At 45.8% G+C, this 143230-nt stretch overlaps 1 protein-coding gene across 3 annotated transcripts; it reads left to right on the top strand.

Moving 5' to 3' along the window:
- Window positions 1–30525: 30525 nt before the first annotated feature.
- nap1l1 (nucleosome assembly protein 1-like 1) lies at window positions 30526–133851 on the top strand. 3 transcript variants are annotated; one of them, XM_060839567.1, is made up of 15 exons: window positions 30526–30644; window positions 42967–43001; window positions 58568–58659; window positions 63352–63454; window positions 66929–67070; window positions 84728–84808; window positions 86726–86854; window positions 88486–88557; window positions 93696–93835; window positions 109424–109569; window positions 109650–109669; window positions 110964–111086; window positions 119359–119391; window positions 119536–119586; window positions 133021–133851. In XM_060839567.1, the coding sequence occupies exons 2-15, from the start codon at window positions 42985–42987 to the stop codon at window positions 133057–133059; spliced, it is 1188 nt and encodes a 395-aa protein (XP_060695550.1). In that variant the 5' UTR covers window positions 30526–30644; window positions 42967–42984; the 3' UTR covers window positions 133060–133851. The 3 variants fall into 3 exon arrangements, with proteins under 3 accessions (XP_060695550.1, XP_060695549.1, XP_060695551.1); XM_060839566.1 differs by lacking the exons at window positions 30526–30644; window positions 42967–43001 and having other exon boundaries at window positions 58545–58659; XM_060839568.1 differs by lacking the exons at window positions 30526–30644; window positions 42967–43001; window positions 133021–133851 and adding an exon at window positions 126973–127010 and having other exon boundaries at window positions 58545–58659.
- The last annotated feature ends 9379 nt before the right edge of the window (window positions 133852–143230 follow it).

The following is a 143230-nucleotide window of genomic DNA, read 5'->3' as shown; positions in this document are numbered from 1 at the left end:
GGGAGTGGGTGAGAGGGAGGGTGTGGGGATTGGGAGTGGAGATGGGATTGAGGGAAGGATGTCATGGAGGGACGTTGGGAAGGGAGAGGGGAGGGAGAGGGGAGTGGGGGAGGGGAGTGGTGTGGGGAGGGGCGGGGGCCGGGGGAGGTAGAGGGTAGATTCTGCCTGCCTTGCAGTGTCACTTTCCCTCCTGATGCTGCCTGTCTTGCTGTGTCCCTCTCCCTCATGATGCTGCCTGTCTTGCTGTGTCCCTCTCCCTCATGATGCTGCCTGTCTTGCTGTGTTCCTCTCCCCTCCTGATGCTGCCTGTCCTGCTGTGTTCTTCCTGAATCCTGATGCTGCCTGCATTGCTGTGTTCCTCTCCCTCATGATGCTGCCTGCCTTGCTGTGTCCCTGTCTCTCCTATTGCTGCCTGCCTTGCTGTGTTCCTCTCCACTCCTATTGCTGCCTGCCTTGCTGTGTCCCACTCTCTCCTGATGCTGCCTGCCTTGCTGTGTTCCTCTCCCTCATGTTGCTGCCTGCCTTGCTGAGTTCCTCTTCCTCCTGTTCCTGCCTGCCTTGCTGTGTTCCCTCTCCCACCTGCTGCTTGCCCTGCCCTGCTGTGATTTTCCAGCCTCCTGATGCCACCTACCTTGCTATGTTCCTCTCCCTCCTGATGCTGCCTGCCTTGCTGTGTTCCTCTCCCTCCTGTTGCTGCCTGCCTTGCTGTGTTCCTCACACTACTGATGCTGCCTGCCTTGCTGTGTTCGTCTCCACTCCTGTTGCTGCCTGCCTTGCTGCGTTCCCCTCCGTCCTCTTGCTGCCCGCCTTGATGTCATCCTCTTCCCCCTGATGCTGCCTGCCTTGCTGCGTTCCTCTCCCTCCTGATGCTGCCTGCCTTCCTGTGTTCCTCTCCCTCCTGTTGCTGCCTGCCTTGCTGTGTTCTTCCTGCCTCCTGATGCTGCCTGCCTTGCTGTATTCCTCTCCCTCCTGATGCTGCCAGCCTTGCTGTGTCTCTGTCTGTCCTGATGCTGCCTGCTTTGCTGTGTTCCTTATCCACCTGATGCTGGCGGCCTTGCTTTGTGCCTCTCCATTCCTGTTGCTGCCTGCCTTGCTGTGATACCCTCCCTCCTCTTCCTGCCTGCCTTGATGTGATCCTCTTCCTCCTGACGCTGCCTGCCTTGCTGTGTTCCTCTCATTCTGTTGCTGCCTGCCTTGCTGTGTTCCTTTCCCTCCTAATGCTGCCTGCCTTGCTGTGATAGCCTCCCTCCTGATGCTGCCTGCCTTGCTGTGTTCCTCACCCTCCTGATGCTGCCTGCCTTGTTGCGTTCCCCTCCCTCCTGATGCTGCCTGCCTTGCTGTGTCCCTCTCTCTCCTGATGCTGCCTGCCTTGTTGCGTTCCCCTCCCTCCAGATACTGCCTGCCTTGCTGTGTCCCTCTCCATCCTGATGCTGCGTACCTTGCTGTGTTCCTCTCCCTCCTGATACTGCCTGCCTTGCTGTGTTCCTCTCTCTCCTGATACTGCCTACCTTGCTGTGATACCCTCCCTCCTGAAGCTGCCTGCCTTGCTGTGATACCCTCCCTCCTGTTGCTGCCTGCCTTGCTGTGTTCCTCTCCCTCCTGATGCTGCCTGCCTTGCTGTGTTTCTTTACCTCCCGTTGCTGCCTGCCTTGCTGTGTTCCTCTCCCTCCTGTTGCTGCCTGCCTTGCTGTGTTCCTCTCCCTCCCGTTGCTGCCTGCCTTGCTGCGTTCCCTCTCCCACCTGCTGCTTGCCTTGCTGTGTTCCTCTCCCTCCTGATGCTGCCTGCCTTGCTGTGTCCCTCTCCCTCCTGATGCTGCCTGCCTTGCTGTGTTCCTCTCCCTCCTGATACTGCCTGCCTTGCTGTGTTCCTCTGCCTCCTGATACTGCCTGCCTTGCTGTGTTCCTCTCCCTCCTGATGCTGCCTGCCTTGCTGTGTTCCTCTGCCTCCTGATACTGCCTGCCTTGCTGTGTTCCCTCTCTCTCCTGATGCTGCCTGCCTTGCTGTGTTCTTCTCGCTCCTGTTGCTGCCTGCCTTGCTGTGTTCCTCTCCCCTGCTGTTGCTGCCTGCCTTGCTGCGTTCCTCACTCTCCTGATGCTGCCTGCCTTGCTGGGTTCCTCTCCCTCCTGATAGTGCCTGCCTTGCTGTGTTCCTCTGCCTCCTGATACTGCCTGCCTTGCTGTGTACCTCTTCCCCCTGATGCTGCCTGTCTTCCTGTGTTCCTCTCTCTCCTGATACTGCCTGCCTTGCTGTATTCCTCACCCTCCTGATGCTGCCTTCCTTGCTGTGTTACTGTCCCTCCTGTTGCTGCCTGCCTTGCTGTGTTCCTCTCCCTCCTGTTGCTGCCTGCCTTGCTGTGTTCCCTCTCCCACCTGCTGCTTGCCTTGCTGTGTTCCTCTCCCTCCTGTTGCTGCCTGCCTTGCTGTGTTCCTCTCGCTCCTGATGCTGCCTGCCTTGCTGTGTCCCTCTACCTCCTGATGCTGCCTGCCTTGCTGTGTTCCTCTCGCTCCTGATGCTGCCTGCCTTGCTGTGTCCCGCTCCCTCCTGATGCTGCCTGCCTTGCTGTGTCCCGCTCGCTCCTGATGCTGCCTGCCTTGCTGTGTCCCTCTGCCTCCTGATGCTGCCTGCCTTGCTGCGTTCCTCTGCCTCCTGATGCTGCCTGCCTTGCTGTGTTCCTCTCCCCTCCTGATGTTGCCTGCCTTGCTGCGTTCCTCTCTCACCTGATGCTGCCTGCCTTGCTGTGTTCCTCTCCCCTCCTGATGCTGCCTGCCTTGCTGCGTTCCTCTCTCACCTGATGCTGCCTGCCTTGCTGTGTTCCTCTCCCTCCTGATGCTGCCTGCCTTGCTGTGTTCCTCTCCCACCTGATGCTGCCTGCCTTGCTGTGTTCGTCTCCCTCCTGATGCTGCCTGCCTTGCTGTGTTCCTCTCCCACCTGATGCTGCCTGCCTTGCTGTGTCCCTCTCCCTCCAGATGCTGCCTGCCTTGCTGTGTTCCACTCCCTCCTGTTGCTGCCTGCCTTGCTGTGAAGCCCTCCCTCCTGATGCTGCCTGCCTTGCTGTGTCCCTCTCCCTCCTGATGCTGCCTGCCTTGCTGCGTTCCTCTCCCTCCTGATGCTGCCTTCCTTGCTGTGAAGCCCTCCCTCCTGATGCTGCCTGCCTTTCTGTGTTCCTCTCCCTCCTGATGCTGCCTGTCTTCCTGTGTTCCCCTCCCTCCTGATGCTGCCTGCCTTGCTGTGTTTCTTTCCCTCCCGTTGCTGCCTGCCTTGCTGTGTTCCTCTCCCTCCTGTTGCTGCCTGCCTTGCTGTGTTCCTCTCCCTCCCGTTGCTGCCTGCCTTGCTGCGTTCCCTCTCCCACCTGCTGCTTGCCTTGCTGTGTTCCTCTCCCTCCTGATGCTGCCTGCCTTGCTGTGTCCCTCTCCCTCCTGATGCTGCCTGCCTTGCTGTGTTCCTCTCCCTCCTGATACTGCCTGCCTTGCTGTGTTCCTCTGCCTCCTGATACTGCCTGCCTTGCTGTGTTCCTCTCCCTCCTGATGCTGCCTGCCTTGCTGTGTTCCTCTGCCTCCTGATACTGCCTGCCTTGCTGTGTTCCCTCTCTCTCCTGATGCTGCCTGCCTTGCTGTGTTCTTCTCGCTCCTGTTGCTGCCTGCCTTGCTGTGTTCCTCTCCCCTGCTGTTGCTGCCTGCCTTGCTGCGTTCCTCACTCTCCTGATGCTGCCTGCCTTGCTGGGTTCCTCTCCCTCCTGATAGTGCCTGCCTTGCTGTGTTCCTCTGCCTCCTGATACTGCCTGCCTTGCTGTGTACCTCTTCCCCCTGATGCTGCCTGTCTTCCTGTGTTCCTCTCTCTCCTGATACTGCCTGCCTTGCTGTATTCCTCACCCTCCTGATGCTGCCTTCCTTGCTGTGTTACTCTCCCTCCTGTTGCTGCCTGCCTTGCTGTGTTCCTCTCCCTCCTGTTGCTGCCTGCCTTGCTGTGTTCCCTCTCCCACCTGCTGCTTGCCTTGCTGTGTTCCTCTCCCTCCTGTTGCTGCCTGCCTTGCTGTGTTCCTCTACCTCCTGATGCTGCCTGCCTTGCTGTGTTCCTCTCGCTCCTGATGCTGCCTGCCTTGCTGTGTCCCGCTCCCTCCTGATGCTGCCTGCCTTGCTGTGTCCCGCTCGCTCCTGATGCTGCCTGCCTTGCTGTGTCCCTCTGCCTCCTGATGCTGCCTGCCTTGCTGCGTTCCTCTGCCTCCTGATGCTGCCTGCCTTGCTGTGTTCCTCTCCCCTCCTGATGTTGCCTGCCTTGCTGCGTTCCTCTCTCACCTGATGCTGCCTGCCTTGCTGTGTTCCTCTCCCCTCCTGATGCTGCCTGCCTTGCTGCGTTCCTCTCTCACCTGATGCTGCCTGCCTTGCTGTGTTCCTCTCCCTCCTGATGCTGCCTGCCTTGCTGTGTTCCTCTCCCACCTGATGCTGCCTGCCTTGCTGTGTTCGTCTCCCTCCTGATGCTGCCTGCCTTGCTGTGTTCCTCTCCCACCTGATGCTGCCTGCCTTGCTGTGTCCCTCTCCCTCCAGATGCTGCCTGCCTTGCTGTGTTCCACTCCCTCCTGTTGCTGCCTGCCTTGCTGTGAAGCCCTCCCTCCTGATGCTGCCTGCCTTGCTGTGTCCCTCTCCCTCCTGATGCTGCCTGCCTTGCTGCGTTCCTCTCCCTCCTGATGCTGCCTTCCTTGCTGTGAAGCCCTCCCTCCTGATGCTGCCTGCCTTTCTGTGTTCCTCTCCCTCCTGATGCTGCCTGTCTTCCTGTGTTCCTCTCTCTCCTGATGCTGCCTGTCTTGCTGTGTCCCTCTCCCTCCTGATACTGCCTGCCTTGCTGTGTTACTCTCCCTCCTATTGCTGCCTGCCTTGCTGTGTTCCTCTCACTCCTGTTGCTGCCTGCCTTGCTGCGTCCCTCTCCCTGCTGATGCTGCCTGCCTTGCTGTGTCCCTCTCCCTCCTGATACTGCCTGCCTTGCTGTGTTCCTCTGCCTCCTGATGCTGCCTGCCTTGCTGTATTCCTCTCCCTCCTGTTGCTGCCTGCCTTGCTGCGTCCCTCTCCCTGCTGATGCTGCCTGCCTTGCTGTGTCCCTCTCCCTCCTGATACTGCCTGCCTTGCTGTGTTCCTCTGCCTCCTGATGCTGCCTGCCTTGCTGTGTTCCCCTCACTCCTGATGCTGCCTGCCTTGCTGTGTTCCTCTCTCTCCTGATGCTGCCTGCCTTGCTGTGTTCCTCTGCCTCCTGATGCTACTTGCCTTGCTGTGTTCCTCTGCCTCCTGATGCTGCCTGCCTTGCAGTGTTCCTCTCGCTCCTGATGCTGCCTGCCTTGCTGTGTTCCTCTGCCTCCTGATGCTACCTGCCTTGCAGTGTCCCTCTCCCTCCAGATGCTGCCTGTCTTGCAGTGTCCCTCTCCCTCCAGATGCTGCCTGCCTTGCTGTGTTCCATTCCATCTGATGCTGCCTGCCTAGCTGTGTCCCCCTCCCTCCTGATGCTGCCTGTCTTGCTGTGTCCCTCTCCCTCCTGATGCTGCCTACCTTGCTGTGACCTTCCTGCCTCCTGATACTGCCTGCCTTGCTGGGTTCCTCTCCCTCCTGATGTTGCCTGCCTTGCTGTGTTCCTCTGCCTCCTGTTGCTGACGGCTGCAAATGTGTTGCTGGTCAAAGCACAGCAGGCCAGGCAGCATCTCAGGAATAGAGAATTCGACGTTTCGAGCATAAGCCCTTCATCAGGAATAAGAGAGAGAGCCAAGCAGGCCAAGATAAAAGGTAGGGAGGAGGGACTAGGGGGAGGGGCGATGGAGGTGGGATAGGTGGAAGGAGGTCAAGGTGAGGGTGATAGGCCGGAGTGGGGTGGGGGCGGAGAGGTCAGGAAGAGGATTGCAGGTTGGGAGGGTGGTGCTGAGTTGAGGGAACCGACTGAGACAAGGTGGGGGGAGGGGAAATGAGGAAACTGGAGAAATCTGAATTCATACCTTGTGGTTGGAGGGTTCCCAGGCGGAAGATGAGGTGCTCCTCCTCCAGCCGTCGTGTAGTTGTGTTCTGCCGGTGGAGGAGTCCAAGGACTGCCTTGCTGAGTTCCTCTCCCTCCTGATACTGCCTGCCTTCCTGTGTCCCTCTTCCTCCTGATGCTGCCTGTCTTGCTGTATTCCACTCCTCTCATCATGCTGCCTGCCTTGTTGCGTTCCTCTCCCTCCTGATGCTGCCTGCCTTGCTGTGTTCCTCTCCCTCCTGATGCTGCCTGCCTTGCTGTGTTCCTCTGCCTCCTGACGCTACCTGCCTTGCTGTGTTCCTCTCCCTCCTGATGCTGCCTGCCTTGCTGTGTTCCTCTCGCTCCTGTTGCTGCCTGCCTTGCTGTGTTCCTCTCGCTCCTGTTGCTGCCTGCCTTGCTGCGTTCCCCTCCCTCCTGTTGCTTCCTGCCTTGCTGTGTCCCTCTCCCTCCAGATGCTGCCTGCCTTGCTGTGACCTTCCTGCCTCCTGATACTGCCTGCCTTGCTGGGTTCCTCTCCCTCCTGATGCTGCCTGCCTTGCTGTGTTACTCTCCCTCCTGAGGCTGCCTGACTTGCTGCATTCCTTTACCTCTGATGCTGCCTGCCTTGCTGTGATACCCTCCCTCCTGATTCTGCCTGCCTTACTGTATTCCTCTCCCTCCTGATGCTGCCTGCCTTGCTTTGTTCCTATCCCTCCTGTTGCTGCCTGCCTTGCTGTGTTCCTCTCCCCTCCTGATGCTGCCTGCCTTGCAGCGTTCCTCTCTGTCCTGATGCTGCCTGCCTTGCTGCGTTCCTCTCTCTCCTGAAGCTGCCTGCCTAGCTGTGTTCCCTCTCTCTCCTGATGCTGCCTGCCTTGCTGTGTTCCTCTCCCTCCTGATGCTGCCTGCCTTGCTGTGTTCCATTCCCTCGTGATGCTGCCTGCCTTGCTGTGTTCCTCTCCCTCCTGATGCTGCCTGTCTTGCTGGGTCCCTCTCCCTCCAGATGCTGCCTGCCTTGCTGTGTCCCTCTCCCTTCTGATGCTGCCTGTCTTGCTGGGTCCCTCTCCCTCCAGATGCTGCCTGCCTTGCTGTGTTCCTCTCCCTCCTGATGCTGCATGCCTTGCTTTGTTCCTATCCCTCCTGTTGCTGCCTGCCTTGCTGTGTTCCTCTCCCCTCCTGATGCTGCCTGCCTTGCAGCGTTCCTCTCTGTCCTGATGCTGCCTGCCTTGCTGCGTTCCTCTCTCTCCTGAAGCTGCCTGCCTAGCTGTGTTCCCTCTCTCTCCTGATGCTGCCTGCCTTGCTGTGTTCCTCTCCCTCCTGATGCTGCCTGCCTTGCTGTGTTCCATTCCCTCGTGATGCTGCCTGCCTTGCTGTGTTCCTCTCCCTCCTGATGCTGCCTGTCTTGCTGGGTCCCTCTCCCTCCAGATGCTGCCTGCCTTGCTGTGTCCCTCTCCCTTCTGATGCTGCCTGCCTACCTGTGATCCTCTCCCACCTGATGCTGCCTGCCTTGCTGTGTTCCCTCTCCCTCCTGATGCTGCCTGTCTTGCTGGGTCCCTCTCCCTCCAGATGCTGCCTGCCTTGCTGTGTTCCTCTCCCTCCTGATGCTGCCTGCCTTGCTGTGTCCCTCTCCCTTCTGATGCTGCCTGCCTACCTGTGTTCCTCTCCCACCTGATGCTGCCTGCCTTGCTGTGTTCCTCTCCCATCTGACGCTGCCTGCCTTGCTGTGTTCCTCTCCCACCTGATGCTGCCTGCCTTGCTGTGTTCCTCTCCCTCCTGATGCTGCCTGCATTGCTGTGTTCCCCTCCCTTCTGATGCTGCCTGCCTTGCTGTCTTACACTCCCTCCTGATGCTGTCTGCCTTGCTGTGTTCCTCTCCCACCTGATGCTGCCTGCCTTGCTGTGTTCCTCACCCTCCTGATGCTGCCTGCATTGCTGTGTTCCCCTCCCTTCTGATGCTGCCTGCCTTGCTGTGTTCCTCTCCCTCCTGATGCTGCCTGCCTTGCTGTGTCCCTCTCCCTCCTGATGCCAGTCTTTCTGGCTTCCTCTCCCTCCTGATGCTGCCTGCATTGCTGTGTTCCCCTCCCTTCTGAAGCTGCCTGCCTTGCTGTGTTCCTCTCCCTCCTAATGCTGCCTGCCTTGCTGTGTTCCTCTGCCTCCTGTTGCTGACTGTCTTGCTGAGTTCCTCTCCCTCCTGATGCTGCCTGCTTTGCTGTGTTCCCCTCCCTCCTGATGCTGCCTGCCTTGCTGTGTTCCTCTCCCACCTGATGCTGCCTGCCTTGCTGTGTTACTCTCCCTCCTAATGCTGTCTGCCTTGATGCGTTCCTTTCCCTCTGATGCTGCCTGCCTTGCTGTGATACCCTCCCTCCTGATGATGTCTGCCTTACTGTGTTCCTCTCCCTCCTGATGCTGCCTGCCTAGCTGTGTACCTCTTCCCCCTGATGCTGTCTGCCTTGCTGTGTTCCCTCTCCCTCCTGTTGCTTCCTGCCTTGCTGTGTTCCTCTTCCCCCAATGCTGCCTGCCTTGCTGTGTTCCCTCTCCCTCCTGATGCTGCCTGCCTTGCTGTGTTCCTGCAGCCTCCTGATGCTGCCTGCATTGCTGTGTTCCCTCACCCTCCTGATACTGCCTGCCTTGCTGTGTTCCTCTCCCTCCTGATGCTGCCTGCTTTGCTGTGTTCCCCTCCCTCCTGATGCTGTCTGCCTTGCTGTGTTCCTCTCCCACCTGATGCTGCCTGCTTTGCTGTGTTCCTCTCCCTCCTGATGCTGCCTGCCTTGCTGTGTTCCTCTCCCTCCTGATGCTGCCTGCCTTGCTGTGTTCCTCTGCCTCCTGACGCTACCTGCCTTGCTGTGTTCCTCTCCCACCTGATGCTGCCTGCCTTGCTGTGTTCCTCTCGCTCCTGTTGCTGCCTGCCTTGCTGTGTTCCATTCCATCTGATGCTGCCTGACTTGCTGCGTCCCTCTCCATCCAGATGCAGCCTGCCTTGCTGTGAAGCCCTCCCTCCTGATGCTGCCTGCCTTACTGTATTCCTCTCCCACCCGATGCTGCCTGTCTTGCTGTGTTCCTCTCCCTCCTGTTGCTTCCTGCCTTGCTGTGTTCCTCTCCCTCCTGATGCTGCCTGCCTTGCTGTGTTCCTCTCCCTCCTGATGCTGCCTGCCTTGCTGCGTTCCTTTCCCTCTAATGCTGCCTGTCTTGCTGTGTCCCTCTCCCTCCAGATGCTGCCTGCCTTGCTGTGTCCCCCTCCCTCCTGATGCTGCCTGCCTTGCTGTGTTCCTCTCCCTCCTGATGCTGCCTGCCTTGCTGTGTTCCTCTCCCTCCTGATGCTGCCTGCCCTGCTGTGTTCCTCTCCCTCCTGATGCTGCCTGCCATGCTGCGTTCCTCTCCCTCCTGATGCTGCCTGCCATGCTGCGTTCCTCTCCCTCCTGATGCTGCCTTCCTTGCTGTGTTCCTCTCCCTCCTGATGCTGCCTGCCTTGCTGTGTTCCATTCCATCTGATGCTGCCTGACTTGCTGCGTCCCTCTCCCTCCAGATGCAGCCTGCCTTGCTTTGAAGCCCTCCCTCCTGATGCTGCCTGCCTTGCTGTGTTCCTCTCCCTCCTGATACTGTCTGCCTTACTGTGTCCCTCTTCCTCCTGATGCTGCCTGTCTTGCTCTATTCCTCTCCCTCCTGATGCTGCCTGCCTTGCTGTGTTCCTCTCCCCTCCTGATGCTGCCTGCCTAGCTGTGTCCCTCTCCATTCTGATGCTGCCTGCCTTGCTGTGTTCCTCTCCCTCCTGATGCTGCCTGCCTTGCTGCGTTCCTTTCCCTCTAATGCTGCCTGTCTTGCTGTGTCCCTCTCCCTCCAGATGCTGCCTGCCTTGCTGTGTTCCACTTGCTCCTGTTGCTGCCTGCCTTCCTGTGTTCCTCTCCCTCCTGTTGCTGCCTGCCCTGCTGTGTTCCACTCGCTCCTGTTGCTGCCTGCCTTGCTGCGTTCCTCTCCCTCCTGATGCTGCCTTCCTTGCTGTGTTCCTCTCCCTCCTGATGCTGCCTGCCTTGCTGTGTTCCATTCCATCTGATGCTGCCTGACTTGCTGCGTCCCTCTCCCTCCAGATGCAGCCTGCCTTGCTGTGAGGCCCTCCCTCCTGATGCTGCCTGCCTTGCTGTGTTCCTCTCCCTCCTGATGCCGCCTGCCTTGCTGTGTTCCTCTCCCTCCTGATGCTGCCTGCTTTGCTGTGTTCCCCTCCCTTCTGATGCTGTCTGCCTTGCTGTGTTCCTGCAGCCTCCTGATGCTGCCTGCATTGCTGTGTTCCCTCACCCTCCTGATGCTGCCTGCCTTGGTGTGTTCCTCTCCCTCCTGATGCTGCCTGCTTTGCTGTGCTCCCCTCCCTCCTGATGCTGTCTGCCTTGCTGTGTTCCTCTCCCACCTGAAGCTGCCTGCCTTGCTGTGTTCCTCCCTCCTGATGCTGCCTGCTTTGCTGTGTTCCCCTCCCTCCTGATGCTGTCTGCCTTGCTGTGTTCCTCTCCCTCCTGATGCTGTCTGCCTTGCTGTGTTCCTCTCCCACCTGAAGCTGCCTGCCTTGCTGTGTTCCTCACCCTCCTGATGCTGCCTGCTTTGATGTGTTCCCCTCCCTCCTGATGCTGCCTGCTTTGCTGTGTTCCCCTCCCTCCTGATGCTGTCTGCCTTGCTGTGTTCCTCTCCCACCTGAAGCTGCCTGCCTTGCTGTGTTCCCCTCCCTCCTGATGCTGCCTGCTTTGCTGTGTTCCCCTCCCTCCTGATGCTGTCTGCCTTGCTGTGTTCCTCTCCCTCCTGATGCTGCCTGCATTGCTGTGTTCCTCTCCCTCCTGATGCTGCCTGCCTTGTTGCGTTCCTCTCCCTCCTGATGCTGCCTGCCTTGCTGTGTTCCTCTCCCTCCTGATGCTCCCTGCCTTGCTGTGTTCCTCTGCCTCCTGACGCTACCTGCCTTGCTGTGTTCCTCTCCCTCCTGATGCTGCCTGCCTTGCTGTGAAGCCCTCCCTCCTGATGCTGCCTGCCTTACTGTATTCCTCTCCCACCCGATGCTGCCTGTCTTGCTGTGTTCCTCTCCCTCCTGTTGCTTCCTGCCTTGCTGTGTTCCACTCGCTCCTGTTGCTGCCTGCCTTGTTGTGTTCCTCTCCCTCCTGATGCTGCCTGCCTTGCTGTGTTCCCCTCCCTCCTGATGCTGTCTGCCTTGCTGTGTTCCTGCAGCCTCCTGATGCTGCCTGCCTTGCTGTGTTCCTCTCGCTCCTGTTGCTGCCTGCCTTGCTGTCTTCCATTCCATCTGATGCTGCCTGACTTGCTGCGTCCCTCTCCATCCGGATGCAGCCTGCCTTGCTGTGAAGCCCTCCCTCCTGATGCTGCCTGCCTTACTGTATTCCTCTCCCTCCTGATGCTGCCTGCCTTGCTGTGTTCCTCTCCCTCCTGATGCTGCCTGCCTTGCTGTGTTCCTCTCCCTCCTGATGCTGCCTGCTTTGCTGTGTTCCCCTCCCTCCTGATGCTGTCTGCCTTGCTGTGTTCCTGCAGCCTCCTGATGCTGCCTGCCTTGCTGTGTTCCTCTCGCTCCTGTTGCTGCCTGCCTTGCTGTGTTCCTCTTTCCTCCTGATACTGCCTGCCTTGCTGTGTTCCTCTCTCTCCTGATGCTGCCTGCCTTGCTGTGTTCCTCTGCCTCCTGACGCTACCTGCCTTGCTGTGTTCCTCTCCCTCCTGATGCTGCCTGCCTTGCTCTGTTCCTCTCGCTCCTGTTGCTGCCTGCCTTGCTGTGTTCCTCTCGCTCCTGTTGCTGCCTGCCTTGCTGTGTCCCTCTCCCTCCTGATGCTGCCTGCCTTGCTGTGTTCCTCTCGCTCCTGTTGCTGCCTGCCTTGCTGTGTTCCTCTTTCCTCCTGATACTGCCTGCCTTGCTGTGTTCCTCTCCCTCCTGATGCTGTCTGCCTTGCTGTGTTCCTCTCCCACCTGATGCTGCCTGCCTTGCTGTGTTCCTCACCCTCCTGATGCTGCCTGCATTGCTGTGTTCCTCTCCCTCCTGATGCTGCCTGCTTTGCTGTGTTCCCCTCCGTCCTGATGCTGTCTGCCTTGCTGTGTTCCTCTCCCACCTGATGCTGCCTGCCTTGCTGTGTTCCTCTCCCACCTGATGCTGCCTGCCTTGCTGTGTTCCTCTCCCATCTGATGCTGCCTGCCTTGCTGTGTTCCTCTCCCTTCTAATGCTGCCTGCCTTGCTGTGTTCCTCTGCCTCCTGTTGCTGCCTGCCTTGCTGTGACCTTCCTGCCTCCTGATACTGCCTGCCTTGCTGGGTTCCTCTCCCTCCTGATACTGCCTTCCTTGCTGTGTTACTCTCCCACCTAATGCTGCCTGCCTTGCTGTGTTCCTTTCCCTCTGATGCTGCCTGCCTTGCTGTGATACCCTTCCTCCTGATGCTGTCTGCCTTGCTGTGTTCCTCTCCCCTCCTGATGCTGCCTGCCTTACTGTATTCCTCTCCCTCCTGATGCTGCCTGCCTTGCTGTGTTCCTCTCCCTCCTGTTGCTTCCTGATGCTGTGTTCCTCTCCCTCCTGTTGCTTCCTGCCTTGCTGTGTTCCTCTCTCTCCTGATGCTGCCTGCCTAGCTGTGTACCTCTTCCCCCTGATGCTGTCTGCCTTGCTGTGTTCCTTCTCTCTCCTGATGCTGCCTGCCTTCCTGTGTTCCGCTCCCTCCTGATGCTGCCTGCCTTGCTGTGTTCCCTCACCCACCTGATACTGCCTGCCTTGCTGTTTTCCTCTCCCTCCTGATGCTGCCTGTCTTGCTGTGTCCCTCTCCCTCCTGATGCTACCTGCCTTGCTGTATTCCTCTCCCACCTGATGCTGCCTGCCCTGCTGTATTCCTCTCCCTCCTGATGCTGCCTGCCTTGCTGTATTCCTCTCCCTCCTGATGCTACCTGCCTTGCTGTATTCCTCTCCCTCCTGATGCTGTCTGCCTTGCTGTATTCCTCTCCCTCCTGATGCTGCCTGCCTTGCTGCATTCCTCTCCCTCCTGATGCTGCCTGCCTTGCTGTGTCCCTCTCCCTCCTGGTGCTGCCTTCCTTGCTGCGTTCCTTTCCCTCTAATGCTGCCTGTCTTGCTGTGTCCCTCTCCCTCCTGGTGCTGCCTTCCTTGCTGTGTTTCATTCCCTCGTGATGCTGCCTGCCTTGCTGCATTCCTCTCCCTCCTGATGCTGCCTGCCTTGCTGTGTCCCTCTCCCTCCTGATGCTACCTGCCTACCTGTGATCCTCTCCCACCTGATGCTGCCTGCCTTGCTGTGTCCCTCTCCCTCCTGATGCTGCCTGCCTTGCTGTGTCCCTCTCCCTTCTGATGCTGCCTGCCTACCTGTGTTCCTCTCCCACCTAATGCTGCCTGCCTTGCTGTGTTCCTCTCCCTCCTGATGCTGCCTGCCTTGCTGTGTTCCTCTCCCTCCTGATGCTGCCTGCATTGTTGTGTTCCCCTCCCTTCTGATGCTGCCTGCCTTGCTGTCTTACCCTCCCTCCTGATGCTGTCTGCCTTGCTGTGTTCCTCTCCCACCTGATGCTGCCTGCCTTGCTGTGTTCCTCACCCTCCCGATGCTGCCTGCATTGCTGTGTTCCTCTCCCTCCTGATGCTGCCTGCTTTGCTGTGTTCCCCTCCCTCCTGATGCTGTCTGCCTTGCTGTGTTCCTCTCCCACCTAATGCTGCCTGCCTTGCTGCGTTCTTTTCCCTCTGATGCTGCCTGCCTTGCTGTGATACCCTTCCTCCTGATGCTGTCTGCCTTGCTGTGTTCCTCTCCCCTCCTGATGCTTCCTGATGCTGTGTTCCTCTCCCTCCTGTTGCTTCCTGCCTTGCTGTGTTCCTCTCTCTCCTGATGCTGCCTGCCTAGCTATGTACCTCTTCCCCCTGATGCTGTCTGCCTTGCTGTGTTCCTTCTCTCTCCTGATGCTGCCTGCCTTCCTGTGTTCCGCTCCCTCCTGTTGCTGCCTGCCTTGCTGTGTTCCTCTCCCTCCTGATGCTGCCTGTCTTGCTGTATTCCTCTCTTTCCTGATGCTGCCTGCCTTGCTGTGTCCCTCTCCCTCCTGATGCTACCTGCTTTGCTGTATTCCTCTCTTTCCTGATGCTGCCTGCCTTGCTGTGTCCCTCTCCCTCCTGATGCTACCTGCCTTGCTGTATTCCTCTCCCACCTGATGCTGCCTGCCCTGCTGTATTCCTCTCCCTCCTGATGCTGCCTGCCTTGCTGTATTCCTCTCCCTCCTGATGCTACCTGCCTTGCTGTATTCCTCTCCCTCCTGATGCTGTCTGCCTTGCTGTATTCCTCTCCCTCCTGATGCTGCCTGCCTTGCTGTGTTCCATTCCCTCATGATGCTGCCTGCCTTGCTGCGTTCCTTTCCCTCTAATTCTGCCTGTCTTGCTGTGTCCCTCTCCCTCCAGATGCTGCCTGCCTTGCTGTGTCCCTCTCCCTTCTGATGCTGCCTGCCTACCTGTGTTCCTCTCCCACCTGATGCTGCCTGCCTTGCTGTGTTCCTCTCCCATCTGATGCTGCCTGCCTTGCTGTGTTCTTCTCCCTCCTGATGCTGCCTGCATTGCTGTGTTCCCCTCCGTTCTGATGCTGCCTGCCTTGCTGTCTTACCCTCCCTCCTGATGCTGTCTGCCTTGCTGTGTCCCTCTCCCTCCTGTTGCTTCCAGCCTTGCTGTATTCCTCTCTCTCCTGATGCTACCTGCCTTGCTGTGTTCCTGCAGCCTCCAGATGCTGCCTGCCTTGCTGTGTCCCTCTCCCTTCTGATGCTGCCTGCCTACCTGTGTTCCTCTCCCACCTGATGCTGCCTGCCTTGCTGTGTTCCTCTCCCATCTGATGCTGCCTGCATTGCTGTGTTCCCCTCCCTTCTGATGCTGCCTGCCTTGCTGTCTTACCCTCCCTCCTGATGCTGTCTGCCTTGCTGTGTCCCTCTCCCTCCGTTGCTTCCTGCCTTGCTGTATTCCTCTCTCTCCTGATGCTGCCTGCCTTGCTGTGTTCCTCTCCCTCCAGATGCTGCCTGCCTACCTGTGATCCTCTCCCACCTGATGCTGCCTGCCTTGCTGTCTTACCCTCCCTCCTGATACTGCCTGCCTTGCTGTGTTCCTCTCCCACCTGATGCTACCTGCCTTGCTGTATTCCTCTCCCTTCTGATGCTGTCTGCCTTGCTGTATTCCTCTCCCTCCTGATGCTGCCTGCCTTGCTGTGTTCCTCTCCCTCCAGATGCTGCCTGCCTACCTGTGATCCTCTCCCACCTGATGCTGCCTGCCTTGCTGTCTTACCCTCCCTCCTGATACTGCCTGTCTTGCTGTGTTCCTCTCCCACCTGATGCTGCCTGCCTTGCTGTGTTCCTCACCCTCCTGATGCTGCCTGCATTGCTGTGTTCCCCTCCCTTCTGAAGCTGCCTGCCTTGCTGTGTTCCTCTCCCTTCTGATGCTGCCTGCCTTGCTGTGTTCCTCTCCCACCTGATGCTGCCTGCCTTGCTGTGTTGCTCTCCCATCTGATGCTGCCTGCCTTGCTGTGTTCCTCTCCCTCCTGATGCTGTCTGCCTTGCTGTGTTCCTCTCCCACCTGATGCTGCCTGCCTTGCTGTGTTCCTCACCCTCCTGATGCTGCCTGCATTGCTGTGTTCCTCTCCCTCCTGATCCTGCCTGCTTTGCTGTGTTCCCCTCTCTCCTGATGCTGCCTGCCTTGCTGTATTCCTCTCCCTCCTGATGCTGCCTGCCTTGCTGTGTCCCTCTCCCTCCTGATGCTACCTGCCTTGCTGTGTCCCTCTCCCTCCTGATGCTACCTGCCTTGCTGTGTCCCTCTCCCTCCTGATGCTACCTGCCTTGCTGTGTTCCTCTCCCTCCTGATGCTGCCTGCCTTGCTGTATTCCTCGCCCTCCTGATGCTGCCTGCCTTGCTGTGTCCCTCTCCCTCCTGGTGCTGCCTTCCTTGCTGTGTTCCATTTCCTCGCGATGCTGCCTGCCTTGCTGCGTTCCTTTCCCTCTAATGCTGCCTGTCTTGCTGTGTCCCTCTCCCTCCAGATGCTGCCTGCCTTGCTGTGTCCCTCTCCCTTCTGATGCTGCCTGCCTACCTGTGATCCTCTCCCACCTGATGCTGCCTGCCTTGCTGTGTTCCTCTCCCTCCTGATGCTGCCTGCCTTGCTGTGTTCCCCTCCCTTCTGATGCTGCCTGCCTTGCTGTCTTACCCTCCCTCCTGATGCTGTCTGCCTTGCTGTGTTCCTCTCCCACCTGATGCTGCCTGTCCTGCTGTGTTCCTCACCCTCATGATGCTGCCTGCCTTGCTGTGTTCCTCTCCATCCTAATGCTGCCTGCCTTGCTGTGTTCCTCTGCCTCCTGTTGCTGACTGCCTTGCTGTGTCCCTCTCCCCTCCTGATGCTGCCTGCCTTGCTGTGACCTTCCTGCCTCCTGATACTGCCTGCCTTGCTGGGTTCCTCTCCCTCCTGATACTGCCTTCCTTGCTGTGTTACTCTCCCACCTAATGCTGCCTGCCTTGCTGCGTTCCTTTCCCTCTGATGCTGCCTGCCTTGCTGTGATACCCTCCCTCCTGATGCTGTCTGCCTTGCTGTGTTCCTCTCCCCTCCTGATGCTGCCTGCCTTACTGTATTCCTCTCCCTCCTGATGCTGCCTGCCTTGCTGTGTTCCTCTCCCTCCTGTTGCTTCCTGATGCTGTGTTCCTCTCCCTCCTGTTGCTTCCTCCTAGCTGTGTACCTCTTCCCCCTGATGCTGTCTGCCTTGCTGTGTTCCGCTCCCTCCTGTTGCTGCCTGACTTGCTGTGTTCCTCTCCCTCCTGATGCTGCCTGCCTTGCTGTGTTCCTGCAGCCTCCTGATGCTGCCTGCCTTGCTGTGTTCCCCTCCCTCCTGATGCTGCCTGCCTTGCTGTGTTCCTCTCCCTCCTGATGCTGCCTGCATTGCTGTGTTCCTCTCCCTCCTGATGCTGCCTGCCTTGCTGTGTTCCTCTCGCTCCTGTTGCTGCCTGCCTTGCTGTGTTCCTCTCGCTCCTGTTGCTGCCTGCCTTGCTGCGTTCCTCACCCTCCTGATGCTGCCTGCATTGCTGTGTTCCTCTCCCTCCTGTTGCTTCCTGCCTTGCTGTGTCCCTCTCCCTCCTGATGCTGCCTGCCTTGCTGTATTCCTCTCCCTCCTGATGCTGCCTGCCTTGCTGTATTCCTCTCCCTCCTGATGCTGCCTGCCTTGCTGTGTCCCTCTCCCTCCTGGTGCTGCCTTCCTTGCTGTGTTCCATTCCCTCGTGCTGCTGCCTGCCTTGCTGCGTTCCTTTCCCTCTAATGCTGCCTGTCTTGCTGTGTCCCTCTCCCTCCAGATGCTGCCTGCCTTGCTGTGTCCCTCTCCCTTCTGATGCTGCCTGCCTACCTGTGTTCCTCTCCTACCTGATGCTGCCTGCCTTGCTGTGTTCCTCTCCCTCCTGATGCTGCCTGCATTGCTGTGTTCCCCTCCCTTCTGATGCTGCCTGCCTTGCTGTCTTACCCTCCCTCCTGATGCTGCCTGCCTTGCTGTGTTCCCCTCCCTCCTGATGCTGTCTGCCTTGCTGTGTTCCTCTCCCACCTGATGCTGCCTGCCTTGCTGTGTTCCTCACCCTCCTGATGCTGCCTGCCTTGCTGTGTTCCTCTGCCTCCTGTTGCTGACTGCCTTGCTGAGTTCCTCTCGCTCCTGTTGCTGCCTGCCTTGCTGTGTTCCTCTCGGTCCTGTTGCTGCCTGCCTTGCTGTGTTCCTCTCTCTCCTGATGCTGCCTGCCTTGCTGCGTTCCTCTCCCTCCTGATGCTGCCTGCCTTGCTGTGTTCCTCTCCCACCTGATGCTGCCTGCCTTGCTGCGTTCCTTTCCCTCTAATGCTGCCTGTCTTGCTGTGTCCCTCTCCCTCCAGATGCTGCCTGCCTTGCTGTGTTCCTCTCTCTCCTGATGCTGCCTGCCTTCCTGTGTTCCTCTCCCTCCTGTTGCTGCCTGCCATGCTGTGTCCCTCTCCCTCCTGATACTGCCTGCCATGCTGCGTTCCTCTCCCCTCCTGATGCTGCCTGCCTTGCTGTGACCTTCCTGCCTCCTGATACTGCCTGCCTTGCTGGGTTCCTCTCCCTCCTGATACTGCCTTCCTTGCTGTGTTACTCTCCCACCTAATGCTGCCTGCCTTGCTGCGTTCCTTTCCCTCTGATGCTGCCTGCCTTGCTGTGATCCCCTCCCTCCTGATGCTGTCTGCCTTGCTGTGTTCCTCTCCCCTCCTGATGCTGCCTGCCTTACTGTATTCCTCTCCCTCCTGATGCTGCCTGTCTAGCTGTGTACCTCTTCCCCCTGATGCTGTCTGCCTTGCTGTGTTCCTCTCCCTCCTGATGCTGCCTGCCTTGCTGTGTTCCTGCAGCCTCCTGATGGTGCTTGCATTGCTGTGTTCCCTCACCCACCTGATACTGCCTGCCTTGCTGTGTTCCTCTCCCTCCTGATGCTGCCTGCTTTGCTGTGTTCCCCTCCCTCCTGATGCTGTCTGCCTTGCTGTGTTCCTCACCCTCCTGATGCTGCCTGCATTGCTGTGTTCCTCTCCCTCCTGATGCTGCCTGCCTTGCTGAGTTCCTCTCCCTCCTGATGCTGCCTGCCTTGCTGTGTTCCTCTGCCTCCTGATGCTGCCTGCCTTGCTGTGTTCCTCTCGCTCCTGTTGCTGCCTGCCTTGCTGTGTTCCTCTCGCTCCTGTTGCTGCCTGCCTTGCTGCGTTCCTCTCCCTCCTGTTGCTTCCTGCCTTGCTGTGTTCCTCTCTCTCCTGATGCTGCCTGCCTTGCTGTGTCCCTCTCCCTCCTGGTGCTGCCTTCCTTGCTGTGTTCCATTCCCTCGTGCTGCTGCCTGCCTTGCTGCGTTCCTTTCCCTCTAATGCTGCCTGTCTTGCTGTGTCCCTCTCCCTCCAGATGCTGCCTGCATTGCTGTGTTCCCCTCCCTTCTGATGCTGCCTGCCTTGCTGTCTTACCCTCCCTTCTGATGCTGCCTGCCTACCTGTGTTCCTCTCCTACCTGATGCTGCCTGCCTTGCTGTGTTCCTCTCCCACCTGATGCTGCCTGCCTTGCTGTGTTCCTCACCCTCCTGATGCTGCCTGCCTTGCTGTGTTCCTCTGCCTCCTGTTGCTGACTGCCTTGCTGAGTTCCTCTCGCTCCTGTTGCTGCCTGCCTTGCTGTGTTCCTCTCGGTCCTGTTGCTGCCTGCCTTGCTGTGTTCCTCTCTCTCCTGATGCTGCCTGCCTTGCTGCGTTCCTCTCCCTCCTGATGCTGCCTGCCTTGCTGTGTTCCTCTCCCTCCTGATGCTGCCTGCCTTGCTGCGTTCCTTTCCCTCTAATGCTGCCTGTCTTGCTGTGTCCCTCTCCCTCCAGATGCTGCCTGCCTTGCTGCGTTCCTCTCTCTCCTGATGCTGCCTTACTTCCTGTGTTCCTCTCCCTCCTGTTGCTGCCTGCCATGCTGTGTCCCTCTCCCTCCTGATACTGCCTGCCATGCTGCGTTCCTCTCCCTCCTGATGCTGCCTGCCTTGCTGTGTTCCTGCAGCCTCCTGATGGTGCTTGCATTGCTGTGTTCCCTCACCCACCTGATACTGCCTGCCTTGCTGTGTTCCTCTCCCTCCTGATGCTGCCTGCTTTGCTGTGTTCCCCTCCCTCCTGATGCTGTCTGCCTTGCTGTGTTCCTCACCCTCCTGATGCTGCCTGCATTGCTGTGTTCCTCTGCCTCCTGATGCTGCCTGCCTTGCTGTGTTCCTCTCCCTCCTGATGCTGCCTGCCTTGCTGTGTTCCTCTGCCTCCTGATGCTGCCTGCCTTGCTGTGTTCCTCTCGCTCCTGTTGCTGCCTGCCTTGCTGCGTTCCTCTCCCTCCTGTTGCTTCCTGCCTTGCTGTGTTCCTCTCTCTCCTGATGCTGCCTGCCTTGCTGCGTTCCTCTCCCTCCTGATGCTGCCTGCCTTGCTGTGTTCCTCTCCCTCCTGATGCTGCCTGCCTTGCTGCGTTCCTTTCCCTCTAATGCTGCCTGTCTTGCTGTGTCCCTCTCCCTCCAGATGCTGCCTGCCTTGCTGCGTTCCTCTCTCTCCTGATGCTGCCTGCCTTCCTGTGTTCCTCTCCCTCCTGTTGCTGCCTGCCATGCTGTGTCCCTCTCCCTCCTGATACTGCCTGCCTTGCTGTTTTCCTCTCCCTCCTGATGCTGCCTGTCTTGCTGTATTCCACTCTCCTCATCATGCTGCCTGCCTTGCTGTATTCCTCTCCCTCCTGATGCTGCCTGCCTTGCTGTGTCCCTCTCCCTCCTGATGCTACCTGCCTTGCTGTATTCCTCTCCCACCTGATGCTGCCTGCCCTGCTGTATTCCTCTCCCTCCCGATGCTGCCTGCCTTGCTGTATTCCTCTCCCTCCTGATGCTACCTGCCTTGCTGTATTCCTCTCCCTCCTGATGCTGTCTGCCTTGCTGTGTTCCTCTCCCACCTGATGCTGCCTGTCCTGCTGTGTTCCTCACCCTCATGATGCTGCCTGCCTTGCTGTGTTCCTCTCCATCCTAATGCTGCCTGCCTTGCTGTGTTCCTCTGCCTCCTGTTGCTGACTGCCTTGCTGTGTCCCTCTCCCCTCCTGATGCTGCCTGCCTTGCTGTGACCTTCCTGCCTCCTGATACTGCCTGCCTTGCTGGGTTCCTCTCCCTCCTGATACTGCCTTCCTTGCTGTGTTACTCTCCCACCTAATGCTGCCTGCCTTGCTGCGTTCCTTTCCCTCTGATGCTGCCTGCCTTGCTGTGATCCCCTCCCTCCTGATGCTGTCTGCCTTGCTGTGTTCCTCTCCCCTCCTGATGCTGCCTGCCTTACTGTATTCCTCTCCCTCCTGATGCTGCCTGCCTTGCTGTGTTCCTCTCCCTCCTGTTGCTTCCTGATGCTGTGTTCCTCTCCCTCCTGTTGCTTCCTCCTAGCTGTGTACCTCTTCCCCCTGATGCTGTCTGCCTTGCTGTGTTCCGCTCCCTCCTGTTGCTGCCTGACTTGCTGTGTTGCTCTCCCTCCTGATGCTGCCTGCCTTGCTGTGTTCCTGCAGCCTCCTGATGCTGCCTGCCTTGCTGTGTTCCCCTCCCTCCTGATGCTGCCTGCCTTGCTGTGTTCCTCTCCCTCCTGATGCTGCCTGCATTGCTGTGTTCCTCTCCCTCCTGATGCTGCCTGCCTTGCTGTGTTCCTCTCGCTCCTGTTGCTGCCTGCCTTGCTGTGTTCCTCTCGCTCCTGTTGCTGCCTGCCTTGCTGCGTTCCTCACCCTCCTGATGCTGCCTGCATTGCTGTGTTCCTCTCCCTCCTGTTGCTTCCTGCCTTGCTGTGTCCCTCTCCCTCCTGATGCTGCCTGCCTTGCTGTATTCCTCTCCCTCCTGATGCTGCCTGCCTTGCTGTATTCCTCTCCCTCCTGATGCTGCCTGCCTTGCTGTATTCCTCTCCCTCCTGATGCTGCCTGCCTTGCTGTGTTCCATTCCCTCGTGCTGCTGCCTGCCTTGCTGCGTTCCTTTCCCTCTAATGCTGCCTGTCTTGCTGTGTCCCTCTCCCTCCAGATGCTGCCTGCCTTGCTGTGTCCCTCTCCCTTCTGATGCTGCCTGCCTACCTGTGTTCCTCTCCTACCTGATGCTGCCTGCCTTGCTGTGTTCCTCTCCCTCCTGATGCTGCCTGCATTGCTGTGTTCCCCTCCCTTCTGATGCTGCCTGCCTTGCTGTCTTACCCTCCCTCCTGATGCTGCCTGCCTTGCTGTGTTCCCCTCCCTCCTGATGCTGTCTGCCTTGCTGTGTTCCTCTCCCACCTGATGCTGCCTGCCTTGCTGTGTTCCTCACCCTCCTGATGCTGCCTGCCTTGCTGTGTTCCTCTGCCTCCTGTTGCTGACTGCCTTGCTGAGTTCCTCTCGCTCCTGTTGCTGCCTGCCTTGCTGTGTTCCTCTCGGTCCTGTTGCTGCCTGCCTTGCTGTGTTCCTCTCTCTCCTGATGCTGCCTGCCTTGCTGCGTTCCTCTCCCTCCTGATGCTGCCTGCCTTGCTGTGTTCCTCTCCCACCTGATGCTGCCTGCCTTGCTGCGTTCCTTTCCCTCTAATGCTGCCTGTCTTGCTGTGTCCCTCTCCCTCCAGATGCTGCCTGCCTTGCTGTGTTCCTCTCTCTCCTGATGCTGCCTGCCTTCCTGTGTTCCTCTCCCTCCTGTTGCTGCCTGCCATGCTGTGTCCCTCTCCCTCCTGATACTGCCTGCCATGCTGCGTTCCTCTCCCCTCCTGATGCTGCCTGCCTTGCTGTGACCTTCCTGCCTCCTGATACTGCCTGCCTTGCTGGGTTCCTCTCCCTCCTGATACTGCCTTCCTTGCTGTGTTACTCTCCCACCTAATGCTGCCTGCCTTGCTGCGTTCCTTTCCCTCTGATGCTGCCTGCCTTGCTGTGATCCCCTCCCTCCTGATGCTGTCTGCCTTGCTGTGTTCCTCTCCCCTCCTGATGCTGCCTGCCTTACTGTATTCCTCTCCCTCCTGATGCTGCCTGTCTAGCTGTGTACCTCTTCCCCCTGATGCTGTCTGCCTTGCTGTGTTCCTCTCCCTCCTGATGCTGCCTGCCTTGCTGTGTTCCTGCAGCCTCCTGATGGTGCTTGCATTGCTGTGTTCCCTCACCCACCTGATACTGCCTGCCTTGCTGTGTTCCTCTCCCTCCTGATGCTGCCTGCTTTGCTGTGTTCCCCTCCCTCCTGATGCTGTCTGCCTTGCTGTGTTCCTCACCCTCCTGATGCTGCCTGCATTGCTGTGTTCCTCTCCCTCCTGATGCTGCCTGCCTTGCTGAGTTCCTCTCCCTCCTGATGCTGCCTGCCTTGCTGTGTTCCTCTGCCTGCTGATGCTGCCTGCCTTGCTGTGTTCCTCTCGCTCCTGTTGCTGCCTGCCTTGCTGTGTTCCTCTCGCTCCTGTTGCTGCCTGCCTTGCTGCGTTCCTCTCCCTCCTGTTGCTTCCTGCCTTGCTGTGTTCCTCACCCTCCTGATGCTGCCTGCCTTGCTGTGTTCCTCTGCCTCCTGTTGCTGACTGCCTTGCTGAGTTCCTCTCGCTCCTGTTGCTGCCTGCCTTGCTGTGTTCCTCTCGGTCCTGTTGCTGCCTGCCTTGCTGTGTTCCTCTCTCTCCTGATGCTGCCTGCCTTGCTGCGTTCCTCTCCCTCCTGATGCTGCCTGCCTTGCTGCGTTCCTTTCCCTCTAATGCTGCCTGTCTTGCTGTGTCCCTCTCCCTCCAGATGCTGCCTGCCTTGCTGCGTTCCTCTCTCTCCTGATGCTGCCTGCCTTCCTGTGTTCCTCTACCTCCTGTTGCTGCCTGCCATGCTGTGTCCCTCTCCCTCCTGATACTGCCTGCCATGCTGCGTTCCTCTCCCTCCTGATGCTGCCTGCCTTGCTGTGTTCCTGCAGCCTCCTGATGGTGCTTGCATTGCTGTGTTCCCTCACCCACCTGATACTGCCTGCCTTGCTGTGTTCCTCTCCCTCCTGATGCTGCCTGCTTTGCTGTGTTCCCCTCCCTCCTGATGCTGTCTGCCTTGCTGTGTTCCTCACCCTCCTGATGCTGCCTGCATTGCTGTGTTCCTCTGCCTCCTGATGCTGCCTACCTTGCTGTGTTCCTCTCCCTCCTGATGCTGCCTGCCTTGCTGTGTTCCTCTGCCTCCTGATGCTGCCTGCCTTGCTGTGTTCCTCTCGCTCCTGTTGCTGCCTGCCTTGCTGCGTTCCTCTCCCTCCTGTTGCTTCCTGCCTTGCTGTGTTACTCTCTCTCCTGATGCTGCCTGCCTTGCTGCGTTCCTCTCCCTCCTGATGCTGCCTGCCTTGCTGTGTTCCTCTCCCTCCTGATGCTGCCTGCCTTGCTGCGTTCCTTTCCCTCTAATGCTGCCTGTCTTGCTGTGTCCCTCTCCCTCCAGATGCTGCCTGCCTTGCTGCGTTCCTCTCCCTCCTGATGCTGCCTGCCTTGCTGCGTTCCTCTCCCTCCTGATGCTGCCTGCCTTGCTGTGTCCCTCTCCCTCCTGATACTGCCTGCCATGCTGTGTCCCTCTCCCTCCTGATACTGCCTGCCATGCTGTGTTCCTCTCCCTCCTGATGCTGCCTGCCTTGCTGTGTTCCATTCCATCTGATGCTGCCTGTCTTGCTGTGTCCCTCTCCCTCCAGATGCTGCCTGCCTTGCTGCGTTCCTCTCTCTCCTGATGCTGCCTGCCTTGCTGTGTTCCTCTGCCTCCTGTTGCTGACTGCCTTGGTGAGTTCCTCTCCCTCGTGATACTTCCTGCCTTGCTGTGTCCCTCTCTCTCCTGATGCTGCCTGCCTTGCTGTGTTCGTCTCTCTCCTGTTGCTTCCTGCCTTGCTGTGTTCCTCTCTCTCCTGATGCTGCCTGCCTTGCTGCGTTCCTCTCCCTCCTGATGCTGCCTGCCTTGCTGTGTTCCTCTCCCTCCTGATGCTGCCTGCCTTGCTGCGTTCCTTTCCCTCTAATGCTGCCTGTCTTGCTGTGTCCCTCTCCCTCCAGATGCTGCCTGCCTTGCTGCGTTCCTCTCTCTCCTGATGCTGCCTGCCTTCCTGTGTTCCTCTCCCTCCTGTTGCTGCCTGCCATGCTGTGTCCCTCTCCCTCCTGATACTGCCTGCCATGCTGCGTTCCTCTCCCTCCTGATGCTGCCTGCCTTGCTGCGTTCCTCTCCCTCCTGATGCTGCCTGCCTTGCTGTGTCCCTCTCCCTCCTGATACTGCCTGCCATGCTGTGTCCCTCTCCCTCATGATACTGCCTGCCATGCTGTGTTCCTCTCCCTCCTGTTGCTGCCTGCCATGCTGTGTCCCTCTCCCTCCTGATACTGCCTGCCATGCTGCGTTCCTCTCCCTCCTGATGCTGCCTGCCTTGCTGTGTCCCTCTCCCTCCTGATACTGCCTGCCATGCTGTGTCCCTCTCCCTCCTGATACTGCCTGCCATGCTGTGTTCCTCTCCCTCCTGATGCTGCCTGCCTTGCTGTGTTCCATTCCATCTGATGCTGCCTGTCTTGCTGTGTCCCTCTCCCTCCAGATGCTGCCTGTCTTGCTGCGTTCCTCTCTCCTGATGCTGCCTGCCTTGCTGTGTTCCTCTCCCTCCTGTTGCTGACTGCCTTGTTGTGTTCCTGCCCCTCCTGATGCTGCCTGCCTTGCTGTGTCCCTCTTCCTCCTTATGCTGCCTGCCTTGTTGTGTTCCTCTCCCTCCTGATGCTGCCTGCCTTGCTGTGTTCCTCTCCCTCCTGATGCTGCCTGCCTTGTTGTGTTCCTCTCCCTCCTGATGCTGCCTGCCTTGCTGTGTCCCTCTTCCTCCTGTTGCTGCCTGCCTTGTTGTGTTCCTCTCCCTCCTGATGCTGCCTGCCTTGCTGTGTCCCTCTTCCTCCTGATGCTGCCTGCCTTGCTGTGTCCCTCTTCCTCCTGATGCTGCCTGCCTTGCTGTGTCCCTCTTCATCCTGTTGCTGCCTGCCTTGTTGTGTTCCTCTCCCTCCTGATGCTGCCTGCCTTGCTGTGTTCCTGCCCCTCCTGATGCTGCCTGCCTTGCTGTGTTCCTCTCCCTCCTGATGCTGCCTGCCTTGCTGTGTCCCTCTCCCTCCTGATACTGCCTGCCATGCTGTGTCCCTCTCCCTCCTGATACTGCCTGCCATGCTGTGTTCCTCTCCCTCCTGATGCTGCCTGCCTTGCTGTGTTCCATTCCATCTGATGCTGCCTGTCTTGCTGTGTCCCTCTCCCTCCAGATGCTGCCTGCCTTGCTGCGTTCCTCTCTCTCCTGATGGTGCCTGCCTTGCTGTGTTCCTCTGCCTCCTGTTGCTGACTGCCTTGGTGAGTTCCTCTCCCTCGTGATACTTCCTGCCTTGCTGTGTCCCTCTCTCTCCTGATGCTGCCTGCCTTGCTGTGTTCGTCTCTCTCCTGTTGCTTCCTGCCTTGCTGTGTTCCTCTCTCTCCTGATGCTGCCTGCCTTGCTGCGTTCCTCTCCCTCCTGATGCTGCCTGCCTTGCTGTGTTCCTCTCCCTCCTGATGCTGCCTGCCTTGCTGCGTTCCTTTCCCTCTAATGCTGCCTGTCTTGCTGTGTCCCTCTCCCTCCAGATGCTGCCTGCCTTGCTGCGTTCCTCTCTCTCCTGATGCTGCCTGCCTTCCTGTGTTCCTCTCCCTCCTGTTGCTGCCTGCCATGCTGTGTCCCTCTCCCTCCTGATACTGCCTGCCATGCTGCGTTCCTCTCCCTCCTGATGCTGCCTGCCTTGCTGTGTCCCTCTCCCTCCTGATACTGCCTGCCATGCTGTGTCCCTCTCCCTCCTGATGCTGCCTGTCTTGCTGTGTCCCTCTCCCTCCAGATGCTGCCTGCCTTGCTGCGTTCCTCTCTCTCCTGATGCTGCCTGCCTTGCTGTGTTCCTCTGCCTCCTGTTGCTGACTGCCTTGTTGTGTTCCTGCCCCTCCTGATGCTGCCTGCCTTGCTGTGTCCCTCTTCCTCCTTATGCTGCCTGCCTTGTTGTGTTCCTCTCCCTCCTGATGCTGCCTGCCTTGCTGTGTTCCTCTCCCTCCTGATGCTGCCTGCCTTGTTGTGTTCCTCTCCCTCCTGATGCTGCCTGCCTTGCTGTGTCCCTCTTCCTCCTGATGCTGCCTGCCTTGCTGTGTCCCTCTTCCTCCTGTTGCTGCCTGCCTTGTTGTGTTCCTCTCCCTCCTGATGCTGCCTGCCTTGCTGTGTCCCTCTTCCTCCTGATGCTGCCTGCCTTGCTGTGTCCCTCTTCCTCCTGATGCTGCCTGCCTTGTTGTGTTCCTCTCCCTCCTGATGCTGCCTGCCTTGCTGTGTTCCTGCCCCTCCTGATGCTGCCTGCCTTGCTGTGTTCCTCTCCCTCCTGATGCTGCCTGCCTTGCTGTGTCCCTCTCCCTCCTGATACTGCCTGCCATGCTGTGTCCCTCTCCCTCCTGATACTGCCTGCCATGCTGTGTTCCTCTCCCTCCTGATGCTGCCTGCCTTGCTGTGTTCCATTCCATCTGATGCTGCCTGTCTTGCTGTGTCCCTCTCCCTCCAGATGCTGCCTGCCTTGCTGCGTTCCTCTCTCTCCTGATGCTGCCTGCCTTGCTGTGTTCCTCTGCCTCCTGTTGCTGACTGCCTTGGTGAGTTCCTCTCCCTCGTGATACTTCCTGCCTTGCTGTGTCCCTCTCTCTCCTGATGCTGCCTGCCTTGCTGTGTTCGTCTCTCTCCTGTTGCTTCCTGCCTTGCTGTGTTCCTCTCTCTCCTGATGCTGCCTGCCTTGCTGCGTTCCTCTCCCTCCTGATGCTGCCTGCCTTGCTGTGTTCCTCTCCCTCCTGATGCTGCCTGCCTTGCTGCGTTCCTTTCCCTCTAATGCTGCCTGTCTTGCTGTGTCCCTCTCCCTCCAGATGCTGCCTGCCTTGCTGCGTTCCTCTCTCTCCTGATGCTGCCTGCCTTCCTGTGTTCCTCTCCCTCCTGTTGCTGCCTGCCATGCTGTGTCCCTCTCCCTCCTGATACTGCCTGCCATGCTGCGTTCCTCTCCCTCCTGATGCTGCCTGCCTTGCTGTGTCCCTCTCCCTCCTGATACTGCCTGCCATGCTGTGTCCCTCTCCCTCCTGATACTGCCTGCCATGCTGTGTTCCTCTCCCTCCTGATGCTGCCTGCCTTGCTGTGTTCCATTCCATCTGATGCTGCCTGTCTTGCTGTGTCCCTCTCCCTCCAGATGCTGCCTGCCTTGCTGCGTTCCTCTCTCTCCTGATGCTGCCTGCCTTGCTGTGTTCCTCTGCCTCCTGTTGCTGACTGCCTTGTTGTGTTCCTGCCCCTCCTGATGCTGCCTGCCTTGCTGTGTCCCTCTTCCTCCTGATGCTGCCTGCCTTGCTGTGTCCCTCTTCCTCCTGTTGCTGCCTGCCTTGTTGTGTTCCTCTCCCTCCTGATGCTGCCTGCCTTGCTGTGTCCCTCTTCCTCCTGATGCTGCCTGCCTTGCTGTGTCCCTCTTCCTCCTGATGCTGCCTGCCTTGCTGTGTCCCTCTTCCTCCTGTTGCTGCCTGCCTTGTTGTGTTCCTCTCCCTCCTGATGCTGCCTGCCTTGCTGTGTTCCTGCCCCTCCTGATGCTGCCTGCCTTGCTGTGTTCCTCTCCCTCCTGATGCTGCCTGCCTTGCTGTGTTCCTGCCCCTCCTGATGCTGCCTGCCTTGTTGTGTTCCTGCCCCTCCTGATGCTGCCTGCCTTGCTGTGTCCCTCTTCCTCCTGTTGCTGCCTGCTTTGTTGTGTTCCTCTCCCTCCTGATGCTGCCTCCCTTGTTGTGTTCCTCTCCCTCCTGATGCTGCCTGCCTTGCTGTGTCCCTCTTCCTCCTGTTGCTGCCTGCCTTGTTGTGTTCCTCTCCCTCCTGATGCTGCCTGCCTTGCTGTGTTCCTGCCCCTCCTGATGCTGCCTGCCTTGCTGTGTTCCTCTCCCTCCTGATGCTGCCTACCTTGCTGTGTTCCTGCCCCTCCTGATGCTGCCTGCCTTGTTGTGTTCCTGCCCCTCCTGATGCTGCCTGCCTTGCTGTGTCCCTCTTCCTCCTGTTGCTGCCTGCCTTGTTGTGTTCCTCTCCCTCCTGATGCTGCCTGCCTTGTTGTGTTCCTGCCCCTCCTGATGCTGCCTGCCTTGTTGTGTTCCTGCCCCTCCTGATGCTGCCTGCCTTGCTGTGTCCCTCTTCCTCCTGTTGCTGCCTGCCTTGTTGTGTTCCTCTCCCTCCTGATGCTGCCTACCTTGCTGTGTTCCTGCCCCTCCTGATGCTGCCTGCCTTGTTGTGTTCCTGCCCCTCCTGATGCTGCCTGCCTTGCTGTGTCCCTCTTCCTCCTGTTGCTGCCTGCCTTGTTGTGTTCCTCTCCCTCCTGATGCTGCCTGCCTTGCTGTGTTCCTCTCCCTCCTGATGCTGCCTACCTTGCTGTGTTCCTGCCCCTCCTGATGCTGCCTGCCTTGTTGTGTTCCTGCCCCTCCTGATGCTGCCTGCCTTGCTGTGTCCCTCTTCCTCCTGTTGCTGCCTGCCTTGTTGTGTTCCTCTCTCTCCTGATGCTGCCTGCCTTGTTGTGTTCCTGCCCCTCCTGATGCTGCCTGCCTTGCTGTGTTCCTCTCCCTCCTGTTGCTGCCTGCCTTGCTGTGTTCCTCTCCCTCCTGATGCTGCCTGCCTTGTTGTGTTCCTCTCCCTCCTGATGCTGCCTGCCTTGCTGTGTTCCTCTCCCTCCTGATGCTGCCTGCCTTGCTGTGTTCCTCTCCCTCCTGATGCTGCCTGCCTTGTTGTGTTCCTCTCCCTCCTGATGCTGCCTGCCTTGTTGTGTCCCTCTCCCTCCTGATGCTGCCTGCCTTGCTGTGTTCCTCTCCCTCCTGATGCTGCCTGCCTTGCTGTGTTCCTCTCCCTCCTGATGCTGCCTGCCTTGCTGTGTTCCTCTCCCTCCTGATACTGCCTGCCTTGCTGTGTTCCTCTCCCTCCTGATACTGCCTGCCTTGTTGTGTCCCTCTCCCTCCTGATGCTGCCTGCCTTGTTGTGTCCCTCTCCCTCCTGATGCTGCCTGCCTTGTTGTGTCCCTCTCCCTCCTGATACTGCCTGCCTTGCTGTGTTCCTCTCCCTCCTGATACTGCCTGCCTTGTTGTGTCCCTCTCCCTCCTGATGCTGCCTGCCTTGTTGTGTCCCTCTCCCTCCTGATGCTGCCTGCCTTGTTGTGTTCCTCTCCCTCCTGATGCTGCCTGCCTTGCTGTGTTCCTCTCCCTCCTGATGCTGCCTGCCTTGCTGTGTCCCTCTTCCTCCTGTTGCTGCCTGCCTTGTTGTGTTCCTCTCCCTCCTGATGCTGCCTGCCTTGTTGTGTTCCTGCCCCTCCTGATGCTGCCTGCCTTGCTGTGTTCCTCTCCCTCCTGTTGCTGCCTGCCTTGCTGTGTTCCTCTCCCTCCTGATGCTGCCTGCCTTGTTGTGTTCCTCTCCCTCCTGATGCTGCCTGCCTTGCTGTGTTCCTCTCCCTCCTGATGCTGCCTGCCTTGCTGTGTTCCTCTCCCTCCTGATGCTGCCTGCCTTGTTGTGTTCCTCTCCCTCCTGATGCTGCCTGCCTTGTTGTGTCCCTCTCCCTCCTGATGCTGCCTGCCTTGCTGTGTTCCTCTCCCTCCTGATGCTGCCTGCCTTGCTGTGTTCCTCTCCCTCCTGATGCTGCCTGCCTTGCTGTGTTCCTCTCCCTCCTGATACTGCCTGCCTTGTTGTGTCCCTCTCCCTCCTGATGCTGCCTGCCTTGTTGTGTTCCTCTCCCTCCTGATGCTGCCTGCCTTGCTGTGTTCCTCACCCTCCTGATACTGCCTGCCTTGTTGTGTTCCTCTCCCTCCTGATGCTGCCTGCCTTGCTGTGTCCCCCTCCCTCCTGATGCTGCCTGCCTTGTTGTGTTCCTCTCCCTCCTGATGCTGCCTGCCTTGCTGTGATCTGCCAGCCTCCTGCCTGGTTAGTTTGGATTGCAGCATGTTCAGGTCAATGGGAAGATGCTGATGTGGCGGAGCCGCTGTGGCCTGGGCCTGTACACCCCCCCCCCGGGTGAGGGGGACTCAGTGGCTGAGGGAGCTCTGCTCCTTTCTCCGGTGGCTGTGGAGGACGAGTACACGCAATCACGCGCACACGCAGTCTCGGGAACACGCAATCACGCGCACGTTGGGAGGCGGTCCGCAGTGCGCGCCCCCGCGGGTTATATCCAACCAATCGGCGGCCGCGCTCAGCCTTTAGCGCCATCAGAGAGAGCGGGTGTGGGGCGCGCGGAGACACTGAGGGACACACACAGAGACAGGTTTGTGTCCCCTGGGGGTGCGGGCTCTGTGTGCAGCGGTGTGTACCCCCTGGGGCGGCGGGGTCCAGGGGTGGACACCCCGGTGACCCTCCCCCGAGGGGCCCGGCCTGGAGTATCCTCCCTGTCCTCAGCCTCAGCCCGGGCCCGGCCCGGCTCCGGGGCCTCGATTTGCCGCTCGTGTCGCGCTGTCCGCTCCCGGGCTCGGCCGGTGTTGTGCTGCTCGGGCCTGTCCTGCCCGGGATGCCCTGTCCCCCCCCTCCCCCGGACAGGCCCGGCCTGTGGTCTGAGAGAGGCCCGGGACCCCGGCTCGGCCCACCCCGGCAACACGTGGCGGCAGCTCGGGGCCGCCCAGAGGCTGGGCCCGGGGCTCCGCTCCGGTCTGTGGCGCAGATGCCGTTGGGCTGTCGCCCGGACTTTCCCCCTCCCCGGGGTCCGGGGGTGGGCGGCTTTGGTCCCGGGGGGTGGGGGAAGGTGGACGCTCTCCCCCGGGGTTCGGGGAGAGATGGTGGGCTCAGAATACATCATTCAGTTCTGACCTGAGGCAGCAGGTTTCCTCCCGCGTTAAACACCGTTATAGCTCTATACCCCGCACCCAGCTATCACCAGCTCTCAGCGATCTTGGTAATAAACCCTACCTGATTACAGCGTCTACACAGGCACCTGGTCTAGTGCCGGAGCACTGGCTGCTAACAGCTCTGACACTGCTTTCATCAATGAGGGGGAAGGCTTTTTTTGGCGAATTTACTTTTGAAAATAATACAAGAAAGCCTGGTTATATATCAACCAGTAATTACTGTCCAGCCTGTTAAGACTTCTACCAAACAGAAATGGTTTATCCAGCATTGTTCATCAATTCAGGATATTGCTGTGAAAATGAATGCTTGTAAAAAGGACAAGTCTTGCACCTATTTGTTTCAGTTATGATACTGCAGTCCTGAATGTTTTTTTTTGCCAGACTATTCTGATGTGGAGATGCCAGAACAGACTATTCTGTGTAGCCTTAATCAGTGGTATTGCTGTTTGTGTGGTAAAAGGTGAAAGTTACTGTGCTGTAGAATGGTGTTTTTGGCATCTTGGTTAACCTATTTTGCATGATGAACACTACCAAAAATGGGCTAAGCAGTGGTCCAATTTATTGATGGAGTCTTGCTGTGTGTAAAATGGTGCATTAGTAGCAGAGTGCAACTTATGTCATTTTTTTCACTTAAAGGCACAGGTGGGATATAAAAGTTGCCTTTTTGGGTTTGAAGGCTACAATCAGTCTTTAATAAAAAGCCCAGATAGCTGAACAGGGTGAGTAACTTAACTGTGGGACTTGAAATTGGCATGAATTGAAAGATCTTTGGTGTGATGCTATCTTGCAATTTGCACAACTCTAGTCTGAAGCATTAGGAACAATATGGTTTGTTTTGAAAGTTTTATTCCCTTTGCCTAAGGCATACTTTGAGATCCTCCCCATCAGGTTTTTCAATGTTTATGTTGTCTGAAATGCCCTCCAACAGTTGCCTGGGAAAATTAGCTTGAGTTAATAAACCAGAGCATGATGGTTCTTTTTTTCTTCTTTCTTCACTGAGACACGGTAAGACCAGCATTTGATGCCTATCCCTAATTATCCCTTGAACTTAAATGAGAAAATCATTGCAGTGGTTATGGTTGTAGGCTAGACCATTGTAAGCAAGTGGATTTCCTCACTAATGCTAAAGAGCATTAGTGAAACAGATGGGTTTTTAAATTCCAATTAATTGTATGTTAATGACACATTTACTGAAACCTGTTTTATAGACCTGTTAACCAAACCAGCTGCCACAGTGTGATTCAAACCTGTCTTCCCACTTGTTCCCTGCATTACTAGTTCAGTGATGATGTTGGTTTAATTGTTCGTCCTCTCGCTTGCTCTCTCTCCACTGCCCCCTTCGATCACCATGCATTACTTAATTCGTGGCAAACTCTGTACAATTTTCCCTTTTTTAAAAAGTGAAATTCTGACTTTTGTTTTTTAATATTTGGATTTCGGTAAGTGTTAATGATCCCTCAAACTTTTGCTCAGTAATTTGGAATTATAGGCAGCTTAAATTTTTAAAATCTCATTTGAAGTTTTCTTTACATCTCTCTTGATTTTACTTTGTTTAAATTTCTTCCTTTAAGATGACAATATTTTCCTTCCCTTCCTGTGGCCTTTCAGAAAAAGAAGCTAGATGCTTGACATTGTTTTGGGTTTTCTGATAGATATTTTCTGTAGACCGATTTATGTGGCTTCCTGTTGTATTGTTTCTTTTTCCTCTTTTTATGAATCCTTTCTGCCTATTTCAAGATAAACTCTTTGTGCCTGTGAAGTTGAGTTTTTCAACATTTTTTTGGGGGTTGTCCATTACTGTTCTTAAAATGTTTTACTGCATCACTTCTGCCTTCTGAAATCCAGCAGGTTCCTTGGTGGTTTGTAAAGTAATGGAGTAAGTAATGCAGAATAAGAATGTCTCTCCAATTCCTTGTGAACCCACCACAGACTAGTCTCTGTCTATAATTGGTTTAGCCTTGCTACTGAAAATGTGCAGAGAAAAATGATCTTTCTGGTCTTGTTTTCTTCTAACTGTTGCTATTGAACTGTTTTTGACAGCACCGACCATGTGTCCTTGTATTTGCTCTATGGAGACAAAAATGAGCTGACAGAGGATATGTAAAATTCTAGCACTGTAGATGTTAGCCCCAAGTAGCAGTTTCTCTCAGACTGGAGGCACATTGGATATTCAGTAAGATACTCGCAATGAGGTGATGGCCAACTGGTGGTATAATTTGGCTATAAATCCAGATGAGGATTCGCAATTCCCAATTCCTTCCTCTCCGCCGCATCTGCTCTCAGGAGAACCACTTCCAAAACCATACAACCCAGATGGCCTCCTTCTTCAAAGACTGCAATGCCCCCCCCCCCCCCCCAAGACGTGATCGACGATGCCCTCCACCACATCTCCTCCACTTCCCGCTCCTTCACCCTTGAGCCCTGCCCCTCCAACCGCCACCAGGACAGAACCCCACTGGTTCTCACCTACCACCCCACCAACCTCCATATACAGTGTATCATCTGCTGTCATTTCTGCCACCTCCAAACGGAGCCCACCACCAGGGATATATTTCCCTCCCCTCCCCTATCAGCGTTCCGAAAAGACCACTCCCTCCGTGACTCCCTCGTCAGGTCTACACCTCCCACCAACCCAACCTCCACTCCCGGCACCTTCCCGTGTAACCGCAAGAAATGCGAAACTTGCGCCCACACCTCCTCCCTTACTTCTCTGCAAGGTCCCAAGGGATCCTTCCATATCCGCCACAAATTCACCTGCATCTCCACACACATCATTTATTGCATCCGCTGCACCCGACGTGGCCTCCTCTATTTTGGGGAGACAGGCTGCCTACTTGCGGAACATTTCAGAGAACGCCTCTGGGACACCCGGACCAACCAATCCAACCACCCTGTGGCTCAACACTTCAACTCCCCCTCCCACTCCACCAAGGACATACAGGTCCTTGGACTCCTCCATCGCCAGACCATAACAACACGACAGTTGGAGGGAGAGCGCCTCATCTTCCGCCTAGGAACCCTCCAACCACAAGGGATGAACTCAGATTTCTCCAGTTTCCTCATTTCCCCTCCCCCCACCTTGTCTCAGTCAAATCCCTCGAACTCAGCACCGCCTTCCTAACCTGTAATCTTCTTCCTGACCTCTCTGCCCACACCCCACTCCAGCCTATCACCCTCATCTTGGCCTCCTTCCACCTATCGCATCTCCAACGCCCCTTCCCCAAGTCCCTCCTCCCTACCTTTTATCTTAGCCTGCTGGACACACTTTCCTCATTCCTGAAGAAGGGCTTATGCCCGAAACGACGATTCTCCTGTTCCTTGGATGCTGCCTGACCTGCACATTTCCAGCAACACATTTTCAGCTATAAATCCAAATGTCCAGATAATGTCCCGGGGACTTGGGTTTGAATCGCACCATGATAGAATTGAAATTTTAAAAAATCTGGACTTGAGTCAAATAATGACCATGAGATTGTTGCTTGTGAGGGAAATCCTTTTGGTACAGTAATGCCTACGTGTGACTCCAGACACAGCAATGCCCACCTCAGAATAAATGAAACAAAAGGGTCAATCATTACGGATTAGGATGAGAAATGTCTTCACTCAAGGATGAGTTGGGCTGAAGGGTCCGTTTCTGTACTATATGGTTCTTAAATATTTTAACTCTAGAGAGGTTTGGTTGCTGAGTTGAGGACTGGATTTGTATATATTTAAATATGATATAGGAATTAGACAGCAGAGTTAATGCAGGACGTCAGATGAGCAGACTTGAAAGACCGAATAGCCTGTTCCAGATAGTTTGGTCAAAAGCAAAATACTACAGTTACAGCAACTCTGTATTGAAAGCACTCTTCTCTGGTTTAACATTTGTGCAAGAAGAAAGGATGATCTTTGTGTTGTGTTCTGGTCTGTACACAGATGATTCTAATTTAGTATCTTGTTCACTCAAAGACTTCACCAGATTTTTGGCAGTGACTGAGATGAGGGTACAGAGATACTTATTTTTTCCCTCCTTGTCTGAATAGTGTCTGTGACTATTCTGATTTTTAAATGTGGAGGCTGGAATTGGTTTCTTTATCTTGCAAAGATGGATAGTATTGTAACCTCCTAAACTCACCTAAAGCGTCCCTCAATTAGCGTATCTACTCTGTTCCTGAAAAATTGCATGATAAAAATAATTCCACTAAGAACGCATTGCATGTTGATCTACATTCCTGTAGAGTGCTGCCCATTCCCACCCTCTTAGTGCTTGCTGGGATCGGCATTGTTGCAATGTGGAACCAACAGCATAGTTTCCAAAAATTTTTTGTAAATCTAGGAACAGGATGGGTTGTGCTGGTAGTACCAAAGCTGGGAGCAGGGTTGGTCTATTGCTAGAGGGCTACCACTGAAATCTGGCGATGGATGTTGGCAAACGAATTCTGGTAGAGTTGATATTGTGCTTTTATTCCAAACTAAAACTGTCAAGATTTCTGCTGCCTGTTAGTTCCCCATTGTCATGTGACTGAAATAAACAACAAAGAACAAAGAAAATTTACAGCCCACGAACAGGCCCTTCGGCCCTCCAAGCCTGAGTTGATCCAAATGTACTGTCTAAACCTGTCGGTCAATTCCTAAGCATCTGTATCCCTCTGCTCCCCACCTACTCATGCATTTGTGTCCGGACACATCTTAAATTAATCTACAGTGCCTATCTCTACCATCTCTGTTGGCACTGCGTTCCAGACATCCACCACCCTCTGTGTAGTACTTGCTGCATGTATTTTCCCCTTAAATTTTCCACCTCTCGTCTTGAAAGAGTGACCTCTCGCTATAGACTCCTTCATCCTGGGAAAAGGTTTATTTCTATCCACCCTGTCTGTACCTTTCATGATTTTATAAATCTCAATCAGGTCTCTTTCCTTCCCCCCGCCCCCCCCCCCCCCCACTTTTTTTTTTCTAATGAAAATAAACCTAACCTATTCAACCCCTCTTCATAGCTAGCACCTTCCATACCAGGCAACATCCTCGTAAACCTTCTCTGCACTCTCTCCAAAGCATCCACGTCCTTTTGGTAATGTGGCGATCAGAACTGTACACAGTATTCTAAATGCAGCTGAACCAACGTCTTGTACAATGTTAGCGTGACTTGCCAGCTGTTATACTCAATACTCATCCAGTGAAGGCAATCATACTATATGCTGCCTTGACCATTCTATCCACTTGTGCAGCAACCTTCAGGGTACAATGGGCCTCCACTCCCAGATCTCTGCCCATCAACGTTTCCCAGGGCTCTTCGGTTCATTGTATAATTCGCTGTAGAATTAGACTTCCCAAAATGCATCCCCTCACATTTGTCTGGATTAAAATCCATCTGCCACTTTTCCGCCCAACTCTCCAGTCAATCTATATCCTCCTGTATTTTTTGACAGACCCTTATGCTTTCTGCTACTCCACCAATCTTCATGTCATTGCAAACTTGCTGATCATACCAACAGTGCCTTCTTCCAGATCATTTGTATATATTACAAACAGTGGCCCCAACACTGACCCCTGTGGAACACCACAGATCATCTTTCTCCATTTTGAGAAACTCCCTTCAACTGCTACTGTCTCCTGTTGCTCAACCAGTTCTTTGTTCACCTAGCTAGAACACCCTGCACACCATGTGACTTCACTTTCACTATTAGTCTACCATGCGAAACCTTATCAAACGCCTTACTAAAGTCCATGTATATGACATCAACAGCCCTTCCTTCATCTAACAACTTGGTCACTTCCTCAAAGAATGTTATTAAGTTGGTAAAGCACAATTTCTCTCATACAAAACCATGTTGCCTATCACTGATAAGCCCATTCTTTTCTAATTATAAATGGATCCTACCCTCAGTACCCTCTCCAGCAACTTTCCCACTACTGACGTCAGGCTCACTGGTCTGTAGTTACCTGGGATATCCCTATTACTCCTCTTGTACAGGGGGACAGCATGAGCAATCTTCCAGTCCTCCAGCACCTCACCTGTATTTAAGGATGCCACAAAGATACCTCTCAGGGCCCCAGCTGTTTCCCCTCTTGCCTCCCTCAGCAACCTGGGATAGATCCCATCCAGTCCTGGGGATTTGTCCACCTTAATAACCTCTAGCATACCCAACACATCTTCCTTACATATGTCAATCTTCTATCTCTAATCTCAACATTCATCATGTTCCTCTCCTCAGTGAACACTGCAAAGTAATCATTCAGAATCTCACCCATTCTCTCAGATTCAACACACAGCCTTCTTTCCTAATGAAGAAAGAGATCAATCTGAGACTGATACAGTTGAGGGAAAAAAGCAAGTCAAATAGAGCAGGCAGGGTCAAAGCAGAGAACAAGGTAGGACTGATAAATTTAAACTGCATTTACTTCAGTGCAAGAGGCCTAACAGGGAAGGCAAATGAACTCAGGGAATGGTTCGGAACATGGGACTGGGATATCACAGCAATTACAGAAACATGGCTCAGGGGTGGGCAGGACTGGCAGCTTAATGTTCCAGGGCATACATCCAAGAGAGGAGGGGGAGTTGTGTTTTTGATAAGGAATAACATTACATCTGCACTGAGAGAGGATATTCCTGGAAATACATTGACAGAAATTATTTGGGTTTTACTGAGTAATATGAAAGGGATGATCACGTTATTGGGATTGTCTTATAGACTCCCCTAATAGGGAAATTGAGAAACAAATTTGTAAGGAGGTCTGTGAGAATAATAGTGTGGTTATGGTAGGGGATTTTAACTTTCCAAACATAGACTGGGACTGCCATAGTGTTAAGGGTTTAGATGGAGAGGAATTTAAGTGTGTACAAGAAAAAATTATGATTCAATATGTGTACATACCTACTAGAGAAGGTGCAAAACTTGACTTACTCTTGGGAAATAGGCAGGGCAGGTGACTGAGGTGTCAGTGGGGGAGCACTTTGGGCCCAGTGATCATATTTTGATTAGTTTTAAATAGTAATGGAAAAGGATAGACCAGGTCTAAAAGTTGAAGTTCTAAGTTGGAGAAAGGCTGATTTTGACGGTATTAGGTAAGAACTTTCAAAAGCTTATCAAGGGGCAGATGTTCGCAGGTAAAAGGATGGCTGGAAAATGGGAAGCATTCAGAAATCAAAGGGTTAGATAGGGTGGACAGGGAGAGCCTTTTTCCAAGTATGGTGACAGTGCACACAAGGGGGCAGAGTTTTAAATTGAGGGGTGATAGGTAGTTTCTTTACTCAGAGCAGTAAGGGTATGGAATGCTTTGCCTGCAACAGTAGGAGATTTGCCAACTTTAAGTGCATTTAAGTCGTCTTTGTACAAACATATGGATGTAAATGGAATAGTGTAGGTTAGATGGGCTTCAGACTGGTATGACAGGTCGGTGCAACATCGAGGGCCGAAGGGCCTGTACTGCGCTGTAATGTTCTATGTTCTATAAATGAGATAACGAGAGTCCAGCGACAGTATATTCCTGTTGGGGTGATAGATATAGGGAATGCTGGATGACTAGAGAAATTGAGGTTTTGGTAAAGAAAAAAAAGGAAGCATACGTCAGGTACAGACCAGATGCATCAAATGAATTCTTAGAGTACCAAGGTAGTAGGAGTATACTTAAGAGGGAAATCAGGAGATCAAGAAGGGGACATGAGATAGCTTTGGCAAATAGTTAAGGAGACTACAACGGTTTATTTTACAATACAGTAGAACAAAAAGGTAACTAGGGAGAGAATAGGGCCCCTCAGAGATCAGCAAAGTGGCCTTTGGAACTGCAGGAGGTGGGGGAGATGCTAAATTAGTATTTTGCATCAATGTTTACCATGGAAAAGGACATGGAAGGGATAAAATGTAGGGAAATAGATAGTGATATCTTGAAAAATCTCTATTAGAGAGGAAGTGCTAGATGTCTTGAAATGCATAGTAGAAGATAAATCCCCAGGATCTGATCAGGTTTATCTTAAACACTGTGGGAAGCTAGGGAAGTGATTGCTGGGCCTCTTACTGAGATATTTGTAACATCAGTCGTCACAGGTGAGGTGCCGGAAGACTGGAGGTTGGCTATGATGGTAAGGACAAGCCAGGGGACTATTGACCAGTGAGCCTGATGGTGGTGGGCAGGTTGTTGGAGTGAATGCTGAGGGACAGGATGTACATGTATTTGGAAAGGCAAGGACTAATTAGAGATGGTCAGCATGGCTTTGTGTGTGGGAAATCAGGTCTCAAATTTGATTGTGTTTTGAAGTAACAAAGAAGATTGAGGGCAGAGTGGTGGATGTGATCTGTATGGATTTCAGTAAGGTCTTTGACAAGGTTCGCCATGGGAGAGTGGTTAGTAAGGTTAGATCTCATAGAATACAGGGTGAACTAGCCACTTGGATACAGAACTGGCTCAAAGATAGAAGACAGGATGGTGGTGGGAGGTTGTTTTTCAGACTGGAGGCCTGTGACCAGTGGAGTGCCACAAGGATCAGTGCTGGGTCCACCACTTTTCATTTATACAAATGATTTGGGTGTGAGCATAAGAGGTATAGTTAGTAAGTTTGCTGATGATACCAAAATTGGAGGTGTCAACAGTGCTGAAGGTTACCTCTGATGACAACAGGTCCTTGATCAGATGGGCCAATGGGCTGAGAAGTAGCAGCTGGAGTTTAACTTAGATAAATGTGAGGTGTTGCATTTTGGGAAAGCAAATCTTAGCAGGACTTGTACTTTAATAGTAAGATCTCGAAGTGTTGCTGAACAAAGAGACCTTGGAGTGCAGGTTCTTGAACGTGGAGTTGCAGGTAGATAGGATAGTGAAGAAGGCGTTTGGTATCCTTCCTGTATTGAGTACAGGAGTTGGGAGGCCATGTTGCAGCTGCACAGTACATTAGTTAGGCCACTTTTAGAATATTGCAATCATATCTGGTCTCCTTCCTATCGGAAGGATGTTGTGAAACCTGAAAGGGTTCAGAAGATTTACCAGGATGTTGCCAGAATTGGAGGATTTGAGCTATAGGGAGAGGTTGAATAGGATGGGGCTGTTTTTCCTGGGGCGTCAGAGGCTGAGGGGTGACCTTGTTTATAAAATCATGAGTGGCATGGATAGGAAAACTAGACAGTGTTTTCCCTGGGGTGGGGGAGTCCAGAACTAGAGGGCATTGGTTTAGGGAGAGAGGGGAAAGCTGAGACCTAAGGGGCAACTCTTTCAATCAGTGGGTGGTACATTATGGAATGAGCTGCCAGAGGAACTGGTAGAGGCGAGTATGATTACAGCATTTAAGACATCTGGATGGGTATTTGATTAGGAAGGGTTTGGAGGAATATGGGCCAGGTATTGGTAGGTGGCACTAGATTGGGTTGGGATATCTGGTCAGCATGGACGAGTTGGACCGAAGGGTCTGTTTCCGTGTTGTATATCTATGACTCCGTCTCATCCCAGTCAAGAGATTTTGTCATAAGTTTGCTTGCAGTGATGGATGGATGGATTGATTAGAGGTGAGGCTTGCATTGTAAATGTTGGGAAGTTATGCGAAAGAGATATTTTGACCTGAATGAAACTGGGTTGTTATACTATGTTGTAAATCAGATTGCCCTTTTAGTGCACCTTGCTCAGCTTTCCAGCGTTATACATTTCATCTTTAAATCTATTACTGCTCTGGTCATCTTCAACATGAATATTTGTGAAAAGCTGACATTCCTGTGATGGGCAAGACCAAGAAGCCAACCAATGCTTGATTGCCTTGTAAATGTCAGGAGACTTCTCGTTATGAGCTTTATGAAACAGTCTGGATGAACCCTGTATTTTTGAGGTGTGGATTATGGAAGTGGGCAGAACAGATCATTGGAAGATGAGGAAGACTGTGTCATCATACTGATTAACTACCACACCTACTCATGAATTGCTTTCTTCAAGCTATAAATTGTTCTTTCCTTCAAAAGTGTGTAAGCTTCAGCCAATACGTAAGTGGCTAGGTATCTGTGAACTTGTGAAAGTAGCTAATCTCCTGTGATAGGGGCCATCAATAAGCAGGAGTTAACCCAGCTGTGAATAGGTAGCCATGTTCATGGTGTGGTTGTGGACATTGGTGACAAGTGCGACTGCAATATCTCAAGATGCAGAGTGTGAAGAGGTGGACTCTGATAGGAACCAATCAGCTGAGCAGAGGGTCTTCACTCCTGCAGAAGATTAGCCTGCGAATTCCAGTAGAGGCGATCATGGAAACTTCCTTTGGGATGGATGACACTCTTGTCAGTTCGATTATACAATATCTGATCATTGACAATATTTCCTTCAACCAAAGAGGCCAATGAGTCTGAATGTCCGCCTTCCCTAGCTGAAGCTGCAAAGACTGTGGAGGTGCTGTAGGACTTTGTACTTTCCTATGAAAATATGGAGTACGTAATTGCATTTATGACATGGTGGAGTATCAGGTGTTCCAAAGCATGCTAAGGAAATAAAGATTTGTTTTCCTGAACTAATTCCCAACATTTTCAGTCCTTTTTACTGTACATGATGTCATTTTCTACTGTGAACTTTTTATACTGTTAAAATAGGCACTTTTCTCATTTACTATTCTAGATTTGGGACTTCCTGCTGGTGCGTTTGTGCGCACGTTAGTTTACATAGCTACCTCCCTTGGTTAGCATAAAGCTCTGGCTGCATCATGCTAACTTGTGGATGGCACTCTGATTTGCTTTGCTGCAGTTTGACTGTATTTTGTATTGTTGTCACTTTTTAGTACAGGAAATGCAGCAACCACTTTACACTGAGCAAGGTGATAATGACCAAATAATCTGTTCTGTGTTGATTGCGTGACAAATTGGTCAAGATAATAAGGTTACATGCCCTGCTCCTCGTTAAAGTAGTATCATCTTTGGGTCCGGCTGTCCAGGAAGTTTGGGTCTTGATTTAACATCTCATCTGGCGAATGGCATCTCTGTCAATACAGTGCATTGGAGTGTTGGCTTTGATATTTATGCTTGGCATGGGGTATGATTCAAAGGCAAGACTGCTACCAACTGAGCCATAGCTGATGCTGGAAAATGAGTAGACTGTGCCAAGCAGTTGGTTACAATGTCAAATCACTTCCCTTTATTGAAAAACTTGAGTCTTTGTGGCCATAACTTCATTTTTTTGTTATTCTGCTCTGCATCCACTTTAAATCGCTTCAGTTTTATAATGTCTGCTTGTGAAGAATGATTGTAGGCTTGGCAAAGTATTTAGTGAATTGTACAGTCTGTTTATAGTCATGATTATTTTCAAACCATTTCAGTTTAATCATCACGTAGGGATGTTGGCATTTTCAAGCTTGACTTAACAGTTTGATTTTAGCAGTTTAAGTACTTAAGGTGTTTCTGATTTTGTATACTGATTTTATTTTCTAAAGAACGTTAGTGCCCTCCAGTTGAGGGAAACGCTAATGCAATAGCTGAATCTAGCCTTCTTTAGAAATGCCTCCTTGCTTGCACAGGCATGCCAATTGTGATCTGCTTACTCTGGATTATTTATAGATTTTGTTTCATATAACAATCTTTATTTGTAATCTATGTACAACTGGAATAACCTCCTCATGCAACACTAATGTCTCTTAAAGGCATTTCATGGATATTAAATGTTCTAGATTGTGATTCTGTAGATGGCTGTTGCAGCTGCCCTGACTTGGTTGTAGTTAAATTTATGTTCAATAGAAGTTCTGAAAATCATGGAAGACTTTGTAGAAAATGTACCTCTGACTTTGGGTTTTTTAAACTATAACTTTTTTCCCTTCAGGTTTATCTTGTACTCAAGATGGCCGACATTAACAAGTAAGTACCTGACAACAGTTACACTTGATAATCAGTAATTTGTAGTTTTGTGTTTTGTGGAAGTGACTATATATTAAGCTTTAGTTCAAAGGTTCTGTGTACGTTGCTGCTCACTCCTCAACAGTGGGGAGGAAAAAGTCTATAGATTTAGTCTATTTTATAATATATATAAAAACTTATACCATAAAATTTGAAACCTGTTTTGGGCAGAATAATGTGATTATTTGGTCATCTTGAGATATATGTGGTTCAGGATTTAAAAATGAAAGCTTTCAACCATGTTTGGAAAAGAAGGTAAAAATTGTTTGCATTAGCTGCTAAGACGTGGGTGTTTTTCTTTTGTGCAGTAATGCACTGGAACTCCATTTATGAGGCTTTTGGAAGTAAAGAAAATCTATTTCAGCAGGACATCTGATAGGTGCTTGTGGGAAATAAACAGGTATACCCACAAAGACAGCAGGGAAATTGGGCAGACTGGATTGCTCTACATACTATTCGGATGGATATTGCATGGTTTTCTACGTGACTCCCTGAACGGTTTTAAGAATTTGTTTAGTAATATTGTCCAATAAATGGGAATCTTTTTACAATGTCACTTGAAATGCAAATTTGTTGCATTAGAAATTGTATAATGGACATACTATTGTTTTTGAACTTCATGGAGTTTACTTCCTGAACTGTGAATAATTCATTTTGTGGCTGAAACAAACAAAACTGGAACAGTACTAATAAGAAATTAGGGATAATGTTAAATTCAAGGAAGGTGCATACAAATTGGCCAAAAAGAACAGCAGACCTGATGATTGGGAGCGGTTTAGATTTAAGTAAAGGAGATCACTGATTTTTAAGAATGGAAATAGTCTGCCAGAAAGCATGTAATGGACATGCCTTGGAAGTTTCTGCAATCAATTTGTACATGAAGACAAAATGATTAGCGAAGACTCAAGGTAAATTTCTATCAGTCAGAACAGAAATATTCACAATGGGGAACAGCCAGGTGGCAGACTATTTTGTTTTGTTTATGCTTTGCATTCACAAGGGAGAAAACTAAATGCCCCAAAAATGTTGGGGGGCACTAGGTCTTGTAGAGGTGGGAATTGCAGTCGGTATTTGTTGGGGAAATTGATGAATTAAAACCAATCATCTATATCCCAGAATACTTACAATTGCTGAGAAACGGGGGCTGCATTGGACATCAGCTTTCAGATTAGTGATTCTGGAGCAGTTCCTGTGAATTGGAGGATTGTTAATTTAACTTGTTTAAAAACGAGGATGAAAAACTGAATTGTAGATCAATTAGCCTGATATCCGTAGTAAGCAGAGCACTATGAAAACAGTGACCGGATTAGACTGATAACATAAATTTGAGGTAAATCATGCTGACCAGTCTACTTGGAATTTAAGCATGTAATTCAGGTTGGTTCAGGTGAACTAGTGAATATGGTTTACTTAGATTTTTTTTCTGAAAGCTTTTGATAAGATCCTACAGATGAGATTAAAGTGTAAAATTAAAGCATGTGGAACTGGGGGTATTGGTTGCAGACAGGAAACAAAATAGAAGAATTAGTGAGTCATTTTGAGTGGCTGACAATGACTAGTGGGGCACCCCAGGGATCAGTACTTGGACCTCAGGTATTCACCCATATATATCAATGATTTTAGATGAGGGAGCTCAACGTAATATCTCCAGGTTTACAGACAACGCAAAGCTAGATAGGAGTGTGAACTGAGGAGATATTAGGTTTTGGGAAAGTTGAGTGAGTGGCAGATTTGTATCAAGTGGATAAACATGAGATCAGCAACTACTATAGCCAGAATGGGAAGGCAGTTTATTACCTCCAATGACAGATTGGAAAAGGAGGAAGTGTTATGAGTTCTGGATTCTTCTACACCAATTGCTCAAAGTCATGCTGATGCTCCCTATGTTTGAGTTCTACAACCTCTTTCCATTTAGATGGTGTTCATTCTTTGAGCCAGAATGAACAGATGCACATTTTCACACATTTTACTCCATTTGCTAAATCTTTGCCTACTTGCTTAACCTATCTATATTCCTTTTTAGGATCTTTGTCATTGTTACAGTTTGACGAAATTCTGTCAGGGTAAATGTGGGCAACATCTTCCAGATGGAGTTGTCTAGAATCAGGAGTCACCGTTTAAGTATACAGGATAGGCCATTTAGGAGTGAGATGATGAGAAATACCTTCCACTAGACGGTGGAGAACCTGTGGATTTTTGCCATAGGAAGCATTTCCAGCTAAGACAGTGTCAGAATTATAAAATTTTATAGTACAGAAGTAGGTTATTTGACCCATGTCCATACCAGTTCCCAAAAGAGCCAACTGGCTCGTCCCAGTCTCCATCCCGGATGGAGGGCTCCTGCCCGAAATGTCGATTCTTTTTTTTTCCCCCTGCTCCTTGGATGCTGCCTGTTCTGCTGTGCTTTTCCAACATCCCTCTAATCTTGACTCTAATCTCCAGCATCTGCAGTCCTCACTTTCACCTACTTCCAGCCCTATCTCTGAAAACCTCTGAATTCATGACTTCCAAATGCACATCCAGCTCTGCTTTGAAGCCTTCCATGAATCTTCCTCCACCATTGTCCTAGGCAGCGCATTCCAAATTGTAACAATTGAGTAGAGCAGCTTTCATTTCATTCCTAGCTAGCTTGCTTGCTTGCTAGCAGTCTTGGAATTGAGCCCTGGTTGTTGGCTGTTTTCGAGCATGGTTTTGGATATTGTTCTTGCGGTTACAGGAATTCTAGAATGCAGAGTTCCATAATCAGCCAGGATCATCACGAATGTTACAGGTTTGAAGAGCTATGTTTCTGCATCTCATTTAATTTGAACTGAATACTACAGAATTATCTTGCTTGGTTTACGTTTCCTTGAATATCTGCTGAATTTGGGCCTTTTTAAATTATCAATACAAGTTGAAGTTTGTTTCGCCTGGTTCTCTGACCCTTTATAAGTCTATCAGTGGTTTAAAACATGGCTTCCTGATAAAGGCTGTGTATTCAATTTTATTTTTTTTAAATCAAATTTTGGTTGCCTACAGATTTAGTTAATCATGCAGATAATGGTTCATGCCCTTGTCTGTCAAAATAATTTGCCATCGGAATCTTGAAGGTTGCATGCAGGATTAGTCATCTGGTGGAAGTAAACAGATGAAAGTTGTATGGACCAGCCAATCTTTGCCTGGGTTTTGTTCTGCAAACTTGCCGCACAACTACAGAGTAAATTATTGGAAATGAGTTGACAACTCCCCAGGTTCTGAGAGGTTTCACAGTGGAGTTTTAAAAAGAATTAGCCAATGAGATTGTTGATGCATTAGTTTTAATTTTCCAAAACTCATTAGATTCCGGGAAGCTAAATAGCGGCCACTTGTGTGGTCCTGTTGCTCCTCATTATTATATTGGATAGGGGATATCTATTTTTACATGGCTTTGTGGCCATATCCGGATGAGGGATTTGGAACGTATTGCAGGTGCTACTGAACAAAGGCAATGGAGTCTAGTATTTTTAAAAAATTGTGAATTAACTGGAGAATTAGGCTGAAAGTGAGTGTTTCACCTGTGAATTATTGAAATTGGGACTGCTTCTGGAGCAGGTGGGACCTGTTTAAATTAAAATTGTACCTTAGGACTGGAACTGATCCTGACAAGGAGATTTGCTCATGCTGTTGAAAGGTTTAAGATGGGAGCCTGCAAGAGTATTCAGGTAGGAAAAAAACAAAGCTATTAATGGGAAGTACAAAAATGAATGGCAGAATAAAATCAATTTAAAGCATGCAGCATCTGCAACAAACTGGAGGTGGGTGGCAAGGGGGGCTTATTCCATAAATAGAAGCGAATAGGTGTGTAATCTAGTTGTTTAGAGTCAGGTTCCTCTTCAAGTAGTACCCATCCTGACTTAGTTCTGTATTGTTTTTTTTCCTTTGTAGCTGAGTCAAAATTCAGGAACTTTCCTCTCAACTGCACTGCGGGTGTGGTTACATATAGATTGCAGTGGTCGAAGAAGGCAATTTGCTGCTTTTGTCCTGGGACATTTGTGGATAGTGTTTGCTAGCCAACAATATCCATATTTTATTTTAAAAAGTCTGAAGTATGATCAAAGGTAGGACCTGAATATTGAAGGATATTAAACATCTAGGAAGCCCAGGCAGAAAAGAAAAGGTGGTAAAACTTTGTGTGGATGGAAATAAAGTGGGGGTGAAATCTTAGTCGTGAAATTCTCTTCCCTGAACGTAGTTAAGGCTGGGTCTTAACTTTATTCAAGACAGCATTGGATAGATTTTTGGCAAAAGGGGAGTCTGGTTTGTGGAGTACAGACAAAAGTAAACTATAACTGAATCAGCCATGATCCCCTTGATTGGAGGAAGAAAAGCTAAAAGGGCTGAATGACTTACTCCTGCTAAGTCCTCTGTGGGAGTTCAGTAAATAAAATGAGACCACGTGAAAAGAGGTAGTATATTTGCGTAGATTGAGGGATACTAACAACAGTAGGAATAACTGGTAACTCTCTGCTTAATGATCTGACTTGCAAATGTCTACAGTCTAGATCAATGATTTGGGACGTGTGACCAAATGTAATATTTCCAGCTATGTCAATGACAAAACTGGAATAGGTTGAGAGAATGGTGCATTGACCTTTTTGAAGTGTTTTGGACAGGCTGAGTGATTCAGCAAGAACTTGGCAAGGGAAACACCATGTGGATAAATGAGGATACCCACAAAAATAAAGCAAAGAGCTGCTGAAGATTTGAAACAAAAAGTAGAAATTGGTGAAACTCAGGGTCTGAAGAGTCAATGGATTCCAACTTTAACTCTACTTTTTTTCCCACAGAGATTGCCAACCTGTTTTGTGAGCAATTTCTATTTTTGTTTGAGAGATTATCCACTTTAGGTAGAACAGAGGTATTGTGTATTGATACCTTCAACATTGGGTGCAGTTTGGGTGCTGTTTTGGGTCCCCTACCTAAGGTTGGGTATGTACTATTGAAGTACAGTGAAGGCTCTCCAGACTGAGTGTTGGGATGATGGGATTGCTCTAAAAAGAGATGAAGGATTCCGGGCCTAAACTTTGGAGTTTGGGAAAAATATCTGGTAGAAACAAAAAAAAAACTTTTTTAAAAGGGCTAGAGAGTGTGGATTCAGAAAGGCTTTCTGATTATTGGAGATGCCTAGAAATGTGGGGCAAGTAATTTGGAAGCAAGATGTGTAAGAATTTTTTCGTTTAAAAAGTTCTGATCTTGACCACTTCAAAGATCTTCATAAACTGACTGTGATTCCCTCTTTCCAAGGAATTGATTGAATTCTGGGCCTTTTAGACTTCAACATTGCCACTCTTGCAGGTCCAGTGTTCGAGAACTTGTTATTTTGGAATGTGTGCAGAGCCAGTTTAAGGTTGTCTTGAAGATAAAGTGGTTTTATAGGAAGATCAGCTGGGAAAAGGATCTTAGTTTGTTGCATACTTCTGTCGTGAAATCTAACACTATCTTGCAAGGTTCAACTTTGTCTCTTTTTCAAAACTGGAGCGATACTCATGTTTTGATTTGTTTAATTTAAGGTGATGGGTAAAAATTCCTTAAGTCATCTGGTTCTTGAAAAATTATTGTCTTTATGATTTTCAACACTGGACAAATCATATGCAGGATATCTGCAAGTCAAAGCTGGGATTTTTGCCTTGTATTGTAGATATTGTGTCACTGAACCATAGAGTCCAGGGCAGCATGTAGGAGTTGAGTGTTTGTAAAGTGTGTTGTAGATTTGTGTGTGTTTGTGCTCCGTAGTGAAAAAAACCCTCAAGCAAACTATAAATGGTAATTTTGGTTATAGTTGGGAGAGAAAATCAGTCTGCTGTCATAATCGTATTGCAAGGAAATAGACCCTTTGGTTCAACTCGTCTTTGCTGACCTAGTCCCGTTTGCCTGCATTTGGTCCATATCCTACTAAACTCTCTTCCTATTCATATACCCACCCAGATGCCTTTTTAAATGTTGTAATTGGACCAACTTCCGATACTCCTCCACCTTCTGCATGAGAAAGTTGCCCCTTAGATTCCTTTTACATTTTTCTTCCCTCATCTTAGACTTATGCTGTCTAGTTTTGGACTCCCCTAAACTGGGTAAAAGACTTTTTTCTATTTATCCTATCTATGTCCCTCATGATTTTATAAACCTCTATACTGTCACCCCTCCAGTTTTGCTACAAAGAAAATAGTCTCAGCCTCTCCATGATGCTTAAACTCTTCAGTTCTGGCAATATCCTTTTAAATCTTTTCTGTGCCCTCCTGTTGTAACAACTTCCCAATAGAAGGGCAACCAGAATTGCACATGGTATTCTAAAAGTGGCCTAACCAATGTCCTGTACAGCTACAACATGACATCCCAACTCCTTTTACTCTGTTCTATCCACTTTCAAGGATCTTTGCACCAGCATCCCTAGATCTTTGTTTGGTAACACTATGCAGGGCCCTACTATGTAAGTCCTGCTCTGGATTGCCTTAGCAAAATGTAATACCTTACATTCATCTAAATTAAATTCTATCTACCACTTGGCTGATCTGTTCAAGGTCCTGTTGTACTCTTAGATAATCCTCACTGTCCAGTGCACCACCTATTGTGGTGTCATGTGTAAACTAACTTACCATACCTCCTGTATTCACAACCAAATCATTTATATAAATGATAAGCAGTGGACCCTACACCAATCCTTGTGGTACGTAGGCCCATTGGAAATGGCATTCCATATGATTAGATGTATCTTTAAATCAAAATCCAACTTTTTAAACATCTGAAATGAATGAGGCAGCTTAAACAGAGGAAGCCCTAAGACTTAAGATGTGTAAGTGGAAGTAGGTTATTTGACCCATAGACATTTAATGATCCTCAGTTCTTTTCCTTCCTTTTCTCTGTAACCCTTTTTTCTCCTTGCAGATTAAAAATCTATCAGCCTTGATATACCTAAGGCCATGTCAACAGCAGTCTGCATTAAAGAATTCCACAGATTTTATCTTCAAGGAATTCCTCCTCTCTTAGATTCACCCTTTGATTCTAGTCTGTCTGACAAGAGGAAGCAAATTATCTGCATCGATCATATCAAGCCCCTAAACTACTTGTTTCAATGGGTTGCCTCTCAATCTTTTAAACTGCGTCTAGACCAGTGCTCATAAGAAAAATTCCTCCATAACCAGAATCAGCCTAGTGAACCTTCTCTGGATTGCCTGAAGGCTGTAAGCTGCCTTGGTAGAAGATGGTGCTCCTCCAGCTTGCGTTGACCCTCACTGGAGGACTGCAGCCTGCTTGTGACAAATATTGGCATGGAAACTAGAAGCTTGGGGCCATTCTTATGGGCAGAACATATTTGTTTGGCAAAATGGTCTGCTAGTTTGTGTTTAGTCTCCATGTTGTGCAGGTGACAACCTTTGTGAGCAGCAAATACGATAGCCTAGATTCAGTTGCATTCCTGAGAAAGAGCTTATGCTTGAAACGTAGACTCTCCTTCTAGGATGCTGCCTGACTTGTGCTTTTCCAGCACCATGCTTTTTTAACACTGATCTCCAGCATCTGCAGTCCTCCCTTTCCCTCCTAGATTCAAGTGCAAATTGCTGTTTCACTTCAAAGATATTGGTGCCCTTGCTCAGTGAGGAGATAAATGGGCAAACTTGCAAGCTTTGAAATTACATAGAATGTTTTGGGAGTGGAGGAAGAGGGAACCATCCCTGTGAAATGCTGACGAGGGAGGGGAAGCAAATGTTTCTGGTGGCAGAAATTATAGCTTATGAATTTTTGGGTATGGAGACTGGTGGGATGGGCATGTGCAGAACAGGCCCTTCGGTCCTCTGTGTCAACCTGTAAACTAATCTAAGCCCATCCTCCTACACTATTCCATCATTCATGTGCTTATCTAAGGAGTGTTTTAATCTCCCTAATGTGGCTGAGTTAACTACATTGGCAAGTAGGGCAATCCACACCCTTACCACTGAGTAAAGTACCTGCCTCTGACATCGGTCTTAAATCTTTCACTCCTCAATTTGTAGCTATGCCCGTCTTGCAAGCTGATGTCATCATTCTACGGTAGACAGTGACAGTCTTTCCCTATCTAATCCTCTGATCATCTTGTATGTCTTGATCAAATCCTCTCTTAGCCACCTTCTCTCCAATGAGAACAGACCCAAATCTCTCAGCCTTTCCTCATAAGACCTTCCCTCCAGACCAGGCAACATCCTCGTAAATCTCCTCTGCATCTTTTCCAATGCTTCCACATCTTTCTTGTAATGGGGCAACCAGAACTGTACACAGTATTCCAAGTGCAGCAGCACTAGCGTTTTGTATAGTTGCAGCATGACATTACGGCTTCTGAACTCAATCCCTCTACCAATAAAACCTAAGCTGCCGTATGCCTCCTTAACAGCACTACAACCGGGTTGGCAACTTTCAAGGATCTGTGTACGTGGACACCAAGATCCTTCTGCACATCCACACTACCAAGAATCTTTCCATTGACCCAGTATTCTGCCTTCTGTTCTTCCCAAAGTGAATCACCTCCCATTTATCTGTATCGAACTCCATTAGCCACCCCTCAACCTAATTCTGCAGTTTATCTAAGTCCCCCTGCAACATTCTTCCAAGCTGTCCACTATTCTACTGACTTCAGTGTCATCTGCTTCAGTGCATCCTTGTACCTTAATGTTCCCATTACCGTTGAAGTAACGGTCTACATTCCAATCTACCTTATACAGGAGGTAATATGTGCTTGTTTTTTTTGTAATTTGTGTGAGGACCCTGAATGCTCTTTGCTAAACCTTTTTCTGTTTTGTTTCCCAAACTAAATCCGATTTAGCTCCTCTTCCTGTCAAAGTGCATAATCTCATTTTAACCAAATGATCAGGGACAAAGGGAATTCATGCATGGATTTAAAAGAATTGAGGGAGGTCCTTAATGCATACTTTGCATTGGTATTTGCAAAGAAGGAACTAGTGGAGTCCACGGACGGGTATGTTGATATTCTAGGGCATGTTTTTAAAAAAAGTGACAGTTTTGGAAAACTAATTCCTGAGGACTTGTCGGGGTCTATCACAGAATACGTAGCAAGGCAGGTGAGGAAACTGCTGGGATTTGCACAACATCGTTGTATCTCCTTTAGCCAGAGTCTCTCTCTCAGGGCTGGAGAACAGCCAGTCTTATTCCTTTGTTTAAGGGCAATACGTATTATCTTGGAAATTACAAGCTGCTGAACCTTTTGGTTGTCAGGAAATTTACTGGAGAAGATTCTTAATGGTAAGATATACTCAACTGTGGGAAAAATACTGACTTAATAGCAGTAGACAGTATGGCCTTTTGAAGGGAAGTCGTGTCACCAACTTGATTTGAGTTTTTTGAGGAAATGGGTAGGATAATTGAGAGCATGACGATGGATATTGACAAGGTACCTCATGGCAGGCTGGTATAGAAGGTGAAGTGGAATGGAATCCACAGAGCTGGTAAGATGGATTCAGAAGTCACTTGGTCATACATAGACATGCAAGGGTATTTTTCTGACCAGTGGTGTTCAGCAGGAATGTGTACTGGTACCCCTGTTTGCAATATATAAAGATTTTGAAAAGAATGTTGATGATCGGATTAATTTTGTGGACAACACATTGGGGAAACTGCAGGTAATGAGGATTATCAGAGGATCCTCCAGGATATAGACTGTAGGCTTGGGTGGAGAACTGGCAAGTGGAATTTAATCTGTATAAATGAGGTAATGTGTGTTGAATGCCTAATGCAGAAGGAAAGTGTGCAATAAATGGCAAAATCCTTTGAAGCACTAACATTTTGAGGGTTCAAGGCATGCAGATCCACAGTTCCTGGAGAGTGCAAGAGAATAACATGGTCATGTTTTTATTGTCATGTCATTGTATAGAACAACAGGCGGCACAGTGGCAAGTGGGCAGCATGGTGGCAGCCGTGCTAACCGCTGAGACCCGGGTTCAATTCCTGACTCAGGCAACTGTGCAAACTCCACACAGTCATTCTCCCCGTGTCTGCGTGGGTTTTCTTCGGGTGCTCCGGTTTCCTCCCACAGTCCAAAAATGGTCTGTGAATTGGCCATGCTAAATTGCCCGTAGTGTTAGGTAAAGGGGTAAATGTAGGGGAATGGGTGGGTTGCGCTTCGGCACATCGGTGTGGACTTGTTGGACCGAAGGGCCTGTTTCCACACTAAGTAATCTAATCTAATCTAATCTAATCATATTTGGTCACTCTGGAATTTTGTGTACAGCTCTCATCACTACATTACAAGAAGGTTTTAGAGAGGGTACAGAAACAGTTTAGCAGGATGTTGCCTGATTTGGAGGAGAGATTGGACAAACTTGGTTTTCATTGAGACTGAAGGGTGACCTAAGAAGTCGATAAAATTTAAGGCATGGATAGAGTGGGTAGTTGGAGTCTTTTTTCCCCTCAAGTGTAGAAGTGAGAAGGAATTGGTGGAGGATGATCTTTGAAGGAAGTGTTGAATTTCCAAGCCAAGTTGCTGTTAAAGGAAGGGGCTTCGTGAGTCTTAAAGTACTAAGCTAAATCCCTGGATCCTGATGGGATCTACCCAGAGTATTGAGGGAGGTAAGAACACGTTGCTGGAGCCTTGACGGACTTCTTTTTATCCTCTTTGGCTGCAAGTGAGGTCTTGGAGGACTGAGCAATAGTTAAAGACACATTGTTTAAAAAGGGCAACCTGGATAATTCAGGAAATTACAGGCCTTTGTGCCTTATGTCAGTGCCAGGGAAATTATCAAAAAGATTTTCAGGGGCAAAATCTAGAAAGCTTTAGAAGCAAAACGGACTTATTGGTGATAAACAGCATGGCTTTATGCGGGGAGAGGCCATGCCTCACTAGCTTGATCTAGTTTTTTTTGAGCAGGTGACAAAGATGATTGAGGGGAAAGTGGTTCATGTATACTTGGACTTTAATAAAGTCTTTGACAGGGTCCCTCATGGCAGACTGGTACAAAAGCTGAAGTCACATGGTATTGGGGATCTGAGCTGGCAAGATGGATACAACTGGCCCAGTTATAGGAGACTGGTAGTAGCAGAATTGTTTTTTGGAATGCAGGGCTGAGACTAGTGTTCCGCTGGGATGTCTGTGATCTACATGAATGATTGATTGATTTGGAGGAAAACTTAGCTAGTCTAAGTTTGCAGACAATACAAACATTAGTGGCATTGTGGATAGTGAGGATTCTCAGAGGTACAGCAGGCTTTTGGTCAGTAGGAGGCCTGGGTGCTAAAATGGCACATGGAGTTAATCTGGACAAATGTAAGGTGATGCATTTTGGAGGGTCGAGTGCAGGTAGAAACTATACAGTGAATGGTAAAGTATTTTGGAGTATTATTACGCAGAGGGATCTGGGTGTGCAGGTCCACAGATCGCTAAAGGTGGCACCATAGGTAGATAAGGTAGTAATAAAAGGCCTATGGCATGCTTGGCTTCATTGGAAGGGCATTGAGTATAGGGATAGACAAGTTATGCTGCAGCTTTATAGAACTTTAGTTAGGCCACACTTGGAATATTACGTATAATTCTGGTCGTCATACTAACAAAAGGATGTGGATGCTTTGGAGAGGGTACAGAAAAGGTTTACCAGAATGTTGCCTGGTATGGGGGATTTTAGCTATGAAGAAAGGTTGGATAGACTGTTTTCACTGGAATATAGGAAGTTGAGGGGTGACCTGAAAGTTTCTAAGATTGTGAATGCCATGGATAGAATGGAAGTATGAGGCTTTCTTCAGGGGTGGAGGGGTCAATTACTAGGAGGACACAGGTTCAAGGTGTGAGAAGATAAGTTTAAAAGAGATGTATAAAGCAAGTTTTTAAACAGTGGTGAGTGCCTATAATGCACTGCCAGAGGTGGTGATGGAAGCAGATATAATAGTAGCACTCAAGCACCTGGATAATACATGAATAGGAAAGGAATAGAGGGATATGGATCCTCTAAGTGAAGACCATTTTAATGTGGAGGGCAAAATATGTTGGCTGCTTCCTGTGCGGTATTATTCTTTGACAATTTCTAGAGGATGTAGAGTTAAGGTAAGATATGTTTAAAGGGGATGAGGCAATTTTTTTTGTTTTGGTGAAGGTGATGAGTGTCTAGAATATATTGCCTGAGGAGATGGAGGAAGCAGATTTCATGAGGTTTAAGAGGCAGCTTAACACCAATGTGAAGAGGCAGGCAATAGAGGGATACAGGCTGCACAGAAACAAGGGATTTTTAGTTTGAAAGGCAGGTGTTCGTGCTGGGCTGAAAGGGCTGTTCTTGTGCTGTTCTGTTATTTGATATTCCTCAAGTTTTTGCACACTCTAACTTGTCTGTATCTCTTTTGGGGGCACTTTGTCAGTTGCCATCCTGAAAATGCTCCCCATCCCTATCCCAATTCTGTCACCTGTTGGCTAATCTTCTCCAAACCAGTATACCACACCAAATCCTATAGTTTCTTATTCGTAGCCTTTTGCAAATTCAAGTATATCAGATCCATTGATTTCCCCTTTTATCTGCCCTGCTTTCAAAGACTTGTAAATTTGTTAGGCATGATTTCTCTTTCGTGAATCTGTGTCTAAAATACTTTTTTAATGGATAAAAATTTCCTAATGACAGATGCAAGCTCTCTAAAAGCAAGATACTAATTTCAGAAATCTGAAATAAACAAAATCCTGGAAAAGCTCCAATCTGGCAGCTTTGTGAGGGGGAGATAGTCAGTCATATGGTGCAGAAACATACCCTTAAGTCCAACCAGTCAATGCCAAACATAATCTCAAATTAAACTAGTCCCACTTGCCTACTCCTGGCCCGTATCATTCCAAATCTTTTAAATGTTGTAATTGTGCCCATATCCACCACTTCCTCAAAGTTCATTCCACACAAAACTATATATTTTTTTAAAAGTTGCCTTTTTTTTTAAAATCTTCTTTCCCTTAAAAAAAAAAGTGCCCCTTGGTCTTGAAATGTCATTTTAGCAAAAAGGCATCTACCATCAACTCCTATCTATACCTCATCAGGTCACCTCTTAACTTCCTATTCTCCATTGAAAGTGTCCCAGCCTGTTTATAACTCGCTGTCCATATAGGGCAACAGCATGGTAAATCTCTTCAGATCCCTCTCCAGCTTGATTATCTTCCTATAACTGGGCGACCAGAACTGGACACAGTATTCCAGAAGACGCCTCTCAATGTCCTGTACAACCTCAACAGTTAATATTGAGTCCTTCTCAACTGAGATTTTCATACCAGCATCTAGATTTGAGTTGTGATGGAAAAGTACACAGGTCAGGCAGCATCTGAGGAGCAGGAAAATCGATGTTTCAGGCAAAAGCCCTTCAGGAATTCCAGGAATTGCCCAAACCGTCCATTTTCCTGCTCCTCGGATGCTGCCTGACCTGTTGTGCTTTTCCAGCACCACTCTAATCTGGACTCCGATTTCCAGCATCTGCAGTAGCCGTTTCTGCTTATTTTTGTACCAGAGTCAACATTTCCTTTTCTGCAGATGGTGCCAAACCTGCTGAATCAGTTTTAGTGGCGCATGCTGATAGGAACCTATGTTATGCCACCTTCCTTTTTTAAGAATGTGTTGGATTTGCAATTTTCCAATCCCCTGGGGCTACTCCATAATCTTAAGGATTCTTGGAGATTTGCGGCCGATGCATCCATTATTCCATTATCTTTGTAGCAACTACTATTTAATATTCAAGGATGCAACCTATTAGTCTTTCACCCTTTTACAAAAAAGACATGAGCAGGCTGGATGAAATAGGGGCTGTTTATGCTTGTAAATGATACAAGGGCAGGGCAACATTAGCTTTGAGGTGATGTGAAAATGAAGCAAGGGTGATGCAAGAATTTTATTTTTCTTGCTGAGTAGTTGGGTATGGAATGCACAGTCTGGATATGTGGTGGAGGCAGGTTCAAGTGAGTGAATGTGTAGTTATTTGGATAGAAATGGTGTGCAAAGAAAAAAGCAGATTACCTAGTGCCAGTAGACTTGGTGTAGGCATGATGGGCTAAAAACTGCCCTCTACACTAATAATTCTGTAATTGGCGATGTTTAAAGATTGTCCCCTCTTGCCATTTTAAACCTGTTCAGGACTGCAGAATGTGCGTGTGCACCATTGGTTGAGGAAGTTTTTCTATTTATTCATAGATTGTGGGTGGTGCAGGCTGGACCAGCTGATCCATTTGCCCTGGAACTGAGCATTATGGATCAACTCTTGTTGGGTCTGGAGTTGCATGTAGGCTAGGTGAGATAATGGCACTTAAAGCTCGGTAGTTGACACTAGACGTCTAAAAATTCTGTTCTTTGTTGAATTCATATTCACAATTAGAGGTTGCATGGTTTCTTTTGGAGCATTAGTTCCCAACCTTAATCACATTGAAAACCAAGCTGTCATTCTGGCTATTATGTTAGATGCACTCTAACATCTATCAGAACGTTAGCCTGAGGCTCTGGATTACTAGTCCAGTGATACTATTGTTCCACCATTTCACCTGCAGTTGTTAGTCATGCACTGCAACCACTGTGGTGGTACGTGGATTGGTTTAAGGTAGTGGATAGTCAGTCCAGCGTCTTGTTTTCATCCTGGATGATGTTGAAGGTATCCTGCACTCATCCAGTCAAGTGGAAAACCATCCACCATACTGCCATGTACCTTGTGGATATGCTTTGAGTCAGGAGGACCTCTTAACCCTACCAGACTACCCAGCTTTTGATAGCGGTCGGTGATGATTCGTGTTCAAAGTTGCAATGTGTGAAATAAATGCACCTGTTCTGAGTTCACTGTCTCAAGTTGTCTGTAGTCATCGTTTTTCGGATATTTTCTAACCGTGAATGCTGTGTGAAGTTGTACTCTTTGCAGTTGTTGAGTATCAAGATTTTTTAAGCTAAAATCTTTTTGCAAAAAGTAAACTAATTTTGCCGTGTTATTCTAATAGCAGAGGGCCTTCTAATTAAACGTTGGTCTATTCGCAACAATAAAAATTGCAATAGCTTCCACAATGTTTTATTGGAGGGGGTCATGCTTGTTTTTCAATTTTGAGGTTAGAGTCACCATTTGTATGTTTATATGTAATGAGGGCTACCTTTCCATCTTGGAAGGCTGATGGTAGTTGAAAACAGGAGAGAGTGAGGTCTGCAGATGCTGAAGATCAGAGCTGAAAATGTGTTGCTGGAAAAGCGCAGCAGGTCAGGCAGCATCCAAGGAACAGGAGATTCGACATTTCGGGCATAAGCCTTTCCTGAAGAAGGGCTTATGCCCGAAACGTCGAATCTCCTGTTCCTTGGTAGTTGGAAACAGTACTCTTGATTGCCCTGTTAAGTAAATCTTGTTGACAAGTGCTCATGTTGCCACTTTGTGCAATCTTGTCTGAGTTTTATTCTACCTGGACAAGGAAACATATTTTTCAAATTGCACCTGATCAATTTTTTGATAAATCTGATAACACCCTAAATGTATAACCAAGTGTGCCTTTGAGAACAACTTACCTTTGTAATTTTGCCTATATAAGTATACTTTTCAATGTTGGACATTCTCTCTTTTAGCAAAGAGCAGCTTGATTGTGATCAGAAAGAAGATATGGAGGACGTGGAGGATATAGAGGAAGATGAAGCTTCTGAAGATACAGATAACAAAGGTGAACATATAGCTTGAATTCACTATAAAGCTATGTCAGAAATTTAGATTCATTCATATCTGAAGAGAAATGGCATAGAAAGACAACATTTGTCCCCTGGCTGACTTTGGAACAATCCACTACTTGATCCCTGCAACCATGAGAGTTTATTTCTATAAAGTACCCATTCAGTTTCTTTTTCTTCGCTCAATCCTTCTGGTCATCTTGTACACCTCTTTCAGGTATGTGTTTTGTCTAGGGAAAATGTTTAAAAAATCTCACAACACCAGGTTATAGTCCAACAAGTTTAATTGGAAGCACACTAGCTTTCGGAGTGACGCTCCTTCATCAGGTGATTGACTGTGTGTCAATCACCTGATGAAGGAGCGTCACTCCGAAAGCTAGTGTGCTTCCAATTAAACCTGTTGGACTATAACCTGATGTTGTGAGATTTTTAACTTTTGTACACCCCAGTCCAACACCAGCATCTCCAAATCTTGTCTAGGAAAGACCATACTAACTTCTCCAAACTTGTAACTAAGCTACTCTGCCCCTAGAATTAGTGCCATAGTTCTCCACTGCATACTTGAATGCCATTCTAAAGAATAGTGTCCAGTACTGGATTCTATTCTCTGGTTGTGGTCTAACACAAGCTTTGTATTCAGCATAACCTGTCTGTTTTTTTTATATATATTGGGCTTTAATCATAATAACAAATATGCTATTTCATTGACACCCACAAAGATTGATGCACATGCATGACCCAGGACATTGTTTGTTTGTGTACGCTGCGCTTGTCTACCTATTCTGCAATCATGTCTGTTGCAAAAATTTGTATCATCCTTGCCATCTCTGCCTCTAAGTTTGGAATCGTTGGCAAGTTAGAGATTTCTAATGGTATTCTAAGTCATGAAGCAAAATGTGCAGTGCTCCAAGTACTTATTCTTGGGTCTCATTGCTACCTGCCACCTATAGTCTGGAGTATGTCTAGCTGCCAGGACTGTAACTTGTAGGAGCAGACGTAGGCCCTTTGGATTACGGAGTCTGTTCTCTCATTCAATGAGATGGAGCCATACAGTAGGGCAGCAGACCTTTCAGTCCAAGTCATCCATACCGACTGTTTCCCAAACTAAACTAGACCCATTAGCCTGTGTTTGGCCCATATCCCTTTTAAACTTTCTCTATCCGTATACCTATCCAAATGTCTTTTGAATGTTGTAACTGTATTTGCATCTACCACTTCCTCTGGCCATTCATTCCCCACAGAAACCAATTATCTGTGAGAAAAAACAAAAATAGATATTGCTGGAAAAGCTCAGCAGATCTGGCAGCATCTGGAGAGAAATCAGTTAACGTTTTGGATCTGGTGACCCTTCGTGACCATGATAATCAGACCTAAAACGTTAACTGATTTCTCTTTGCACATGCTGCCAGACTTGCTGAGCTTTTCTAGCAATCTCTATTTGTGTTTCCAATTTACAGTATTTGCAGCTTTTGGTTTTTGTGAAAAATCTGTCCCTTGGGCATCTGAAATCTTTCTCCTCTCATCTTAAAAGTATGCACCCTAGTTTTGAACTCTCCCGCCCTAGGGAAAAGACCTTTTGCTGTTGACCTTATCTATACCCCTCATGATTTTTTAACCCTCTGTAAGGTTACCCCTCAAAATCCTATGCTCCAGAAGAAAAAGACCCAGGCTGTCCTTGCCATTCAATGCTAGCAACATCTTGATTAAATCTCTTCTGCGCACACTCCAATTTTTAAATAAAATCCTTCTCATAGCTGGTACTATAACTGTACAGTATACCAAAAGAGGTCTTATTGGCATTCTGTACAACTGATGGTCCTCAACATCACTTTGTCCTTCCATAATCCTAGACTCCCTTACTGATTTAAAAGTCTATCAATCTCTGCCTTTGATATGCTTAACAATCCAGTCTCACCTACTCTCTAATGAAGAATTCCACAGATCTACTTTCCTGTGGAGAAATTCCACCTTGTCTGTCTCAATTGGCAGCTGCCTGACTGAGATTATACCCTTTGGTTCCACATCCTTCCACAGAGTTTGCGTGTGTTGCTCTTTAAAATGCCGCAAAGCCGGTGCAGCAAGTAGTTAAGCAGACTAATGGTTTCTGGCTCTTTATATCTAGAGGAGTGAAGTACAGAATGCAGAAGTTACATTGCAGTGATATAAAATCCTAGTTACACCCTTGGAGTACTAAGCGGATCTGGGCACCATTCCTCAGGAAGTATACATTGACATTGGAGGTAGTAGGTATCAACATAGATTTACAAGAATGATACCTGGAATTCGGGCATTCATTTAAGGAGACATTATGCAAAGTTTTTTTAAAATCCAGAAATGGGAAAGTTATAGGATGATCTGATATGGATAGGAAAGGTTTAGAAGGACATGGGCCAAGTCCATGGAAATGGGGTTAAGGTAAATAGACATTTTGGTCAGTTTGGGCCAAAGAATCTGACTCCATTTTTAAGAAAGTCAAAATGTTAACAGGAAAAGGCAGGATCGATAAAGGTAAGCTATTTCCACTGGGTGAAAATCCCAGAACTAAGGCATATAGTCTAAAACTTAGGATCAGACTGTTCAGAAGATGCATTCAGAAATACTTCTACACCCAAAGGATAGTCAAGGTTTGGAATGCTCTTCCACAAACAGCAATTGAGTCTAGGTCAGCTGTTAAGTTTTAAATCTAATTTTTCTTTTGAGCAAAGTTATTAAGGGACATGGACCAAAAGTAGGTATATGGAGTTTGGTCGCAGATCAGCCATGATCACATTGAATGGCAGAACCCTCTTGAGGGGTTGAAATAGTGGTCTACTGTTCCTATGAATCTGCAGCACTCTGCCAGTAAGGGTGGTAGAGGCAGAAACTGACGTAATGTTTAAGACATTAAATATGTATTTGTGATGCCAAGGCATAAAACCCCAGAGGTCGAGAGCTTGAAAATGGGTTAGAATAGTTGGGTGCTTGTTTTTGCACAGTGTGGACTCAAATGGGCTGAAAGGCCTTTTTCCCATGCTGTGGAAGTCTGATCTAATGAGTGGCAGGAGGTTATCAGTAAGAAGATTGTACTGGAGAAATTAGAGGTTGCAAGATTTCTTTTGGAACCTTAGTTCCCAACCTTGATCACATTGAAAACCAAGCTGTCAAATTGTTATGTCAAACTTGTCAGTTTTTGTTCTGTTATTTATTCATCCTGTTTAATGTGTTGTCACTGCTTCACACATTCAGACAGTGTGTTTGGATTTGATATTTCCCCCAATTTTCTTGACAGCACTTCGATAATACGGATCTAATAACTATCTTCCTTCATTGTTCTCCCTTTTTTGATCCATTCTGCTTGCTTTTGCACAAAGGGGACTATTCCTGCCTACTTCCACAAGGTAGTGGAAGAGAAATTTTTTGATAGGGAATTATAAATTTTCTAAAGTCTTTTTTGTTTGAAGTGACTTTTACCTGTTCTCTTGTTCTCCCATGTTTCTTTGTTTCGTTTAATTTCCTAATCATTTTTCTATTAAGTATTATGCAGATTACTTAATCCAGTCAGACTCTGTAATTGGTATGCTTTTATCGCTCATCCTAGATAAATTCGGAATCCTTACAGAAATTCAATTTCCATTGGGGGATTTCTTTTCTTTGAGTGGAGAAGCGTGTGAGAGTTCTGGGGTGCTCAATTGAATTTAAATACGTTCAAGAGGAAAGGTTTGGAGGGTTGTAGAGAGAGGCATTGCAATTAATTGGTCTTTTGAAGAGCCAGTGCATATGCCCTCTTTCCTGTGATCTATGATCCAATCTGCTTTGTTTTTTCTGATGAGATCTATGGGGTCGAGCATACAATCACAACTTACCAATTCATTATACAAATGCTGGCAGATGTATTTCTCAATTTATATCAAACTTGTGGTTTTCATTAAATTTAACATTAGTTTACAGGTAGGATAGTGAAGGAGGAGTTTGGTATGCATTCCTTTATTGATCAGAGTATAGAGTACAGGAGTTGGGAGGTCATGTTGAGGCAGTACAGGACATTGGTTAGGCTGCTGTTGGAATATTGCATGCAGTTCTGGTCGCCTTCCTATCGGAAGGATGTTGTGACCCTTGAAAAGGTTCAGAGAAGATTTACAAGGATGTTGCCAGGGTTGGAAGATTTGAGCTATAGGGAGAGGTTGAATAAGCAGGGTCTGTTTTCCCTGGATCGTCGGAGGCTGAGGGGGTGACCTTGTATAGAGGTTTATAAACTCATGAGGGGCATAGAATAAATAGACAAAATCTTTTCCCTGAGTTGGGTGAGTCCAGAACTAGAGGGCATAGGTTTAGTGAGAGAGGGGAAAGATGTAAAAGAGACCTAAGGGGCAATGTTTTCATGTAGAGGGTGGTCTATGTATGGAATGAGCTGCCAGGGGAAATGGAGGCTAGTACAATTGTAACATTTAAAAGGCATCTGGATGGGTATATGAGGGATTTGGAGGGATATGGGCTGGGTGCTAGCAGGTGGGACTAGATTGGGTTGGGATATCTGGTCGGCATGGACGAGTTGGACTGGAAGAGTCTGTTTCCTTGTCCATCTGACACTGACTCTACTAGGATCTTGCCTAACATTTTTTTAAATATTAAAAGGTCCATCTGCCAACTGTGATAAATTGACTGTTCATTTCTCCTCTTCTGTCTCCCCCACCCCCAAAAAATGTGTAAAGCTCGACAGCTTACGGTGCAAATGATGCAGAATCCACGGATTTTGGCAGCGTTACAAGAGCGACTTGATGGGCTTGTGGGCAACCCATCTGGTTATATAGAAAGGTAAGGAATATTAACAATGCACCTTACTGTCCTGGTTCTGTTCCTTCCAAATCCCCTCAATCTCCTGCTTACCCGAAGGGTCTGGTTCCTCTTAATTAACTCCTCAACCAAGGGGAGCAGCTGCCCTCTGTTCACTCTGTGCATACCCCTCAATCTTGAATGTTCCCCCTCCGTCTTCTCTGCTTGAAAGAAAACAATCCAAGCCTCTCCAGTGTCACGTCATAGCTCAATTTGTCCACTTCAGGCAATATCCTCAGGAACCCCTCTGGTGCTATCACATTCTTGTAGTGAGGTGACCAGAACTGTGCGCACAACAGTCTGTGTAATTCCAACATTATCTCCTTGCTCTTATACTCTGCTGTAACTGAAAACAAATGTCGCATATACCACTTTAACTATCCTACTCACTTGCTCTGCTGACTTAATTACTCTGCAATTAAGGTTGTACTATTTTTTAAGAAACATATAAAAAGTGCCTTTGTTCCAAGTGAATTATGCAGTTTCTCCAAGGAACACAGAACGTTTATTTGACCGATCGTGGAACTGAGAGACTCCTCCCAGGAGAGGTGTCTTGGTGCCGCGATCGGTCAAAGAAACACTAGGAGTACGGTCTACTTCAAGATTTCACACTTGAATTAATAATGGCTGGGTAGAGGTTAGTCCAGCAACATAGGTTAAAAGCTTCTGTGTTCCTTTGGAGAAACTGCGCAATTCTCTTGGAACAATGGCAGTTTTTATGCTTAAGAAATAGTACAGCCTTGATTGCAGAGTAAATCCAATAAAGTGTAATAAAATGACAACGGACAGCATGTTAACCCAATGATATTTCTTTGGAAATAAAGTTGTTTTCCACACGTTATTTCTTTACACCTGCATTTCAGGGTTAGCTAGAATGGTTAGTAATGTGTCCTATCTAGCTTAGTTAATTCCGTACTGTGAAAGGTCCATTGTCTTGCTTAATCTTTGATTCAGTTAGCTCAGGAATGCAGCTTTTAGCAGGATGAGAAGCCACTTTGTTATGTTACTTACACTGAGAAACCATTTTGTAGTTAGTAAAAGCATGCATAACAGTTGTCAGGAGCAACCATTTTGAAATCCAGATTTTAGATCCTCACTTGGATAAGACTAATACCTTAGGAAGGTGACCTCGGCTAAGGGAGCCCAAAACTAGAGGGCATAGGTTTAAGGTGAGCGGGGAAAGATTTCAAAGGGACCAACATTTTCGCACAATGTGTTGCATATGTGGAATGAACTGCCAGAGGAAGTGATAGAGGCAGGTACACTTAGAACATTTAAAAGACATTTGGATAGGCACATTAATAAGAAAGTTTAGAGGGATATGGGCTAGTTCAGTTTAGGAAACCTAGTAGCATGGACCAATTGGGCTCTGTGTGACTCTGATCCTTGTGATATACCACTGGACTCTAGCCTCGAGTTATTCAAACAGCTTTCGATCTACGCCAGTTTCTGATCCGTCTTGCCACGGTTTCCCTCTGTTCCACGTGCTTTAGCCTTATCAATCAGTCTACCGTGCGGTATCTAGTCAAAGTCCATATAAACACAATCAATGCTTGATCACTTTTTCAAAAAAGTGGTAAATTTGTACAGCATGATCTCCCTCTAACAAAGTCGAGCTGACTATCCTAAATTAACTCATGCCTTTCTAAATGGGTATTAATTCACTCCAGAATTTTCTCCAATAGTTTCCCAACCACTGATGTGAGACTCACCAGTCTGCAATTTCCTGGTTTGTCTCTATCGCTTTTTAAAAAGTGCAACCACATTAGCTGTCCTCTGGTACGTGGCTTGAAAGGAATTAAAAATTTGTCAAGTCACTAATTTCGTGCTTTGTTTCACACAGCAGTCTGAGATGTAATTATCCAGGCCACAACATTTTTTTTCAGCTCAAGAGCTTCCATTACTGGGCACCCCCCAACTTCTGTGTTGGACTCTACAAGTTCCTCAATCCTTTTTTCTTGAATTATGTTACCCAGGTTTTTCTCTTTGAGTGAAGACTGAAGAGAAATATTCATTCAACACCTTTCCAATATCCTCCAGCTTCACACACTAGTTGGGCCCTATTCTTTCCTTTATGCATTAATAAAATATCTTTGGATTCTCATTAATTCTGCTTGTAAGTTATTTGTCATGGCCCTTTTTGCTTTTCTGATTGCTTTCCTAAGTTTTCATCTGCACTTCCTTCATTTTTCTAGGGATGTTACTTGAATTGCTCTCTTTGGGTGACACTCTAGACATCCAGAGTTCTCCAAACTTTGCCCCTACATTTATCTCTAAAGAGTCAATGTCACCATCTCAGTAAAGTAGCTGCCACCTTAACATTCCTAAGTTCTTCCCACAAAGCCTCATTTGAGCATCCTTCCAAGATATTCTCTCCTTATTGCAATAATTAACCCTTTAATTTTACGTGTCTATACCACCACCTTTTTTACTCCCTTGCCAAAAGATCCTATACCCTAGAATGAGTGGTCATTCCAGTCCTTCCCTCAACCATCTTTCTGTGATGGCAACAACATCATACTTCCATATGTCAATAATGCCAGAAGACTGAGTTAATCTATGTCACTCCTAGCATTAAAGACCATCCAGACTTGCCGTACCCCTTTGACACTCAACATAGCCAAAGTCACTTGCTTCCTTTGCTGTAGCATGATGTCTCATTAATATAATGTTCTTTCCCCCTGCCAGACGAGTTTAAACTCCTCAACAGCCTTGGCAAATCTACCCTCAAGGGTTTTGGTTCCAGCATGGTTCAAGAGCAGACTATCCCATAATCTAAACCCCTGTCTCACCTACTTTTGAGCTAAGTGTTCATCTATCCTAATCTCCTATTTCTAAACTCACTAGCATGGTGCCCTGGAAGTAATCCAAAAATGATAATCATTGTCCTTTTTAATCTACTGCCTAACTCCATGAATTCTTGATGTAAGATCTCATTCCTCACTTTGTCCATACCATTGGTACCATTACACACAACTCATTACACCCCTCTTTCAGATGTCCTGCAGCTACTCATTGACATTACACTGAGGTAACACACCATCCTGGAGTTGGTCTTTGTCCGCAGAAATGCCTGTCTGTTCCTCTGACAACAGAATTCCTTATCGCTGTTGCTCTTTTTCATCCCAGTGCACCCTCATTAGCTTCAAAATGGAATGCTGACGAGTCACTGGGACCAAGTGGACTCCTGCATTACCTGCTTTTTCTTTCTGAACTGTCTGGTGGACACCCATTCCGTTCCCTTATATGACTGCCAAGTTCTGGTTTCAGTTGCAAGGCTGTAATAAAGAATGATTAACTTGGATTGTGGTGATTGGAAATGCAAAACTATTTCAGTTGAGCTATTGGCTTGTTTCTTAAAAATCACTGCAGAGGGGCAGAGGTGAAGTAACTTTAAGTCCATCTTGGATGAATACTAGGAAGCAAGTTGACTTGTGAACTTTATTGGTTTTTCAGCTTGCCTAAAGTTGTGAAGAAACGTGTAAATGCTTTGAAGAACCTCCAGGTGAAGTGTGCACATATAGAAGCTAAGTTCTATGCAGAAGTTCATGAATTGCAACGAAAGTATGCTGCTCTCTATCAACCCCATTTTGACAAGGTATGGTATCATTTTGGTTTTCTTGAAGGGAGTTTTTGCACAGGTCAATTGAAACTGGGAATTGGGGCACCAGTTCCCCCTCATTCGTTATTTGCTGTAATAGCATCGGATATGGTCTTGAAAAACAAACTACTAAAAAATGTAAATAATTAGTTTGCGAATATAATTTGGGTATCATGCTGACCCAATTGTGTAAACTATAAGTGAAATTTGATATCTACTGTTGCAGCAGTTTCAAAAAGTACAAGACTGTGTTTATCCTGTGGCACTGTTCACTGGGTGAACATTGGAAAGAACATGAACATTTTCCTTTGCATTGTTAATTAACAGTAATCTTTTGTAGAAATGATGCTTCAATCTGTGGCTTTAAGGGGAAAGAATTAATCACAACAATAGAGGTTCTTTAGCCCATTGAGTCCAAATTATCAAAACTACACCATTTATACTTCCCATACCAGGCCTATAGCCTTGAATGTCATGGCACTTCAAATATCATCTCATTTTTTAAAATTGAGTTTTCCTGCTTCAACCACCCTCCCAGCCAATACATTTCCAACTCCAACCATCCTCTGCGTGAAAAGCTTTTCCTTAAGTCCCATTAAATCCTCCTGCCTTTCGCTTTGACATTAGGTCCCGTTGTTATTGAACCATCAACTAAGGGGAACAGCTGTTCCCTCTTCACCCTATCCATGCATCTCATAAACTTGTATGCCTCTATTAGGTTCCCTCTCAATTTGGTGCTCCAAAAAAATCAGCCCAAACTTTATCCAGCCTCTCTTTGTAGCTGAAGTACTCACTCCCGGCAACATCCTGATGAATCATGTCTGCACCCACTCAAGTGCAGCTGTGGATAAACCTAACCAAAGTCCTACACAGCTCCAACATTCCCTCCCTGCTCTTGTATTCTATTCCGATAAAGGCAAATGTCCCGTATCTTATTGCCCTGCCCTGCCCTACCATTTTTAAGTATGTGGCCATGCATCCCAAAATTCCTCAGTTCATCTGAGCTTCCTGATGACCTGCCATTTATTGCACACTCCCTTGCCTAGTTGCTTCCAAAGTGCATTATCAGGGTTATATTTCATGTACATTGATCTGCCTGTCTGACCGACCTGTCAATATGCTCTAACCTAAATACCTTCCTCCTCACTCTCAACAACCCAGCCAATATTATTCAACCATGAGTTTCGCTGTCTTACTCTGTGCGCTCTCCCATCTTTGCATAGTTTATGAATATATCAAACAATAAGGAAGAGGTTTTAGCAATTCTGGAAAGTGTGAAAATAAGTCGCCTGGGCCAAATGGGATTTATCCTAGGATTCTCTGGGAAGCTAGGGAGGAGATTGTAGAGCTGTTGGCATTGATCTTTTTATTGTTATTGCCTACAAGAATAATGTCTGGAGGATACCAAATGTTGTTCCCTTGTTCAAGAAGGGGAACAGAGACAACCCTGGAAATTGTAGACCAATGAGACCAATTGTGGGTAAAGTGTTAGAAAAGGTTGAGAGAGGATTTATAATCTAAAAAGGAGTAAGTTGGTTAGGAATAGTCAGCACGGTTTTGTGAAGGGAAGGTTGTGCCTCTCAGGTGGATGAGGGTAAAGCAGTTGGATGTGGTGGATATGGATTTCAGTAAAGTGTTTGATAAGCTTCCTCGCACTACGCTGTTGCACAAAATGCAGAGGTATGGGAATGAAGGAAATTTAGCAGTTTGGATCAAAATTGGCTAGCTGAAAGTGGACTGGGTATGGTTGATGGGAAATGTTCATCCTGGAGTTCAGTTACTAGTGATGTACTGCAAGAATCTGTTCTGGGGCCACTGCTGTTTTTCGTAAATGACCTGGATGAGGGCATAGAAGTATGGGTTAGTAATTTGCAGATGACACTAAGGTCAGTGGAGTTGTGGACAGTGCCAAAGGATGTTACAGGTTATAGAGGGACATAGATAAGCTGCAGACCTGGGGTGAGAGGTGGCAAATGGAGTTTAATGCGGAAAGAGTGACAGGCATAATGGTAAGATTCTTGGAAGTGTAGATGAGCAGAGGGATCTTTGTCCATGTAATAGATCCCTGTAAGTTGCCACCCTTGTTGATAGGGTTGTTAAGATGGCATACAGCTTTTATTGGTGGAGGGATTGAGATTTGGAATCATGAGGTCATTTTGCTGCTGTACAAAACTGGTGCGGCCACATTTGGTGTTTTGTATGCAGTCCTGGTCACTGCATTATAGGAAGGATGTGGAACTGTTGGAAAGGTTGGCCTTATTAGGATGTTGTCTGGTATGGAGGGACGGTTGAGCGGTGACTTAATTGAGACCGAAGAAAATCAGGATTAAATAGGGTGGACAATGAGAGCCTTTCACCTGGTGATGGTGAGCACAAAGGGGCATAACCTTGAATTGAGGGGTGGTAGATACAGGACAGATGTCACAGGTAGTTCACTTACTCAATAGTAGACTTGCTAACTTTAGGGGCATTTAAATGGCCATTCCATAAACATATGGATGAAAATGGCATAATGTAGGTTAGACGGGCTTCAGATTGGTTTCACAAGTTGGTGCAACATTGAGGGCCGAAGGGCCTGTACTACACTATAATGTCCTATGTTCAAAGGGGCCCTCTGTAGTGTACCGCCCCTTCAGAGGAAGGGTTTCCAGACCTGAAACGGTAACTGATTTCTCAGATGCTGCTAGACCTGCTGAGCTTTTCCAGCAACATGTGTTTTTGCCCCTTGTATTTTTAACTTATATTAGTTTCCCACATGACCTTGTCAAAGGCCCTTCTGAAATCAATATAAACTGCCTCACTGCCCTACCCTCATCTCTTTACCTCAAAATACCACTTTGTTAGGCATGACCTCACTCTGACAAAGCCAGATATCTGATCAAACCTTGCTTCTCTAAGTAGAGAATATTTTCTTCAAAGTCTACATTAGTGCTACGTCTGAATCTCTGAATAGCTGCCATTTAACCAACTTCCCTTTTGATATGAAGAGGTGGCTTGGTTGTAAAATAATAGGTAACTGGAGATGGATCTCAATTGGAACTATTAGTTGCCCCTGGATTTAGTGGTTTACTCATTGATTTCAGCGAGGCGACAATATCGTGATATTATCCCAAGACCCAGATAATATCCTGGGGATTCAATTTAAAATCCTGCTGTGGCGAATGGTGGAATTGTTGAATGCAATGAAATCTGGAATTAAGAGTGTGATCATGACCATGAATTGACCCTTGTTAATTGTTGGAAAGCCCATCTGGTTCGCGTAACCTTTTGGAAAGGAAACTGCTATCCTTACCTGTTGTGGCCTACATGTGACTGCAGACCCATAGCAATGTAGTTGTCTATTAACTGCCCTCTGGATAATTAGGGGTGGGCAATAAATATTGACTTAGTCGGTGATACTGTTATTCTATGAATTTTAGAAAGATAAAAATTTGCAGTTTAACTTCAATTTATCTATTTTATGAGCAATTTTCAGAGGGACTGCCCACCCCAACATTGGTGTCTCAGTGCCTAAATTAACATGATCAAGTACAATGAAATAAGTTCTTGGGCATTTTCTCATCTAAATTGGATTTGTAATGAATCCATGATGATACTGTTATGCAACTGGTTTATGATGCAGAGTGAAATTAACAGCACAGAATAAATTCCTGTACTGGCTGAGGATGCAATGAAGATTCTTTTCCACCTTTCCTTTCCTGGAATGTGGTGACAGTCAGGTTAAACCCATCACCGGTTGCATCTCTCTAATGAGAGACCAGCCCTATTGTCCTGTGATTGCGGGTGACTTTAGCTTTTTATCTTATAGCAAAATTCAACGTATGTTTCGTTTCGGCTGCCATTGATGTTGCATTATTGGGTTTGTTATTTTAAAACTGGTGAGAAAGCTCAAACACATTTTACAGGTAGTAAGTTTAATTATTACTGCAACTCCCAAAATTCTTAAGTTTAGCTGAGTTGATTTTACAGCTTGACTTAGTTTATTTGAAATTCTGAAAATACTTTCCAAGTGGCATTTTAAAAAGTAAAACTGGTTGATTAATTGTGAAATCAATTCTACAATATGCATCCAGTTGTTTTTGACAAACTACAAATATGGGTGAATGGAAGCTAATTCAAAGGTACTGTTTTATTGGACATAACTTATAGCGTGACTCTTGATTATTGGCAGTTGGCAAGGTAACATGAAAAGATAGTATAGAGTCATAAAGATGTGCAGCATGGTAACACTCCCTTTGGTCCAACCTGTCCATGCTGACCAGATATCCTAAATTAATCTAATTGCCAGCATTTGGCCCATATCCCTCTAAACCCTTCCTATCCATACACCCATCCAGATGCCTTTTAAATGTTGCATTTCTACCAGCCTTCTCCACTTCCTCATTCACTATATGCTTCAATCTCTGAAATAGTTGCCCCTTGGCTCCCTTTTTAAATTTGCCCCCTATTCCAAAACCTAGGCCCTTGAGTTCTGGACTACTCTCTCTCTTCTCTCCTCTTCTTCTTCTCCCCCCCCCAGGGAAAAGACCTTGTCTATTTATCCAGTCCATGCCCCTCTTGATTTTATAAACCTGTCTTTTCATTTGTGTCACAACAGTTTTCACTTGTCATAACTGAATTTGTCAAGTCTCTGTCACATTTGTTAAGGCTCCTGGAGAGTTTTCACATGCTTTCACTTTGTTTCCTCTTCCTATGGACTCACGTGCGCATAACCAAGAACTCAGCTGGTGCACGAGTGCATGATGCAACTGAAACCTGAGTGGAGAAAGAAAGTAGCTTTCAGTTTTGTATCGCTTTGAATGGATAGGTTGCAAACAAGTAGTTGGATGATACCAACTGATAATTGGACTTAATAGAATTTCTATATGCACCAAAGCAAGAATTATACCTTTTTTTTAATTCAGCTTGTCTGAGTGTTTTTATCTAAAATATGTTTGATCATTTTAAGACTTTTGAATTCTAGTTTGAGGAACCTTTGTTTCCACATCGGTATAGCGTTGAGCAATATCCTATAAGAAGCTCATGCACTCCTTGCTAACTGAAGAGCTGTGACCGTATCGGTTGGTAGGAAATCTGTCCAAGATTTGGAAAAAGACACTTCAAAATGGACTGACTAGCTAATAAATTAAGTAGAGATGGCTGGGCAGGTGATGTGCTGTATGATGTAGGAGCTGGCTGGTACCATTGCGAACAGCAGTGACCACATCAGCATGTGTTGTTTGCTGAAGGAATTTGGCTCAGAATTGATGAGCTGGAATCTGAGGTTTAAAACACTGGCACATCTGTGAGGGGGGAAGAAGTACCTGGATGCTTTGTTTCAGGAGGCAGTCACACCTGGTAGATTTAAGTACCACAAATTCTGTAAGAGACCGGGGCAGCAGGGTGTGACTGCAAGTGAGGCAAGTAGAAGGATCCAAGTACAGGGGAACCTCTTTCATCCGAATGAGATGGGTGGGCACTATTTCGTTTGGATAATCAATTATTTGGTTAATCAATTAAATGCCTTTACTCTGGGGCTCGGAGATTTTAAAGTCTGCTCCAGAGACTTGTAGCAGCACGCAGCGCGTGAGACACTGCCCCCAGCACTGCTGCCTGTCTGCCCCTAGAACTCTGTCCAACACTGCCCCTGCCCCCCAAACCCACCTGTCACCACCCCATCCAACTCCAGGTGATCGTGGAGAGTTAAGATTTAGGCAAAAGATTACAGTGTGATGCAAGTGAAATTTTGTATTGAAAAATTCCTAGATTATTGAAGTCTCTCATCTTTTAGAATGACTGTTGGTTTCAGTTCTTTCATATGTAAATCCCAGAACTTTTTTAAAATGTTCTGGGATTTACATATTAACGAACTGAAACCTGCAATCCATTTTAAAAGAAGAAAGACTTAACAATCCAGGTTTATTTAAAAGATCACTTCAGTAATATGACACTAATCTTTAGCTATAAATTGTCTTATGATCTCGTACTCCACAACCACCTGCAGCACTCCAAAAGCTAGTGCTTCCACATAAACCTGCAGGGCTAAACCTGGTGTTGTGATTTAACTTTGTACACCACAGTCCAACACTGACATCTCCAAATCATGAGATCTAAATGGAGGAGCCTCAGCTCTTGACCGTGTCCAGTAGGTATGGAGTGCTTGCTCCCTTTATGGATGAGGAACAAAGCTGTAAGCAGGATGAGTCAGCTGACCACGGTACCTTGGTATAGGAGGCCAGTCAAGAATGGGGAGCAAAAAACACAAGTGGTAGTTGTAGGGGATTCTATAATTAGGAACTATAATTTTGTAAGCATGAGTGAGAGTCCTACCTGGCAATTGAAACTTTCAGAAAACTGAATGGCCTGAACAGAGTAGCTGTTAGGAAGATATTTCCGTTGGTAGGAGAGACTAGGACCCGAGGGCACAGCCTTAGAGTAAAAGGAAGATCTTCTTAGAAACAAGATAAGGAGAAGTTTTTTCAGAGTGGAATATCTGTAATTCACTGCCACAGCACGCTGTGGAGTCAGGTCATTAAGTATATTTACGTCGGAGGTTCTTGATTGTCAAGGGGGTAGTGACTGGGGTTGAGAAATTTATCAGCCATGATTGAATGGTGGAGCAGATTCAATGGGCTGAATGGCCTAATTTCTGCTCCTGTGTCTTATGGTCTTATGCTCTTATAGTTAGAGGCATGATGGAGGGGCTGACTGGAATTGCGACTGGGAGAAGAGCCAAGCAGGAAAGACAGTGGAACAGCAATGGCAGGAGTTTCTGGGAGTAATTTGGGAAATACAGCAAAAGTTATCCTGAGAAAAAAGCATGCTAAAGGGAATATGAGGCAACTAAAGAAGTCGGGGATGGCGTTAAAGCAAATAAGACGGCATATAATGTGGCGAGGAGCAGTGGGAAGTCTCTAAGACTAACAGAATAATGAAGAAAGAAATAAGGATGGACAAGACGAGATGAGGGTAGCTAATGAGATGTAATAAAGTTTGCTAGAGTTTCTGTTCGCCGAGCTGGAAGTTTTTGTTGCAAACGTTTCGTCCCCTGGCTAGGAGACATCATCAGTGCTCTGGAGCCTCCTGCGAAGTGCTTCTTTGATATTTCTTCCGGTATTTATAGTGGTCTGTCCTTGCCGCTTCCGGGTGTCAGTTTCAACTGCCCGCTGTAGTGGTTGGTACTGGTGGTCTGTACCTGACACATTGTGGAAGGATTTGATTCTTTCGGCATTCGTGTAGGAACCGGAGTTGTTCATATGTGGCGGTTAGCGCAGGATTCCCATTTCCTGGCTTGTCTCAGCGTGTCTCGCCCGTAAGTGTTCAAAGTTTGTGCGAAGATTTGTAGCTCGGGTGCTTGTTGTAGTGGTTCTGTTCGCCGAGCTGGAAGTTTTTGTTGCAAACGTTTCGTCCCCTGGCTAGGAGACATCATCAGTGCTCTGGAGCCTCCTGCGAAGCGCTTCTTTGATGTTTCTAACCGCCTAAGCGCCACATATGAACAACTCCGGTTCCTACACGAATGCCGAAAGAATCAAATCCTTCCACAATGTGTCAGGCACAGACCACCAGTACCAACCACTACAGCGGACAGCTGAAACCGACACCCGGAAGCGGCAAGGACAGACCACTATAAATACCGGAAGAAACATCAAAGAAGCGCTTCGCAGGAGGCTCCAGAGCACTGATGATGTCTCCTAGCCAGGGGACGAAATGTTTGCAACAAAAACTTCCAGCTCGGCGAACAGAACCACTACAACAAGCACCCGAGCTACAAATCTTCGCACAAACTTTGCTAGAGTTTCTTCAGATATAAAGGACAAAAGTGGACATTGGTTTCCTAGAAAATGATGCTGGAGAAGCAGTAATGGGGAGTGAAGGACTGGCTGAGGAACTGAATAAGTACTTCTCTTCCACCATGAAGATTGATGCCATGAGTAATTACCAAGGAGAAGTTACTAGAAAAATTGAATTTTGAAGGTGGATAAATCACCTGGACCAGAGTTCTGAAGTAAATAGCTGAAGATAACGTGGAGACTTCAGTAGTGATCCTTTAGGAATCACTAGTCAGGGAGGTCCCAGAGGACTAGAAAATCACTAATGTCATTCCCCTTTTTAAGAAGGGAGCAAGGCAAAAGACAGGAAATAATACGCCAATTAGCCTGAACTCAGTCATTGGTAAGATTTTGGAGTCCATTGTGAAGGATAAGATTTCTGAAAGCTTGAAAGTACATAGTAAAATAGAGCAGAGTCAGCATAGTTTCATCAAGGGGAGGTCATGTCTGACCCATTTGTTAGAATTCTTTGAGAGGTAAAGAGCAGTTAGACAAAGGAGTGATAAAGCATATTATTTATCTGGACTTCCAGAAGACCTTTGACAAAATGCTGCACAGGAGGCTACGGATGAGATCAGGGCCGCATGATGTCAGCAGCAAGATACTAGCTTGGGTGGAAGCTTGGCTGTCTGGCAGAAAGCAGAGAGTGGGGATAAAAGGCTCCTTCTCAAGATGGAAGCTGGTGAGGAGTGATGTGCCACAAGGCTTGGTTTGGGACCACAATGATTCACTTTATATGTTGATGATTTGGATGAAGGAACTGAGGGCACGCTGGCTAAGTTTGCAGGTGATACAAAGAGAAGGGTAGGTAGTGTTGAAGAGGTGGGGAGGCTGCAAAAAGATTTGGACAATTCAGGAGAGTAGGCATAGAGACGATAAAATACAATGTGGGAACATGTAAGAGCATGCGTTTTGGCAAGAAGAATAGAAACGTGGACTGTTCTCTAAATGGGGAGAAAATTTGGAAGACTGAAGTGCAAAGGGACTTGGGAGTCCTAGTCCAAGTTTCTCTGTGTAAACTTGCAACTTGAGTTGGTGGTTAGGAAGGTAAGTAAATGTTGTCATTCATCTTGAGGACTAGAATATAAAAACAGGGATGTACTTGAGAGATTTTAGAAGGCTCTGGTCAGACCACATTTAGAGTATTGAGTGATTTTTAGGCCCCCTCACTGTTTGAGACGAGGTTCATGAGAATGATCCCAGGAATGAAAGGCTTAATGTATAAGGAACATTTGAGGACTCTGGAACCTACTGTATGGAGTTTAGAAGGATGAGAGGGGAATCTAATTGCAACTTGGAGAATGCTGAATGACCTGGACAGAGTGGACAATAGACAATAGGTGCAGGAGTAGGCCATTCTGCCCTTTGAGCCTCCACCACTATTCAATATGATCCATGGCTGATCATCCTTAATCAGTATCCTGTTCCTGCCTTATCTCCATAACCCTCGATTCCACTATGCTCGGGAGCTCTGTCCAACTCTTTCTTAAATGAATCCAGAGACTGGGCCTCCACTGCCCTCTGGGGCAGAGCATTCCACACAGCCACCACTCTCTGGGTGAAGAAGTTTCTCCCTCTGTTTAAATAGTCTACCCCGTATTTTTAAGCTGTGTCGTCTGGTTCGGCACTCGCCCATCAGCAGAAACATGTTTCCTGCCTCCAGAGTGTCCAATCCTTTAATAATCTTATGTCTCAATCAGATCTCTCCTCAATCTTCTAAACTCAAGGGTATACAAGCCTAGTCGCTCCAGTCTTTCAGCGTAAGGTAGTCCTGCCACTCCAGGAATTGACCTCGTGAACCTACGTTGCACTCAATAGCCAGAATGTCTTTCCTCAAATTTGGAGACCAGAACTGCGCACAATACTCCAGGTGTGGTTTCACCAGGGCCCTGTACAGCTGCAGAAGAACCTCTTTGCTTCTATACTCAATCCTTCTTGTTATAAAGACCAGCATGCTAAAAGCCTTCTTCACTACCTGCTGTACCTGCATGCTTACCTTCATTGACTGGTGTACAAGAATACCCAAATCTCTTTGTACTGCCCCTTTACCTAAATTGATTCCATTGAGGTAGTAATCTGTCTTCCTGTTCTTGCCACCAAAGTAGATAACCATACATTTTGTCCACATTAAACTGCATCTGCCATGCATCTGACCACTCACCTAACCTGTCCAGGTCACCCTGTAATATCCTAACATCCTCCTCACACTTCACCCTGCCACCCAGCTTCGTATCATCAAATTTGCTAATGTTATTGCTGATACCATCTTCTATATCATTAACATATATTGTAAAAAGCTGTGGTCCCAGCACTGATCCCTGCGGTACCCCACTGGTCACTGCCTGCCATTCTGAAATGGAGCAGTTTATCACTACTCTTTGTTTCCTATCAGCCAATCAACTTTCAATCCAAGTTAGTACTTTGCCCCCAGTACCATGCGCCCTAATTTTGCTCACTAACTTCCTATGTGGGACTTTAATCAAAAGCTGTCTGAAAGTCCAGGTACACTACGTCTACTGGATCTCCCTCATCCATCTTCAGAGTTACATCCTCAAAAAATTCCAGAAGATTAGTCAAGCATGATTTCCCCTTCATAAATCCATACTGACTCTGACCTATCCTGTTACTACTTTCCAGATGTGTCATAATTTCATCCTTTATAATAGACTCCAGCATCTTTCCCACCACTGAGGTCAGACTAACTGGTCTATAATTTCCTGCTTTCTCTCTCCCACCTTTCTTAAAAAGTGGTACAAATTAGCCACCCTCTGATCCACAGGAACTGATCCAGAATCTATCGAACTCTGGAAAATAATCACCAACGCATCCACGATTTCTTGAGCCGCCACCTTCAGTACCCTGGGATGTAGGCCATCAGGCCCCGGGGACTTATCAACCTTCAGACCTAACAGTCTCTCCAACACCAATTCCTGGCAAATATAAATTCCCTTCAGTTCAGGTCCTTCAGCCAGTGTTACCTCAGGGTGATTGCTTGTCTTCCCCAGTGAACACAGATCTGAAGTACCAATTCAATTCTTCTGCCATTTCTTTGTTCCCTGTAATATATTCCCCTGTTTTTGTCTTCAAGGGCCCAATTTTAAGACCATAAGACATAGGAGTGGAAGTAAGGCCATTCGGCCCATCGAGTCCACTCCGCCATTCAATCATGGCTGATGGGCATTTCAACTCCACTTACCAGCGTTCTCCCCGTAGCCCTTAATTCCTCGAGACAACAAGAATCTATCAATCTCGGCCTTGAAGACATTTGCGTCCCAGCCTCCACTGCACTGCATGGCAATGAATTCCACAGGCCCACCACTCTGGCTGAAGAAATGTCTCCGCATTTCTGTTCTGAATTGACCCTCTCTAATTCTAAGGCTGTGTCCACGGGTCCTAGTCTCCTCGCCTAACGGAAACAATTTCCTAGCGTCCACCTTTTCCAAACCGTGTATTATCTTGTACGTCTCTATTAAGTCTCCCCTCAATCTTCTAAACTCCAACGAATACAATCCCAGGATCCTCAGCCGTTCCTCATACGTTAGACCTGCCATTCCAGGGATCATCAGTGTGAATCTCCGCTGGATACATTCCAGTGCCAGTATGTCCTTCCTGAGGTGTGGGGACCAAAACTGGACACCGTACTCCAAATGGGGCCTAACCAGAGCTTTATAAAGTCTCAGTAGCACATCTCTGCTTTTATATTCCAACCCTCTTGAGATAAGAGACAACATTGCATTCACTTTCTTAATCACAGACTCAACCTGCATGTTTACCTTTAGAGAATCCTCGACTAGCACTCCCAGATCCCTTTGTACTTTGGCTTTACTAATTTTCTCACCATTTAGAAAGTCGTCTGTGCTTTTATTCTTTTTGCCAAAGTGCAAGACCTCGCACTTGCTCATGTTAAATTCCATCAGCCATTTCCTGGACCACTCTCCCAACCTGTCTAGATCCTTCTGTAGCCTCCCCACTTCCTCAGTACTACCTGCCTGTCCACCTAACTCCGTATCATCGGCAAACTTCGCTAGAATGCCCCCAGTCCCCTCATCCAAATCATTAATATATAATGCGAATAGCTGTGGTCCCAACACTGAACCCTGCGGGACACCGCTTGTCACCGGCTGCCATTCTGAAAAAGAACCTTTTATCCCAACTCTCTGCCTTCTGTCAGACAGCCAATCCTCAATCCATCCCAGCAGCTCACCTCGAACACCACGGGCCCTCACCTTGCTCAGCAGCCTCCCGTGTGGCACCTTATGAAAGGCCTTTTGAAAGTCTAGATAGACCACATCCACTGGGTTTCCCTAGTCTAACCTACTTTTTACCTCTTCAAAAAATTCCAACAGGTTTGTCAGGCACGACCTCCCCTTACTAAATCCATGTTGACTTGTTCTAATCAGACTCTGCTCTTCCAAGAATTTAGAAACCTCATCCTTAATGATGGATTGTAGAATTTTACCAACAACCGAGGTTAAGCTGATTGGCCTATAATTTTCCATCTTTTGCCTTGATCCTTTCTTGAACAAGGAGGTTACAACAGCCATCTTCCAATCATCCGGGACCTTTCCTGACTCCAGTGACTCTTGAAAGATCTCAACCAATGCCTCCGCTATTTCCTCAGCCACCCCTCTCAGAACTCTAGGGTGTATCCCATCGGGGCCAGGAGATTTATCAATTTTAAGACTTTTTAACTTTTCTAGCACTATCCCTTTCATAATGGCAACCATACTCAACTCAGCCCCATGATTCCCTTTAATTTTTGGGATATTACTCACGTCTTCCATTGTGAAAACTGACGCAAAGTACTTGTTAAGTTCTCCTGCTATTTCCTTATCTCCCATCACTAGGCTTCCTGCATCAGTTTGAAGTGGCCCAATATCTACTTTGGCCTGTCGTTTGTTTCTTATGTACTGAAAACTTTTACTGTCATTTCTAATATTACTGGCTAGCCTACCTTCATATTTGATCCTCTCATTTCTTATTACACTCTTTGTTATCCTCTGTTTGCTTTTGTATCCTTCCCATTCTTCTGATTTCCCACTGTTCTTAGACACTTTATAGGATCTCTCTTTTTCTTTAATACATTTCCTGACTTCCTTTGTCAGCCATGGTTGTCTAATCCCTCCCCGGATAATCTTTCTTTTCTTGGGAATGAACCTCTGTACAGTGTCCTCAATTATACCTACAAACTCCTGCCATTTTTGCTCTACTGTCTTCCCAGTTAGCCTCTGCTTCCAGTCTATTTTTGTCAGTTCCTCTCTCATGCCCTCATAATTACCTTTATTCAACTGTAACACCATTACATCCGATTTTGCCTTCTCTCTTTCAAACTCCAGACTGAACTCTACCATATTATGATCGCTACTTTCTAAGGGTTCCCTTGCTTTAAGATCTTTTATAGAGTCTGGTTCATTGCAAAGCACTAGGTCCAGAATAGCCTGCTCTCTTGTGGGCTCCATGACAAGCTGTTCCAAAAAGCCATCCTGTAAGCATTCCATGAATTCCCTTTCTTTGGATCCACTAGCAACATTATTTACCCAGTCCACCTGCATATTGAAGTCTCCTATAATCACTGTGACTGTGCCTTTCTGACATGCCTTCTCTATTTCCCGGTACATGTTGCGCCCTTGGTCCTGACCACTGTTAGGAGGTCTATACACAACTCCAATTATGGTTTTTTTTGCCTTTGTGGTTCCTCAATTCCACCCACACAGACTCCACATCATCCGACGCTATGTCATTCAATGCCATAGATTTAATTTTGTTCTTAACTAACAAGGCAACCCCATCCCCTCTGCCCACCTCTCTGTCTTTTCGATAAGTTGAAAAACCATGGAGGTTTAACTGCCAGTCCTGACCCCCCTGTAACCAAGTCTCTATGATGCCTACCACATCATAATCATTCACTATTATCTGTGCCATTAGTTCATCGGCTTTGTTATGAATGCTACGAGCATTCAGGTAAAGTGCCTTAATGCTAACTTCCTCATCATTAGAGATGTTGGAAGTCATATGATGTCCTAAGCTATCCTTGCTTTTTTTCTGCATTCTCAGTCTGCCTCAATTTTAAATCCGCCTGGACGCATGCTATCCTGCTGCTTATCTTTCCATTTAATGCCATACTCCCTGTCGCTTTCACTCCCCCCCCCCGCCCCCCCCCCCCCCCTCCAACTCAGAAGTTTAAAGTCCTACTGACCACCCTATTTATCCTCTTCGCTAGAACATTGGTACCCGATCGGTTCAGGTGGAGACCGTCCCAACGGTACAGATCCCCCCTGTTCCAAAACTGATGCCAATGCCCCATGAAGTGGAATCCCTCTTTCTCACACTAATCCCTTAGCCACGTGTTTACTTGCCTAATTTTCTTGTGCCTATGCCAATTGGCACGTGGCTCAGGCAGTAATCCGGAGGTTATGACCCTTGAGGACCTGTGCTTCAATTTCCTGCCTAGTGCTTCGTAATGCCCAAACAAGTCCTCCACCCTAGTCTTGCCTGTGTTGTTAGTACCAACATGTCCCACAACAACTGGATCCTCCCCCTCCTGCTCCAATATCCTTTCAAGCCGGTCAGAGATGTCCCGCACCCTGGCACCGGGCAGGCAATACACCATGCCAGACTCCCGATCCGGCTTGCAAAGGATACTATCTGTCCCCCTAATTATAGAATCCCCTATAACCACTACTTGTCTATTAGCTCCCCCCTCTTGAATGGCCTTCTGCACCATGGTGCCTTGGTCAGTTGGCTCATCCTGTCCAGAGCCCTTTTCCTCATCCGAACAGGGAGCAAGAATCTCGTACCTGTTGGACAAGGTCAAGGGCTGAGGCTCCTCCACTCCTGAACTCAGGTTCCCCCTAACTGCCTCACTTACAGTCTCACACTGTTGTGCCTGATCACTAGCTGAATGTGAATTACTTAATCTCCCAGGTGTGACTGCCTCCTGAAACAAAGCATCCAGGTAACTCTCCCCCTCCCGGATGTGCCGCAGTGTTTGAAGCTCAGATTCCAGATCATCAACTCTGATCCGGAGTTCTTCCAGCAGCCAACACTTGCTGCAGATGTGGTCACTGCCGTTCACAATGGGATCAGCCAGCTCCCACATCATACAGCAACAGCACATCACCTGCCCAGCCATCTCTGCTTAGTTAGTTAATTACTTAGTTACTTTGTACAAGTATGAATTAGAATACTTTCTGATACCTCTCTGCTATAGTTTTTTTTTCCCTAAAAAAGGACTTAATATATATACACACACAAAAAAAGAAGTAAATTTTTAACTAGTCACTGGTAAAGAAATAAAAAATCCTTACCTTAAAAGAAAAAGCAGAGTAGTTAAGAAGGTTAGAGGAGGAGGGTGGGTGGGAGATACTACAGGTGTAGAATCTCTGGTTTAGCCGCCTTCCTGAGTTATATACTCACTGCTTTCCTTCCCGGCTGCCCCTCTGCTTGCCGTCACTTCCTCTGCTGCTCCCGCTCTTTCTGTGAAGAGAGAGAGAAGAAAAAAACACCGCTGCCCGCTACAGGTAAGTAATTTTAAAACAAACTGTCTTACCTTAGCTGTAGTCTCCTGGGTTCACTTTTACTTAGCCGCTGCTTCCACTCAATTTTAGTCTTAACCATTTTTTTTACCTTTCACATGTGGATGTTAGGAAGAAGAGGCATTGGCAAGGAGAGGCGAGAACCCAAGGGTGCACTTACGACACGGAGTCAAACCCCTCTGCTAATTAAAACCAAGTACCCGGAAAAACTTGCCTTTTAATCTGTTAAACATGTGTGAATGAAAGAAGATCCCTAATTTCCACTGTATAAATAAAATGTAACTATTTAACCAGGGAACACTAACCAGAACCATTAACAAACTGAGTGCTTCCCCCTAAACCACCGACCCTTAGCTGAATGCAAGTCTGTTAATATGCTGTTCCAATAACCACTAATAAACATTACATTAATTTATCAACATCCATACAGCCCTTACCCCCGACTTCCTTCTGGTCTTCTGATTCTGTTGTCGTCTTCCTACTTTTACAGGAAAAGGTACCTTTTGAAATTTCTTTGAGCAAGGTGTTTATTTCTTCGGATGGCATTTGCTGTACAGGAGCTGCTCTGACCAGTTTTCAAAATGCCTGCGTTTTTAGTACCCCCAATATTGTTCCCTCTTATTGATCTGATGTTATTCAATAAATTCAAACTCAATTGAGTCTTAATATTTTGGGCATAATTTAAATTAATTGGTTAAATTTGAATTTTCAAAACAGCAACCAAAACTCATGTATTCATTTAACAGCATTTACTACATATATCTATTTTGGAATAGCCCTTCTCTTAGCTGTTCTGTATTCTGGAAACTGTGGCTGTACTTCAAACTTCTTTTAAGATAGTGTCTTCTGAATTTTATAGTGAAGATTCACTCTTTCTCAATTTCCTAACACCTCCCCCTTAAGAAAAAATGAACCAAAATAATGGAAAGATGGCTGCTTTTTGCAAATTTTTCTCTAAATCTTAATATCCTTATGAAATATAGATGTCATTAAGTTATACCTTGTTGATTCTGCACGCACATAACATTGGAATCGATTACAGTTCTCTCAAAGCTATACATTTCCTTTTAAATCTACAGTAACTTACCTGCATTCACATTTTTATGACCCGCAATATGTACAATTTCTAAACTAAAAGTCTGTAATACAAGACTCCAATGAAATAGTCTCATTTTTGTCTTTAAATGTTTCCAAAAACCTCGAGGGTTGTGACTCATCTCAAACATTATTTGTCACATAAACATTAAAATGTAAGGCTAGTACCAAACTCTTTGAGGAGAAAGTGAGGTCTGCAGATGCTGGAGATCAGAGCTGAAAATGTGTTGCTGGAAAAGCGCAGTAGGTCAGGCAGCATCCAAGGAACAGGAAAGAAGGGCTTATGTCCGAAATGTCGAATTTCCTACCAAACTCTCAATACTTTCAGTGGTGCAGTATTTTCTCTGGTGTATATTGAGTTTCTTTGAAAATTAGCCAATTGATTGTTCAATCTTCCCCTTCCCCTTCCCCTTCCCCTTCCCCTAGTTTTCAAGTTCCTTGGGGGTCATCCTTACATGTCTAATGTTATGTCCCAAGAACATCATCTCTGCCATTGAATTCTGTTTTCTAAGTTTATTGCCAGTTTTGCTTTTTGTAATTGTTCAGAGTGCTGCCAACTGTACCATGTGATCTTCCCAGGAATGGCTAAAGATCACTACATCGTCAAAATAAACAGCACAATTTCTTAATTTAGTCACGATTCTGTTCGTGAGTCTTTGAAATGTGGCTGGTGCATTCTTCTTTTGAAAGGGCATCACTGAATTGATATAGCCCATTTGGAGTTGCAAAAGCAGAAATGTTCGCTTTCTCCATTCAAGGTACCTGCCAATAACCATGCAGTAAGTCCAACTTTGTGATGTAGTTGGCTTGCCCAACTTGTTCTATACAGTCCTCCACTTTCGTAACAACAGCCTTCAAGATCCTTTTAGAACGGAGATAAGGCGCAACTACTTTCGCCAGAGTGGTGAATCTGTGGGATTTGTTGCCACACAAAGCTGTGGAGGCTAGGTCGTTGAGTGTATTTAAAATATGTTATTGATTGCCAAGGAGACGAATGTTATGGGGAGAAAGCAGGAAAATGGTGATTAAAAACCTATCTGGCATGATTGAATGGTGGAGCACACTTGATGGGACAAATGTCCCAATGTTTGCTATGTCTTATGATCTGATTGGGAAATGAGTTGCTTTATCATAAGGAGTGTGGAGTGTTTTATTCTAGTGTTTAACTTGGAATAAGGAACGTCCAATAAGTAACCATGTCTTATCTTTCCCTTAGCGGAGTGACATTATCAATGCTGTCTTTGAGCCCACAGAGGAAGAATGCAAATGGCAAGGAGATGATGAGGAAGAGTTATCAGTAAGTATGCCAGCTTCTAGATGCTGAAAGCTTGCTGCTTTTACAAGGTGGAATTGTCGGTATTGGAATTGAACCTGGCTCTTCTATTATTTTAGAAGCATAGAAATAAAAAGTGGATTATTGTATTGGAGACTTCATTTGGGGCATATTTTAGGGTTGCAGTCTCTTGATGTACATTGATTTTCTTTTTTCCATCCGTTTCGGATTTGCAGTATTCCTTGTGACACTGTTCTCCCCAACTCCACTTCTACTTTACTATTTGCCTTGGATCAGGCACACTGTGTGGTGCCAAAAACACATTCTACTGTTAACTGTATTCTGATTATCAACTGTTGGCACAGTCACTTATAAAGGGCAGTATCTTTTCACTTTTGGTCTTTGATTGTGGACCAAAATGAGAAGACAACTTATTTTTTTGAAAAGTGAATTGCCTGGCACACATTATAAGTGCAGTTTACACGCTTCTTCCTCAACCTGAAGATAGGCCTGCAGGTGGGCTGGAGACAGGATGGGTAAAGAAAGGAAGATTTGACCAGTGGCAAGTAGCTGACTGGTCTGGAAAAGTAACCAGTTGTTAATGGTGAGGATTTTGAGTCAGGCAGTAATTATGATAGGCTGCCACATGTTGAACACTTTGGGTATGCATTGGATCTCTGAAATGGCAGGTACATCTTTTTAAAAGAATTGAGACTAAAGAGAGCCATTTTGACTTCACATTAGTTGCTGTCGGCTGTAGTTTATAAGGGGAGTTGGAGTTTTAACTAGCTGTATATGTTGACGTTTATAATTAATCTATATATTTTTAATTAGTGTAATTCTTGACAGATAAAGAAATCTAGTCTTGCTTTGTCAACCTGGTTCTCAAAAGGCAGTCAACTTTAATATCTCTGGCAGTAACTGAGCTTGATCTCCAGCATGCCACTCAACTGAGGTGTCGCATTGCTTTTGGATCTTTACTATCTTCTGTTATTGAGTAACTTGAAAAAAACAGAATAGGAGTCCCTTCATCCTGCCATGTTTGTGCTGACCATGATGCTATTCTAAACTAATCCTATCTGCATGCACATGGTCTATTCCCTTCCTGTTCGTATCGTGGTACCTCTTAAACTTTGCTCATGTATCTGCTTCTACCACCTCTCCTGGCACCGTGATGTAGATGTCTACCACTTTTTTAAAAATTCTTTGCCTTCATATTTCACCTTAAAACATTTCCATGCTCACATTTAAATCTATGCCACCCCCCCACCCTTGTTTTTGACATTCCCACCCTGTGAAAAAGATTCTAACTATCCACCGTATTCATGCCTCTCATTTTATATACTTGTATTAGGTCTCTGTCTCTGTTCCAGCAAAAACAATCCATGTTTGTCCATTCTGTCCTAATAGCTAATGAGCTCCAATCCAGGCAACCTCCTGGTAAGCCTCTTGCGCCCTCTGCAAAGTCTCCACATCCTTCTTATATTGTCAAGAGCAGCACTGCACACACAGCTCCCAATGCGGCTTAACTAAAGTTTTATACAGCTGCAGCATGACTTGCCAATGTTTTATACTCTGTCTCAACCAATGAAGGCAAGCATGCTGTATGCTGCTTTTCCCACTTTATTCACTTGTGTTGCCACTTTAAGGGAACCACGGGCTTTCACCCCAAGATCCCTCTGTATATTAAAGCTTCTCCGGGTTCTGTCTTTTACTGCAAACATTCCTCTTGCATTTGAAAAAAAATTGATGTAACTTGTCCGTGGTTTGTGAATCCTGCGAGAATATGATGCAGAACAGTACTCCTTTTGAGGTCAGCAGCTACTTAGAATTGAACCAGAGTAGTTTTCCATGTGCATTTGAAATACCCACTGTTGTTGAGCACATTTTTTGTTTTGTTAGGCTCCTGCTGTTTGGTTGATTTGGGTTTTTTCCTTCTAGGATGAAATGAAAGAAAAGGTTAAAGTGGAGGAAGAGAAAAAAGATGAAGAAAAAGAGGAACCAAAGGGAATTCCAGAATTTTGGCTTACAGTCTTCAAGAATGTTGATTTGCTCAGTGACATGATACAGGTAGGTGTTTGTAAATCCAGACACAATGAAATATGTTGTGGTTCTGCTCGCCGAGCTGGAAGTTTTTGCTGCAAACAATGAAATATCTATTTCGTGTGTCTCTGCTGGTATTGGTTCAAAACAGTTTGTTCATGTTAATTAGCTGTTTTCTTGAGTACTGGAACTTGATGCCTATTTTCTTTTAACCTCCTGGGTTTGTCAGTCAGGTAAAATTAGAAACTTCAGTTTCATAAACTTTTTTCCTCACATTAGAAATGACTCCAGGAACTGTGTATTTTGATTTAAAAGGCAATCTATTGTTTAGGTTTGCATATTTGTAATATATTTTCCATGTGTTAAAGATTAATTGTAATAAATGGCTTTGTTTCCTTTTGTTTTTCTTTGCTCGTTGTCCCAGGCATGAACCACTTCCATAATCTCTCTCAATATAGAGTTGTACCTGATTTCCAATGCACTTCCCATCGGGGTCATTCTTTCAAACTTCAATCTATAATGTACAATGTTAACAAATACTGTTTTTTTTAAAAAAATTTTGCTCTGTATATAACTTATACTCTGAAATATGGGTCAGTGAAGCAGTAAAAAAATTTATTAGAGTTGAGCCAAATAAAATAAACTGAATAAAATCATTGAAAATGTTTTTCAGTATGTTAACTTTGAGATTAGATATTTTTCATTTGAGATAACAATTAATTGAAGGTAAATAAATGAACTGCGGTCTCTTACAAGAACTGTCTCAAAATGTTTGTGATCCAATTTTGAGTCCTTAAAGCTATCCCAGACAGACTCAACCCTCAGCCCGTAAGGTTAACCTTTCAGCTTTATCTTGGTTAATCTTATCTTTTAAATCCATGAAATCAGTAAAAACGAAAGAACTGCAGATGCTGTAAATCAGAAACAAATCGCTGGAAAAGCTCAGGAGGTCTGGCAGAATCAGTGAAGAGAAATCAATTAAATGTTTTTGGTCAAGGGTCACTGGACTCAATATGCTTACTCTCTGATTTTTTTTCTCTCTCCAGATGCTGGCTGACCTGCTCAGCATTTCCAGCAATTTCTGTTTTTATTCTGAAATCTGAGTGACTCAGCCTGGGGCTAAAAGACACTAGAAGTCTCAGAGCCAGGTGGTGGTTTGTTTGTCTATATCCATGCACCCTGCAACTCATTCTAAAAAATGAAAGACTTAACAGCAATCTAGATTTGTTCAATATATCATATCAGTTGCATGCATGATACTGTGATCTTTTGCTCCACAGCTATTTGATGAAGGAGCAGTGCTCCAAAAGCTAGTACTTTTTAAAAAAAAATAAACCTGTTGGACCAGGTGTTGTGATTTTTTTAACTCTGTTTATGCTGTACCAGCAGAGGGCAGCAGATTATTGGGTTGCTGACTTCTGCTTAAGCTGCCTGCGCGCTCCACTTTTTTCAGTCACTTCTCAAGATTTGTGACTATCAATATTTTATGGATTTTTTTCAGCAATATTTGAATTTTCTGTAATTGCTGTTATTGTTGGGATTGGGTGAAAACCTGTGGGCTGAAATAGTTAATTTAGTTTTTGAGGGCTGGCACTGCACAATCTGTCCAAGTAATTAATATGCACAATTAAATCATGTTAAAAGCATTTTATTTACAGGAGCACGATGAACCTATCTTAAAGCATTTGAAAGACTTGAAGGTGAAATTTTCAGATCCAGAGCAACCAATGGTAAGAGTTACTTTAAAATACATAATAGCATCTTCAGTATTTTGTGCATGGATTTATGTTCCATTAGCAATAAAGGATTTTGGTTTGTTATAAAGAGTTTTTTTGTTGGTATTTTGTATTCTATGATTAAAGAATGTTCAGTAAATAAATCTGTTGTCTGAGCTGCTGAGTCATTTGCTCCTTGAAATGAGAAGTGTTAAATTTACTCGACTGACTGACAGCTGTGTGGAGCAAGAACCTTTTCACTTTTAATATCCTGGTTGAAATTGTATATTGATAGTCAAAATCAACCATAACTGGTGTCCTAATAATCATACACTGCTTGGGTAGTCTAGGATTTGCCCTGTTTGAAAGTTGGTTTTCACCTTTGTTTCAGTGGATTTGTGCATCTCTGCTCTAAAATTATTAGCCAGTGGATGTTACATCTTGAGCTTAGAGTGAATTAATCTTTTAACTGTGATGCTTGGAGCTACTTTTAATTACTGTGCACTGAAAATGTGGATCAGAGAGTATTGGTCTGTTTTGGTATAGTCTGTAATCCTGGCGTCTGGGCAAATGCTATGGGGATACTGGTTTGAATCCAACTGTGGCAACCAGTGGAACTTAAATCCAATTAAGTTTGGGGCTCCCTGTTTCAGTGGAGGAAATCTGACTTGGGCCTTCATGCAACTCCAGCCCATAATCTGGATGATTCCTGAGTATCTTCTGAAATGGCCTAAAAACCATTCAAACTGATAGGTTTCATCTAACTTAAGATGGGTTTCTTTTCAGACATGGGGGAGGTCGACTGGGCAGCCCTTCCTGGTAGGCTGTTTTTCTTCAACTGACGACCATATACCAAAGCCTCAGCAAGGGTCAACAGTAAAATAAGAAGTTATCACCATCATGTCATTTCTTGAATCCTTTTCAGAAAAAAAGCCTCAAATGCCTGCAGTGACTTTTAGCATCCTGTTAATCAAACAACTCCACAAAACTTGAAATAAATCAATTTTTCCAGAGCCACCCTCGTGTCACAAAGCTGGTCCTTTTTTTTCCCTAAAAAGTGTTCCTTTTCTCAAGGATACCATGTCCTTGGTATTTTTCAGAGGAATTGTAAATCACTTCTGCCTCCGAGGTGGCTAGTTTGGTACATGTATTGAGAGGCCTTCTGTTTACATATAAACAAATGAGACTTCAGGCTAAAGTGGTCATGTTTAGAACTGACCTATGCAATGAAAGGGGAATGGGCCAGTCCTAGAAACTGAAGTCAAGCTGAGCAGTTCAGCCCAGAACTAGTTAAGGAGTTCAGCAGTGAGCTGTGTGGAAATAAGCTTCTAGACTCTCCCTTCTTCTGCCCTTCTAACTTCAACCTGTAAGTTATTGTTTTGTTTTTTTTGTGCTAATTGAGACTCTGTGTGTATATGCAGAACTGGATGTTTTGAAATGCAGAAAGGTGGATAAATCCCCAGGACCTGATCAGGTGTAACCTAGAGCTCTGTAGGAAGCTAGAGAAGTGATTGCTGGGCCTCTTTCTGAGATATTTGTATCATTAATAGTCACAGGTGAGGTGCTAGAAGACTGGAGGTTGGCTAATGTGGTGCCACTGTTTTGGTAAGGACAAGCTAGGGAATTATAGATCAGTGAGCCTGATGTCGGTGGTGGGAAAGTTGTTGGACGGAATCCTGAGGGACAGGGTGTACATGTGTTTGGAAAGGCAAGGACTGATTAGGGATAGTCAACATGGCTGTGCGCGTGGGAAATCATGTCTCTCAACTTGATTGACTTTTTTGAAGAGGTAACAAAGAGGATTGAGGGTATATGTGATCTATATGGACTTCAGTAAGGTATTCGACAAGGCTCCCCATGGGAGACAGGTTAGCAAGGTTAGATCTCACGGGATATAGGGAGAACTAGCCATTTGGATATAGAACTGGCTCAAAGGTAGAAGACACGGTGGTGGTGGAGGGTGGTTGCTTTTCAGACTGGAGACCTGTGACCAATGGAGTACCACAAGAATCCGTGCTGGGTCCTCTACTTTTTGTCATTTACATAAATGATTTGGATGTGAGCATATCAAAGAGACCTTGGAGTGCAGGTTCATACCACCTCAAGTGGACTCGCAGGTAGATAGGGTAGTGAAGAAGGCGTTTGGTATGCTTTCCTTTATTGGTCAGAGTACTGAGTACAGGAGTTGGGAGGTCATGTTGCGGCTGTACAGGACATTGGTTAGGCCGCTGTTGGAACATTGCGTGCAATTCTGGTCTCCTTCCTATTGGAAAGATGTTGTGAAACCTGAAAGGGTTCAGAAAAGATTTACGCGGATGTTGCCAGGGTTGGAGGATTTGAGCTATAGGGAGAGGCTGAACAGGCTGAAGGCTGTTTTCCCTGGAGTGTCGGAGGTTGAGGGGTGACCTTTTATAAAAGGTTTACAAAATTGAGGGGCGTGGGTAGGATAAATACAGTCTTTTCCCTGGGATCGGGGAATCCAGAACTAGAGGACATAAGTTTAGGGTGAGGGGGGCAAGATGTAAAAGAAATCTAAGGGGCAATTTTTCAGAGGGTGGTACGTGTATGGGATGAGCTGCCAGAGGAAGTGGTGGAGGCTGGTCCAATAACAACATTTCAGCAGCATTTGGGTGGGTATATGAAATGGAAGGGTTTGGAGGGATATGGGCTGGGTGCTGGCAAGTGGAACTAGATTGAGTTGGGATATCTGGTCGGCATGGACAGGTTGGACCGAAGGGTCCGTTTCCATGCTGTACATCTCTATGACTCTATAACAGCGTAATTAAGTTTAGTTTGGATAGACTGAGTTCCGTAGGTGTTCTTTATTCTGTTCTTTGTGTTTCATTCTGTAATTTTGTGAATAAATGTCTCTCAAAAACCTGGCAATCAACCTAGCTAGCTTACTCTGTGTAATTTTCGCTGTATACTTAAGCAAATTGCAAAGTTATAAGTTGCCTGCTTAAGAATGTTTTGAGTGGAGTGGTATAGTCCATAACCCAAGAAATATTAAACATAAGGCATCTTCTGGAGTTCAGCACATCAATGCAAAAATTGAGACAAAAATTCAGTATCCTCCAGCCAGAAATGCTGAGTGGGTGATCCATCTTTGCCTCCTCCAGAGGTCTCCAGCATCACAAGCTTCACTCAATTCGATTCATCCCATCTGGAAGTCAAAACCTTTTCAGCGCTCTGGATACTGCCAAAGCTGGGATCCTTGACAGCTTTCCAGCAATTGTACTGAAAACTTGTGCTCCAGAACTTGCCCCAGCCCTAGCCTAGCTCTTCCAGTCACAATGCTGGCATATAATCCAACTAATTACTGGCCTATCAGTCTGCTCAATCATCAATAATAGGCTGGAATGTATCATCGACAGTGCTATTAAACAGCATTTTTCAACCATGATCTGCTTACCAATGCTAGCTTTGGGTTCATTCAACTGCTGACCTCACTGCATCCTTGGTTCAAATGCAGATTTTTTTTTAAAAAGCTGTATTTCAGAGGTAATGTGAAAGTGGCTGCCCTTGATGAGAACGTGCATTTGATTGAATGCAGCATCAAGGAGCCCTAGCAAAACTAGAATCAGAAACTCTGGTTTGAGTCATATTTAGTGCAAAGATTGTGTGGTGGTTGCACTTCAGCTCTAGGATATTTCTGTAGGAGTTGCTCTGCGTAGAGTCCTAGGCCCAGTTATCTTCAGCTGCTTCATCAGTGGCTTTCCCTCCATTACAAGGTCAGAAGTGGGTTCAAGATGGGCAAGAGATATTCAAGCAACACTTGCCTGGCAAAGACCATCTCTAGTAAAAGACAATCTGTCTTCCCTTGACATCACCGAAACCTTTACTATCAACATCCTGGGTGTTGCATTGACCAGAAACTTAGAATGAGCTACCCCTATAATTTGTTCTTCAGGCCTGCTGTGCCATTTACGATGATCATGGCTAATCATTTTAATTCAGTGCCCTAATCATGCTTTCTGCCCAAACCCTTTGATCCCTTTAACCTGAAGAACTATATCTAAGGCCTTAAAAACAATGTTTTAACATTGGCCATTTTGTGTAGCAGAGAACTCCAAAGGTGTGCTCAAATCTTGGTCCAGAAATTTCATCTCCTCTCCACCCTAAATGGCCTATACCATTTAGGTCCTTAAACTGTCACCCCTGGTTCTGGTCTCCCCAGATATCAGGAACATCTTTCCTGTGTTTACCTGTTAGAATATTATAGGTTCTATGACATCTCCCTTCATTTTTCTAAAGTCTATACCGTTGTAACTGATTCTCTTTCATGTCAGTCCTGTCATCTCAGGAATTAGCTATTTAATGTCATTTGGTTGTGCTTTGAGAAGATTTGTAGCTCCAGGTTGAAGTTCTGGATGTAGGTTTGCTCGCTGAGCTGGAATGAACCTTTTCCAGTTCAGGAGCAAACCTACATCCAGAATGTCATTTGGTGCCTGGATCTGTGCTGTCCCTTTGCCAGTTAATCTTGCTGGTATTGTGCATACCCTGCAATGGCTGGAAGTAGAATCTGCATCCACCTACATCTCCCCCTGCTCAACACCAAAGATTTAGCATAAACAGCTGAATTAATGGCTGGTTTGCATTAATGCTTCAGTACTGAGTGGTTATGACTAAATGCAGTTTATTTCAAAGGATTAACATAGATAAGCAGCAAACGTTGAGCTCCATCTGCTAAATTAATATCGCTGGTATTTATGCTAATTTGTCAGTTCATTCAATTATCAGTGCAAAGCAGTTAAAAGATCCCCCAGGTCTTTGTTTTTAAGCACTGGATTGCTTAGTACTACCTTTTTGTTCATGAACTTTTGAGTTCTAATGCCCTGAGCAACTTTTTAAAAAAAAATTATGCTCTCCAGTTTCAGGGGAGCAAAGTTGTTTACTGAAAAAAATTCTTAACCTGCTCCACAAATGTATTTGTTAACATGTAACACTAAGCCATTTCATGAAATGTACCTTCTAAATACATCTGTCATTCCACATTGATGCTAAATGGAATGAGTATTTTTCCAAATTGATTTGTTGTGTGCATAAGAATTCTTGGCTTCATCTTCATTGTAATGCTAGTTTAAAATGGTCATCTCTGGTTAATTATTTAGTGATGCTCTTTGGCTTATTGCTTGTATATGTTTCTCTTTTAGAGTTTTACTCTGGAGTTTAAATTTGAGCCAAATGAATATTTCACAAATGAAATAATCACAAAGACTTACAAGATGAGGTCACAGCCTGATGAGTCAGACCCTTTCTCATTTGATGGACCAGAAATTATGGGGTGCACAGGGTAAGCAAGCTTTTTAAACTAGTGTGAAATATGTTACGTTTAACAAAAGTGGCTGATAAATTCTTGCACTCTTGAATTCAAAACGTGAAAGAATTGTTCCAGTGAAAGGGGTACTGAGCTATCAAACTTGTTTCCCTCAGCCTGATGTGAGGGTATGAATGCAATAAGAAGGAATTTCTGAATTCAAGAAAAGATTGTGAAAATGCACTGTTTGACATAGGAAACGGGGAGGTCCTGAAGGCTCTGGCGAGCTTAAGCTGTCAAACTCCCTGCTTGGATGAATTGCACCCCATGCTGTTGTGGGAGGGGATGTAGGAAATTGCAGGAGCTCTGACCAAGTTTTAATTCCTCTCAGGCCACGGGACATGCCTGAGGACTGGAGGACAGCTAACAGGAGTTCACTGTTTTAAGGGTGGTGGGGATGAACAGGAAATTACAGGCCAGTGAGTGTCTCATCAGCAGTAGGGAAACTGTTGGAGAAAATTCTGAAGGAGAGAATTAATGTCTGTGGAAAAGCATGATTTAATTGAATAAAGTCAGCATGGGTTTGTTAGAGAGCTCATGCCTAACAAAATTGTTAGAATTTTACAAAAATGTGATCAAGTGCATGGATGAGGTAAGTTCAGTTGTAGTTTATATGGATTTTAACAAAGCTTTTGATGAGGTCCCACGTGGGAGACTGACGGAGAAGGTTAAAGCACATTGAATTGAGAGAAACTTGGTGAGGTGGATCAGCAACTGACTTTGTAATAGTTAAAAGGGTAGTGATAGCCGGCTGTTCGAATGATTGCTGGCCAATGTCCAGTGGTCTACCACAGCGATTGGTATTGGGACCCTTATTGTTTGTTACTTCTATAATATAGATGAAAACATTGGGGGAATGCTCAGTAAACTTGAGGGCATCATGATTGGTAGTGGTTAATAGTTGTAGGTTGCAGGAAGATGTCGATGGATTGGTCAATGGGCTGACCAGTGGCAGATGGTATATAACCTTGATAAGTGCAAGTTGATGCACTTTGGGAGATGGAGTATTTATTGAAAGGCAGGACACTGGGTAGCTTGAGAACAGAGCGATCTTGGAGTAATTATTCAGATTCCTGACTTTGGCAAAGCATGTGAAAGGATAATTAGAAGACAGATGGGGCACTTGCTTTGTCTGTCCTGGCATAGAGTATAAGGTCAGACTACATTTGGAGTATTGTGTGCAGTTTTGGGCCACATAGCTCAGGAAGGATATACTGGCCTTGGAATGTGTTCATAAGAATGGTTCCAGGAATGAAAAACTTAACGTGTGAGGAATGTTTGAGGACTCCAGGTCTATACTTGATGGAGTTTAGAAGGATGAGGGGAGGAATCTACTTGAAACATACAGAATACGGAATGGCCTGGACAGAGTAGATGTTGGGAAGATGTTTCTATCAGTAGAAGAGACTAGGACCTGAGGGCATAGCCTTAAGAGTAAAGGGAAGGCCTGTTAGAATAGAGAAGGAGGAACTTCTTCAGCCAGAGAGCCATGAATGTGTGGGATTCATTTCCACAGAAAGCTGCGGAGGCCAGATAATTGAGTGTGTTTAAGACTGAGGGGTTCTTGAGTATCAAGGGTTATTGGGAGAAAGCTTGAGAATGGAATTGAGAAACTTATCAACTATGAATGGTGGAGCAGACCAGATGGGCTGAATGGGCTAATTTAGATTAATTCCAACAGTATGGAAGCAGGCCATTTTGTCAAAGTTCAGATTTGAGACAGCCAGGGAATCCCTTGTGGACTCGCTTATAAGCCCTTCTTGGTTCGGGCTAGCTAAAGTTCTAAAACCTCAAAGTAGGGTACCAGCTCTTCCTTTGAGTCCTCGCAGGCTACTCTCTCCTTCTGTCACAAACGGGCTTTCTTTTATACAAAAAGTTTACAAAAACACATCTTAGACTGAACAATGGAAAGGCAATAATTCATAAGGAAGAGAAGTTAATTGACAGGTCTGTGCGCTTAACTGATTACTCCTACAGGCCCTTAACCATCGTCACGTGGGGAAAAAATCCAGCTGAGTCAGGTGCTTGTTGGCAAGATATTTTCCTATCATTAAAGGGTACCAGTCTAAACTAAGCCGTAGAGGTCATAAGGTAACCTTGCACAGCTTGCATATCAGATACCATTGTTTTACAAATTGGCTTCTTAGCGAGGAGGGCAGATTTTGAGAATAAAATGACTTCCTGACATTGTCAGAATCTCTTTTAATGTTAGGTTTAGAATTTTTAAGCTAGGATCACACTCATTTTGTACCTGAGGCTGAAATGTTACCGTAAGATTGTATTTTAAATGATTCTTTAGTCTTGAATTAAACATGCTTTCTTTTCAGGGTTGAGTCAAATAAGATATAAGATCTGACTAGTTAGAATTGACAGTGGGGCAGTCATGGTCTGTAAGAACAGTAAGTTTAAAGCTTAATCAATATTACCTTGACAAAGTTTGCATTTTATAACCAGCGATGGCTACTCAAAATAATCATAAAGTCCCAAAATGCGATTAAATTCAATCCATAGCAAGTAAGCACAGTTAATTTTCTACTGGCTTCTGCCATCTCAGTGCTAAAATGGTCTCTCTCTCTAGTGTCCTTTTGAACTCTCTGGTCAGGGACTCTAGCAGAAAGATGTTTTTCCCTCTGCGTCTGTCTAGCTTGCAAGCATAATGAGAATCCATTATAATAGGACCTGACCGTTAAATACAAAGCTTTTGATACTGAGTTTCGAGGTCAGAATCGCCATTAATTTCGCAAAGGAACAGCTGTGGATGTTATCACTGTCCTATTTACACAGATTCATTGATGTTAAGGCGAATGTTCTTCGAGCATCACTTAATGAGAACAAATGTTCTTATCTTCACATCCTGGGTTCCCCCTTTGTGGCCTGATACCTCCCTGCCTGTCCTGTTTATTTTCTAGTGTGCAGTAAACGTGTTCTATAATTCAGTATTACATTTAGTCTAAATATAAAAGGGCAAGTTTTAAGACTGTAGACTTTCTTAATTTGGCCCAACAATTCTACACTTTCTGAAAAGTAACCCATTCCCGAACTCTATATTTACTCCTGACTAATGCACCTAACACTATTAGCAATTTAGCATGGCGAATTCACCTGACCTGCACATCTTTGGATTGTGGGAAGAAACTGTAGCACCCAGGGAAACCCATGCAGACACTGGGAGAATGTGCAGACTCCACACAGTTACCAGTGGGTGGAATTGAACCTGTGTCCCAGGCGCTGAGGCAACAGTGCTCGCCACTTTGCCACCCATTTTTACTTCTGTTTTATCATTGAAGAACAATAAGGTAATGTTGGAACTAAAAGAGAAAATGCTGGAAAATCTCAGCAGGTCTGGCAGCATGTGTCAGGAGAGATAAGAGAAAATGTTGGAAAATCTCAGCAGGGATTGGAGAAATTGAACTATAAGGATACATTAGATAGAATTGGATTGTTTTCTTTAAAGCAGAGGAGGTTGAGGGGAGGCTGATGGAGTTTTGAAAGCGCGAGTAGGGAGCAGCTGTTCCCCCTGGGTGAGGGGGTGTAATTTTAGGATGAGGGGCAGGAGATTTGCGGGAGGGAATCATTTTCACTCAGTGCTTGGAATCTGGAATGCACTGTCTGGGAAGGTAGTGGAGGTTGGAAACCTTACAAACTTTTAAAAGACTATTTGGATGAGTACTTGAAAATCATAACATTCAAGGATGTGGGGCAAATGCAGGAACTTAAGCTTAGTTTGCCTTGAGTGATTAGTTGTGTCCGTGCAGTCTTAATGGGCTAAATAAGGTATATTTTCTGCACTGTATGAATATACAAATCTATGAAACGTAGCAGAAAGGGCTCTATTTTTGGCACTTATTCCGTCCATGTGCAGCCATCCACTTGGATTGCAACTCCAGTCCCGATTTTAAATGAGAACATTCTATAATTCCTATTAGCAAAGCACTTAATTTCCATAGGAATCTGTTAATTGAAGTAACACCTTGCGTACCAAATAGAATTAAAATGTGGTCCTTGCCCTCAATCAAAATATTGACAATTGCTTTATATGTTGCTGAATTCCTGCATTTTTGTTAAATAAAAACCAAAGTACGGTTATGTTAAATTGACTACTTAATGGGAGAGGAGAAAGTGAGGACTGCAGATGCTGGAGATCAGAGCTGAAAATGTGTTGCTGGAAAAGCGCAGCAGGTCAGGCAGCATCCAAAGAGCAGGGTAATCGATGTTTCGGACATGAACCCTTCAGGAATCGGGCTCATGCCCGAAACGTCGATTACCCTGCTCTTTGGATGCTGCCTGACCTGCGCTTTTCCAGCAACACATTTTCAGTATTTAATGGGAGATGTTGCTGTACTTGCACTGGCTGGATTTTACCACTGGATGGAACCCAAGACCAAGTTTGAATTCAGCAGAAGGATGACCAAATTTAGAAGAGTTATGGTATGAGCATGGTACTCTGTGATTGTTATAGAACATCTAGTTCACTGTTCATCTCCAGTGTAGACAGGAGATCTTGATTGCAATCTTGCTCTCCCTTTCATGTTCAGTCATAACTTGTCCATGCAGAGATTGACTTGGTAGAGTTGGACCAAAGGGTCTGATTCTGTGCTTTACATGTGACTGTAATGCTGTGATGCCCAGAGAAGTGATTGGGCCTCTTGCTGAGATATTTGTATCATCAACTAATCTTCTCAACATTCCACCCCCCCCCCCCCCCCCCCCCCACCCCGTACAATTGATCATGTATGTTTTTAATGACCTTTTAAGCAAAATATTGCTCCTATCTTCCTGCCTAACACTAGGCTCAGTTTTTCAGATGTTTGTGAATATTTGTTTCCTAATAAATCTACTTCAACCCTTCATGGCTCAAATTTTCTGATATAGTGAAAGGCTTCTGACTTCAACTTATGTTGCTATTGTGCATTGAGAACCTGAGGATGTCTCCATCTGCACATCCATGATACTTGGCTGCCTACTTATACTGTTTAGATTCCTCTGAGATTGGCCAGAACACTGATTTGTGACATTTGCCTTTTACTTGCCCTGTTTGCTTTGGAACCTTTCCTAGAGAGTTTGAAGCCAGCTCTGCATGATAGCATGACCCACAATGATTTTCGTTAACTTGGTTTTTAAAAGTACAACAATTTATTTCTCAGTCCTTTGTTATACAATCAAAATAAAGTAGAAAATAAGAGGTTCAGTCTTTACATGATTATAATGCAATTATAAATGATGTAATAACATTAAAATAATTCCTTTATTCAGAGAGAAGGAAGAAATGTAGCTTTATTATATCACACAATTAACTGCAAGTTTGGTCCACATCTAAAACAGTAAAATATCCCAAATTACTCTGTCCTCAGCAAGCCTCGAATGGTAAAACAGCTCTAAACACACCGATTATTCAGTATCTGAATAGCTCCAGCAGAAAGTGAATCAATTAACAAAAATGGAAATTACTGGGAAAACTCAGCAGGTCTTGGAAACTTAAATATGTGCAAGAGTAGGCCATTCGGCCTTTCGTCCCTGCACTGCCATTCAGTACAATCATAACTGATCATGCAATCTGCTTTGTTTTTCTCATACCCCTTGATCTCTAGCTGCAAAGGTAATGTCCAGCTCCCTATGTATCTAAAGAAGTGGTTGCAGCTGCTTCCTGAGGGAGACTATTCCACAGGTCCACAGCTCTGGGTGAAGAAATTATTTCTCATCTCAGTCCTGAATGGCTTACCCCTTAATCTTAGATTGTGACCCTAGTTCTGGATTTCCTCAACATGGAGAACATTCTCCCCGCATCTAGCCTGTCTAGTTCCTTCAGGATTTTATTTCGAAGATCCACCCCCTTGTCTTTAGTTATTTTTCTACTCCTTTGAAACCTTCAGTAACAGCTTGTAATAAATTCACCCCCAACCTGTTAAGAAGCTTAACTGCTAGTTCAGGTTAGTTCACTGATCATGTAGCCAAACTCCTTGTAAGGTTGAATTTTTCAAATTCTTGTTTCTGCATCACTTAAATTTGAATGTCACACTGGGACACTGAACTTGCCTTGGGGTTGGCCCTTTGGGTCTTGGCAACGTCCTGAAGACTTGTGCTGCAGAACTAATCATGCCTCTGTTCCAACACAACTGATATCCTGATTTCCTGATGAAGAGCTTTTGCCTGCAATGTTGATTTTCCGGCTCCTCGGATGCTGCATGACCTGTGCATTTCCAGCACCACACTCTTGACTCTAATCTGCAGTCTTCCCTTCCACCTACAATATCTATTCAACAATATAGAATCTTTTCCCATGTGTGCAAATTGAATCTGACTGCACTTAGTCTTGTCTCAAAACATCAGCAAAGTGATGGAATGGGTCAGCGACAGTGCAATTAATGACTCAGTAATTGCAAAGGAATTAAAAGGTGCAGTTGCATAGTCCAGGGGACCATAGGGCTACTTTCTTGTGGGAGTGTGATGACTGGTTAATCTAAGGGTCACAATGCCTTTGAGTTTGGTTGAGAAGGTGGGATTTTCATGGTGACGTTGGTCCATTTGGGAAGTGAACCCACACTGGCTTCCAACTGACTAGCCAATTGAACTAACTGACCTCAGTTCATGAACTATGACTGTTGGCTGGGTATTTATTGGCCATCCTTAGTTACCCTTGAGAAAATGGTTATGAGCTACCTTATTCATTTGTGCAGTCCATTTGATGTAGTTAAATCAACAACAGTTCAGGACAGTATTTCAGGATCTTTTCCCAGTGACACTAAAAGAACAATGGTTTATTTTCAAGTCAGGACAGTAAGTGGCTTGGAGGGGAATTTGCAGATGATGGTATTCTCATTTATCTCCAGCCATTGTCCTTCTAGATGGTAGTGTTGGTAAGTTTTGAAGGTGTTGCCTAAGGATCTGTGGTGAATTTGTCTGTTTGGCACCATATCCACCCCACTCTCAATTCACTCTGCCATCCATTGATGGACAAAGGTAGTGGTGTGTACCATCTACAAGATCCACTGCAGTAACACCCCAAGTGTCTTTCAAGCCCATTCTCTGCCGTGTCATAGAGCAAGGGCTGCAGAAATGTGGAACACCATCACCTATGTTTTATCCTCCAAGTCAAGCACCTTCCTCTTTGTTACTGGGTCAAAGAAAGGACTTCCTTCCTTAACCTCCCTGCTCTTAAATTCTGTCTCAGCAGTGTTATGTTGGAATTGTAAAACAAGTCAGACCACAATTACAATATTATGAGCATTTCTAAAGTATGCATTTTGGGAGGGATGTGATTGCACTGGAGAAGGTGCAGAGGAGATTTACCAGAACGTTGCCTGGGCTGGAGAGTTTATGAAGCGAGATTGGGCACAACAGGGTAGTTTTCCTTGGAGCAGAGGGGACTGAGGAGGGCCTGATTGAGATGTATGAAATCGAAGGGTAAAAATGGGAAAGTTTAAATCCAATTTTTAAACTGGAAGTAAGATTCTAATGACCATGAAAGAATTGTCAATTGTAGGTGAAAAAAACCCATCAGGTTCAGTAATGTCCTTTAGGGAAGGAAACTACCCTTCTTTCTTGGTCTGGCCTACATGTGGCTCCAGACCCACGGCAGTATGGTTGATGCTTGCTTCCCCTTTGGGCAATTTTGGATGTACAATAAATATTGGCATAACCAAACATGTCTATAGCATGTCAATTTTTTAAAATTAGCATAAACAAGAACAAACTTCCTCCTTGATCTGTGATCCAGGGCATACGTTTAAGGTAGGGAGCATGATATAAGGAATAGAATTGAATTTATTATCATGTGTACTGAGGCACAGTGAAAAGCTTTGTCTTGTGAGCAATGCAGGCAGATCAGAGATATTTTCTGTAAATAATAGGTAAACAGCAGCGAAAACAAAAAACACAGGTACAGGTGCATGCTAAGAGTTAGAGTCCATTCAGTATTCTAACAACAGTAGAATAGAAATTGTTTTGAAACCAGATGGTGCGTGTGTTCAGGCTTCTGTACTTTCTCCCGTATAGTAGAGGTTGTAGAAAAACATTACCAGGGTGGGATGGATCTTTGAGAATGCTGGTGGCCTTTCCTTGACAGCGGGCCTGGTAGATGGATTCTATAGATGGGAGGTTAGTCTTTGTGTGGAGCCACAGAAAATGGAGGAGATACTAAATAAGTATTTTGCATCAGTATTTACTGTGGAAAAGGATATTGAAAGATTAGATTGTAGGGTAATAGATGTTGACAACTTGTAAATTGTCCAGATTACAGAGGAGGAAGTGCTGGATGTCTTGAAACGGGTAAAGGTGGATAAATCCCCAGGACCTGATCAGGCATACCCAAGAACTCAGTGGGAACCCAGAGAAGTGATTGGGCCTCTTGCTGAGATATTTGTATCATCAATAGTCATAGGTGAGGTGCTAGAAGACTAGAGCTTGACAAATGTGGTGCCACTGTTTAAGAAGGGTGGTAAGACCAGGCAGGGAACTATAGACCAGTGAGCCTGACCTCAGTGGGCAAGTTGTTGGAGGAAATCCTGAGGGACAGGATGTACATGCATTTGGAAAGGCAAGGACTGATCAGGGATAATAAACATGGCTGTGCGCGTGGGAAGTCATGCCTCAAACTTGATTGAGTTTTTTGAGGAAGTAACAAAGGATTGATGAGGGCTGAGCAGTAGATGTGATCTATATGAACTTCAGTAAGGCGTTCGACAAGGTTCCCTATGGGAGACTGGGGATACGGGGAGAACTAGCCATGGGGATACGGGGAGAACTAGCCATTTGGATACAGAACTGGCTTAAAGGTAGAAGACAGGGTGGTGGTGGAGAGTTGTTTTTCAGACTGGAGGTCTGTGACCAGTGGAATGCCACAAGGATCGATACTGGGTCCTCCTACTTTTTGTCATTTACATAAATGATTTGGATGCGAGGATAAGAGGTATAGTTAACGTTGCAGATGACACCAAAATTGGAGGTGTAGTGGATGGCGAAGTGGGTTATCTCCAGATTACAACAGGATTTGGACCAGATGGGCCAATGGGCTGAGAAGTGGCAGATGTAGTTTAATTCGGATAAATGTGAGGTGCTGCATTTTGGGAAAGCAAACCTTAGCAGGACTTGTACACTTAATGGTAAGGTCCGAGGGAGTGTTGCTGATCAGAGACCTTAGGAGTGCAGGTTCATAGCTCTTCAATTGGACTCGCGGGTAGATAGGATAGTGAAGAAGGCAATTGGCATGCTTTCCTTTATTGGTCAGAGTTATTGAGTACAGGAGTTGGGATGTCATGTTGCGGCTGTACAGGACATTGGTTAGTCTACTGTTGGAATATTGTGTGCAATTCTAGCCTCCTTCCAATCAAAAAGATGTTGTGAAACTTGTAAATCTTTTCTGAACTCTTTCAAGGATGTTGCCAGGATTGGAGGATTTGAGCTACAGAGAGAGGCTGAATAGGCTGGGGCTGTTTTCCCTGGAGCGTCTGAGGCTGAGGGGTGACCTTATAGAGGTGTACAAAATTGACGGCATAGGGTAAATAGACAAAGTCTTCCCTGGGGTCAGGGAGTCCAGAAGTAGAGGGCATAGGTTTAGGGTGAGAGGGGAAAGATATAAAAGAGACCTAAGGGGCAACATTTTCAGAGGGTGGTACGGGTATGGAATGAGCTGCCAGAGGAAGTGGTGGAGGTTGGCTCCATTGTAACATTTAAGAGGCATTTGGACGGTATATGAGTAGAAAGGCTTTGAGGGATATTGGCCGGGTGCTGGCAGGTGGGACTAGATTGGGTTGGGATATCTGGTTGGCATGGACGGGTTGGACCAAAGGGTCTGTTTCCGTGCTGTACATCTATGAATCTCAGAGCAGGCTTAATAGTCCCAGGTTAAAATCCAGTTTGTGTAGTTAGCTGATCCAAGCCAGGGCAATGTGAAGAGTGCTATACAACTTTCTTGCTGAAAGGAATGGTTGCACCTATTGGAAAATATGCATTATTTCAGATTGCACAGGAGCTGGTACAGTACCAGTGCACATGGAGAGTCCCCATTGAGCAAAGGTACAAAAGGCTGCCAGTACTCTTGGCACTAGACCCGAGCAAGAATCTGCACCTTCAGTTGAGGAAGTAAAAAGGGAAGGAAACTTAAAGTTGGCTTTTTTTAGGGTTTCTATTTTGAGCTATTTGACTTTAGTAAAAAGTGATCTTCCGTGTATGTTTGCCTCTTGTTGCATTCTGCTTTGTTTGTTGCCTCCTACCATAGTGGCTGTGCTGCCTGGGAAAAATGTCATCAGTCATTGGCTAACTTGCCACCTTAGTCTATTTTCATTGTAATCCTTTGTCATGTACACATTAGCATAGTATGTTACAGTGCAGTAAAGGTCCTTCAGCCCTCAATGTTGCACCAACCTGTGAAACTAATCTGAAGCCCATCTGTCCTACACTATATTCTCTCCATCCAGATGTTTATCCAATGACCATTTAAATGCCTGTAAAGTTGGTGAGTCCACTACTGTTACAGGCAGGACATTCTGTGCCCCTACTACTGAGCAAAGAAACTACCTCTGACATCTGTCCTGCATGTATCACCCCCTCAATTTAAAGCTATGTCCCCTTGTGCTTGCCACCATGATCTGAGGAAAAAATGCTCTCACTGTCTACCCTATTTAACCCTCTGATCTTCTATGTCTCAATTAAGTCACCCCTCGGTCTCCTCCTCTCTAATGAAAACAGCCTCAAACACTCAACCTTTCCTCGTAAGACCTTCTCTCCATACCAGGAGAAAGTGAGGACTGGAGATCAGAGCTGAAAATGTGTTGCTGGAAAAGCGCAGCAGGTCAGACAGCATCCAAGGAGCAGGAGAATCGACGTTTCGGGCATGAGCCCTTCTTCAGGAATGAGGAGAGTGTGCCAAGCAGGCTCAGATAAAAGGTAGGGAGGAGGGACTTGGGGGAGGGGTGTGGAAATGCGATAGGTAGAAGGAGGTTAAGGTGAGGATGATAGGCCAGGGTGGGGACGGAAAGGTCAGGAAGAAGATTGCAGGTTAGGAAAGTGGTGCTAAGTTAGAGGGTTGGGACGGAGCCAAGGTGGGGGGAGGGGAAATGAGGAAACTGGAGAAATCGGAGTTCATCCCTGTGGTTGGAGGATTCTGAGGCGGAACTTGAGGCGCTCTTCCTCCAGCTGTCGTGTTGCTATGGTCTGGCGATGGAGGAGTCTAAGGACCTGCATGTCATTAGTGGAGTGGGAGGGGGAGTTGAATTGTTGAGCCACGTGGTGGTTGGGTTGGTTGGTCTGGGTGTCCCAGAGGTGTTCTCTGAAACGCTCCGCAAGTAGGCGGCCGGTCTCCCCAATATAGAGGAGGTCACATCGGGTGCAGCGGATGCAGTAAATGATGTGTGTGGAGGTGCAGGTGAATTTGTGGTGGATATGGATGAATCCCTTTGGAATCAAACTAAAGGAGTAGCCATGGGCCCCAGCTATGCCTGCCTCTTTATAGGATATGTCAAACAATCCATCTTCACTGCAGCTACACTGGCACCTCCCCCCACCTTTTTCCTCCGCTGTATCAGGGCTGCCTCGTGCTCCCACAAGGCGGTTGGACAGTTCATCCATTTTACCAACACCTTCCACCCCGACCTCAAATTTACTTGGACCATCTCAGACTCCTCCCTCCCCTTCCTAGACCTCTCCATTTCTATCTCAGGCGACTGAATCAACACGAACATTTACTATAAACCGACTGACTTCCACAGCTATCTCAACTACACCTCCCACCCTGCCCCCTGTAAAAACGCCATCCCATATTCCCAATTCCTTCGTCTCTGCCGCATCTGCTCCCAGGAGGACCAGTTCCGATACCGTACAACCCAGATGGCCGCCTCCTTCAAAGACTGCAATTTCACCCCAGACATGATTATCGATGCTCTCCGCTGCATCTCCTCCACTTCCCGCTCCTCTGCCATTGAGCCCTGCCCCTCCAATAGCCACCAGGACAGAACCCCACTGGTCCTCACCTACCACCCCACCAACCTCCATATACATAGTGTCATTTCGGCCACCTCCAAACGGACCCCACCACCAGGGATATATTTCCCTCCCCTCCCCTATCAGTGTTCCGAAAAGACCGCTCCCTCTGTGACTCCCTCGTCAGGTCCACACACCCCGCCAAACCAACCTCCACTCCCGGCATCTTCCCCAGCTGCCGCAAGAAATGCAAAACTTGTGCCCACACCTTTTTTTTTCCCCCCGCCCCCCCCTTACTTTCCTCCAAGGCCCCAAGGGATCCTTCCATATCCGCCACAAATTCACCTGCACATCCACACACACCATTTACTGCATCCGATGTGGCCTCCTCTATATTTGGGAGACAGGCCGCCTACTTACGGAATGTTTCAGAGAGCACCTCTGGGACACCCAGACCAACCAACCCAACCACCCCGTGGCTCAACAATTCAACTCCCCCTCCCACTGCACCAAGGACATGCAGGTCCTTGGACTCCACCATCGCCAGACCATAGCAACACGACGGCTGGAGGAAGAGCGCCTCATCTTCCACCTAGGAACCCTCCAACCACAAGGGATGAACTCCGATTTCTCCAGTTTCCTCATTTTTTTTCCCCCCCCCAACCTTTTCTCAGTCCCAACCCTCGAACTCAGCACCACCTTCCTAACATGCAATCTTCTTCCTGACCTCTCCACCCCCAAACCTCTCTCCGGCCTATTACCCTCACCTTAACCTCCTTCCACCTATCACATTTCCAATGCCCCTCCCCCAAGTCCCTCCTCCCTACCTTTTATCTTAGCCTGCTTGGCACACTCTCCTCATTCCTGAAGAAGGGCTCATGCCCGAAACGTCGATTCTCCTGTTCCTTGGATGCTGCCTGACCTGCTGCGCTTTTCCAGCAAAACATTTTCAGCTCTTCTCTCCGTACCAGGCAGCATCCTAGTAAATAACCTTTTTCCAACGCTTCCACGTTCTTCCTATAATGCGGTGACCAGAACTGTATGCAGTACTCCTAGTGCGGCTGTGCCAGAGTTTTGTATAGCTGCAGCATGATCTTGTCTCTGAAACCCGATTCCTCTACTAATAAAAGCTAACGTACCATATGCCACCTTAACAACCCTATCAAACTGGGTGGCAGATCTGTGTACATGCCAATATCTCTCAGCTCATCTACACTACCAAGAATCTTAACATTAGCCCAGTACCCTTTAGGAAACTGAAGAAGGGCTTATGCCCGAAACGTTGATTCTCCTGTCCCTTTGATGCTGCGTGACCTGCGCTTTTCCAGCAACGCATTTTTAAGCTCCGTTCCCTTTATTCATGTTATCCCTTCCAAAGTGAATCACCTGACGCTTTTCTGCATTGAACTCCATTTGTCACTTCTTAGCCAAATTCTGCAGTTTATCTAAGGCCCCCTACAACACACTTTCACATTATCCACCACTCCACCGACTTTAGTGTCGTCTGCAAACCTACTAATCCCTCCACCTATGCCTATGCCCAGTCATTTATAAAAATGGCAAACCGCAGTGGTCCCAAAACAGATCCTTGTGGCACACCACTAGTAACCGGACTCCAGGCTGAATATTTTCCATCAACCACCACTCGCTGCCTCCTTATGGAAAGCCAGTTTCTAATCCAAACTGTTAAATCACCTTCAATCCATGCCTCTGCATTTTCTCCAACAGCCTACATGTGGAAACTTATCAAAAGCTTTACTGAAGTCCATGTATACCACATCAACTGCCCTACCCTCATCCACATGCTTGGTCACCTTCTCAAAAAACTGAGCTTTATGATACATGACCTGCCCTTGACAAAACTGTTAACTATCTGCAATAAAATTTGATGCTTGCTAGATGATATAAATCCTATCTCTTATAATTCTTTCCAAAACTCTTCCTACAACAGACGTAAGGCTCCCTATTCTATAATTAGTTGGGTGTCTCTACTGCCCTTCGTGAACAAGGGCACAACATTTGTAATCCTCCAGTCCTCTGGTACTAAACCTGTACTAAACAATGACTACTCTAAGATCAAGGCCAAAGGCTCTGCCATCTCCCTAGCTTCTGAGGATCCTCTGGGCCAGATGGGATTTATCTACTTTCACACCTTTCAGAATTGATAACACCTACTCCTTACTAGCCTCAATCCTTTCAAGTCTAATAGCCTGTGTCTCAATCTTCTCCTCTACAATATTCTCCTTTTCATGAATGAAATCAGATGAGAAATATTCATTTAGCACCCCTCCAACCTTCACAGGGTCCACAGACAACTTCCCACTTCTTTGGCCCTATTCCTACCCTACTCATCCTTTTATTCCTCACATACCTATGGAAAGTTTTTGGGTTCTCCTTTATTCTAAAGACTGTTCATGTCCCTTCCTTGCTCTTCTTGACTCTCTTTAAATCCTTCCTCGCTAATCTGTAACTCTCCATTGCCTCATCTGAATCATCTCCTCCTCGCAACATCTCGCAAGCCTCCCTCTTCCACTTAACAAGAGATGTAATTTCTTTAGTAAACCAGTTTGTCTTATCCCTTCCTTCCTGTCTAACAGAGACATACCCATCAAGGACATGGGATATCTCTTCCTTAAACTAGCTCCACGTTTCGATTGTCCCCATCCCCTGCATTTTGCTGCCTCCTAAGTCTTGCCTAATCGCATTATAATTGCTCTTGCCCTTTCCATTGCTAAACTAAATGTAGCCGATTTATGGTCACATTCTCAAGTGCTCACCTACCACTAAATCAAGCACCTGACCTGCTTCATTACCAAGTATCAGATCCAATGTGGCCTCTTCTCTTGTCGGCCCTTCAACATACTGTCAAAAAACATTCCACATATTGGACAAGAACTGATCCATCCGACATAGCATTATAGCATTTTCAGTCAGGTTGGGGAAGTTAAAGTCCCCCATATTGACTGCCCTGTTCCTTTCACTCCTACCCAGGATCGTTTTGCAATCCTCTCCTCCACATCCTGGAACTTTGCGGAGGGTTATCTTTTTTAAAAAAAACTCCCAGCAGTGTGACCTCTCCCCTCCTGTTTCTAACCTCAGCCATACGCCACAGTAGATGAGTCCTCATCAAAAGTTCTTTCAACCACAGTTTAGAAGTATTTGGCGGAGTTGGGTGGGGGAGAACCAGATTGAAGCACAATTCTAACAGGGCCTGACATCCTCTATGCAGTGAGGATGTTTTCTCCAGTTGAGTATTTCATTAAATTTAAATTTCATCACTGCCTGGTGGAATTTGAACCGGTAATTGACCAATAGCCTGGCACTCTGTACAGAGTTTGTTGATATCACCATTTTGTTGTTTTCCTCAAAATTGAGGATGGTGTTTACTTTATCCACTAGGTTTTGAGTCACAACTCCTCACTGAAAATTGTTTTAAATGAGGTGAACAAGTAGAGTTTGATATTCTAGCAAGTAATGTACAATATTTGTCAAGGAGCATACGTAGTTAATGGAGCTACCTAATATTGACAGCAATATTGAAGACTGTAAAAAGTCTGTTTCTTTCCTATTGCAGTAGATTAGTATATCTAATGTTTAGCTTCAAAGCTTACCATAGAAAGTGCTTTTTAATTTCTGCGACTTACAAATCAGATGCCAGATTGACTGGAAGAAGGGAAAGAACATCACAATGAAAACCATTAAGAAGAAACAGAAGCATAAGGGTCGTGGCACTGTTAGAACTGTAACAAAGACTGTTCCAAATGACTCTTTCTTCAATTTTTTTTCACCCCCTGAAGGTAAGTATGAACTGAGTTGAAAAGATTTGAATATCTTTGAATATTTTGTGAAGTTGCTAATTTATGTTCTTTCTTTGCAGTTCCCGAGAATGGAGAGCTGGTAAGTTGACTTGAAGTAGTATAGTTGCTATCTTTCATTTCTTCTATATATTGTAACTTAATATATTACTGTATAATTGCTTCCTGACAACATGGTTTTTTAATTACTTGTCTGTTATGTGGGACTAATCGGTTACTAGATAACCCAGTTTCGAGGTAATGACTCAGATCTTGCACAACAGGAAGGTGTTTGATGGAGAAGTGGCTTGGTTGAATTGATTTGAGGTTTTTTAAGATAGTACTGTCTTAAACTTGCTCACTGTAAAGAAGGGATTAAAGGTTAACATTTCCTAGTGACACAGATGGGTGGAAAAACAAGTGCTGAAGGAGTCCGAAAGAAGCTACAAAATGACATGGGAAATTTGAATAGGTAAAAATGTGGAGTACAATGCAAGAAAATGTGAAATAGTCCCGTTTGATAGACAGAATAAAAAGCATATCTAAATGGAGAGATTTGCAGAGTTCAGATGCAAAGGGATCTGTTTGCCATCGTACATGAATCAAAAAGAGTATACAAGTGCAGGAAATGAGAGAAGCATTTAACTTTTTCAAAGTTAAAAATCACAACACCAGGTTATAGTCCAACAGGTTTAATTGGAAGTGCTAAGTTTCGGAGCACTGCTCCTTCAGGTGGTTGTGGAGTAATAAGATTGTGAGACACAGAATTTATGGCAAAAGTTTACAGTGTGATGCAACTGAAATTATATATTGAAAAAGACTTGGTCATTCTAACAGATGAGACTTTAACATGTTGGTTTCAGTTCTTTCATATGTAAATTTATCACCTATCACAAGGGGAATTGAGTACAAACCTAGAGGTTATGCTTGGATTTTACAGGACACTGGAAAAATTACATTTGGAGTACAATATTGGCCACCTCATTTAAGGAAGGATTAAAATGCATTGGCAGTAGTTGAAGAAGCTTTGCTCAACTAAGACCTGGCATGGGGGCATTGCCTTATTGAAAAGGCTAGGCTTGTATCTGCTGAAGAATGAGGTAACTTGATTGAAATACACAACCTGGTGACTTGACCGAGGATGATTCCTCTTGTGGGGGAATCCAAAACTAAGGATCACTAATTAAAAATCAGGCTCGGCCTATTTAAAGCAGGAGACGAGTTATTTCGAAGGGTATCAGGGTAGTTGGGATGTGAATTTGAGGTTAGTCATATCAACCATAATCATCTTGAATGGCAAAACAGGCTAGAGGAGCTGAATGGGCTGCTGCTTGCTTGTATATCTGATTGTATTGCCATTGCACTGTTGGAAATTGAGGTTTTAAATTTCATTGTAGGATGAAGATTCAGAGGCGATACTTGCTGCTGACTTTGAAATTGGTCATTTCTTGCATGAGCGCATCATTCCACGGGCAGTGTTGTACTTCACAGGAGAAGCTATTGAAGATGATGACGATGATGTAAGTCCCTTTCTAAATGTCAGTAGAAACTGTTTTAGTGGTGCTATGCACAGCTATCTTGGTACATTCTAGCTATTAGTGGGTTACCAAAAATGCATTCTTCAACTAAGAGCATATGGATTTAAAAAAAAAGAGCCTGGACCATCTGTCATGTTTAGAAATGATTGAGTACTGCAGAAGAGCAGAGTCTGGGTTTAAAAAATTATCAAAAGGGAAATCAGCTGTAACGATGAATAATGAAACTTGCTGACTATCCACAGATATGATTATAGTGAATGATTTTAAATAGATGTGCCAATTTTACTAGAGGCTAATTTTACTGCTATTCAACAAAAAGTGGTAAATTCTCAAGGTGGGGAATCTCTATCTTAATGTCAAGGCCCCTAAAGGTTCAAGAATCCTTTTATATACATTGATTCGTATTATTCACAGACCCAAAAATGGGGCTGTTAGTGTTTTTAAAATTCATTATGATATTTTGCATAATTAGCCATATGGCCAGTGCATAGCCATTTGAGGGTAAATAAACTAGCATGTTATCATTTGACATTGCACTGAAGTGAATATTGTACTATTCAATTTCATCATTCAAAAGTGCTGCTTCAGTTGAACATTAGGATAGATGTAAAACAAGTGCATCACTGACTGCAGTCTCCTCTTCTCATAAAAACAAAACAAAAGGCCCTCTGTCCAATCAATACTGCAATGCAAACTCCTTATCTTGGCAACACCTTGTGTCCAGGAATAGTTCATATACTTAGCATATGGGGCAGCAGTTTAGTGTTCTGATAAATCTGATTTTATCTTGCAGTCGAGGCACCTAAAGATTCAAGAAAACTTTACATAGTGTTAAATTATTTACGGGCCCAGCAGTTCTGGAGAACTGGGTTCAACTCCTACCATGGCACATGCTGCTATTTGAATTCAGTAAAAACCTGGACTTAAAAGAAGTTAGGGAGGCAATAAGGACCATGACACAGTGTCAAGGACAATCCCAAAGCTTTTTATGAATGTTATTAGAAAGGGTAGGCCCACTCAATGACAAATGAGGGAAGTTGTGCATGAGTACTTTGTATTCACCAAGGAAAAGGACATGATTGTAGTTGAGTCAGGGATGAGTGTGTCATCAGTCCAGAGAATGTCAATATGTTGAAATCATGATTTGGAGGTGCTGGTGTTAGACCGGGGTGTGCAAAATTAAAAATCCTACAACACCAGGTTTTAGTCAAAAAGGTTTATTTGGAAGTACGAGCTTTCAGAGCGCTGCTTCTTTGTCAGGTGGTTGTGGAGTTGGGGGATCCAAAAATACAGGTTTACGGTGAGAGGACAAATGTTTAATAGGGATCTAACGGGCAACTTTTTCATGCAGAAGGTAGTGTGTGTATGGAATGAACTGCCAGAGGAAATGTTGGAGACCTGTACAGTTACAACATTTAAAAGGCACCTGGATAGTTGAATGAATAGGATGGATTTAGAGGAATTTGAGCCTCTAAATGCCTCTAAACGGAACTAGATTAATTTAGGATATCTGGTCAGAATGGATGAGTTAGACCGAGGGGTTTATTTCCATGCTGTACATCTCTGACTCTAACCCTGAATTAATTTTGCTATATTTCTCCTTACCGTAACATTTTCTTCCTGCGCTCTGATTTTAATCTACCAATCCTTTATGCACTATTCTTCTCAAAAGAACTCCGCATAATCAGTGTATGGTCTTTCCTGCTCTAACATTTGATGTAACCATATTTTATTTTAGTCAGGCTTCAGCTCCACTGCCTTGATTGCCTCTTCTCCTCTGATTCTCTGAGAACAGAAGTCTCTGTCCTAGTAATAATTATAGCCAACAAAATCACACCACTCAGTGCAAGCAAGATGCAATATGCGAATGATGCTTGCATATGTGCAAGCTCAGGACAAACTCCCAGACTACCATGACCTTTTTAAGGAGGCACGAGAGAGCATGGGTCTCTCCCTAAACATCTGCAAAGTGAAGGTCCTCCTCCAGCCTGGCCTGGCATTGCAAAGAATCACCACCCCACATCCTCAACATCTCTAGCATCTGGCCCCAGTATCCCTGCATGCCTGACACAAGACTGTGCAAGCAGGCAGTATATTCCCAGCTCAGGAATGGCATATGAGCCCAGGTGGGCAGAGGAAGCACTTCAGGGATACCATCTAGCCTCACTGGCCAAGTGCAGCATTCCCACCGACACCTAAGGAATTACTGGCTCAAACCCTCCGAAATGGAGGAGCAGCAGCTGGGAAGGTGTCAAGCATCTTGAGACTTGCTGTCAGGAAAAAGCAGAAGCCAAGCGAAACCATTGTAAGAAGTGTGTTGTCATACCAATGCCCCACCACCTGTTCATGCGACCACCTTCTGCCCCAAGTGTAGCAGTATCTGCAGAGTCTGCATCAGTGTTCAGCCAGTTATGGACTCACCCTAAGAGTAGAAGAGAGTCACTCTCTTGTGAGGAACCGCTGATAGCCATCAAAGTTTCGGAAATGATTGCCAACTCTGTTCTGTCAACCCTACAAAGTCCTCTTTATTAACATCGGGGGTTAGTGCAAGAATCAGGAGAACTGTCTCGCTGACTAGTCAAGTAACAGCCTGGTGTAGTCTTCCTCATAGAATTATACTTTGCGCACTGGTCGCAGATAACAATATCTACAGATCTGGGTATGTTCTGTCCTTCTTACAGGGCAGGCCCAGTTAATGTGGTGGCACCATGGCGCACAATGAGTTGACAGGGATGTCCTCATGCCAAGAGCTCATGAAATTTTATGCTATCAGGTCAAACATGGACAAGACTGTCTCCTGTGAAGAACCATGTACTGGTCTATTTCAAGCTGATTAATCAGTACTTCTCCATCTTGAACACCATTTGGTGGGAGCTCAAAGGGTGCAAAATGTATTCTATGTGGGAGATCTCAAAAGCTGGAATCAAACTCAGGGATGTGGCGCTAAAAGGCAGTAGTGCTAACCACCTTGCTGCCCTTGTACAAATCCTTATCATTGACTCTGAACCTCATGAAGTCTTGTGGTTTGAGTCTCGGGCTGTGATATCTGAATCATTTAATCCAGTTCACCTGAAAGTGGAACTAAAAGTGATACTTAAACACCTTGTTATTGAAGACATAGTCAGAGTCATCCAACACAAACAGCCCTTCGTCGTCATGTCCAAGCCATTCCAGATTTCCTAAACAGAACTAGTCCTGTTTGGTCTGTGGCCCTCTAAACCTTTCCTATCCATGTCCAAATGTCTTTTAAATGTTATAACTGTACTTGTATCTGCCACTTTATCTGGAAACCTATTCTATACTTAAAATCATAGAATTCCTATACTGTGGAAATAGGCCATTTGGCCCAAGAGGTCCACACTGACACTCAGTAACCCATCCAGATCCATCCCCTACCCTATTACTCTACATTTACCCCTAATTAATACACTTAACCTATACATCCCTGAATACAGTGGGCAGTTTAGAATGGCCAATTCACCTAACCTGAATTTTTGGATTGTGGGAGGCAACCCATGCAGACAATGTGCACACTTCACGCAGTCGCCTGCAGCTGGAATTGAACTCTGGTCTCTGACACTGTGAGGCAGCAGTGCTAACCAATGAGTCACCACCTGCCCTGTGTGCAACAGTGTGGAAAAAGTTGCCCCTCGGGTCCCTTTTTAAATCTTACCTCTCACACCTTAAATATGTGCTCTTTAGTTTTGGACTCCCTTACCCTGGGGGAGAAGAACTTGCCTGTTCACCTTGTCTATGCCCCTCATGTTTATGAACCTCAAAGGTCATCCCTCAACCTCCTACATTCCAGTGACTAAGTCTCAGATAATCCAGCCTCCTTTTAACTCAAACCTTCCAGTCTTGTGACCACCTTGTAAATCCTTTTGCACCCTTTTCAGATGAAGAATATCCTTCCCATAGAAGGGTGATCAGAATTGTACGCTGTATTCCAAATGTGGCTTTATCAATGTCCTGTACACTCAACATGACATCCCAACTCCTGTGCTCAATGCTCTGACTGATCAAACCACACATGTTTAATACTACCTTCCCTACTGTTATCTGTGACCCCACTTTTAAGGTACTATGTATCTGATTTGTCTTAGCAGAATGCAATACTTCACATTTATCTGAATTGAATTCCATCTGCTATTCCTCAGCCCACTGGCCCAGTTGATCAAGATCCCATTGTACTCTTAGATAATCACCTTCACTGTCCTCTGAAATTAATTTTGGTGTCCTCTGCAAACTTACTAACCGTGCCTCCTATATTCACATCCAAATCATTTCTATATATGATCAACTGTGGACCCAGCATCAATCGTATGGCACACTTGCTCACAGGCATCCTGCTGGAAAAGCGCAGCAGGTCAGGCAGCATCCAAGGAGCAGGAGAATCGACGTTTCGGGCATGAGCCCCTCTTCAGGAATGAGGAGAGTGTGCCAAGCAGGCTAAGATAAAAGGTGGGGGGGGGGGGGGGGGGGGGGGGGGGGTGTTGGAAGTGTGATAGGTAGAAGGAGGTTAAGGTGAGGGTGATAGGCTGGAGGGGGGGTGGGGGCGGAGAGGTCAGGAAGAAGATTGCAGGTTAGGAAGGTGGTGCTGAGTTTGAGGGTTGGGACTGAGACAAAGTGGGGGGGGAGGGGAAATGAGGAAACTGGAGAAATCTGAGTTCATCCCTTGTGGTTGGAGGGTTCCCAGGCAGAAGATGAGGCACTCTTCCTCCAGCCGTCGTGTTGTTATGGTCTGGCGATGGAGTCCAAGGACCTGCATGTCCTTGGGGGAGTTGAAGTGTTGAGCCACGGGGTGGTTGGGTTGGTTGGTCGTGATGTCCCAGGAGGTGTCACATCTGGGACACCCGGACCACCCAACCCAACCACCCCGTGGCTCAACACTTCAACTCCCCCTCCCACACCACCAAGGACGTGCAGGTCCTTGGACGACTCCATCGCTAGACCATAGCAAAACGACGGCTGGAGGAAGAGCGCCTCATCTTCCACCTGGGAACCCTCCAACCACAAAGGATGAACTCCGATTTCCCCAGTTTCCTCATTCCCCTCCCCCCCCCCCCCCCCCCCCCCCCCCACCACTTTGTCTCCGTCCCAACCCTTGAACTCAGCACCACCCTCCTAACCTGCAATCTTCTTCCTGACCTCTCCGCCCCCACCCCCATTCCGGCCTATCACCCTCACCTTAACCTCCTTCCACCTATCGCATTTCCAGCACCCCTCCCCCAAGTCCCTCGTCTCTACCTTTTATCTTAGCCTGCTTGGCACACTCGCCTCATTCCTGAAGAAGGGCTCATGCCCGAAACATTGATTCTCCTGCTCCTTGGATGCTGCCTGACCTGCTGCGCTTTTCCAGCAACACATTTTCAGCTCTGATCTCCAGCATCTGCAGTCCTCACTTTCTCCTTACAAACATCCTGAATAACCAGCTTCTGCCACTGCCCCCACTTCTCTAGTGAAATCAGTTTGGCATCTGGCTGGCTGGCTAGCTCTGTCTGGATCCCATGTAATCTAACCTTAGTAGCCAGTCTGCTGTGCAGAACCTGGTCAGAGGCCTTGCTGAAGTCCATGCAGGCAATGTCTACTCCTCTGCCTTCATCTGTCGCCTTGGTGACCTCTTCAAAAAATTTTATCAAATTTAAGACATGATTCCCCATGCACAAAACCATGCTGACTATCCCTAATCAATCTTTGCCTTTTCAAATGCATTTAGATTCGGTGTCTCAGAATCCCCTCTAACAACTTACACCAGGGAGCCTATCAGTGGTGGGTGTTTCCTGGGTTTTCCTGGCAGCCTGCCTTAAATGATAGCACAATGTAAGCCATCCTCCAGTCTTCTGGCACTTTTACCTGTGGCTGTTCATGATACAAATATCTCTGCTTGGAGCCCTACACTCTCTCTTCCCTAGCTTTCCACAATATTGGTGAGTTTTGAGAAAATCTGTTGCTCAAGTTGAGGTTCTGGATGTAGGTTTGCTCACTGAGGTGGAAGGTTTGTTTTCAGATGTTTTGTCACCATATTAGGTAACCTCTTCAGTGAGCCTCTGGACAAAGCACTGGTAGTCTCATCTGCTTTCTGTTTATTTTCCTAGAGCTGGTGATGTCATTTCGTGTTTTTTTTCTCAGGGGGTGGTAAATGGGATTCAAGTCAACGTCTTTGTTAGAGTTCCGGTTGGAGTGCAATGCTTCTTTGAATTCTCGTGAGTGTCCCTTGGCTTGTCCTAGGGTGATGTGTTGTCCCAGTCGAAGTTGTCCTTCCTCATACGCATGTAAGGATACTAGTGAGAGTGGGTCATGTCATTTTGTAGCTATTTGACATTCATGTGTCCTGGTGGCTAGTTTTCTGCCTGTTTGTCCAATGTAGTGTTTGTTATAGTTCTTGCAAGATATTTTGTAAATGACATTAGTTTGTCTGTGTAGGGTCTTTCAAGTTCATTAGCTGCTGTTTTAGTGTGTTGGTAGGTTTGTGTATCCTTGAATTCCGTGCCTGTTCAGATGTCTAAGTGCCCCTCAATGTTGCTGTTGTATCTGCTGCCAGCACCTTCCTGGCAGCATGTTCCAGGCATGTATCATCCTCTGCTTTTTGAAAAAATCTTGCAACACTTATCTCCTTTTAAACTTTGCCCCCTTCATATTAAGTCAATGTTCTCTAGTATTTGATGTTTCCACCCTGGTGGGGGATGGGGAGAAAGAAAGACCCCAATTCTAATAATTGTATGTACTTCTATCGGGTCATCCCTCAGCCTCTGATGTTCTAGTGAAAACGATCCAATTTTGTCCAGGCCCATCTTACAGCTGATACACTAGTCCAGGCAACATCCTGGTGAACCTCTTTTACATCCTCTCCAAAGCCTCCACATCCATCCTATTTTGTGGCAACCTGAACTGCATTCAGTACTACAAATGTGACATAAGCAAAGTTTTGCAGTTGCAACATGACTTGGTAACTTTTATACACAGTGCCCTGACTGATCAAGGCAAGCATGCTGTATACTGTCTTTACCATCTTTATCCACTTGTGTTGCCACTTTCAGGGAGCTCTAGACTTGTACCCCAAAATCCCTTTGTATATCGGTGCTCCTAAAGGTCCAGCCATTACTGATACTTTTCTCTTGCATTTTAACCCTCAAAATTCATCATCTCATGCTTGTCCAAATTAAACTCCATCTGCTATTTTTCCACCAACCTTTCAACTGTTTGGATGTAGCAGGACATAAAACATTGATAACCTTTCTCACCATTTGCAACTCCATTTTGTTCTCTGCAAACTTGCTGATCTAGACTCTCTATGTATTTTCTCATCCAAATGATTTTACAAACAACTGAGATCCTAGCATTGATCCTTGTGGAACGCTATTGATCGCAGGTCTTCAGTCAGAATAACGCCCATCTATGTCTATCCCCTGTTTTCTATGATCAAGCCAATTTTGTATCCAACTTGCCAACTCACTGTAGATTCCATGCAATTTAATCTGCTGGACCAGTCGACCATGAAAGAGGGACCTTGTCAAATGCTTTAATTAAGTCCAAGTAGGTAATATTCACTGCCCTGTCCTCATCCATCTTCTTCATCACTACATCAAAAAAATCAATCAAATTTGATTTAGACAAGACCCCTCGCACAAAGCTGTGCTGACTATCTTTAAGTCCATACTTTTCAAAATGAGTAAATTATTTATCAACTAATCTCCACTATTTCCACTGTTGTACAAAAATATCTTCCTAACAAGTATTGTTAGGAAAATGTATTGTCTGTGAAGCTGCTTCACTGAAGGAAGCCTTAAATCTTACAATATTGTTATTCACTTGCTTGTCCAAAAGAATAATTGATATGCAGTCACCTGAATATCCGGGTTCGTTATATCTTGTTTTAACATAGGATTTAAAGGGTTGTCAATTGGGTTCTTAAAGTTGCATAACTTGCTCAGTTGAGCATTTTGGAAATAATTCCGTGCTGAATATTGGAAGTTAGAATAAGGTTTTTGAAAACAACTCAACAGGTCTGGTAGTATTCATGGAGAGAGAAATAATGTATTTAACAAATGCTGTCAAACCTGCTGAGTTTCTCCAGCATTTTCCTTGACTCCAGTTTCCAGAATCTGCCTTATTTTGCTTTTATAGTGATGAAAGTGACTCACGTTATGCAAACTGACTTGATGAGAAGTCTGCAGAGTTCCCATTGTGGCAATGATTCTAATTTGATATGGCAGGAAAAAATCAGCTTGAGAATTTTCCTTTTCTTTCACTACAGTACGACGAGGAGGGTGAAGAGGCAGATGATGAGGTAATTTTTTTTATCTTGCGACATTTACTTGGGAAAATATCTCTGACAGTAGTACAAATGAGCATGTCATGCTAATTTGGTTTGTTTGTCCTGCTGATTCTAGAAAATATTAGACCACTTTCATTGCCCTCTTATTTTAAACAGGAAGGAGAGGAAGAAGCAGATGAAGAAAATGACCCAGATTATGACCCTAAGGTGGGAATTTGAATTCACTTTCTAGAATATGATTTTTTCTTACAGGCAAATAGTTTTTGTTATACAAAGATTTTTTTGCATGTATGTTATTTGTGATGGTCTACATTTACAATGAACTATTTTATCCACTCATCCTCTTTGGGGGGAGGTTTTCGATTGCAAATAAGACTGAAAATGATTTTGAACCATTTTTCCCAAGTTTTCGTCCAGCTAAGTTGTGTACAGAGTGGTGTTTTCAGGTAAACCTGTGAGCAGTACTAAATTTACCGGAAATAAACCTGTCTTGTACTATTTTTGAGTTGAACAAAGGTGAAAAATTGCTAAGACTTTGTCAATGGAGAGGCTAGATGTTGCAGTTGTTCTCCTTGAGCAGTGAAGCCTAATGAAGATGTCATGAAGGATTTTCTTTGAAATAAGAAATGGTAGTGACAGAGGCTTGATGATCGTAGGCGACAGGCAATTGACAAAATGTACCAGAAATAAGAATTATTTGTATTGCATTATAATCTGTAATGTAGTGCTTGAAAGGTTGCTGGAAGCAGGATTAATTGAATTTATGTTTAAAAACGTTGCAGGGCTATTGAATAAGAATAGGAAAGTGAGACGATTGAGGTTTTCCCAAGGTTCTGTATCGGCACAAATGGCTTTGTTCTATGTTGTAGTTTTCTGATTCCTAGAAGATGAAAACCATGAGTATTGAAGAGAGAGCAGAATTTGACGACCTGAGGCCTGGGCTGGTCTCCTGCCAGATATTTTCCTTCTATGCTTAAGGAATTTGAGAGACTAACAATAACAGATTGGATTTAATGAAGGGAAGAAAATCTTCAATTCTCAGAATTACGATTTGAAAAGAAAACATACTGCAGATGTGTGATCAGAAACATTAATACATGATAAATCAGATTCTGAAAGGATACCAGCAAATGAATAGCCACTTCAAACCAAAATGTTAACTCGATAATGTTTAAAATTGAGGGGCATAGGTGGGTAGGAAGGAAATTTTCCCAGTTTTTTTTTTGGAGGAAGCAGTGACTGGGGGCATTGATGTAGAGTAGGGGGCAGGAGTTTTATAGGTGGTGAGGAAATGTTTTTACCAGAAAGTAGTGGGAATCTGGAGCTCACTGCCTCTGGATGTAAGTTTGCTCACTGAGTTGGAAGGTTTGTCTTCAGATGTTTTGTTATCAAAATGGGTAACCTCAGTGAGCCTGTGGCGAAACATTGGTGGTATGTCCCGTTTTTTATGTGTTTAGGTTTCTTTGGGTGGGTGATGTCATTTCCATTCGTTTTCTCAGATGGTAGAAGGGGTCCAAATCAATGTGTTGAGAACCCAGGTTGGGATGCCATGCTTCTAGGAATTCTCGTGCATGTTTCTGTTTGGCTTGTCTGAGGATGGATGTGTTGTCCCAAAATGGCGTCCTCCTTTGTATGTAAGGATACTAGTGATAGTGGGTCATGTCTTTTTGTGGCTAGCTGATGTTCATGTATCCTGGTGGCTAGTTTTCTGCCTGTTTTTTGTTAGGTACTCTTCCTGAGGTTTCTCACAAGATGCAATTCGTGCGCACAGACTTCTGCAAATAGTTAAAGTTTATTAAAGCTTGTACAAGCTAGGTGATCCCCTTTTGACTCTCTTTGGAGGTGTATGAAGTAGAGCCAAAATGAACACAGAAGAAAAATCCCCTTTTATACAGGTCAGATGGTCATGGTCATGCTCATACTTGGCCGCTCCCCCACAGTCACATGCCACTCAAGACAACCCTCGGCTATGCCCTCAGTCACGTTATCCAGGTACAATTTGGTAGGATGAGATCATCCTCTGGGATAATGCTAATGTCCTAATTCTGGGGAATTGTTATGCAGATGATTTTTTGACTCCATGATTCCCCAAGACAATGTAGGTGTGGTATACCTAACTTTGGGATAGCTAGATAGCATTTCTGAATGGAAGAGATTGAATGATAGTTTAAACTAGTAATAGGGGGAGTAGTATCAAGTGGCTGTCTAATTGGAGTGGAGGTCATTCACATTCTTGCATGATTGTTGTCATCGCCCATTTCCAGAATGTTCAGTTAGTGCAGTCTAACTCTTTAATATTACATTAATGTCCAGAGAGAGGTTCCCATTTAATCTTTCAACATTAGTTTGTCCAATGTACTGTTTGTTACAGTCCTTGCAAGGTGTTTTGTAAATTGCACTCGTTTTGCTTGTTGTTTGTACGCAGTCTCTTAAGTTCATTTGCTACCGTTTTAGTGTGTTGAGTTTGTGGGCTACCATGAAGCCAAGAGGTCTGAGTAGTCTGGAAGTCATTTCAGAGAAGCTCACTGCCTGTAAGGCTGATATGAGGGATTCTGCCTCTAACATTTAAGTAGTTAGATGTATACTTGATGCCTAGGCATGTAAGGCAATGGGCCAAATGCTGGAAAATGGTATTAAAGTCATTGTTTTTGACCAGCATGGACTCTAGCTTATTTCTGTGCTATAGATTTCCATGGCATTTAATTCTGTCTCCAAAGTTGCCTGACTCATGTGTTCCTCTTGCATTTTCTACCTATAGCTGGTTTGTTGGATCCATAGTGTTTTGCTTCTATTTCAGAATTGATTAGGTTTTGGGTGTGAAATAGTGAGAGGCGAAGAATGTTTAAGTCAAGCACAATATGATTTAAAGTGAATGAAAGTCCTTCTAAGCTGGTTAGATAGTGTAGAAACAGTGAAGGGGATATTGTAACAAGCATTAAAAAGTGAAATCTTTTACCAACATTAGTGGCCTACATCTGCAAAAGACATTGCTAAGTTGTCAAAGGTGAAAGTATTTTCTCTACAAAATGTTCAGTGTTCCCTGTGAAAGTGAATTTCCCATGTCCTGGATATACATAGCACCTAGAAACACTCAACTCCCACAGTTACCAGGACTGTACATCCACACATCCTTCTTCCTGTAAGGACTCCATTCCATTCAATGTTTGTATAAAGGTTTGTAGCTTGGTTGCTGGTTGCAGTTGTTGTGGGTGTGTTCAGAGCTGGGAAGTTAGTTTGCAATGAACAATTGGAACCAGCAGGAATGATACTAAATAAATTCCAACTGACTCAGTACAGCAGTGCTTCACAGGAAGCTCCACAGCACTGAGGATGTCACCTGGACAGGGGATAAAGTCTGCAAACCAACTTCCCAGCTCGGCAGACATACCCACAACAACTACGTTCCATTCCATTCTCCCCGGTTTTTCTGTTTGTATCTGATCCGATACTAGCTTCTGCAAGGGGGCTAAAATGTCCATCATTGTCCACAACTGAGGATTCCCTGCCACCATGGTTGACGGTGCCCTCAGCTGTGTCTGACTCATATTCTGCACTTCTGTCCCCCATCAAAAAAAACCAATTGGGCCCTCCCATACCATCCCACACCCATGAAGGGCTTGTGAAGGGCTGTTCCTTGGATGCTGCCTGACCTGCTGCGCTTTAACCAGCAACACATTTTCAGCTCTGATCTCCAGCATCTGCAGTCCTCACTCTTTACTCGAAGATTTTAACCTACTGCGAATCCTCTTGCAAGGATGCCTTCCTTTGAAGAAGCTCTCTTCCTCCCTCTACAACGATTTCAGTGAGTCTCTTTCTCACTGCACCTCCCAGGTCATCTCCTCTGCACAGAAGCTCTTCAGCCACGTTCTCAAACAAACTCGTTACCACAGCCACACCTCCTTCCTCAGCACCTGCCTACGGAACTGACTGATCCCGCACGGACTCCGGACTACATTCCAACCAACAAAATTTGGACCCAACCAGGACAACCTGTACCTACAACAAATCCGAAGCCTCCAGCAACAGACCTCCCTCCGGATCCTCCGCTCCACCCTTGCAGCCATGCGTCGCTACCTACATTCCCTGCAATCAGCCCTACCCCAGCTCAGGACAACACTCTCTCAAACTTGCAAAGGACCTCTACTGTTCTTCTTCTACAGAAGAATCCATACACTAAACAAACAGTTCTTCCTAGCCATACCAGAAATTAAAGACTAAGTACCGAAAACTTTCATGTACTTACCCCCACACTCGTGGTTCCTCAACTGTTCCAGAATCTTCCATCAGCCTCTGCAATCTGTCAGATGCCATTACGCACGCGGCCGCTACAGCGCCTGCGGCAACAGCCGACGACTGTGACATCACTTCCGCCCCCACTGATCTCGCAGCCTCCGCGATTGCCGCCCAGACAACCGCCTCCGCGATCGCCAGGAAGACCATCGCCGACGGATTCGCGACCCCTGCGGCTATCTGGAATGACAACGGTTCTTTCGTCGCCACAACCATTTCCGCCCCTTCGGTTGCCGTCGCCACAGCCACTTCCGCCCCCAGTGACATCACTAACCTGCACGACCATAGCGCCTCAGGTGTCTCCGCCCCCACGCCGACTTCCGTTGCCACACACAACCCCGCCCCCACGCCGACTTCTGTCACCACGCGTAACCCCACCCCACTCCGACTTCTGTCACCACGCATGACCCCGCCCCCACGCTTAACCCTGCCCCCACACCGAGCTTCGTCACCATGTCTAACCCCGCCCCTACGTCGATCTCCGTCCCCGCCCATGCCCCTAACCCCGCCCCCACTCCCAGCTCCAGTCCCACACCAGGTCCTAGCTCCCAGCCTTGCCGGGTCTTCACCATCCCTCCAGACCCCCTCTCTGAGGATGTAAGATCAGTCCTCAGCAGAGGCCTCACCTTCATTCCCCTATGCCCTCGGATTAATGAGTTCAACATGCGGTGAGATATTGAACAATTCTTCCGCCTCCTTCGCCTCCGTGCCTATTTTTACAACGAAGACTCCCGACCACCCTCTGACGACCCCTTCTCCTGCCTCCAACACACCCCATCCACCTGGACACCCCGTGCTGGCCTCTTATCCAACCTCAATCTATTTATAGCCAACTGCCGCCGCGACATTAACCGACTCAACCTGTCCACCCCTCTTACCCACTCCAACCTCTCACCCTCAGAACGTGCAGCCCTCTGCTCCAACCCCAACCTCACCATCAAAATTCCTGATGAAGGGCTTGTGCCCAAAACGTCGAATTTCCTGTTTCTTGGATGCTGCCTGACCTGCTGCGCTTTAACCAGCAACACATTTTCAGCAGCATCCCACACCCATAGCCACTTTGCAGGGGGATGCCACCATCAGACAGTCATCTCTTCCCTGCCTTTTCAGCATTTCGTTCTTAAGACACCTTGGTTCACTTGTCCACTCCCAGCACCTCCCCAAGACACCACTTCATGCAGTTGCAGAAAGTGTAACACCTGCCTGTTTCCCACCTCCCTCTTCACTATCCAAGGCCCTAGATACACTTTCCAGATGAAACTGTGATTTATCTGTACTTCACTCAAACTAGTCTACTGTATTTGCTACTCACAATGTGGTCTCTTAGGGAGATGAAATGCAGACTGCATGACCACTTCACAGAGTGCCATCTACTTTCTGTCCACATAAATGATCTTGAGGTTGCGATTGCCTGCAGACACCACTATGAACTCTGACCAACATCTGTGCTAGACTTGCTGCGATGCTCCAGCAAAGCACAGTGTAAGCTCGAAGAACAGCATCTCATTTTCCGTTTGGGGGCTCTGCAGCCTTCAGGCCTGAGGACCTTACTCCCCAACCTCCATACACCAGGCCTTGTCATTAGGTGTACTGCTACCACAAACAACCCATTGTCACCTACCCATGTCCCCATCAGCAGCTCTTGGATTCTCCCAAGCTAAACCTCTCTTCACACATGCTGCCTGATTTCCAGCATCAGCATTTTTTTGGGTTTTTTTGGTATATAGCACCTCCCCAGTTTCTGCTAAGTATATATTTGATTTATATGAAGTAATTTCTACTCCATTGTTTCTGAACTGGAGATTTTTGGGCACTTAGCAACAGATTGTTTAATGTGCAGAACAGAGCTTAAAATATCAATAGCTTTTCACTTCGAAGACTGCATTAAATTCAGCAGTCTAACGTGAACATATTTCTTATCACTTCATTGAAATCAACCACTAATATGGATCAATGGAGAGGGATTAGTGCGATAGACGATACTGATGCTACAGAAGGAAGATTTGAAGTTGTGAAGCAGTCTAGAGAATTGGATGAAAGTATTTAAGATTTGGGAAAGTGGGTTCCAAAACATTGCTACATGTGGCTTTTTGGGTGGGTGGATACACGTTTGAGAGGCTGGATAAAATAGAAGGAGCAAACAGATACCTATTGCTTATTTGAAAATCAAGGCAACGTTCCAGAATTTCAATAAATGCTGAATGAATGGGAAAGGTTTTTTGATAGTGCCAGCTTTTGTTTAGGATTTTCAGTCGAATTGTATTCTGTTGTTGACGGGCCATTTCCTTTTTGGAAAGGGTTGAATTTGCACATTGGACCTGTTTTGAGGAGAAACTAGGGGAGCTCAATTGGATGGCAATAATGGTGAGCTCAGTGTCTCAGGACTGGGAGGTGGGAGAAGAGTTTTTAATCCAGAAATTCTGTCCAGATTTCTGAATATTTGAGAGCCTGGGTTTTGTGGTGTGCCAAAATAAATGACCAATACAGGTGCTGCAGAATGTTTCTAAATCTAATGTAGAATTTTTCACACCACAGATAGAAATTAAAACTCCAGTTGGGTTCTAATTCTCAGCAAAGAAACATGACCGAGCCAGGAGAATATTTTGATTACTTTTTTAGGTCCCTACACCCAGCTGTAATTGCAAGTTTTCCCCTCCCCACAACCCCCTCTAATTTCCCAAATGATTTGGAGATGCCGGTGTTGGACTGGGATGTACAAAGTTTAAAAATCTCAACACCAGGTTATAGTCCAACAGGTTTAACTGGAAGCACACTAGCTTTTGGAGCGACGCTCCTTCATCAGGTGGTAGTCTGATGAAGTCCTTCAGGTGGACTACCACCTGATGAAGGAGCGTTGCTCCGAAAGCTAGTGTGCTTCCAATTAAACCTGTTGGACTATAACCTGGTGTTGAGATTTTTAACTAATGCTCAAAGACTATTAGTTGCATTGTGTACTGGGTCAGCAGTATTTGGGCTCATGCTAGCTTTCTATATATAATTAAATGAATGTGCTTAATTGCTGTAATAATGGAGGGTATAATTTATTTTGAATAATTTGTAATGTTCCAAAGAACCCAAACTTAATCTTGCTTTTGAGATTTATTTGTACTAAGATGTAAATTCGAATAAATGTTTTTAACAGTATGAAATAGTATAATGAGATTAGCTCTAACAGCTGGGAAATTATATGTAGATTTAGCTATAATCTCTTGCTGAATTAGTTCCTGTTGGAGTTTCAAAATCTTTACTGGCTTCAAGTCTTGTACTTTCATGTCAGCTGCTCTCTGAATTTTTCCTTACTAGGTTTAAATGATGGCTAGAAATTACCCTACCCCTGGTAGGTAAGGCTTGCTGATCTTTACTATATAATACTTAACTAACTCATTCTACATGTTTTTTGCTTTTGTCAAATACTAATTAATGAGTGACACTTTTTAATCTGACTCTTGTTGCAGTAATGACCAGGTTTACCAATATCCTGTTTGAAAAACAGCTATACAGAAACATGTTACTACAGCAGAAGGACAAAATAACTTGGAAATAATGTTTTAAATCAATTATTGTGTGTGCCGTGTTTAACTTGTGTATTTTAAATGTTAGTCTTGGAACAACTAAAACAGTTGTATTTGAACATTTAACAGTGCAACAGTCATGGGTTTGACATTACATGAGTTGGCCAGTTTTTTTTCACAAAATCCCCTATATTTAAGTACTGGCTCAATGGTCCAAAATCAGTTGTGAAATCTCTAACTCGTGCTTGTTACATAGAAATATAGACGATAGTAGGTTGTTCAATTCCTTGAGCCTGCTCCACCATTCGGTGTGATCATCTAGCTCAATATCCTGATTTTTGTTTTCTCTCTTTTTTATCTTCCCCACCCCCCCCCCCCCCCCCCCCCACACACACACACACACACACACACACACACACACACACACACACACACACACACACACACACACACACCCTCCCTCTGTCTTCCCCCTACCCCATCCCTTGATTCCTTTAGCATGAGTTACATCTACCTTGAAAACAATGATTTGGCCTCAGTCACCGATTAGTGAATTTCACAGGCTCACACTCTCTGGGTGAAGAAATTTCTTCTCCTCCTCAGTTCTAAAAGGTTACCTTTTTCATTATTAAACTAAAAAAAATCCTTTTGTTCTTGTATACAAAATTATTGAATCGATAATGCCAGCTTCTGCAACATGCACCGGTAGTTATGCCACTTCTCACATTTATTGCTCCTGTGACACCTGATCGAATGCTTTTTTAGAAATCCAAGAATACTACATTTGGTGTCTCTCTTTATCTACGTGACTAGTTCATTTTCAGACACTGACTCTTTCTTTTGTAAGACCATATTACATTTAAAAGACACCTGGATGTGTATATGAATAGGAAGGGTTTAAAGGGATATGGGCCAAATGCTGGCAAATAGCATTAGATTTGTTTAGAATATTTGGTTGGTATGGATGTGTTGGACCAAAGGGTCTGTTCCCATGTTGTACATCTGACTGTGTTGTCTGTTTTTTTTTCCCTAAATACATTAAGACTTCCTAACAATTGTCAAGACCTACCACTTGTTTTATTTCTCTTTGCTAACTTAGTATCCATTGAGACAGTTCTAGAATCTTATTCTCATAACAGCTTACAGTTCTATCATGTTCTTAGAATTTCTTAACATTTCCTCAGTTTCTTCATTAATGAATTTCGATTCCTTATTTGTTAGCCCCTTGGTAATCCATTATTTCTGGTCTATAATTTATCTTCTGTGAAGACAGACACAGAATATTTGTCCTATGTCTCTGCTGTTTCCTTGCTGCCTAATATTATACTGTCTTCTGTTTTCCTTCTAAAGGACTAGTGTTTACTGGTCAAATTTGGATGACAAATTTGAAAAGCCACTGGTATCTGATGCAGAGTGAGCAAATCTTACATACTTGCAATTTGTCAATACTAACTCTCTTTTGCCTGCTGGACCCCTTGAGCATAGTTTTTAAAGTATTGGTAAATAAAACTAGTAACTGTTGGGTTTTAAAAAAAAAAGAGGCTGGCTACTAATGGGAATAAGCTGCTGTGAATAAGGGTGTGGACTTAGGGTCAGACTTATTCAAACGTTACACAAAAAATGTTTTGGAACTGGGATGATTGCTATGACTATGCCACAATTTATGTATGTCAATTTCAGACTTGATATAATTCCATTGTATTATGGTTGCTTAATCCCCCAGTGGATATTTTACTGCGAGATTCTCATTGTACCATATTAGATGTAAAATAATTTTATCCCTACTTCCACAGTGCACTGACCCAGGAAACAATAACAAACATTTCACAATCTCATGTACCAGACCATCCTGCTGCATAAATTAAGCTGCCACTATCTCTGATCAGATACTATCTTCAATTTCCCTTGCTGGCCGCATCTAGCTATTTTAACCTTCTAGAAATACATGTTTTTGAAAATAGGCTGTGGCTAGCATTTAAAGACTATATGCATCAAGCCATTTTAATACATTTTTCCAATTCCCTTGGAAAGGACACTGTTGTGTTGGGAGTAAAAGATGCAACTACTCCAGAACCACTTTATTTTTGGTGGTGGCTGGAGTGTGGGCTGAGTGCACACGCAACAATCTAGGTGCAGCAGCTGGTAGGCCTTGCGCTGAATCCAGGCTCTGGGAGCAGTGGTCTGTCTCAGTGAATGCTGTTAGTCAGAGGTTGGCTGTGCTAGTGTTCAACAATGCTAATGGGGAAGTTATAGCTGCTGCTGGGAAATGGCCTTCATTCCCAGAATCACAGGGGACCATTAGCTGGGAATGTTTGTGGGGAAATGGTTGGGTCAGTGGCAAGAACAAAGGGTGACTATCTCACCCTGTCCCAATGCTGCTTTTAACCTGCCGCTCGGATAAATCCCATTGGTGAGCTCACTTCCAATTGAGGGTATAAAGCCTTCAGTAAAAGCCTCACTTCATGCCTTTTTGTCTTCTCTTTTTGCTCGTAGCAAGCCTGTCTTCCAAACAGTAACAGATAGTAGGAGGAAGCATCACTTCCTTTCACCTGTTGGCATTGAAGAAAATGAGGGGTTTCCTTTTAAATCTTGATGTGTGACTTTGGGTCTGTTTTCTTTTTAATGTTTGATTTTAGACTAATGGCCACACCTTGAGTGAACATAAAACCTCTACCCAGTTTTCTAAATATAGAATCCTTTAATCCTAAGAGAGCTACTTTAGTGGACTGTGATGGTATGTTAAAGTAAATATACTATCAGAATTGCAAATCTTGACCTAATTCCAGTCCCAAATACATTGATAGAATCTATTGTAGAAAGTGGTTTGGATGATGAATCTTCAGCTGTGCAGTGGAATGTGTGTGCCTTTTCTTATTTCCTTCTTCTCTTCCTGGTCCCCAGCAGTGGTTAAATTTGAAACTCTTGATGTCTGTGACTAATTTAATTTTGGCTTTAGCAATGTGTAACAAGGATGATGAAGTACTTGAATCCAGTTATTACAGTGGCTTCTTAATAGAAGTGGCACATCTGATGAGAAGTTAACTTGTTCCCATCATGTCACGAAAAAAACGTGAGAAATTCTGGATTAGGTGTAATTGTCAGCAATCCTGGTACAGGAAGCAGATTTTGAAAGCTCAACTTGTGTTATCTCTGACATAAAATACTGCAAAGCAGTTAACTGAAGTATTGTCAAACAACTTGACACTGACAAAGTTGTGATTACTGGTCTGAGTATCTCCTTGTTTGGCTGTGAAGAAATAGATTTTGTGTCTATTAAAGGTGGAGGGAGGCTGGAAAAAATTTGAGATGGAATTTCAGTTAGGACTGGGACAGCTGGTAATGTTAAAACGAAGAATAATCAACAGACCAGAATTGGAAGAGCACAAAGATCCCCAGGGCAGAAAGCTGAGGCCATATAGGCTGGGTGAAGCTATGGAGATGTTTTTGTCGGGGAGGGAAAATCTGAGCAGATTTCTTTAGGCAAAGGGATACTATGGGGGTTTAGATTTTACTAATGAGAGCTGACGTGTGGCACATTGAGGTTTTACTTTTTTCTGTTTACCCAAGCTGTCTCCTGTTTCACAACTTATACGTCGTGAAGATCATTACCAATGTTGCTGTATCGGAGATAATGAAATACCTGTAAAGACTATGGTGAAGGCCATGTATGCTTAGCATGAAAATCTCTAGCTTGCACATGTACAAGCTTCAAGGCATGCTGCAGGATTTAGTCTGCTATGCTTGCTCTGTCATGTTTGATGTTGGTAACCTCTGTCCTCTGGGAGTAGCATGAATGCAGATGTTTACCAAAGTTGAGTTGTAAACAAGACTTAGGTGCATGAGGCTTAAGGTTTAAAGGTGTGCTGTTCCATCCAAAATGTTTTCTGCTTTCTGTTGCATTCAGTAAATATAATCAATTATAGATTGGCAGCTGAGTCTGCTGTTAGTCTGTGTATGGCTAGGGAATGTGACCTTTTGCCTAGAGCCTCGCTTCATACGTGGTACTGTCTTGGAATGATGCAAATATTTAGTTTTATGCTCACAGTTGTGACTAAAATGACAGTCTCCTACATTGTGTGCTGAAAGTAGGCCTGCCTCCTAACTATTTATCTGGTGTTCTCCAAGCAAAATAACTGCAGATGATGGCAATTTGAATTTCCTTTTTAAAAACTGAATATACTGTAGCCAAGCAGCATCTCTGGAGGAAAAAACCTAGAGCTAATGATTTTCCAGACATGGGAATGATATGTTTCCAGCAACTGCAGATGTGGGAAGGGTGAAGTAGAAGGGAAAAAGCTGATTGGGTGAAACAGGAGAGATTATATGAACAATAGTGGTGCATTGTGAAAAGAAACAAGAAATTGGTCTAGAAACCTTGTTCCCAAATGCAGCTCTTTAAGCCAGTCTTTTGGTAACTGGCCCTGTGGCTGTCTTCTCTTCCCTTTGCATCGCTGTCTGATCATTCTAATCTCCTTCCCTTTTGTTGTAGCTTCCCACCTTTTCTGCCTTTTGTACCTAAAACAATGTCTCTAATTATTTTCATGTTCTGACAAAGTATCATCAACCTGAAATGTTGACTCTTTCTGTCCACACAAGCTGCTGACCTGTTCACACTTCCAGCATTTTCTGCTTTTATTTCGGGGAGTATTATTTTTCTGCTTTGTATGTAAATTGAAACAAATTTGTTGACTTCCTACCTAGTATGGGTGGTGGTGACATAATAATTGTAAAGTTGGTGACCTAGAAACCCAAGCTGATCTGGTGACCAATGGGTTTGGATCTAACCATTAGAATTAGAATCCCTACAGTGTGGAAACAAACAGGCCCTTCGGCCCAACAAGTCCACACCCACCCTGTGAAGAATAGCCCACCAGGACACACATCCCTATCCCATCACCAAATTTATCCCTAACTAGTTCATCATCCTAGCCTACACATCCCTGAACACAGTGGGCAGTTTAGCATGGCCAATTCACCTGACCTGCACATCTTTGGATTGTGGGAGGAAACTGGAGCACCTGGAGGAAACCCATGCAGACATGGGAAGAATGTGCAAACTCCTCTCAAAGTCGCCCGAAGCTGGATTTGAATCCAGGTCCCTGGTGGTGTCAGGTGTGTAATTTTGATTAAATCTGGAATTTTGCACTACAGTACTTGCCTTATGGCGATCATTTAATGATTATTTATTGTAAAAACTTTTTTGGTTCACTGTTGTCCCTTGAAGGAAATCTGTCATCCTGACCTGGTCCGGTCTATGTGACTCCAGACCCACAGTCATGTGGTTGACTCCAAAATGCCTTCTAGGCAACTAGGAATGGGTAATAAATGTTGGCCAAGCTCTCAACAGTCCTGTCCCATGAACAAATAAAACAAAACTGAAGTTGTTTTGAATGTGTTGGTATCAGTGCACCAAGTGCTTTCCTCCCTTACCCCCTCCTTTCAGTATGTTCATCTATTTCGTTCCAAAAGTGGTGAATTTCAGTGGCTTCTTAAGCCAGGATCCACTTGAAAAGCTGCTCTGGTCCAAAAATAGTTTTCTGAAGGAAAACTTTTATTTTGAAAACTTACTCGTGTGGATCCAGGCAATAGAATTGTGATTCAAAACGTACCAAGGATACGTAATACTCTGCCTTCAAGAATTTTGTTTCCCTTTGTAATTAGTGCAATGTAGAACAAACTGTTTAGTGAAGGTATCTAAATTGCAATTCAACTTAATTCTTCTAAGGTCACCACAACAAATATTGTGGAAGTACTTGTAGCACTTATTTTTGGGCTGCTTGTTCTACTTATAATGATTCTCGTGTTGTTTTTTCTCTCCTTCTTCTCCTCTCATTAACAGAAGGATCCGAACCCACCATCTGAGTGCAAGCAGCAGTGAAGCCTACTCTGTGGCCTTGAGGAACAACTGCACTGTACTGGCTTATTATAAACAACTAATAGTTACTTAACAGCCTTATAATGTTTTGTATTTTCTTGGTAGGACAAATTTCAATTAACATTTTTTGGTTAATCATGAATCCTTGAATCAGCCAGTTCAGAACATGGTTACTACTCCTGCATTGTGTTTTTTTTTTAGTTGGTTATTGATGGAATGGAGTTTTTAAAGTTGTGAATTTGTCATCCCACTGTTACAGAATTTGTGTTCTTCAGAATAAAATCTTGTGTTCGAGGCAGAACTGATGGAAGGCTTTTAGAGCAGCAAAATTCAGAGACCAATTTAGGTATATTCTGCTGGAGAACAATGAACCAAAGTAATTGTCCTTTTCTTCAGCCCCTGTTGTCTGAACATCTCAAACTGTGGAAAGACTTGTTTTGTAGTTTGGGTGTAATGTAGACTTTATACAAAATTATAGAAATAAAACTGTGTGAAATGTCTGTGCTTGCACTAGCTGTGCCTTCATTACTCCTCTTCCTGTAAAGATGCAGTTCCAGAGTTACTTACAGGAGACACTCATTGAGACTTTGTGGCTGGCTCCATGTATGGAGTTGCGGAATAGTTAATGGGAGATTTTTGTCTCCAACCATGTACTGTTCATACATTGTTTGCTTAATTATGCTATAGTTTTTGTTCTTTTGTTTTAGTGAGATTGTGAACAACACGAAAGCATCACCACCGCCTGAAGGCCATACTGTACCACTTGGTGTGAATAAACTAGTATTTTCAGATTTTCTTATTGAGTTTTCTTCCAAATGATGTACATTGAACGTAAAACATTACAGCACTGTATAGGCCCATCAGCCCACTATGTTGTGCCAACCTGTACATTCTTGCCCATATGTTTATCCAATGACCATTTTAAATGCCCTTAAAATTGAGTCTACTACTGTTTCAGGCAGCATGTTCCATGCCCCTACTACTGAGTAAAGAAATGTAATGTAGTTTGGTACTACAGAGGAACATTCCTGCTGATTGTCCAATTACGTTGGGACTACGCTTGCATTTTTTTGATGGAAGACCCAAGTTCCAGTACTATGTCAGCGGCTCAGTGATTTTCTTTTTTGCAGTGTCTATCTGAACATGGCACAAAATTAGTTAACTCCCTGTTGTGAAAATTCTTGCACTTTAGTTAAGTAGCAAATGCCATTGTTCTAGAATTACAGCACAGAAGAGGCCCATTGGCCTATCATTGTCTACTACAATACTACCTGCATTAGACCCATAACTTTCAATGTTGTGACACTTCAAGTGCTCGTCCAAGTACTTCCTAAAGGCTGAGGTTTCTTCTCTCAACTACCTTCCCAGGCAGTGCAGATTGACATGACCTTCTGGGTGGAAAAAGCTTTTCCTTAATTCTTTAAATCTCCCATCTTTCATTTCAAAATTATGCCCCGTTGTTGAATCTTCGACTAAGGAGAGCTGCTTTCTAACCACCTTATTCATGTCCCTGATAACCTTCTACAATGGTCATACAGTATAGAAACAGGCCCTTCAGCCCACAATGTCTATGCAGACCGACAAAAAGCAACTATACTAATCTCATTTGCCTGCACTTGGTCCATAGCCTGCTTTGCCCTGGCATTTTAAGTGCTTGTCTAGATGGTTTTTAAATGTTACCAGAGCAGCTGCTTCCACCCCATCAGGCAACACAGTCCATATATCTACCACCCTCTGGGGTGAAAAATATTTTCCTTAGAATCCCTCTAAACCACTTGTTCTTCAGCACTCTGGTCTTGGACATCTGAGAGAATCTCTTCTCCATGGCAATCTACTGTATATGCTGTTGTGGTTCTGTTCGCCGAGCTGGGAGTTTTTGTTGCAAACGTTTCATCCCCTTTCTAGGTGACATCCTCAGTGCTTGGGAGCCTCCTGTGAAGCGCTTCCGTGCTGATTCCTCTGGCATTTATAGTGGTTTGAATCTGCCGCTTCCGGTTGTCAGTTGCTGTCCGCTGCAGTGGCCGGTATATAGGGTCCAGGTCGATGTGTCTGTGATAGAATTTGTGGATGAGTGCCATGCCTCTAGGAATTCCCTGGCTGTTCTCTGTTTGGCTTGCCCTATAAATAGTGGTGGTGTCCCAATCGAATTCATGTTGTTTGTCATCTGAGTGTATGGCTACTAAGGATAACTGGTCGTGTTGTTTTGTGGCTAGTTGGTGTTCATGGATGCGGGTTGTTACCTGTCTTCCTGTTTGTCCTATATAGTATTTTGTGCAGTCCTTACATGGGATTTTGTACACCACATTGGTTTTGCTCATGCTGGGTATCAGGTCCTTTGTCCTGGTGAGTTGTTGTCTGAGTGGTTGCTGGTTTGTGTGCTGTTGAGTCCTAGTGGTCGCAGTAGTCTGGCTGTCAGTTCAGAAATGCTCCTGATGTATGGTAGTGTGGCCAGTCCTTTGGGTTGTGGCCTGTCCTCGTTTCGTTGTCTTTCCCTTAGGCATCTGTTGATGAAATTGCAAGGGTATCCGTTTTTGGTGAATACCTTGTATAGGTGGTGGTCCTCTTTTTGTAGTTCTGGTGTGCTGCAGTGTATTGTGGCCCTTTTGAATAATGTCCTGATGCAACTTCGTTTGTGTGTTGCAGCACACCAGAACTACAAAAAGAGGAACACCACCTATACAAGGTATTCACCAAAAACGGATACCGTGCAATTTCATCAACAGATGCCCAAGGGAAAGACAACAAAATGAGGACATGCCACATTACCATACATCAGGAGCATTTCTGAACTGACAGCCAGGCTGCTGCGACCACTAGGACTCATAACAGCACACAAACCAACAGCCACTCTCAGACAACAACTCACCAGGACAAAGGACCCGATACCCAGCATGAGCAAAACCAACGTAGTGTACAAAATCCCATGCAAGGACTGCACAAAACACTACATAGGACAAACAAGAAGACAGCTAACAACCCGCATCCATGAACACCAACTAGCCACGAAACGACACGACCAGCTATCCTTAGTAGCCATACACTCAGATGACAAACAACATGAATTCGATTGGGACAACACCACTATTATAGGGCAAGCCAATCAGAGAACAGCCAGGGAATTCCTAGAGGCATGGCACCCATCCACAAATTCTATCAACAGACACATCGACCTAAACCCTATATACCGGTCACTGCAGCGGACAGCAACTGACAACCGGAAGCGGCAGATTCAAACCACTATAAATGCCGGAGGAATCAGCACAGAAGCGCTTCACAGGAGGCTCCCAAGCACTGAGGATGTCACCTAGAAAGGGGATGAAACGTTTGCAACAAAAACTCCCAGCTCGGCGAACAGACCACAACAACGAGCACCCGAGCTACAAATCGTCTCTCAAACTTTGAACTACTGTATATGCCTCATAATTTGGTAAACCTCCATCCAATCTCCCCACCCTCAGCCTCCTCTGCTCCAAGGAAAACAAACCCAAGTCTATCCAGTCTCTCCTCTAACTGACACTTTCCATCCCCGGCAGCATCCCGGTGGATCTCCTCTGTACCCCTCCAGTGCAATCCTTCCGATAGTGTAGTGAACAGAACTGCACACAGTATTCCATCTGTGAGCTAACCAATGTTTTTATAAAGTTGTAACTATACTGTTTTGCTGCTCTATCTAATTCCTGGCTAATTAAGGCAAGTGGACTGTGCTGCCTTCACCACTCTGTCTACCAATGCTGACACTTTTACAAATCTATAGATTTGTAAACTAAGGTCCCTTTATTCACCTCGTCTCTGGGGACCTACCATTCATTGTGCAAGGTATTGTTAGATCTCCCAAAAGTCAACACCTTTATGCTTATTAGGATTGAATTCCATCTGCCATTGCTCTGCCCAATTTACCAGCTGATCACTATCAGACTGCAGCCTGAGACCATCATCTCAGTTTCATCAATATCTGCAGCAAACTTTCTATATTTGCATCCTTGTTAATGGAAGTACCTCAGCGAGGGTCTCAGCACTGATCTTTGGTACATCACTGGTCACAGGCTTCCAATTACAAAATTAATATCTGCCATTGTACTCTGCCTCTCACTTGTAAGCTAATTTGAATCCAGTTTGCCACTGACTTTCAAGCTGTGGGTTGTAAGATATGATTTGTCTAGATAGTGAAAAATATTGCTTTGAATACTATCTGTACATACAACAATAAATTGCATCAAATCAAATCTTGCCTTTTGGACCAGCCTGGTAATGTGGAACCTTATCAAAAGCCTTACCTGAAGTCTGAGTAAACCAAATCAACTTAAGGCATATATGACACTTTACTCGTTCATGCTTTCATCAGTTCTGGTAATGTTGAAGTTGTCCAAGATTGGTCAGGCCACATGGAGTTATTGTGTGCAGTTCTGATCACCTCACTGCAGGAGTGATGTGATAGCACTTGAGAGGATACAGAGGAGGTTAACTCGGATGTTACTTAGGTTGGAGAAATTGAACCATAAGAAGAGGCTAGATAGGCTTGGAATGTTCTCTTTATAGCAGAGAAGCCCCTGATGTGTATTAGATTGAGGGTGATGGAGAAGGTGAAGAGAGCAGCTGCTCCCCTTGATTGAGTAGTCAATCACAAGGGGGCATAATTTTATGGTAATGGACAGGGGATGGGGGGAGAACACTTAGCAGGTGGTGGGAATCTGGAATGCACTACCTGGGAAGATGGTGGAGGCTGGAAACTTTCCAACCTTTTTAAACAAAATACTTGGATGAGCACTTGAAATATCATATTGAAGGATATGCAACCATTGCAAGGAAATTGGGGTTAGTGCACTTTTAATGTTGGTAATATTGGTGCAGACTCAATGGGCTGAAGAGCCTTTCCTGTGCTACATAAATCTGTAAATTGCACTTGTCAGATTCCCCCTCAATCTGATCTAAAGAAAACAACTAGAGCTTACCCAGTCCATCTTCATAACTGAAATGCTCCATCCCAGGCAACATTCTAATGAGTCTCTGTTGTTCCCCCTGTCCTTTTTAGATTTTTTTTATCAATACACCTCCAGAGAAGGTGGAACTTGAATCTGGATTTCCTAGATCACTGTACTACCTCCTCCTAGTGTGGTGACCAGACTGCACACAATACTCCAGTTGTGGCCTAACCAAAGGTCTGTGCAGCTCTAACATAACCTTCCTGCACATACAATCTATGCTGTCGCTGATCCAGACAAGTATCCCATATGCTGCCTTAACTACTCAAATAACCTGCCCTACCACCTTCAGGGATCCAAGCTCCCTCGGAGTTTCATAGTGTCTTGCCATTCTTTGAGTACTCCTTTGATTTGGGTTCTTTCTTCCAAAGTGCATTGCCTCACATTTATCTGACGAACCTGACAATCATGTACTGAAAATGTGTTGCTGGTTAAAGCACAGCAGGTCAGGCAGCATCCAAGGAACAGGAAGTTCGATGTTTCGGGCCAGAGCCCTTCATCAGGATGAAGGGCTCTGGCCCGAAACGTCGAATTTCCTGTTCCTTGGATGCTGCCTGACCTGCTGTGCTTTAACCAGCAACACATTTTCAGCTCTGATCTCCAGCATCTGCAGACCTCACTTTTTACTTGACAATCATGTAACCTAACACCTCTCTCTGTCAACTACCTGCCTAATTTTGTCATTGCAAATTTACTTATCCCCATGTTCTCTTACTGTTTGTATAAAAACCATATAAAAGATCCAGCACTGATTGCTGTGCTATACTACTGCATACTGAGCTCCAGACACAGAAACAACCTTCAACTGTTATTAACTGTCTCCTGTTATTAACAGAGTTTGAATTTGAACCCAACTTGTCAAGTTACCCTGGATCCCATAAGCTATTATCTTTGACAAGGTCCCATACGGGAAACTGAGAAAGACCTTGCTGAAATCGATAAACTATATCAACTGCCCTACTCTTGTCCACTGGAGAAAGTGAAGTCTGCAGATGCTGGAGATCAGAGCTGAAAAATGTGTTGCTGGAAAAGTGCAGTAGGTCAGGCAGCATCCAAGGAACAGGAGATTCGACATTTCGGGCTTATGCCTTGGATGCTGCCTGACCTGCTGCACTTTTCCAGCAATGCATTTTCTACTCTTGTCCATTCACTTGGTCACCTCAACATTGTACCAAACTTGTTAGATGTGACCTCATTCTGACAAAGCAATGCTGACTATCCTGATCAAACCTTGCCTCTCTAAATAGATTTGGAGAGGGCGGTGTTGGACTGGGGTGTACAAAGTTAAAAATCTACTAGGTTAAAAACAATGACTGCAGATGCTGGAAACCAGATTCTGGATTCGAGTGGTGCTGGAAGAGCACGGCAGTTCAGGCAGCATCCGAGGAGCAGTAAAATCGATGTTTCAGACATAGTGCCTGAAGGGTGGAGAGATAAATGAGAGGAGGGTGGGGAGAAAGTAGCATAGAGTACAATAGGTGAGTGGGGGAGGGGATGAAGGGGATAGGTCAGAGAGGAGGGTGCAGTGGATAGGTGGAAAAGAAGATAGGCAGGTAGGACAAGTCATGGGGACAGTGCCAGATAATGATACAGTGCTAGAAGTTTGGAACTGGGGTGCGGTGGGGGAAGGGGAAATGAGGAAACTGTTGAAGTCCACATTGATGCCTTGGGGTTGCAGTATTCCGAGGCGGAAGATGAGGTGTTCTTCCTCCAGGCATCGGGTGGTGAGGGAGCAGCGGTGAAGGAGGCCCAGGACCTCCATGTCCTCAGCAGAGGGGGAGTTGAAATGTTGGGCCACAGGGCGGTGTGGGTGTCTTGGAGATGTTCCCTAAAGCGCTCTACTCCGAGGCGTCCAGTCTCCCCAATGTAGAGGAGAACGCATCGGGAGCAACGGATACAATAAATGATATTGATGGATGTGCAGGTAAAATCTCACAACACCAGGTTATTGTCCAACAGGTTTATTTAGAAGCACTAGCCTTTGAAGCACTGCTCCTTCAGGTGATTGTGGAGATTAAGATTGTCAGACACAGAATTTATAATGAAATCTTAGTGTGATGTAACTGAAATTGTCTTAAGTCTCTCATCTTTTAGAATGACCATGTTGATTTCAGTTCTTTTCATATGTAAATCACAAAACTTTTTTCTTTTAAAAGTTACATCCTCAAGCGCACTTTAATTGATGTCATGTTGGCCCAGATAAGGAACTATTCTACTGTAGATTTACCCTTAAATAGCTACTTTAGGCAGGTTCTGCTTTTTTTTAATTAAATCTGCTTTCCCCAAACCAAACCCCCCCCCCCCCCCCCCCACCTTTATTTTTCTTTGCAGACCATCCTCCTTTTCGAAAACAAAACAATTTCCCAGCAATTGATATATTGGCATCCACATATTTGTCAAGCCTAAATTCTTACGATGTGGCTTCATGTCTTGAGTAGTGAGGTTTCCTGTCTTACTCAACATATTAGAGACACTACCAACTCAAGAATTGTTTAACTAATAATTTAATACTTCTGTCTTCTTACAATTTGAGGTGTTAAATTTAAATTGGCTTGAGCTACTCATTTTAATTTCTTTGGCTCAAATGTTTATGGGTTAAAATCTTGAAGTCAAAAGTTCTCTCACATTAACTTGAAGGTGTTGACACCCAATTCTATCTTCACTACATCTCAATCCTTTGTTTCTGACGCTGCTTGTCCAACATCTAGATTTTAGATCGACATTTTCCTTCAATTTTTTATTCTTGTAGGCCGCTGCCAGAAACTCTCTTCCTGAGCCATTATCTGCTCTGTTTCAAGAGCACAGCACCAGTCTATCCAATCTTTCCTCAGTCATACTTTTTCAATCCTGGCAACATCCTTTTCACCATTTAGACAAAAGCAGATCAGGGAGGTGAATGATGTGCTTGAGGAGTGGTGTCAAAGGGAGGAGTTTAGATTTATCAGACTTTTGGGGAAGGAGAAAACTGATCAGAAGAGATGGGCTTCACCTGTGTAGACCAGAAACTAATCTCTTGGCTGAGAGAGTAAATAGAGTAGGCTAGATTGACTTAACAGGCTTAGTTTTGGAAGTGCCACAGTGGGCAGACAAAAAAGATGCAGAAAGGGAATTGAGGGAAGTTTGAGGGTTGACTGTGAACAAAACAATGGTGGCCTTCTAAGGAGCAAGACGGAAATAGAGCAGGGCTAAATTGATTGTTCATGATACTCCAAGTATTTGCAAAGATTGACAGGGTTGTTAGGAAGGCATACAGTGTTTTGGCCTTTATTAAGAGAGGGATTGAGTTCCGGCACCAGGAGGTTATGCTGCAGCTGTACAAAGCTCTGGTATGGCCTCACTTGGAGTATTGTGTACAGCTCTGGTCACCGCATTTTCAGAAGGATGTGGAAGCTTTGGAAAGGGTGCAGAGGAGATTTACTGGGATGTTATCTGGTATGGAAGGAATGTCTTACGAGGAAAGGTTGAGAGCCTTGAGGCTGTTCTCGTTAGAGAGAAGAAGGTTGAGAGGTGACTTAATAGAGACATACAAAGATAATCAGAGGTTTAGATAGGGTGGATAGGGAGAGCCTTTTTCCAAGTATGGGGACAGCGAACATGAGGGGACACAACTTTAAAGTGAGGGGAGATAGGTATAAGACAGATGTCAGAGATCGTTTCTTTACTCAGAGAGTAGTAAGGGTATGGAATGCTTTGCCTGCAACGCTAGTAGATTCGCCAAGTTTAAGTGCATTTAAGTCATCATTGGACAGGCAAATGGACATACGTGGAATAGTGTAGGTGGGATGGGCTTCAGATTAGCATGACAGGGAGGTGCAACATCAAGGGCCGAAGGGCCTGTACTGCACTGTAATGTTCTCTGCAAAATTAGGAAACTGGCAGCAGAAATTGCTTTGGAGAATGTGACATAGCATTGACAGAAACAAGTTATAAATTACTTCAAAAATTCAGGTCAGGTAGCATCTGTGGAGAGAAAGCAGAGTTTCTGCTTCAGTGACCCTTCAGAATATTTTGCTGAATACAAAACATTTAGCATCAGAGAGTGGAAGGTCAGATGGGTTAGGAAAGATTTAGATTAGATTACTTAGTGTGGAAACAGGCCCTTCCGCCCAACAAGTCCACATTGACCTTCCGAAGAGCAACCCACCCATACATTTACCCCTTCACCTAACACTATGGGCAATTTAGCGTGGCCAATTCACCTAAACTGCACATTTTTGGACTGTGGGAGGAAACCCACGCAGACACGGGGAGAATGTGCAAACTCCACACAGAGAGTCGCCTGAGGCAGGAATTGAAGCCGGGTCTCTAGCACTGTGAGGCAGCATTGCTAACCACTGAGCCACCCATAATGATACTATGGGCTTGGGAGAGGGGATGGAGTCAAAGGGGAGGAGAGGAAGGTTCTGGAGTGGCATGGGTCTCTGAGTTGTTCCCCTTGTTCCTTAATGTCTGAAAGGAAAAGGAACTGTTTCTCATTAGAATGTTGAATGAACCAGGGGATGAAGTGGAACTAGAGGGCAGGGCAACTCTGAGCCAAGGTGAGTTGCTAACGGAGAGAGAGGTTGAGAGTATGCATGTGGCAATACGTGGTGGATCTCAGGATGTGGCGAGAGTAACTATTGCCATTGTACATTCTGGAGATACCTGTGCTACTGTATGGATTCACGAAGGATGAAACTTGAGTTGGAATCCACATAGAATCCCTACAGTGTGGAAGCAGGCAATTTGGCCCATTGAGTTCATGCTGACTCTCCAAAGTGTATCTCACCCGGACCTGGACCCACTCCCTGTAAGCCTGCATTTCCTATGGCTAATCCACCTAGCCTATGGGCAATTTACCGTGGCCAATACACCTAACTTGCACATCTTTGGACTGTGGGATGAACCAGGAAAAGACCCATGCAGATGTCAGGCAGTCGCCCAAGAGTGGAATCTAACCACTGAGCTCAGCACTGACCCACTGTGCCACCCTCATCCAGGGCAAGTCTCAGCCAGAGGCAGTCACAGGAATGTGATGTGACTGTGGAAGTGATTCTGAAGGAACTTTAACTCTGATTTCTCTTCACAGATGCTGCTAGGTTTTGAAGAAGATTTCAAAATACACTCAGGAACAAAATAAGAAAAACTATGCTCCCCAAGGATTGCTGGTTATGGACCTGATTGAGAGGGGCTATGTGTTGTATCCTTTGACAGGT

This window comes from Hemiscyllium ocellatum, chromosome 19 (assembly GCF_020745735.1).
Source record: "Hemiscyllium ocellatum isolate sHemOce1 chromosome 19, sHemOce1.pat.X.cur, whole genome shotgun sequence".
Lineage (NCBI taxonomy): Eukaryota > Metazoa > Chordata > Chondrichthyes > Orectolobiformes > Hemiscylliidae > Hemiscyllium > Hemiscyllium ocellatum.
The sequence above is the reverse complement of the archived record's forward strand: the minus strand, read 5'-3'. Positions and strand labels throughout refer to the sequence as shown.

Coding starts and splice junctions, on each gene's coding strand:
- nap1l1 (XM_060839566.1), top strand. CDS start 58,545: ATGTTGGACATTCTCTCTTTTAGCAAAGAGCAGCTTGATTGTGATCAG. Junction 84,809..86,725: donor ATGATGAGGAAGAGTTATCA/GTAAGTATGCCA, acceptor TTTTCCTTCTAG/GATGAAATGAAAGAAAAGGT. Junction 88,558..93,695: donor CAGATCCAGAGCAACCAATG/GTAAGAGTTACT, acceptor TTTCTCTTTTAG/AGTTTTACTCTGGAGTTTAA.